The sequence below is a fragment of the Cygnus olor genome, chromosome 1 (assembly GCF_009769625.2).
Source record: "Cygnus olor isolate bCygOlo1 chromosome 1, bCygOlo1.pri.v2, whole genome shotgun sequence".
NCBI lineage: Eukaryota > Metazoa > Chordata > Aves > Anseriformes > Anatidae > Cygnus > Cygnus olor.
The window spans coordinates 187635723-187779226 of record NC_049169.1 but is presented as its reverse complement, the minus strand read 5'-3'; the positions used below and the strand labels follow the sequence as shown (position 1 = coordinate 187779226).

The following is a 143504-nucleotide window of genomic DNA, read 5'->3' as shown; positions in this document are numbered from 1 at the left end:
GACTGCAGGAAGATCATAGTCTAAATTACTCAGTGACGTGCCATAGCCAATTTGGGAAATGCCACATGATTCAGAGTGGAACAGTTTCGTGAAATGTATTGATCCTTCCTTGTTCTTTTTCTCAGATGTGTTTTGGTAGCAATGCCAAAAGCAGACTGCCGTGTATCATGCAATGAAGGAAATCAGCACAGCCTGCATGATTCGCTGCCCCACGAAACTGTGGCATTGCCTTTGCTTGTGCTGGGGTGCAGCACAGCATCTCTTCTGCCCACCAGCCACTTTGGCCCATCCAAAGCACCCTGGCTCTGAGCTGTCTTGTCTATAAGGACACTAAACATAAAGCTTTTTTCTTTCAGTACAGTATCTGAAACAATTTAGCAGGAAATTTAGCAAACACCTGCAAGGTCAGACTTCTGGAGACCCGAGGAGCCTCCAGGAGAACTCCTATCTCCTCCAGAACATTGCAGACAAGTGCCAGCAACGTCCTGAGCCAAGAATGGGTTCTGGCAGCACATGGGTACATACAGTTGTCTCAGAGAAGCACTCAGCTCTTTCCAATTTGTTTTTGCATTAACCCCAAACCTTGCAGAGCCATTCAAGTCAAGGCACCACCAGAGGTGCTTCAGACTGGAATGGGACACTTGGAGCATGTCGATATGTCTAGTAGGGCAGGATAAAATGGAGGCTTGCTGAAGCTGGCCAACCTGGCCACTGCCTTCTCCTCACAGCACATGGTAGATGCCATCGAGCTGGTCTTCAAGAGTAAGACAGCTGAAACAGCAGGAGCCATCTTTGGAAACATGCATATATATTGAGAAGTTGCTCAGGAACCAAGCTATGTAAGCAGAGGATTTTTACTAGCTCTGACTGCAAATACAAAGAATTTTTTACTTCGTTGGAGGTGTGTATACAGATGCAACCAAAGAAGCTCCAAAGCAGGGCTCCAAAGATGCTCCATAGCTGGAGATTGCTGTGGGTAGGGTGCACAAAGTCCATTTTTACCCACCAAGCCCCTCTTTAAACTGCTCTGGCCTTCCCTTGGGAGAAGTCCACCATCAGCAGAATTTCTCTCCCAGGCTGTTAGCAAACAGCCTTCCTCTCACGCAGGCTGCTATAGAAAATACAGTCAGTGTACATAAAGAAGACAGAGAAATCACTGAGAATTAATACGAAGCAAAGACTCCTATGCAACCAACTTCCTTAGACGCATTTTATTCCTTTCAGCAGGGAAAGTCAGCCGGATGAGCTTGCACAGGCCAACCAGCAAGCAAAGAGCCCTCGAGCTGCTCCAGCTGACCTCATCCCAGTCAGCAGCTTCACCACCAGCCCTGCCAGGCTGCCCCTGCAGCTGCGTGCTGCTCAAGTGGCTTTGCTGATTCAGACCCTGAGAGCAAATAGTTGCCCGCAGCTGCTGGAAATGGAGCTCTCACTTAATGATGCTTGAAGCTACTGTCACCTAGAATGGCCAAAACATGAGTTTGGGGGCCTTATTATTATTATTTATTATTATTATTATTTTGTGTTTGTCGGTTTGTGAAGTTTTCCTGTTTTAACAGGTTCAGCTGTTTGTAAGGAGATCAAGGACGTTGCCTATGATTCATGGGGTGCACTGGGGGCTCTTTTCTTCCCCTCCCACTCTCCCCATGCCCCCTCTGAGCACAGCATGGCTGGAGTTATGCTCCCACACACCTTGGGGATGGGGTCTGTAACCCTCTGAGTGTGGTTTGCAGGGCCTGGGGACCACGAACAGGGACTGAGCCTGCAAGTAGTTACTTCAATACAACCATTGTGTGCTTGACCCTGTCTGTGGTTATAAATGGAGAAGGTACAACACATCCCCCCAAAAGAGGGCGTTTGTTCTGAGTAGCCCTTGCAAACCTGGTGGCCTTGACACCAGGAGGTCTTGACAAACACTGAGAAGACTCTTGTTCCTCTTTCAGACACTTGTCCACCTGCACAAAACCATGGCCTGAAGATGAAACCATGGCTCCCAGGCTCTGGCTGGTACCACACAGGTCAGACTGGGTGGTCTCCATGACTTATCCACCCTTCAAAACCTACCACGTATGTAATGCTTCTGGAGAGAGGTGGGATTAGGGTTTGTCCAATTCAGCACATAAAAGCAACGATGATGATGAGCAGAATAACATCCCAGTTTGCATTTTGTGAGTGCTGCTCAGAGCCATTCAGCGTTGCCCACTAGGAAACCCTGCTTTGTGAGCCAGGTAATGCTGAACCCCCCTCAGCCAGCTTACGTGAGGGCAGGGAGGCTGCGAATGGCCTCGTGCCCCGGGTTCCTTCATTACGTCTTGCCTTGTATCCACCAGATCAATTTTATCTGAACTGTTTGCTGTCCCCGAGCAGCGGTGAGAAGGCAGGAATGCTGCAGATAACTCTGCAAACAGAGAAGGCATGGAAGGGTCAGAGCCCGAGAGAAAGATCAATATGTTGGCTTAGCCGAAGAGATGAACGAATTGTGACTGAGAGCCAGATACACATCCATGAGAGAAAAAACAAGGTGTTTCCTCCATTGGCCCCTCTCCCCTCCATCCCTTTTCCTCTGGCAGCTCCTCGTTCATGACCTGTCGGCAGCTCCCAGCAGCTCAGAAATGCTGGGTCCATCCAGGTCTTTCCCATGTTCTTTCCAACCACCACTGCAGAATGAAATCATCTTCACTTTGTCCCCCCCAGATCCCGCTGCCTAATGTAACCCCGAGGGACATTTTCCGTCAGGCATTTCTCCTGTCCGTCAGATCCTCCCTCCCTCGCCCCGGCTGATTAATTGCCCAGCACACGCGGCGGCGGACAGCTGACCCACTGACGCAAGCGCTTTGTTTTTCCATCCTCATCACCGTAGGATGATACTGATCAAACAACCGTGGGCATAAAGCCAGGTTGAGGCTCCTTTCAGATAACAAGGCACTGTTTTCCCTTCCAGCACTAAACCCAGTGGGAGGGGGGGGGGGGTACTAAAGCAGCCCTGCACGGTTCCCCCCAGAAGCGGACAATAGTTTTTCCCCAAACATCACATCTCACCCAGTTGAACTGGAAGCTCACTGGTTTGGACACTGTCCAAATCCTTCTTGAAGCAAAGGATGGTGAGGTTGTGCATCCTGGCTAGGGCACGGAAAGCGCTGCCACCGTGCTGTGCAGTTTGCTAGAGGGTATGATGTGACTGCATGGCTAATCCTCAGCCCTCAGCTTGGTGGGTGCTTTGGCACTCCCCAAGTAAGAAAAGTGCCACAGATGTGTGTCTTGTCTGAGATCTGGGCATTTTCCTCACACAGCCAGAGAGTGAAAAACTTAATTCAGGTAGCAGGCACCCTTAAAGATCAAATATTGCCTCCCCAGGGGGAGCAATGACATACAGGGATGTTTTACATTAGGTGCTTGTTTCATCTGTAATCAATTGTAGGTCTTCCTCTGTTGGGAAAGGATCACGTGCAGGGGCTTAAAAACATTCCCGCTGCTTTTAAGGTCATCTGGAGGCAAGCAAACCCCTCTTTCAGGAAGGATTTGAGTTCATCTGTGCAGAAACCAAGAGAACAGTGATGGCAAAGAGCAGTAAGAAAAGGCATCCCACTGCAAACACCAGCGAGATGGTGAAGACCGCGTGCCGGAGAGCATCCAGGTGATGCCAGCCCTGGGAAAGCGGGGACGTTATAAGCTTCTGTGTAAGAGTAGCGTCTATCTTTGCTTCCCTTTTAACGAGATTAGTCTTGCTTTTCTCTCGCTCTTTATTTTGCTGTCTACTGGCCACCTCCGTGCTCTCGCGCTAATGTGATTAGCGGTGCATGTGGACCATACTGGCAGCAACTGTCACAAAGATCTCTGCTTACTCGAGTGCACCTCTTTCCTCAATGAACCATCTTGTGTTTATGGTCACAGGGGGTATTGTTAACTCCTGGATTCAAATAGAAAGGGATATTTACGGCCCTCCCATAAAAGTTGATTCAGGGAGACATTTAGGAAAGAGGCGGACAGAAGACAGATGTGTTTCCTACCACAGATGCTGAGGAGGTTCAATTGTTCTGCATATGTAATGACTTTTTATGGTTCCTTACAAACGCTTTTTACACTGCTAGAAAGGTGCCAAAGTCAAATACACACAGTCGCTTACTGAAGACAATTTAGTGACCATATAGGACACTACAACTTTATATCTTCTTAAATATGTTAGAGATGGGCATTTCTAAATGTACTACATGGAGGGAAATCTCTTACTGCCTTCCCCACATGCAACACCGGTGTCCTTTAGAGTTTCCTGAGCCTTTCAGAGCATGTTTACTGTCGTTCCCATGTGCTTAACACTTAAAGCAACTATAAATTTTTTTTCCCAAGTGAGGCACATTATCGGTGTTAAGTCACCACCTCAATTGCCTGCAGTTTACATCTTTCCAAAAGAGCAGAAAAAAAGTGCTCCCAACTGTGCAAACAAACAAGTGCTTGTAGGTGGCAGGGCAGGAACGGCTGCTGGATTACTGGCTGAAGAGAGCAGATGACCAGGGAGCAAAGCTGGTGTAATTACATGTAAGAGACGAGAAGGAAGATAACAAATTTCTGTGTTGTGCTCGTGGCAGCCATAGGATGCTTGGCTCCATGAGGCCTCTGCCCAGGGATGGCTTTTTTCACTCCTGTTAGCTCTGGGGCTGTGACGAGGTACACAAGGAAATTTGTATCCCCGCTGGTGAAATGGGCTTCTGGGTTTATACAGCATCTAAAGCTCGAGCCGAAGCCACCAACTGTGGGCCCTCTGTGCTCCTGTGACAGAAGCAAAGCCATTTCCCAGAGCTCTGACACCAAAACGTTATGCAAAAAGAAGTTGTTTGCTGTGATGCCTGTGGGGAAATGCTGTTGTCCCTACCACACAGAAGAAAGAAAGAGGGGCAGCACGAGATAGCCAAGGAGCATCTGCACCTCCCTTTGAGCTCAAAGGCAAGTATTTCTGGCCTGTGGTTGTGCAGCATGGTGGAATAGGGAGTGTTTCATCCTGGTGTGAGGCTCTTTTCTCAGGTGACAAGATATAGGATGTGAGGAAACGGCCTCAGGTTGTGCCAGGGGAGGTTCAGGTTGTATATTAGGGAGAATTTCTTCACAGAGAGGGTGGCCAAGCCTTGGAACTGGCCGTCCAGGGATGTGGTGGAGTCCCCAGCCCCGGAGGTATTTAAGGTGTGTGTGGATGTGGCACCAAGGGACATGGTTTAGTGGTGGAACACAGTTGGTCAGGTTGATAGTCGGACTTGGTGATCCTGAAGGCCTTTTCCGACCTCTATGATCCTGTCACTGGCGCACACTCTTACAAAATTATTTGTGAACTTAAAACTCAGGCGGGGCCAGCTCAAGTCGGGAGGGGATGGATAATTTTCAAATGGCCAGACTGGGTCAAGCTTGTTTTACTTGAGAGCTGAGCTGCCATGACTTGGGCAGTGCCCTCAGGGTGGCTAGAGATGCAGGCCACAGGGCACGATCCGCGCTGGGCCGGCACACACAGGGCTCCTCCCAGGGAAAGCTAAGGTGATTTATGATGACTTTGTGACAACAGACACATCAGAAAGGCCCAGTCTGGTGCAGTGCTTTATCTTGCAGGGTGTAATAGATCCTGTACAATACCACACAGTTTGGACACTGCTGTGCTAGGTCTTGCTCTCAGATTGCACGCAGGGGAAGGAACATTCACACAGCACAGACGTGGCACCAAGTTTACGTAGCTTTTGTCTCCAGCCCTTCCAGCTGCATTAGGCAGTGGTCAGTGACCTAATCCTGCTGCCACTAACTGGCCAAAACTCGAATTAATTTCAGTCAGGCTTTAGGATTGGGAATAACTGTGTGTGTTTGTACCTTGGTCTAAACTCAGGTGATGCCAGAGTCACTCCTGCGTTCTTCAGTCATGAAGTGGCCATTCATTACCCACATCATCTCCTGTCCACAAAGAAAATAACATGTTCCTAGATGAGGAAGCTTTTTTTCCTCTGGTAAATTATTAGCAATGAAACTACAAGCTGCTGCTTGCCTTGTGCTTTCATACAGCAATGTGAAAACCTCGTGGGCTGCACAGCATGTCTTCAAAAACCAAACCTCACTTGGTAGGAAAATCTGGGCTGAAATGACAGAGGAACAGTCAAATTTAGCAAAGGCTGTGGTCAAAAGAGAAAACAAGCTCTGGAACATGTTTCTGGTTTCTGAGGTTCGTGCATTATTCCCTGAACTGTAGGGACTTACCTTGTCCTCCAAAATGCTGCATTTTCATGATCAAATCACTCTCACCACAAGCTCTGCAGGCTAGATCCTGACTTTAGGTCCTGTACCATTCTCACTGATTTTTAGGAACAAATCCCTTTCTTTGAGAATGTATTTACACATTTCCTTCCTTTTGATGTGAGCAGGAGTGTTACACTATAAACTACATGCTGACAAGGAAAAAATCCTCACTACCAGCCCAGGAAACCCAACACTGGTGATATTAGTGACAGCAGCTCTCCATGCATCTACAGAAGGTGACTTTTGCACACTGGCTGAAGCACTGGAAGTGCTAAGGCCACAGATTTTCTCTGTACCTGCCCATGCTCCCACCTGTGCACAGGGGGACCCCTTCCCACCACCCGCTCAAAGCCACTCCTGCCCTGCCCAGGCACTGGGGATGAGTCCCGGTGATGCTGGCTGTAAGAACAAACTATCGGTTGTTGCCTAACCCATTTTATGCCTGCTTTAACTCGTGTCATTTTTTCAAATTCCTCTTCAACTTCCCTGTTTCCACAGCCATTTGCTTGTCACGTCTGAGCTGCGTCCCGCCGCCGCAGCACACGTCAGCGGGGATGGCCCAGCCACCACGGGGACTGCTGCAAGCGTTTAGGAAATGAAGCCAGGAACACCGTGAGTCCTCGGCCATAAAAAACATGCTGCAGGCTGTGTCTTGCTGGGCAATGTTAGTTCCCAAAGCTGTTTTTCCCTAGTTGTCGTCATAAAACCTCAGTGAAACCACCTACGAGCTTCAGAAGTTGTGTGGGGGTAGGGGTGTACGTTGAGAGTCCGTTGTTAAAGCCTGCAGGGCCTCTGCTGCTTAAATTGGCTTGTCCTGGTAGGACTTTGCTGGGCTCTGTGGGACGGTCAGAGAGCCAGATCCGAGGAATCAATTCATCATCATTTTCTCCCCTGAAAACAGATGACTCAGCCAGCAGAACTCTTGAACAAAGGTGTTTGTGCTGGGCTCCTCGCTCTTTCATCTGCCTAATTAGAGGCCTGGAGGTCTGTTTAGCGAGGCTGCTCCAAGTGCTAGGTAGAGCTGAAAGCTGCTGGCAAGCCAGCATCCCAAAATACAGAAACAGCACAACCCGAGTGGTTTTACGAGGGCGGTTGTCAGCAGCCGCAACACATCTGCGTGCACAGCACAGCGGCACGGCGCTTTCGGAGGATGACAAATGTGTAGTGTGCCTCTAAACCAATTCTTAATCTGCTGATTCATAAAGACACGGGGAGGAAGCACACCCAAACTGAGCTCCCTGCGTATTGTTAGTTTATTACTGCAATCTCACCTGCCTACAATGTGTCCCTAGACTGATGGCAGCACGCAGCTCGCCCGGTCTTGATGTCAGGTTGTGGATGGTGTTGATGGCTCCTGGTGGACGCAGAAATCAGGCAGAGATGTGCACATTCTAATGGCACAAGGGGAGGCGGTAAGCAGGACAAAGACGAAATCGAAGAGAGAAGGGATATCTTCCAGATGCACTAATTACAATTAAAAGTAGACAGTCGGCTCTCTCAATCAGGAAAGGAGACTTCCAAGAGCCTGAGTCGAATTTCTCACTCCTACACCCCCCCAAAATCAGTTCCTGCAGGAAGAGGCAGGGCTTGGCAGAGACAAACCACATGTGTTGGTGAGAGGGCTGCCACACGACGTGGCAGAGCGGGTGGCAGCTGCTCCCCGAGGGCCAGAGCACCAGCTGGCTGGAGGGCAGGAGGCATGGAGCAGGGAGAGAAGCGACCCTGCCAGGGTATCTGCCTGATGACCTCTCCTCTAAGCCAGCTGTAGTCACGGTCATGTTAGTAGGTAGGGGGCAGGACTGTGAAAAATACTTGCTTTTGTCAGCTCAGTGCAGCGCTGAGGAAGGGCTTCGGATTTTCTCTTCACCGTGCTGGAGACATGGAAAGCTTGCAGATAAAACAGGAAGGTGTTTTGCTTGGAGGGTGCATCAGGGTGCACCCTCCAAGCTCTCAGAGGGTCTGATGGAACAGGTCTTCACAGAAGCTTTCTGTTCAAACACATTTTAGGAATCAGGCCTCTAAATTAAAGGCTTTTTCTGGCCACGCCACGTGCTGTCCTGGCCAGCGCTGTGAGCCAGCTGCGGGTTTTGGAGCTGACTCCAATCTGATTAAAGCTACTTGAGTCAACTAACATGCTGCTCCCAGGTTCATACTCAATTAACCGTGACCAGAGTAGCTCCTTCAGATGAGAGGGTAAACGAGAACTGGGCACCGTTAAGACATTTGTGCTGCACTTATAACAGCCCAGCAAAATACTAGAAACCCTACAAAAACCAGCACAGCCTCTTGCCCCAGATTTTAGCATGTAGATTCATGAGCAGGCACAAAACACAAGTGACATTTTCAGCCACAACTGGCCAAACGGAGCCAAGAGGATTTGGAAAGAGGAATTAATACCAAAATGAACAAAGCTAAGTGGGAGAGTCTCAACCCTAACCAGGTAAGTGTTGCAGGGAGTCACCTTCATCAGAAGGGATTTTTTCTTTTTAATTCTAAGTCTAGGCAAAAGCATTTTTGTTCCTTTGATGGCTGCATTGTCCTTTTTCTCCTTCCACACCCTTCACCCTAGTAGCTCATTACATACACTCCTTTCACCTTGCCTTAATTAAGGATGTGCAAAATACCTGGGATGCTGGTGCTGAGTTCCTGGCTGAGCCTGCAGGTATGAACAAGTTACTGAGTAGAACTGGTTAAATATGTTCAAAGAGCTGTGTCATCTGGTAGGAACAAAACCTTTCTGTGGGAGCAAGAGAAGGAACATTTTGGCCTCTTATTTTCAAAAGTAAAGCAGAAAGCAGAGGCAAAGCCAAACATGTAAGCTTGACCCCAGACAAATTGTTTTGCTTTGGGGCGTTTTGTGATGCAGACAGCCTTGGGTTTGTTTCCACCCCGAGACAAACCAAACCTTGAAGCTGGAATTTCTGCCCCAGACTGGAGCTCAAGCCCTTCCTGCTCCCTCCACTGCCTGGTGTGGTTTAATCTGTCTCTGCCTGCCCTGAATGAGGGCGATGCTTGCACAGCAGTCAGCCCACTCACTGCGGCCCTGATGTGGTGGCACCAGCCCCACATCATCGTCCAACTTCATGCCGTGCTCCCGCAGGTACCTCTGCCCTCCTGCTGTGGAAACACCACCCTGATGCACCCATTTCAGGTGCTTTGAAGTGGTTCCTCGCCCCTACACAGGGTGACAGTCCTGTCCTTTGGCCATGGGGAAACCTCCTGGGGTGAGGAGGAGACCGAGGCTTGAGGGCTCTGCGATGGGGACCCAGCCAGTTTGCCCTGAGCAGCGTGAATACAGCCTAAGGACCCCAAATGGTCTCGGCAGCACAGATAGGGACAGGGCTGACTCTGGTCTCTCTCTGCCCTAGGGCAAATGGTCTCACCTTCATGCTCCACCAGGAGAACCCCTTCCTTCCCAGAAGCAATACGAGGCCTGGAGGGTGCTTGGGAAGGCTCACATGAAAGCCACGCTGGCTACCTTATCTCCCCCTTTATAAACCAAAAAGCCTATGGACACTACCTGAGGAGCAAAACCTCCTCAGTAACCTCATTATCCCGTCGTTTGGGGAGTTTACTGTAAAACATCAGGCTTTGGATCTTAATTTGCTGGGAAGTGCAGTAATGCAGTTAGCTAGACTGATAATGAACTGAGTTGTGTGACTGCTTCAGAGGAGAGGGGGACTTTACTGGACAAAGACAAAAGGAAAAGGAAGAAGAAAAAAGCAAAATTTCCCTATCAAGAAACCCAAATTTTTCAACACATTAGTGACAGAAAGTTATGAAAGTGTTTCATTTTGTCTCTCATTTTGATCAGAGGCAATCTTCAGTTCAACCTCAAATATATCCCTATCTAAAAAGGACCTTTAAAAAAATAATAAAATGTATACATATTTTGAAGCACATATTTGGACATTTTTCTTTTCTAAGTAGCATCTTCACTGTCCTTTTTTTTCCCTTGTGTGGCTCAAGCAGCTCAAAATCGGTTTGGGGAAACTCTCCCAGAAAATGCAAGAGCCCCATCAGGATGCTCTGCAGCTGAGGCCAAGCTCTGGCCAAGCCTGGCATCCCACACTCTTCCCACCTCCCTGGGGCCCAAACCCAAACCTTGTTGATGACCCAAAGCAACCTTTTTTCTTGACACTGCCACCCCTGCTCCCAGCTCCCCAAACCTTTGCTGTCCACAGGCTGCTGGGAACCAGACAAAGCTCTGGGTGCATAAACCCCATGAGATGCACCCATGGGCGAAGGGCCCTCCTGCCTGCTGGTGGTGAACACTGGCCTTTGGGGGCTTGCGGGAGTTTTGCGCTCTGTGAAATGAAGAATGCATTTCTCTTGTCACTAGATGGCTCTATCTGCTTTCACTACACACACACGATTTTCTTTTTACATCCCCAAATCAGCGGCTTGTAGGGTCACAAGCCACACCATGGGAAGGTAAATCTCTGGTGGGCGGGAAAATTCACCTGGGCTTGGATGACAGTTTTCATTATATTCCTGCTAACGTCCCTGAATAAAATGAACACTTGTGAGAAATCTCATTTTGAGATTTGTGTGAAACAGTCCCCTCGGGGACAAGGTCTGGGTTTTCCTCCAGCAGCCCTTGCACTTGTGCGGATTTGAACCAAAAAGGGAGGAATTTGGATGTCTGGTGGATGTTTAACTCGGGTGCAGACTGGTGGAGAGTCAGGAGCTGCCTCTTCTTTGTCCTTTGTGCAAAGGTGGACTGGCTCCCAGCACAAGATGAGGTGACTCCAGCTGGTGGGACCATGCCTTCCTTGTGTGCCACTGGCCACCACCAGAGCCACCTGGCCAAGGGATCCTGCACGCACACCAGCAGCTACCTGGCAAATGCACACAAACTATCTCAGGTTCCTCTTCCTCTTTGCTGCCTGGACTTCCATCACCAGCTGTGCTTGTCTCTGCTGCTCCAGTACCAGGTGGTAACACCTTTGGCCCAGAGGGCGAGGAAGCCTGGACAATTCACCAACATCTGCACCAAGCGCAAATGGCAGCAGTAGGAACTGCCTGACCAAACCTGAGTTTTTCTATGAAATCACTGGGAAAGGGTGTAGATTCCTCTACAGACCCCGAACACTTGGTATTTGTGGATAATTTGGGATCAAGCATTGCACACCCCAAAGCCAGGAGTTCTGGAGCAGACAGGCAGCCCTGTGCACTGCACTCTTGCAAGAGTTTGTGTTTCAGGGAGGAGGAGATGCTTCTGTACAGGGGGAGTGTAGGGAGGTGGGTGGAAGACAAACCTGTGCTGTACAAGAGGCAGAGGGCACACACTGAAGCCCTGGGGATGTCTGAAGTCTCAAACACTCAAAGTGTTTTCAGATTTGGATGTCTCCGTGTAACTAAAAAGCTATTGCAGGTCTGATTTTGGGCAAGAAAGAACATGAGATTATTGCTTTTCCAAGGAGAAAAACTGTATGTTGAAAGAAAATACAACATATTCAGGGGCTCCACTGGCTGTATTGGCTTAAGGCTGGGTATTTTATCAGTTGACAGATCTCTCAAGTGTATTCAAGAGATGTTTGAAGCAAAATTCCTACCCGGAAAAAGTTACTATCTGAGGATGTAATCCAAACCTGTTAAAGACTGCGAGCAACTCTCTACTGATTTCAAAAGGATTTGAATCAGGCCCTGGGGAACAAGTCCTTCCTCACATCAGCAGCTTTGATGAGACAGCCCTCGTAATGACAGCTGCTGGCAGGGCTGTTTGCAAGATCACAGCCTCCGCTGCACGAACGATACATGAAACTAGTGACCGTGGTGGGAAAGGAAGCAAATTTGCTTATTTAGATAATTAACAGGCATTTGAGACAAGCATTGATGCATGACACGTTACTGGCAGACTAATAATTCTGTCTGGTGAAGCAGCAATTATTATAATAATGTTATGGTCCACTAAAATAGCCATCCCATAGCAGATGGGGGAAATGGTGTTTCTCCGTCTTCCAAGTAAACAGACTACGTGCTGGAGAAATGCCCTGAGGGCACAGCTAGTGGAGGAAGGACTCCCACAGCTGCTGTGTGGCAATTTCTGTTGTAACCGGCCTTCGGAGGATGCCTGGTTTTTATGGCTGCAGGTAGCTGCAGGCATAATTTTGCACCTGCAATTTTGGTTGGACAGATAACCGCCTTCCTTATTGACCCGTGCAACTTCATGCCTCGAGAGGCCTGCGTTGTGAGCACAAATAACTGTGACTAATTAAAAAAGGTACCATCTTGAGGACAGACGTGATTCTGGGCATTGTGTCCCTTCTGAAAATCAGATGTGCCGTGAGCCAGGAAAGATCAATACCCCTGAGATATCCTTTGGGCAGGCAGCTCCTTCTTGGAGTTGTCCTGGAGCAACTTTGTTCACAGCAGGGGAACACAGAGGTTCAATGGAGAAGAGAATCTGCTCCATTTTGGTTTAACTTGGTCTTGTCTGATCTTGTCTAATGGCTGTGCAAGAAATTTTGTTCAAGGTCCGACTCCTCACCACACAAAATCATCAGGGGCAGCCGATGGGAGGTTGGCTGGGAACAAGGGGCTCCTAACTCTGCTTCACACAGCTCTGCCCTGCAGCTTCGCCGTCATCTGCAGCCTGTGCCCTCTGCAAACAGGAGAGAAAATAAGGCAATGAGGATTTCCTCTATTTTTTCTGTTGGGGGATCAGTCCACTGAGAAATTCATTAAAATCTGGTAGGCCAGAAATAGAAAAAGCATCAAGTGACAAGACAATGCTCTTACAGAAATCAAGTCTTCGATAGCTTTACATGCTTCTTGAGCACAGGGAAAGACAGTCAATAAGGTTCCTCGTGGCCTAAAAGCAGAAACATCTGTCGGAGTCAGCTTGCTAGGCTGAATATAGCAGCAGGAAAGCCCAACTGATTAACTCCATCCTCTTCCTAGCATGTTTTTGTGGCAACCAGAAATCCCCAGAAAGGGCTTCTGAGGACATCAGCACCAGTAAAAGCCAGCTATAATTCTGTAAACAGAGAGATCAAGGGCACGTTATTCCAACTGCAGTATACCTCTGGCATCCAGGTTGCGTAATTCACACCTACTGCATCTGCTCTGCCTTAGCTGTGGGATAAGCTTTAATTTAGGGAGAGAGGAAGAGCCCAGGCTCTGATGGAGGAGAGAATAAAACTGATGTTGTGAGGAAGAGAAGAGTGCTCCTTGCAAATAGGCTGGAGCCCTTAGGACCTTGCAAATAGGCTAGAGCTGGGGGGGGGGGGGGAAAGGACAGAGAAGATTAAAGCAATATAGTGGATGCAGGAGGCACTTCCAGTGTGGCTGGGCTGACGCTGCTCAATGTGAACAACCTCCTCTCATCCACATTCACCCCGACAGGGAAAGCAGCCAGCTTTCTGGGGCTTTCTCTTGATCGTTTTTAACATTTTAGTCTTCTTTCGTTTGTGTTTTGAGTAATCCCATGGGATGGAAATGCTTAAGAATAACAGCCTTTTCTATTCTCTCCTCGGCATCGACTTCAAGTCTGTTATCAGGTGACAAATTTGTCCCCCACAGCATGAGGGAGACTGCCTTCTCGGTGGCAACAAAGGATGACCACTTGGCAAATAAAAAAACATGACATTTTATGGATTGTATTAGGGAAATAAATATTTCCCATCACGAGCATGCCTTTTTTTCCTCCTCAGTGGTATATTTCTGCAATACACAAATGTATGTATAGCTCAATTAGAAAAAATTAGAATTTATTATTTTAAACAGTACTAAGCAACCTGGACACAGTTTAAAGCATTTTAATCAAATATTCTCTTTTATTTGTACAGTTGAAAATAACTTCAGTTTAGACCTTGGCTTAACATAGCATTTAATAAGTTTCTTCAATCCTCCCATACCTATTTATGCAAGGAACCATTATTTTCACTGCTACATTTTCGACAGACATAAGTAGTTAATCCCACCATTTTAAAGGAATTTCAAGAACTGGAATTTAAGTTGTGATGTAGCTAATTTCCTACAGCCAGGCTCCTGAAGCATGAGCTTTACTGACCACTCACCGTGCAGTATTCTTTGTTCAAATTATCCAAATTCTGCCTTTTATCAAGCATGAAACCTTCAAAAATGGTCACGTTTAGTGTAAGCTACCTTTCAACTAATGAACTGTTATAAAACTGAGCAGAAGCAAAATCGGATTGCTCTTATGTTCAGACTTTGTCAACACAGAAAAACGTAAGGAGAAGTGCTTCACTGGAAGTCTCTTCATCACTGCCCCCTTTGTCAGCCTTGAAGGACACAACAGTTCCAACAAGGCATTCAAGGCATTCACACTAAATGTGTTCCAGGAGCACCAACATCTGGGTAATGTTTTGACATCCATTCAGCTGAAAACTTTGGAAATCATCCTGAGGGTATGAGCCTTAACATTCCTATGCATTCCCAGTATTGCCAAAAAGAAGCATTGTCCTGAAACCTTGTAGCTAATCAGGAAAAATTAATGAAAACTTCTTTCACAGCTTTTGCAGCCAAATAATGATTTTTCTTTGACACCACGTCCTGCAATATGCTGTAGATGAGCTGAACAAATATGTAGGAGGAAATATTTGTTCTGGTTTTCCATGAACTTCTAGCATCATTAGCTGCAAATACCATACACTGTTAAAGACAAAACATTTGATTGCAATACATTAATTTTACCTTTTACAGCTTCCTTGCAATCTTGGAAATGATCAGACAGTGGTCTATTCCCTTCTCAATTGTGGAAAAATGAACAACTACCAAAAAACTTTGTTGCTTCTATGCTTTCAGGTATCTATGGCCTAGAGTGGAAAAAAAAAAAAAAAAGTCCTTTTTGGCTAAGTCCTTGTTTTCTCTGCAAGAGAGGATCTAATATATTGTTGGCATTCACAAAAGTCTCTTCCTACAAAGATGAATTGTGTTATCTGTAGGTGGATCTGGGAAATCTACACCTTTGTTTTTTGCAATCACATAATCCATTGGAGTGATTATGGATTGTACTACCACAGGTTCCTGTCACATTTGCTATAGTGATATTTTCACATTCCTGCTAAGAACAAGTTCAAAGTTTCACCTTTTTAAGAAATGTTTCAGTGGCTTCTTTCTCCATTCTGCTTCCATCCTCTCTTGCACATGACAGGTCACGTTACATAACTGAGAAACTTCTCCACAACCTGCAGAAATTTTCCTGCCAGCTTTGTCGGATTTGTTGAGCTACTCAACACCATTTGTCCACTTACGCTGGAAAGCAGAAAATCTTTTTTTTTTAAGGCACGTGTCCAAAGTTGTTGCAGGATTGCTGACAGTTCAATTGCAGTCATGGTCACCAGGTAAAAACACACAAATGGTGGTTAATGTCACTCAAGTCACCACCACTCTGCTTCCCACCTCCACTGGGTCAGACCAAGCCACCTTCGACATGATGCCTCCAACAGCAAGCACTTAGCTTGCACGAAGTCTAAAGGAAAAAGTCATCTTTCAGTCTGCAAACTTTCTCATGTGGGGGAATCATTCCTGCAATTCCCGAGCTACTCTGTAAGTACATTTAAAATATCTATCATTTTAGTACACATTGAAATAATTTCTGTGCAATTTTCATAAAGAAACATAAAATCTTTGGACTTCAATGGTGCAACATAAAGAGAAATGACTGTTGTCAGACATAAAGTCAGTATGACTTTAACTACTGCAGAATGGCTTGGTGAGAAAATGAAAACGCCTTTGGTAGACAAAGATATGCAGCCCATTCACTCGGAAGGCCTTTGGAGGAAAATAAATATCCCCAGCCCCACGTGCAGTCTTTCTGAGATTGCTGCTTAATTCTGGCTAGATTGTGATGGCTTAGAGGAATAGTTTTAATCAGTCTGAGGGATTACTACCCTCTGGGTTGTGTGTGTATGTGGGGAGGGGAGTTGTGTGATGTTTTTTTCTTGAGTGAAAGAACTACCTCAATTCTCTGTTTACTTTTCTTTGTTTGTTTGGTTTTGCCTCTTTTCAGCTTGCAGATTATTAAAATTTATCAGTAGAGATGTGGTCCTTGTGTTGGAAATTTATATCTTCAGATGTTCTTTTCTCCACTGCACTTGTTTACCTATTAGAAGTCTCTAATGATGGGAACTGTGGAAGATCTCTCCCACATATGAGATCAAACCTCAGTGGGAACCCACTGCTCTTTCCAGCTCTTCTGAAGGACTCTTCAAAATCCTCCATCTGTAGTTACCTCAGAAGACGTAAACAGCATAACACAGTGAAAATCCCTCGGGCCTGGAGTCTTCCTCTATTTATATATATCCAAAATGGTGTGAAAAGTCCCCAAGGACTCTGCTGAAATCTCTAACTGGAGTGACCAGGCCCCCCAGAAAGAGTTGGCCAACCATCGTGTTTCAAAACCTGACGTACATGTATTGCTTACAAAATGCTGTAAAGCATTACGTAGAACAAAACCCAATGTGATGAATATTTGCTCTCTGCATAGCCAGTAGTGATATTTTCCAAAGTTTTCTTCCTTGCATGACATTTATTCATGTGTGTTAGACTGAAGTAATAGCATATTTTAACAGGCAAAGTCTCAAAAAGGAAAAAAAAAAGTGGCAGCTTTCACTTCCAAGTGTTTGGGTTGGTACTTGTAAAAACTGAGATGTTTTCAGACTAACTTTCCTTCCAAAAATAAGGTGAAAATAAGCTGCATTTCTTGCCACTGCTTTGTGAGGGTCTGATAGATTCAGCCCTCTGCTCAATCCTGCTGCAGGTGACCAGGCTCAGAGAGGTCCCTCAGGGCCGGGGGGATCTGCTGCTGGCCGGGCAGGGACTGCTCGCTCTGCACAGCAGCTGTCCTCCCGTAGCATGCTGTGCACAGCAGCTGCGTGCCCCGGACCTCAGTACCCAAGTGGTCTCACCGCATGTGTCCCCTCCTCTCCCCTCCACCCCTCAACTCCTGTTCCTCATCTCCACCTCTCTCTCCTCTTCCCATTTCCCCAGCCTGCTCCGGGCATTGCCATCAGCTCAGGCTTTCCCAGCTCTCAGGACATGTATGGAGAAGAAGAACACAAGTCCTATGGGGAGTGGCTGAGGGCACTGGGGTTGTTTAGTCTGAAGAAGAGGAGGCTCAGGGGAGACCTTATTGCTCTCTGCAACTACCTGAAAGGAAGGTGTGGGGAGCTGGGGGTCGGCCTCTTCTCACAGGTAACTAGTGATAGCACTAGAAGGAATGGCCTCAAGTTGCACCAGGGGAGGTTCAGGTTGGAAATGAGGAGACATTTCTTCTCAGAAAGAGCAGTCAGGCACTGGGACAGGTTGCCCAGGGAGGTGGTGGAATCACTGTTCCTGGGGGTGTTCAAGGAAAGGTTGGATGTGGTGCTTAGGGACATGGTTTAGTGGGTGACATTGCTGGTAGGGGGATGGTTGGACCAGATGATCTTGGAGGTCTTTTCCAACGTTAATGATTCTGTGATTCTGTATTTCTATGACTGGGAGTTTTTCGCCCCAGGATGGTTCCCTTTTCACTATTTGGTCTTGGCTCTCTGTCCATATCCCTCACTCTCTGGGTGGGTGGGTGGGTGGAAGGGGGGTAACAGCAGACAGTGAGCATCACCTGAAGTAAATTTAGTGGCTCAAATACTGCATATCAGAGCAGATGATTCAATAGCACAAGTTAAGAAACATGAAGATGGCTTGGCAAGGTCTCGGAGCCCCCCAGCTTCGTGCAGCCCCACATCTTCTTCCCAAAGGTGTGACCTCCAGCTGCATGGGGACAGAACATGGCCAAGGGTGACCAGCCACTGGCCCCATGGTGTCCTGTACAGCGGAGACACCTCCGTCTGGGCTGCAAATACCTAAATTACAGGGCAGGTGGTGGGAAGAGTGCAGGAAAGAGAAGTGCTCGTCTGTGTGAGACTCCTCCACCCCAAACCACTGTCGCCCAGAACCACCATGCCTCGCCCTGCCCGCCCGCCCTAGTGGCGCACCGCGCACGCGCGCGGCGCCGCGGCCATTTCGTCGCTCGGCCGCGGCGGCGGCGCGCTCATGTGACCCTCCCGCATGGCCGTGGAGGGAGCGGCGGGCGCGTCCCCGCCCGGCGGCAGCGGCGGCAGCAGCATCGGGAGCGCGCCCGCCGCCCGCCCGTTCATCTGCTCCTTCCCCGGCTGCGACGCCGCCTTCAGCAAGGGCTGGCGGCTGGACGCGCACCTCTGCCGGCACACGGGCGCGGTGAGGAGCTGCCTCCCGGGGCTGGGCTCCCTCTGCCCGCCGCGACGGGTCCCTGGGTGCCGGGGTGTGGGATCTCGTCCCCGGTCCCGTCCCCGGTCTCGTCCCGGTGGGGTGTGTGGGCTCCGAGCCAGCCTCGTCTCTTGCAGAGGCCGTACGTCTGCGGGCACGAAGGCTGCGGGAAGGGCTTCACGAGGGAGTTCCACCGCGCTCGGCACCTCCTCACGCACACCGGTGAAAAGCCGTTTGAGTAAGGACCGGGGGCTTTTCGGGGGGGATTTGGGGGTTCTTGAGGTGGGGCGCGGGGATCCTGAGGGAGCCGGGGGGTGGCACGGGGGCGGGACTTAAGTTGCGATTATCATGTTTCCAAACATCAGAAAATGCGTGTGAGAAGGGTGCCAATGGCGTGCATCCCTCCTTCTGCAGCCTGCTGCCCCTTCTTCCACGTTGCCTTTTGTAGGTTTGGTCTCACTCGGTGGCTCAGTGGGAAGGTGGTCGAGTATGATTGTCCTGCCTGATGCAAGGGAGCCCCCCGTTAAAGGATGGACTTGATGATCTTAGAGGTCTTATCCAACCTAGATGGTTTTATGATTCTGTCTAGCACTGATCCATACAGATGCTTACAGGAGTGGGCAGATCTCTCCCTAGAAAGGAGAGGAAAAGAAAGAAAAGCAATCAATCCATATTACTTAACACTTAATAGCTGCATGCCATGGACTAAGATTTAGAAATTCCTATATGTTTTATTAAAATCCTTTCCTCTTAACATGTTTGCCAGTGGCTTTTAATGGTAACAACCTCTGGCTTTTCATGTCTTTAAAACAAATTTTTGTATTTAGGCTGTGAGTTTAAGTTGTTCTTCCTGTGTGCCTCTTGTCCAGTGATCAGCGTGTCTGCTTACTGTACCAAATTTGTGAGTGATAATAACTTAGTCTACTTGCAGGTGCACAGCTGATGGATGCAATCAGAAATTTGGAACAAAATCAAACCTAAAGAAACACATTCAACGCAAGCATGAAAATCAGCAAAAGCAATATGTGGTGAGTAATTAATTACCTTTGGTGTACTGCAAAATGAAGGCTAAACAAGCTCTTCTTAGGATATCTAGCGCGATACTTATTATTACACAGAATTTGTATGTGTTCAAGTACCGCAACTGAGATTTCAGCAAACACAGGTGGACTGGGCTGTCATTGTTTGGCCTCTAATGATAACTTAATTTCCTAAATAGTGCGACTTTGAAGGCTGTAACAAGTCTTTCAAGAAACATCAACAACTTAAAGTTCACCAGTGTCACCACACCAATGAACCTCCCTTCAAGTAGGTGAATAATTTTACTAATAAACTTTAGAATTCCATTTAAACGCTCTAGATGAAAACATGTGCCTTCTCTCAGCCTTTTCATAGATGTGGCATTTAATACCTGAAAAAACTTGGATGAACGTAGTCGTGATTGCCAGTACGTTTCTTGTGCTAGTTCTTTGCTCAGTAGTCTGCTTTGAGCAGCCATCGTGGTGCACTGTAACTTCAACTTCCCGTTTATTAGTATTTATTACAGGTTCACAGGAAAAACCAAACAAACTTAGTTTTGAATTCACGCGTTCTGAAACACAAACATAAAATATTGCGTGGTAATGAAAAATGCAGTTACCTCTGTTTTCCAGTGAAAAGTAGGAACTTGGCTAATACTGAACTGAGCAGTGGCTTAAAAAAGGTGAGAGCCTTGGACACCAGTCTGAGACACTGCATGGCAACTCCATTATTTACATCACATGTTAGTACAGATCTTCTGAAAGAATCTTGTGTTTCTTACAAGTGGAACACACTTCACAGGAGTGTTCCACTTAAGTGCAGTAGCGTGGCTGGGTCACCAGTACAAAACGCTGTTGGTACTCTGCTATTGCTCTGACTGCTGGATTTGTACAAATCTCTTCAACCTTCCACTTCCTATCTCTCTGTTTGGAGAGCCGGAGTATGAAGGATATGAAGCTTGATTCTTCAGCTAAAGCTTAATTTGCTGTATACATGGGAAGTATTATGTAAATTACAAGGGGGGAAATGGAACAAATCTCTGGGCAAGGGGAAACTTGGGTTATTTTGCACACTTTATGCCTGACTTAAAAAATGTGGATGCAGTGCAAGAAATTAAACCAGTACACTTCATACCTAGATGTAGTCATGAAGGATGCGGAAAGAGCTTTTCTACTCCAAGTAGACTAAAACGGCACGAGAAGATACATGAAGGTAATCCACTTTTTCTTCTTACTTCTATTATGTTTTAGCAAAGGAAAATGGACTTTTTCTGGTGCGGATGGTATGCGTGGACGTGTGACAGACGTGAAAGTTTTCTGGGCCTAGTGATCCAGACAGACAAAGTAAGAATATCTGTTTTGAATGGTCAGCTGGGATACAGTTGCAGGACACTGTAGCGTTCAATTGTGATGTACTTGTGGCAGGCTGAACTGAGCTCAGGATGCCTTTCAGTTATTTATTTTTCTCCTGATACGCTTCCTCGTCAATAATCCATCTCCTGGAGAGAAGATACGGACTAATGGTTAAGCCTGTTAATGGTTAAGCCTGTTTTGATCCTGTTGGTTAGGAACAATTCCCAGTTCTGCCACGAATTTCGTATGTAACCTTGGCAAAACCACACAGGCTTGCATATTTAAAGATGTTAATGTATTTATGTGAAAGGTATTTAAGTGGAATTGTCAGGAGGTGGTCATACAGGTGCTTGAGCTTATTCTGCTACACTGCAATCCATCCTTTTAGTACTCCTGTCAGCTAACTTGCTTTCCAGTGCTTGTAAAACACTGTGACTGGGAAGAATATCCAAAAAGCTACAACTTGTACTGCATTCCTTTCTTAAGACAGGGATTTGCTTACATTTCTTTGACATTTCCAGTCAAAGAACAGAATTAGCTTTCTGTGGTTCATTTAAAAGCCATCCTGTCTGTTTGATAAAATGATAGTCTCTTTATGCTTGAGTATTACTGTATGGTAAAGTTCTGTTTTTAATATGTAATACAAATATTTATATGGAAATGCATTATTACAGTTATATACTTGAATGAAAGTATACGGCTGGTGAGAAAGTAGTTTTTTTGAAGACAAGAAGAGGTAGAGCCTCATAAAGTTGTTTAAATTGGAAAAGACCTCTGGAAGTCATCTGGTCCAAATCCATGCTTGGTTAGACCAGGTTGCTCAAGGCTGCATCCAGTCAGGTTTCGAATGCCTCCAGAGGCAGGGATTCCACAGCCTCTCTGAACAACTTGCATCCGTTGCCTTCTGTCCTACCTTGCAGTATGGGAGGAGATGAGGAATATTTGCCTCTAATTTTCAAACAGTGAAGGTGGAGTTTGCCCTTGTAAAAGTGGACAGTTTGCCAGACCCTTTGTGATTGTAAACAGCTGTTGTCTCGAACAGGCTATGCATGCAAGAAAGAAAACTGCTCATATATTGGAAAAACGTGGACTGAGCTTCTGAAACATAATAAAGAAAGTCATACAGGTAATGTTACAAATGCTTCAGTAAACCAAACTTACTTTTGAAAGAATAGGAAACAAAATACTCATTTGAAAAGTAATCCTTGCTTAACTTGCCCCCTTGTCATTGTACCTAGACAAACTTGTTTACTAGCACTCTGTTGGTAAAATGATTGTTAGTCTGGCCTTGAATTGATGAAAGTGTTACTCAGTATTGCTAGCTTTGCTTTGTGATCCAGTTAATGAGGAATTGTATAATGTAGGATTTTGGATCTAGATAACTCATACTTTGTTATTCACTCCTCATCTGTTTCCTATACTTCATATGAGTTTTAGCTTAGTGGTAGAGGTTTGATTCTAGGGTTTGATTCTAAGCTCCTGCAAGAAGCTGTTAACTTACATTCTGCTTCTATGTCTCTCTCTCTCTCCCCCACCCCACCCTCAGAGCCGATAGTTTGCAGTGAGTGTTCGAAAACTTTTAAACGCAAAGACTACCTCAAACAGCATCAAAAAACACATGCTGTGGAGAGGGAAGTCTGCCGCTGCCCAAGAGAAGGATGTGGGAGAACTTACACAACTGTATTTAACCTCCAAAGCCATATCCTCTCTTTTCATGAGGAAAAAAAGCCATTCTCTTGCGATCATCCAGGCTGTGGAAAAGTGTTTGCAATGAAGGTATGTATCTTTACGCTGTCCTGATCTGAATTGCATAATCTGAAATTAAACTCTTTCTTTTTTTTCCTTTGCAACTGTAGCAGAGCCTAGCAAGGCACATGGTTGACCATGATCCTGAAAAGAGAAAGCTGAAATTAAAAGTAAGTTGTACTCTTAAAGAAATCCTCTCATCCATATCCTGCCAAGTCACAGAGGAGGGTTAACATTAAGTGTTTTAGAATGTGATTTCAAGTGGGAAAACAGGCCAGCTATCTATTTAATTTGAGGGATTCTTGATCTTTTGGAGGTTCCTTTAGAAGTAGTGCTAGCCTTTTAATTGCTTTTTCTTCTACCTCCATTGTTAGTCTTTGCACCGTAAGTATGCGAAGCTGCTAATTCTGTATTTGTTTCTGCCAGACGAAGCGTTCTCGTCCTAAGAGGAGCTTAGCCTCTCGTCTGAGCGGATACATTCCTCCTAAAACGCAGCCAGAAAAAGGTGCGGTTGTGACAGAGAGCAAGACAGTGGATAAACCCGTGGAAAATGAAATACCAACTGTTGAAATTCTGACTCTCCAGTAAAGGTTAATTGAGACAATTTTCTTTATGGAATGACCAGTGCAAAGCTCAACAAAAAAAACCACTTTATTTTAATATTAAAATTAATATTGTTTATACCTCTTCATAAAGTCACTGAGGCAACTCACTTGACTTCTGATCTTCATTTCCATCTTGGTTTACTGTACTGTTTTTCTGCTTTTCTGCCTTCTGGTATGCTTGCAACTCTTTGTCAGACATATGTCTCAAAATACAGGTACCTGTGCCTTCTTTAATAGCTTTTGGCTTGGAAAGGTAAGTGGCTTTGTCAGACACAGTCTCCAAAATCCGATCAAAAAGGATGAACTGAAAAGAAGGGGAAAAATAGGGCAAAATGCACAAACACCGGTAGAAAAACATTTCAAGCTGTTCTGTTAGTCCTGGTTTGAGCAGTTAACTATGAGCTGAGAGTTCAGTTTGATAAATTTAAATTTTTTGATTTAAGGAAAACCAAAATCTGGACTGTCAGGAAGTGTTCTGTTACCTCCCGTATCCAGTTCTTACACATGATGCCCTTTCTCTGTAAATTCAACTTCCTACAAAAAAGTTTTGTTCCTTTCGAATGAAGTGGCATCTCATTTTTTTACCAGCAATTTACTGGAGAGAATCAACAAAGAAACCCCAATTCACTGCACACGTTAAAAGAAAAAAAAGTCTTCGGAAAAAAGCCATTTGTGCAAGTGACAAGTCTGAAGGCCCTGCAGTTATACTACTAAATTGCCATTCCAATAGCTTTGAACACAGCAATGGAAAACTAACCTTAGCCACAGGATGCACATCTGAGCCTTAAAAAGAGCAGTTAGGTTATTGAAATAATCCAGCTAAAATACAATATATTAAAAACCTTACTGCAAAATATCTCAGTATGTGTGCTGGCTTAAGGCATAGATGGGAGAATTTTACCAGCCCAGTTAATAAGGTAGTGCCGCAAAGAAATAAGAACTACTTAAACTGCTGTCAAGACCAGCATTACCCTGGCGTTCTTAACAAAGCGTAGTATTAGAATAGACTATATGGGAGTGCAGTGGTTGAACAGATGTAGCAACCACTGCTTTCATGGGACCTAGACCTTCACTTATTTTAGCAGTGAACAATATGTTAGAAGAAGAAGGTAGTCCTGTAGAGGGGAAGCTAATACCAGTACACCTACTTAATAAAATTGACCGTCCACTTACCATGTCTGTATTGCTGTCTTCTGCTTGGCGGATGGTAACTTTAACGTGGTACTTCTTTTCAATCCAGTGTGCTATCTGCTTGGTCTTGGTCTCCAAGTCGTTCTTAGCAATAGCTGAAGAAAAGGATAACTCCTTCTGAACTAGCCCTGTTTAAAACAGAACTAAGATTGTGTTGGCATAGCATATGACAAACCTGTATTGCTCTTTCAACAACCTATGGTGTTTTGCTTAACTCCCTTCCCCGTGTTGATTTCTCATAGAGTATCCAGTCTAATTGTGTCAAAATTCACCCTTGGTGGCGGTGGCTAAATTCATCTCTCACACTCACTGCTGTAACAGGAAGACCGGCTGCATGTTTGGGGCACGTAGGAATGTCTCTTCAGGGTCAGAACATTCAAGTGTTTTTATTTCTACTGCAATTTTGTTCGTACCACCCACAATGCAGGCCTAACAGACAAATAGGTAAGCACTGGATCTGGACTTTTAAGACAGTGTACAAATTCCTATAGTTTGCTCGTGATGTAGCTGAATGTGAAAGCCTTAAAACTGGGCACCTATTCATCTCAAGCCCATTTTCTTAGGTGGTAAAGTACAATATTAAAGTGGAAGTACAAGACCTTGTAATACATTTAAACAGGTTGGTCTCTTCCTCCTTAAGGATTCTTCAAAGTAGCTACTATGTGAATAATCTTTTTGTATCTTATGGAGCAGAAAAAATCACTACCACAATAATACTCTCTAAAACGATACCCAAAGCACAGGTACCCTCCTTAACCTGAGGGTAACAAAAGACAATAAATACATGGTCAGATGCCTTTTTTAAAACTTTCTTCCCGAACTCAGTTTGTTAAACTGCTGGAGCAGACAAACCCAAGACAAAAAAGCTTCCAAAATGTTCAATACTGGAAAAGTTGTTCTCATATTCTGTAAAAGAATTTTCTCCTAGTAGCTCTAGTAGCAGCAGGCCAGGAAGAGAAAGTTTCATGATTACTGGTGGTGAAACTAAATTTGTGTATCTGGTGCACATAGTTTGTAAAAACTAACATTTATGCCTTAATAAATGAACAGAAATTCAGTGAGTCTTACAAAACCAGAATCTAGTTGTATTAAATAAAAATAGTTATTAAAAAAAAAAAAAAAACAGCTGATGCCAAAATAGTAAATCCTGAGAAGGCAATAGAAGGCTTCTCTGGAGAAGACTAATCCAAAATTTTATTTTCACTAGTGCAAATCCTTAATAGCATGGACTGCAGTGACATTGCTTTGGATTTACACAGATGCAAGTAAGAGGATTTAGTCTGCTGAAACCACTTTTAGTACAGCATTTTTCAGTGTTCATTGTTGTAACGTTAACAATGTATGTACCTGTTTTTGAACTTGCTTTTTTCTTCTCTGCACGCTTAAGCTGCTCTTCATGAATCTGCTGCCCAGTCATTAGCCTGTATACAGGAGGTTCGACATTCTCACGAAGCAGAACTAGTTTCAGGTTGTGCTGATCCATAAGTCTGAGTGCATCTGCTCGGTGCATATTTCCTAAGCTCTCTCCATCCTGGTTGATGATGTGCAAAATCCGATAGGGAATTCTTCGCCCAACACTTCCAAACGCTGTTTTCCGTTTTGGTTCTCTGCGAGATTTTTCAGCTGTACAAAACGGTTGAGCAAGTCCAAACACAGTTGTCTTTCCAGGGTCAGGTACCACCATGCAGAACGGAGAAAAGATTCCCTTTTGTGTTGTCTGTGTCAGGAGAGTACCAAAGAATCTTTTTGCATATCCCTTCTCATTTCTGGTTGCTTGACATAGAAGTTTCGTCACACAAAAGGTAGTCATTCTGAGGAAGCAGGGAAGAAGAAAAAACAAGTTAACTTCATCAGTCAGATTCTTCTACTTGTCATTAGACCTAACTCCACTAAACTCCCATCCATTAAACCACTCTTTGAAAAAGGTGTATAGCATCGTTACACAGAACAAGCAATCAACAGTAGTTTTACAATAACAAAGGGGGATTTAAACCAGAGAGAAAATGTGACAATGGAACGGAATGTGTAGAATTGATGTTATATTTAGTATTTTAACATTTGAGCTTGAATATCAACTTCGAAGACTCCAGAACTTCTAGTTCCTTTCCCCTCTGACACAGCTCTTGTCTGTGTAGAGAAATTTGCTAATGGTTACAAGGGAGAGTTCTTTGTCAAATAAAAAGGCTTGTCACACTTCTTCATGTATTTTCAGTCCAGATTGTTTTCATGAAATATGCAATGCTAGGACTTCCTTTTGCTTCTTTGGAAAATACTGTTCAAGCCACATTGCTTCAGCCTCACCCTAATCACTCAGCCTTCCCAACATCTATTGCCTGACTCTGCTGCTGTGTTTAAGGGTTTGGAACTTCAAAATGTCATTTTATCAGGCATTTAAAGTATCGATTGCCTTTTCCATTTTCCACAAACATTAAATTTGGTGTGGCGTAATCCTGTTTATAATGAGCTGAGCTGATTTTTTCCAGTTAACAAAACTAGATTTCTCACATACAAATACATGCACCTAAACAGCATGAATTGTTTGGGAAGTGCAATATACTGTTGACATTTCACCAGCACCATCTAGTGAAAACACTGATACTGAGATTTTTCTTCTTGAATGATGTTGAAAAAAGCTTTCAGGAAAGAGGGAAAAATAAAAGCACAAGGAAGACTGCAATACATGGGACAGAAAATAACCAACAAATTCATATGCCTAGAATCCCTATAGGCAAATTAAAATTTAAATGAATTTTTACAGGCATCTATCCTGGCACAGTATTAATGAAGTTGTATGCTTTCAAAACAAGCCTCAAAATAGACCAGTGCTTGAAATTTGAAAACTAGTGAAATTGTTCTTTAGACATGTCTTCCGTTATCCTTTTTTCCCATTCCTGCCTGATTCTTGAAATCTCCCTGGCAATCTTGGTGCACCTGACTGTTACTCTCATTTTGTTCCAAACCTCAGAAGTCATCTGCTCTCTAACAGCTGCAAAAACTTTAGATGCAAAGAGCAAACTGGAGTATGATCTGCAGGTTTGGTATTCCATGGTTAAAATGCAGCAAGTACAGAGAAGGCCGAAGATGATACAGGAACAAGAGCATGTCTTGCCTGGTAAGCTGGGAAGAGCATGACTTCTTTTGCCTAGGAAGGAATATGACTGCACTCTGTGAGCATACCTACAGATGTATAACATTGTGTAAATGTGTTTCCATGTGCATAGATATAAATATGTCTGCACACCCATATCTATGGAAAGATGCAAACAATCAGAAAGCATATGGAACTACTTAAAAGTATAAGCACTGTTTGGAATAGGAACAACTAAAATGACCTGCCTGGGAACAAACTTAGCCTAAAAATGGGGAAATTCTGCATCCTGGAACAGACTTCCAATTTTAGCAGCAGGGACAAAGCCAATACAAACTGCCCAAAGCCCCATCCAGCCTGGCCTTGAACACCTCCAGGGATGGGGCATCCACAGCTTCTCTGGGCAGCCTGTGCCAGGGCCTCACCAACCCCTAAGGGAATAATTTCTTGCTTATACCTAATCTAACCTTCCCTTTTAGTTTAAAGCCATTCCCCCTTGTCCTACCACTACACCCACCGACAGCAACCCTGCCCAGCTTTCCTGCAGCCCCCTTCGGGTACTGTCAGGCTGCTCCATGGTCCCAATTATTAACATGATTTCACAAAGCACTGCAGGCTGTCAGAGGAGCGGCATCACTTGGGTGCATTACAAAAAGCAATAAATCCCATTTACCCCGCGACCCAAGGCTTCGGCCCCAGTCACCAGCCGCCCCTACGGCCGGGCAGCAGCCGTGTAGCTCCGGGAGCCGCCGGCTCCGCTCTGCTGGCCGCCTGCCCTTGCCTTTCTTCCCCGTCGTTACGTGCTGCCGTTGAGATCCGCCAAACCCCTGCCGAGAAGGGCGCTTTCTGGGGAGAAAACGGCGCTTTTTGGGGAAAACGGCACCGGCTGTGCCCGGTGCGCGGTACCCGGTATCCGAAGCCCGGTGCCAGCCCCACGGTCACCCCTTACCTGGCGGCCCGGCCCGCCGGGACCCCGGGGGTCACCTCCCCCCTTCCCGTCACCCTTCCTCCTCCTCCTCTTCCTCTTCCTCTTCCTCCACCCTCCACGCGTGCGCCTGCCCGCCCCCTCCACACCCACCCCGCACCCGTGTGGGTTCGAGCCTGCAGAAAGCGGCCCTGAAGGGGGCCCCGCCGCCCTGCCTGCCCGCAGGAAATTTTTTTTTTTTTTTTTTTTTTTTTTTTTCAGTTTGTGCCTTGGTTGGAAAAGCCCTCCAATATCATCTGGTCCAGCCATCCCCCTACCAGCAATGTCACCCACTAAACCATGTCCCTAAGCACCACGTCCAACCTTTCCTTGAACACCCCCAGGGACGGTGACGCCACCACCTCCCTGGGCAACCCGTCCCAGTGCCCGACTGCTCTTTCTGAGAAGAAATGTCTCCTCATTTCCAACCTGAACCTCCCCTGGCACAACTTGAGGCCATTCCCTCTAGTCCTATCACTAGTTATCTGTGAGAAGAGGCCGACCCCCAGCTCCCCACACCTTCCTTTCAGGTACCTGTAGAGAGCAATAAGGTGTGAGAAGGGGCTGGCAGTTGTGTACAAAACCATAAAACTTCACTAAAGGAGTTCAAAATCAGAAAATCACATTACCATATTCTCATTAAAACACCTTGTCTGCAGTAATGGCCATGGAAACCTGCCATTAACCAAGTTACCTGCATAGGTGGTAGTTGGTGTTAACAGCTGGGCTGAGACCTGTCGGTTTGCTTGTACTGTGCAAATGGTTCCTGCTTTTTCCATCCGTTAGTTCAGTTCTTGATTTTGTTCAGACTTTATGCCTTTACGATTGTGAGCATTTTGGGAACAGGGATTGCTATCCAGTATAGCAGCAGAGCATCTAACAAAAACAGATCCTGGTTTGATGCTCTTGAAACAAATAATTGAAATTATATAATATCCAGTTGTGGAGAGTGTAAAATTCCACAATAAGGAGGGAAAAAAGAAAGTTTTATGTGGCTCTTTTGTTGGTCTGGAAATCAAGTGTGGTATTTGAATGACCGTGAGGGGAAGTTTTGGCAGATCCGAATCCTGGAGATACTATTTTTCATCTTCAGACTCTACAATATGCCTTGGAGGGGAGCTGTTCGGAGGCCTGGGCTGCAGTTAGCTCCTGTTGCCTCTCTGAGAACCGTCCCCACAAGACAGATAATTTTCAGCAATGTTAGTAGGAGCAATAAAGTTAATAATCCTCCTCACTGTGATAAAAACTACCTGCATGATGGCAAGATATTTCAGAGCAGAGTATTTGCATTCCTCCTCTCTGCCCTTTATTTAATTCTGTTAAGTTTAAGCTTGGTGTTTGTTTTACTTCATGCCTTTCTAATTAAATTTAGTCTGCCAAGAAATAGTGCAGCCTTCTCATGCTGTTTGTTCTCAATTAACTTGATCTTTCTAGGGGCTCATTGTACTCGCTCTCCTTGTCCTTTGTCTCGTCTGTTTACCCTGTAATAGTCCAGGGGCTGTGTTTTATACAGTGCCTATCACAGTTGGGACTGCAGTCTTAATTATCTGAAAGACACTATCAGAATAAGTTCATTAAATAATAACTTTCTTCTTTCTATTTTGTCTGATGCACATCATCCTCTGCCTACCCCAACAAGATTCTTAGTCATTTATTTACTTGTGGATTTTTTTTTTCCTTCTTAAATCTGCATCTGGCTTTTTTTTTTTTTTTTTTTTTCCATTTGACATTTAGTTTCCCAAGCTAGTTAGCAAAGTCACTTTAATTTCTTTTGTGCCAAATCAAGGCCTGTTCTGCTCGTCCTCATGCCAAACCACAGATAATTCATGCCACAGAGAATTCAAAGTGGAAGTGTATGAGAAGGAGGAAGGGTGGTGGAGGGAGGGATTGCTTGCCCTTGTACATGAACAGCACCAGCACAGGTGTTATCAACATGCTCTTGCAACACTCACGATGCTACCGGGAAGCTTCCTTCATACCCACAACTGATTTCTCGGGGACTGAGGGTTTGACTGTCCCCTGAGGATGTGGGAAACTGGTTCCAGTCCTTCAGTCTTTTGGGTGGGTCTGGCCCTGTTGCCATTTGCTCAGCGTACGGTTAGCTGTTAGTGATGGCCAGCAGTGAGAATGCCCTTAACTGAATGGCAGTGCTCACCTGGACACTCAAGGCTCTGGTACTTATTTCCATTGAAACTCCATCGTTCATTTTGGGAAGGAAGCAGTGAGCTGCTGGAGCACCGTGCGTCTGCAGGGGGCTCATACCTGCTGGCTCTGAGCAGAGGATGGATCTTGCAGTGGCACACAGTGAGCATCTTGCTGCTTTCTAGACCGGAGCTTTTGTTCTCAATACTTTGTCCAAAACATTTCAAGTGCCAAACAAGATCATCAGGAATTTATGACTGATATTGCTAGTTTTATGCAAAGCCTGGGGCTCTTGATCATGGAGCAGTTCCAGAGGGTGGGACAGCAGTTTTTCCAAAGCTGTATTACTAAATCTGTGATTAGCCTCTTGCACAGCTGTGCCTGCCAAAATACCATGCATTTGCACCCTGCGCACCTCTGTTTTCCTGTTTTTCTGCATAATTCCCTCCTCCGCAGAGCATTTTGGTGGGAAAGCTTTGGGAAACTCCGAGAAGGTGTCTTTCTTCTCCTCTGTCCTGCTCTCCAGCATCAGCCTGCATAGCTTGTCTCCACCTTCCTGCTTCACTACAACCACGACCACATGGCTCTGCAGCCCTGTTTTGCAGAGGGGCTGTACCTGCTCCTGTGTGCTCCTTAGTATATATTTTCCTGTTAGTGTTCACAGAAGACTTTCTCACATAGCTTAGATGAAAAACTCCCTTTTTCTGAGCTGAGCCCTGCCTTATGCTGCAGAACACGTTGGAGTAAATGCATATTTAAAGGACACAGAAATTCTGGGTAAGTCGCAGGTACAGATTCCTGGGTTCTGCAGGAGCTCATTTACTCCTTTTTCATGCCCAGCTTTTGAAAGCTGCTTAATACGCACACTTCTCTATTTTGATTCTTACAAGAGACAGCAAAAAATTAAAGCAAAACCAAAAATTGTGTAGAATCATAAATGGTCACTGCTAACTGAGCCCTGTGCAGGATAGCCGAAAGAGCTAAAATTTTGTTTGGTAGAAATCCGCCTCTGTTATGTGAATTAAAATAAATCTTTTGAAGATGCGTGCTCTGACATTAAATTGCTAAGACTGATTAACTGAAGCCAGGCAAGGAACTGTTTTTTTTTTCTCCCTGAAAAGGAAGGCTGACTGAATTTATTAAAATGGTAATCATAAAGCAAGCCTGGGTGTCCCTGTGGCGAGATACAATTAAAGTTAAAACTTCCCAGTGTAGCAAGTTTTTTAAATGCCTAGTTTTACATCTTGACTGTAGGGAGAGGAGTTTCCACTGTACATCTAAGACATTGTTCTGCAGCCTTTGCAAGTTGCTGGGTTCAGCTGCGAAGATTTTAAAAGCTGCTTTTGTTGGCAGCCTAGGACACATCCGTGACCTTATTAAAGTGGAAGTGAAAGCTCTTTTTTTTTTTTTTTTTTTTTGCAACAGTAAATCTACTAATTTTACAGTCAGTTGAACAGCAATAGATTAATTTGTTTAAAGTCTGCATTCACAAAGAAAACGTGAACTTCGCTGCCTTGAATACCCGAAACTACAGTGCGATATTTAAAGGGTAGAAACTATTACAACTTGCCCTAGAATGGTCCAAGCAGTTCCCTGTCACCTGCTTCTCAGCACAGGTGCTGACCTCCCCGTCTATTCTATCCCTCCTGACAGACTAGCAGCGAGGCTGGGTCTTTGTGTGCAACAGAGAGCGCTTTTCCAAGGACTGGGCCAGTTTTCTTCAGCAACCACAGGAAGCAGAATAAAGAAAAGGTTAAGGGCCACTGCAAGGGTCAGAATGGGTTAAATTTAGTTAACATCAGAGGTTATAGCTTTTAACAAGAGCATGAAGGAAACTTATTCGAAGATGCAATTTGTTTCTTCTTTGTCAACCATTATTTTTTTTTACTCTATTGATGGTGACAGCTTAACAAAGTTTTTATATGCCCGGGTTTTCATCCTTTAGAGGATAAAGAACTGTGATGCAAAAAAGAGATGCAGGTGGAAGACTTTATAAAGCCTCCATGATTTTCAAATTGAGGGTTGAAAGTAGGCTCCCTGCCTGGCTAAGTCAAAAATAATTTGTAAATGTTAAAAAAATGCACATTACGGACAGAGGAGCTGCTGCTGCTTTTTTTTTTTTTTTTTTCTTCGATGTAACTTGCCAAGAGTTGCTTTATCAGAAGCACTACAATGGACTAGTTTTGTATTTTTTTTTTCCCCAAGGTAATCTTGTTTTCTTTTTTATCTCCCTCTAAAGATGATAAAAGTCAAATGCCCTTTAGAACAGTCTTGATCATCTCCCTTCAAGATATTTTAGTGTATAGCACATCATAATAGTTCTTTGAGTTCTGTGGGTGTTTTTTTTCTACAATTTAGTAAACAAGCACAAACTACAAAATGCACTTGGTGGATAGCTCCATCAGGAAGTCCTCGTTCAGCTTCTTGGAATACAAGGAGGAGGAAAGTTGAAATCTTTCTGAAAACTGTGGAAGAAAAATAGAAAGAATAAATGCAGTAGGGTGTTTCACATGTTTATACATAATAGCTTATCTTCGGCCAATCTAACTTTTCTTCAAAATTAATTCATAAGATCAATTTTTTGTAAGATCATAAGATCATTCAATCTTTTCATAAGATTCATAATTCATAAGATCAATTTTTTGTTTTATCTTGCTACAAAGTACTGACATCTGAAGACAGAATATAATTAAATCTGATAAGAATTCTTAAGTACAAACTATGCATTTTTCTTTTTCTTTTCTTTGTAATATGTTAGTCTAAATGAAAACAGCTTATGTGATCATCATATCTGCCTGTCCATCTGTTTTTTCTACAATTTCACTCTGTACAATTTTAATCTCTTGGACAATTCTGCCCAGTTTGCTGAAGAGATGGTGGCCCCTCAGAGCTACTGTACACTTATTATAAGTATAAATATACATTTCTAACAAGTTTTGTGAAAATTGGTGATTAAACAGAGGAAAGACCCTCAAACTAACATCTTATTCTGGCAAGAAACTTCATCCTGTTGACCAGGCGGAGTGTGTATATGGACTGCCCAGTTATCCCACACAGCTCTGCAGAATTATTTAGGCTGGAAGGGCCCTCTGGATGTCACCTGGTCCAACCTAGCTCTCGTCAGATCAACCACAGTCCAAGAGTGTCCCTTGCCTTGCTGGCTGGCCAGAAGGCTGTGTAGGGGATGTGAAGGGATGAGAGAGTGCTGCAGTGGGGGATTTAGAGATAGGAGAAGAAACTGCTGGAACCAGGACATTTCAAGGACAAGGGAGAGGGGACATGCTAGGGGATATCGATATTTTTTACGTTGATGTTCAATATCGTGTGGTTTATTGTAAGAGATAGGAGGAACAGTGGGAATTGTTACAGTGGGAACTGAGAGACAACATTCAGGGTAGGCTGAATTCTTCTGGAGAACGTCTGTTCAGCTCACAGACACTAGTATTTATATTAGCATGACACCAGTGGGTGGTGCTTTGTCCCAAAGGAGGACTTCAGAGGCATGCTGTAGAGACTACCAAAGGAATAGGGAAGAAGAGAATAAGGGGAATAGGGGCCTTCTCTGTCCCCAAAGCTGGGGGTGAGGACAAGATCTGGCTCAGATGGCTGAGGCCTGTGTACCTTCTCTCTTTGGTCCACCCATGAACAAGGCCAGCCTCCACTGAGGAGGTGACTTCCTCATGACCTGCCTGCAGCAAACAAAACAAAACAAAACAAAGCAAAATGAAAAAAGCAAAACAAAAACAAACAAACAAACAAACAAAACGAACAAGAAAAGGTATTACTTGCAACAACCTAGACAAACCGGCCTGGAAAAACACACAAACTCCCACTTACTATTCTGCTCATGAGCTGCGGCCCAAACTCAGCTGTGAGCAGAATAAGAACATCTTTTTAAAAATGTAAAAATGCCATTTTTTTTTTCTTCTGAGGTGCTCCTCCAGGCTTTAAAGCAATAATTTCAAAAGCTGCATGAAAACAGCAGGCATCAGATGGCCCAGGGTGAGAGGAAGCTTGGAGAGGAGAACTACAAAGAAAGTTGTGTGGATGAAGGCTGCAGACACACCGAAGCAAGGCTATTTGCTCATTGCGAGTCACCAATCGTGGCTTTTTATTAATGCTGGAGCAGCAGGGAGGAAGAGTTAGAGTGGCCCAAAGAGCTCTGATCCATACGGCCTAAATTTCCCCTACATGCTTTGCCTCGTGTTCTTGTTGGCTGGGTGACACTTGGCTTGGGGGCGAGGGGACATGAGCTTTGGTTGCGGTTCTGCCACTGCTGTGGCCTGTGGACTTGGATAAACCATTTCATCTCCGTGCTGCTCCTCTCATCTTTTCACCCACTTAAAACCTCTTTGTTGCAGGGTCTTTCCCTAATTACATGTCTGCACCATGCCGAGCACAATGGAGCTGTGCTCTCAGGTTAGGTGCTGCTATAATCTAAACGAACAATAAAGAAATACTGCACTGAGCACTTCACCAGGGCTCTCCTGTTATCTCAGGGCTGGCAGCCTTAATAAAATAAAAGTCCTTCAAAAGATTGAGGGTTCTTGCCTGATGCTCAATTGCTTGCTTTTTGCGTAGCATCTGGAACATGGAAAAGTATCAATTATGATAACTGGCTTGTCAGAAAATTATGATTTACAGTATTTTATTCTTTCTGAATTATTGGTACCAAGTTTTTCTTCCCAAAATCTCACTGGTAGCTTCAACACTTCACTGTGCATGATCTTCTGTCAAACTGAATTCTAAAACAACATGCAGCTTTATATCTTACTCATTTTGATATGTTTTCCTTAACTTTGCTCTTTTGTGTAGGTGCAATTTGTGCATCTGAAATTAGGGACAAAGCCTCCTTCTGAATTCATTGTGCATAGTGCGGATGCTCCTCTAACAGGTCCAAGATGTCAGCATCTTAATAAAATAAAATAAAATAAATAAAATAAAATAAAATAAAATAAAATAACTATATCCTAGGGGGAAAAAAAAAAGTTGACATCCTTCAACAACAAAGCATTCATACCAATCCACACTTTCCTTTACATCTCCTGTTCCAACCAGAATTCAGACTGGATTCTTCTAGGAGATACATATGGAAAACTCATCATCCAGAGTTTTGCATTTCACCCGTTCCTACAATTCTCTGTCTTTTGTCTTTATATCGGATTTGCCCTCAGCAGGCATATACAACAAACCTCTCACAGCTAGGCCAAATCTCAGTGTCCTGTGTAAATTGAGTGTTCCCACACTTTGTACTTTGGTGACTTCCAGAACCTACAGTGTGCTATCAAATGCTTGTTTAATTCCAATAGTCTTTCTTCCCCTTCCCTTCTGTCCTCACTCCACATGCTCTAGAGTTATAGGAATAAGTTTTTAGCTCCAGGAGGGACAGCTGTCTGAGAGAATTTACTACTTTGTGATAGAAGTGTAGAATCACAGCTTAAGTCAGGTTGGAATGGACCTCAGGGGGTCATCTACTCCAATGGCATATCCAGAATTTTGCATTATGACCTCAACTTGGATGAAAAACCCTTATTTTCCTGTGAATAACTTCAGAAATCAGCAGGACTTTAATGATTTTCAGGTTCTGCTCTTTTACATTCTGATGCAGGATTGGGGTTTTTATGTTTACATTTTCTTCAAGCAATTATAGTCCTAACAAGCTCAGTCCATTTGAAATTCAGAGAACTATTACATATTCGAGTGGCAGTCTAAGAATTTATTTGTTAGTAATTTTAAAACACTATAATTGTGCTGAGACATCTTTACATTCTAAGCAATTTTTGTATTTATTTGGATTTATATACCAGTTATATTTACATGGTATCAGACCATAAGTTATTTACGTAAGTTAAACACAGATGCTGGAACCACAAGAAATGAATCATTTTATTTTTTTTTTTTCTATCAAGGGCAGCAGGAGGTAATTGTTTTTGATGAGAAATTCAGAAACCAGCTCTGCATGAACACACAGAATTCTACTCAGAAATGGACTGAATTATTCCCACATTCACTACGATCAGGTAACTCACAAGTCTAAGTAGTATTAGAGAGACTGAATAGAATTTTTTCATACTGCAAAAGCTCAGATGCATTCATTATATCTAAGATTGTCAAAAAGTGTTCTGCAAAATGTTCTAATGAGAACTTTGGTAAGTATTACTGAACATAACACCATCTTAAAAAAAAAATTACTAATCTGCAGCTCTGTAGTGTTTTTCCATGTTCAAAGCAGTATGAAATTTGTGTCTGATCCTAACAAGTAAGGCAGTTAGCATACCTGCAGGAACTCAAGCTTCTTGTTTGTCTACTTGTTTAGAAGGAAATAGAACAACAGAGGTGGAATAATTTTTTAACATCCGAATCTCATACTTATTCATCTTTTGTACGTATTGGTTGCAATATGTTTTAACGTGCTATTGGAAAAGATAAGAGTTATTGTTAGCTGTTTCATGTCTGTGTGAAAACGAAGTGGAAAAATTGCAGTATCTCTTATTAAAAGGCCAAAAAAGGGGAAAAAAATAAAAGTAGGCCTAAAACCAGGCCAGTTTGTGCTTTATTTAGTAGTTATTTTTCCATTAGCTCACCCTGTTTTTGTAAACTTTGAAGAGGAATGTTGTGTTATAACAGTAACATTTGCTTTGCTTTTACAGTTACATGTGTGGGTAATGAAAAACAACTGTACTTTGTAAGCTTGAAATATAATTAACTGATGCTCTAAAAGGTAAATGGTTTGTTCTAATTATGTCTAAAAACATTCATAAGCCAAGCAAAGTGTTGTATGTAGAGCAACTCTAAAAAATATCTAAGTATATAGAGGCAATCCCACGGTTTCCTTCTATTATTTTTATAGGTATTTATTGTAGACCCTTTGGAAAATTTTCGTTTTAATGAAAATTGAATTTTGGAAAAAATGTAGCATTTCACTGAAGCCAAAAGCTTTACTGTGGGATCTTGGCTCAAGAGGAGGGAAAGGCAGGTCCAAGTCTTCTCTGCATTAACTTCATATCAAAATTTGTCATCTCACATCACTCCAGATCCTAGTTTTCCACATTCCCATACAGGCCTCCCCAGCCTTTTATAAACTGACCACAGGACAGACAAATCTGGATATTTTCAATGAAATTAAGTTATTAGCTTTTCATTGGCAGTTGAGATATTTTTTGCTTAGTGAACAAAGATACTGATATTTCCCTTGGCTTTTTAAAATGAGTTCATCAACTTTTAGGCCTGAATGCTTGTACCTGGACATGCCCTGAGGTGATGGCTACCATCATTGCCCTCTCCAGGCTGGGTTTTCTAGGCACAGTGCATTTCACAAAGTGCACAAATTACTGATGTTAGTAAGCTGTGCCTCAGAAGTTAAGCTGAGCCCAGGAAAGGATCCTGGTGAGCATTCAGGCTGCCATACCCTGTTTGAAACGTGCTTTGCTTGGAACCCCGCTCACTGGGATGAGAGGGGCAGAATATTCCACAGGCAGAAGACATCCTCTCAGAAACAATGAAAAGCTGTTCAGCTTTAAATGGAGGCTTTCCACAAGAACACTTTCAGTGGAAAACATCTGGACAAAGCTGTAAATAATGAGCACTGCTCAAGTTAGCCAGTTAAAAGGGCAGAACAGCACCGTTCATTTGCCAGGTAAAGCCCTTACCTTTGTTGAAGCATCTATGGGTTGGAAATGCCTCCTTTACACTGAACAAGTCTTTGGGTGGTGGTAGATCAGTCGCTAAAATTGCATAATGCCATTTGCATAATCACTCCCGTACCAGTAACTACCTGATAACTCTGCAGGTGCAGTGGTAGTTTTGTGGAATGCAGAAAAGAGGAATTACAGAACCTGCTTTTCCTCCCCTCTTGGCTCCCCGTTGATATGGAAGGGTCCTGTTATCTGGGGCAGGCACGCGGGGATGTGCACTTCAACAACGGGTTACGGGCCACGTTCATTATGTGCAAATTTGACAGAGCATTAATCTGCTAGGCATTAACATAATATCAATTGGTGCGTCAGGGTGATTCTCATCTGATCTAAAACATTCCCCATGTAAGCAAAACAGTTGAGCCACAGGGAGAAATGATGAGCTCATCCATTCTGGATCTAACCATATCAAAATCAGCAAATACGAACCAGAGCTGAACAACACCTCATGATGTCTGTAAAAACCAGTGCCTCACAGGCAGTTTATTCATTTAAATAACCAAATTAAACAAGATAGTCCTAAATGCATCTTACTTAACTTGATTATTTAAATAAGCAGCCATCTGCTATGAGTGACAGAAATGAAGTTTTTCTTTAAATTTTTCTCCTTTTCATTTTTAACATCAGAACTGCTTCACATCCTGTGCCTATTTCATGTTACGTCTCTGCTAGAGTATCTTTATGAGGGGACTGGGGGCAGAAGTTAATAGAAATTACAATACAAATACAATCTCAACTCTCAGTCTCCCCAACTTGATACTAATCAGATAAAGGGAGCATTAGCATCCCTATTTATACAATTATTTTAGCCAGAGGAGAATCCATTTGTTGCTAGAGGAATACAGCTGAAATCTATCAAAATTAACAGGCAAGGAAGGATATGATAAAAAAAAAAAAAGTAAAAACCTTAGCAAGTTGAAATAACCCATTTTTTTATTTGAGGTCGTTAAAAGTATTTTTGTCTTTTTGAGCAGGGAACACTTTTCATTATTCTTCGTTAAATAGAGGATGCCTTCGGGATTACAAAGCATTACTTAAGGTCTGATTCTGAAGGCGTGTGTGTGTAAGAGCTGCTCTACACATGGGGACTGTCCTACTGACTTTGAAAGGATAAAAGGCTGCAGAAAAGTTATATATGCAGTAGAGTACCAAAGAATTGGGGCTGTGGATGTGATCGCTGTTAAGTATCTGTGTACTGTTGCTTGGAGCTTTGGATAATTATAGTTACAAGGCTTGTACTAGAGTAGAATTAGTAGGAGCAAATCACATTTAATTGAGATGTGATGTTTTTCACAATGACCTTGTGTAGAGTCTCTCACTTACAAAATGTGTCCTGTGCTCTGCAGTATCTGGAGAAGAGAGGACCCTTGGTTTTGAGACTGGTGTAATACATCTGCCCAAGTAGATGCTCGGCTGAGGGTAATTGTACGTGCTGGCAAGGTGACTCAGTGAGGAGCTAAGATTCCTGGATTTACCTCCTCCTACCCTAAGATATCTAAAAGTAATTTCATTTTTCTGTGCTGCCATTTCCCCTCCCACCTGTTATTTTGCCGGGGTGGCCAGCAGGCTCCCTGTGGAGCTTTCTCCGTGTTTCACTCAATGTTCATTCAGTGATGTTGGTCCTTGGGCTTTGGTTATGGTGGTGTAAAAAAGGACTGTCCATCAACGGAGCCTCAGGCACTGGCTGAGCAGCTGCTTCCGACCTATGGGATGCACAAGGAAAGTGTGTTAACATAAACCTCAATGCAAAAGGCTCAAGTTAATGAAGTTTATTGGGTTGGCATGTCAAAAGCTTATCGCATTCACCCTGGCCCACCTCACTGAAGAAACGGGGCAGGTCAAGATAACTCTGTGCATCCAAACCCTCCTGTCCAGCCAAGGTCTGTAGATGCTGCTGTCATACAAGCTAGTAAGAAAATATCCTGAGTAAAGAAAGAGTAGAAAAGGAATTGAGCAGTGTTGCTATACAAATGCATTTTTCTTTTACTAGGTCAAAATATACCTAGCATCACATAATTACATAGGTAGCAGCATGCAGCTGTGGCTATTATAACTTCTATCAGCTTCAGATTTCTGTCATATTTCAAATATATTTTTCCGCCAGCAATCAAAGACCCAATATGGGAGAAAAATAACATGGCAAATTTATCTCAGTACAAAGTTATTCTGACTTTGTCTAATTGATTTAATGTAAATGTAAGAATATTATATCTTTTATTATGTTAAAATAACCTTTCCTCGTTCCCAACCCTCACATACACACACCTTTAGTACTGCTAGTTGTAGTAATTAGCTCAATGTGCTAATGAGAGTTTCCAGGGAAAATGCTGACAGGATTAATTAATGGGTGAATTTCGCTTTAATAAATGTATAGGCAATTTTCTAAATGCAGATGGCACAGTCCACCCGGATAGGGGCTCTGCCTAGAGCTACTTAATATGGTAAGTGTCTGGGGAAAGTGGTTAATTTGTAAAATGCTTCATGATACTGATTAGAAGAGAAATAATGCTTATGTTTGCTTCCCAATGCATTATTCATTTCTCGACAATTTGAAAATGTGGCGTCCTTTTATATGCTCACCGTTCCTAGCCCTGTCCATTGAATCACGAGGCAGGAACGAACGCACGGTGCCATTAGAGCAGGTCCACACGTGTGCGCCCCGCACGCCTGGCTCCTTCCATTTATTGTGTGTCATGAAAGTGAAGGATAGCAGCAGGACCCTCGCTTCGGTTGTAACACAAGCTAAGGAGCATGACATTAAAACGCTGGGTCGCAAGCACCCATCCTGCCCTTGCATGTAGGATCCAAGCAGCGCAGCTGGGCTGGAGAAGGAGGGCTCTGCCGTGCTGGGCTGGGCCATGTCACTGACTCTTGAGGTAGTCAGGGTCTTGCAGTTCTGGAAAAGTGAAATGTTTGCTATTTTCTTCAAGTTAGACATCATAACACTATGGCTGGACTCAAAGCATTCACATAGGATGCATGAGAACTAGTGTACATCAGCAGCTCCTCCATAGCGCCATAGCTCCTCCAGCAGCTTACCAACCCAAGCTCCTCCATAAACATGGCATTTAATATTTTTTTTCTCATGCCACATTCCCAATATTAATACAAGGACAGGAGGAAAAAAAAAAAAAGTTCTTACATGTGAAAAAAATTCAGGATTTTGCAATTTAGTTCCCTTCTGACAGAGTGATGTGAACTGTGGATTACATTTTTAACCCTGCCTTTCTTTTTGCACACAGATGCCATTCTTTGAAAATATGCTTACACGCTCGTGCATCTTCTCTTCCTGAAAGCTCAAGCCAGCTGTCAGCGGCCCAACACCAGGGACCGGTGGTGTGTGGAGCATCAGCTCCAGCTGGGGACCTGAAAGCAGAGACCTGTGCTCGGCATCTGTGGCAGCGATCCTAAAAGGAGGTGATGGGCATGTGAGTGGGTCTTAGGACAGTCTTCAGAGAGACTGGCAGTGGCTAGTGGTGGGTGAACACTGGATGAACAGAGCAAGTAGAGCTGTTCTTCCTTGTTGTACTCTTCTGGCTTGGGAATAGTGTTTGTGTGCATTCTTGCACATGTTTACATTTATATTTCCATTCCTGTTTATGTGCTCATGCTTAAACATGATTTTCCATTTTTCCCATTGGAAAAATGCCCACATTTCCAATGCAACCTTAAGCTGGAGGTTGCATTACCCTCTTTGTTTTTAACTTGATTTTTTTTAATGTTGTTTGTATCTAGTCCCTACTTGAGCTCACCTGTGCCTTTGTATCTCTCATACACTGTGGAAGTCGTTATCACAAGATAAGTAAAAAAAGTACCTTTCTGTTTCATTTAAAACTTACGCACAGCTAACTGGTCTTTGAGAAATAGCAAATAACCATTCTTTTTTGTTGTTGTTGTTTTCTAAATGCCGTTCATAATTTAACAGTTCACTGTATTCCCCTTCAATCTTTCTTTCTGCAAAGTTCAGTGTCCTCGTTTTTGCAGTTACTTCCCCTAAAAAGTCTCTCCATTCCTTTACTCCCCTCCCCTCACTGTTTGTCAGCTCTAGCACATGCTTTCAAGACAGGGGACCAGAACTGTGTACAGTATTCAAGGTTTGAGTACATCTGTATTATGGCATAATGGTGTTTTCTATTTTGCTCTCTGTTCTTTTCCTAATAACTCCTGACATCCTATTTACCTTCTTGACCACCACTGAGTAATGAGCTGGTATTTCAGAGAGCTATTCAAAGATCTCTTCCCTAGTGATAATAGCTAATTTAGAGCCCATCACCGAGCATACATAGTTAGGATTGTTTCCCCCATGCACATTACTTAGCATTTATCAACGTTGAATTTCATCTTCCATTTTATCCTCAAAGTCACTCCAACAGCCTAAAATCCTCCTGCAGCTCCTCAGAGCCAGTTGTCATTGTTACTCCCCGACAATTTCGCAGCATCAGCAAACTTTTTCACCCCACTATTCGCCCCTCGTCCAAATCACTTATGAAGATGTTGGCCAGCACAGCTCGCCGGTGGTTATCTCCTTCATTGTGAAAAATGGTCTCAGCTTCTCCATCCTTTGTTTCATATCTTTTAGCCACTTTGGATTAGTTATTAATCCTTAAAGGAGGATTTTTCATGACAGCTCCATTTCCGCAACAGCCTTCACGAGGGGCCTGATCGAGAGCTTTTTGGAAACTGGAAAAGAGGTAACAGCACAAAGCTCCTTGTGTGTGGAGGAAAAGATCCTTATAAAGGCGGGCAAAGTTCCTACTGACCTTGTTGTAAGTGTGCTAAAACCTGAAGGTAAGATGCAAGCAAAGGTGACATGAAATATCTAAGGCAACTCTTTGGATTAAAAGACCCTTTGGGAGCAGGGGTGTTCTCCAGGTGGCCCAGGAGGCTGGGGAATCCCAGTCCTTGGAGAGCTTCAGACTCTGGCTGGAGAAGGCACTAAGAAACTTGATTCAGCTTTGATGTTGGTCCTGATTTGGGCAGAGGTTTGGATTGCATGGACTAGTGCTCCAGAGGTCTCATACCATACCAGTTTTTCTATGATCCTAAGTTTGTAAGCACGTACAAGGGAGGTATGTGTGTACACAGTGTTGTAGGCACTATGTCTAGACATAACTTTTGATTTATGAATAGAGTCCACTTTTGACTTTCAGCAAACAAACAAAGGAAATTTGTGCCTGCATTCCGTGGAAACAATTGGAGGGTTGGAAAAGAGCTGAAGTGTTTCTCTATTGCACGTTCTGTTCATACAACGATTTCTGTATCCATTCCAGATAGCTCCCATCCCAGTAAAAAGCGTGCAAATTGTAAATCATGCTTTCAGTGCAAAGTCCCAGACTTCTATCCACAGCGACCGCAACCCCGGATATTTTATTTGTCAAGTTCTCCTGTTACTCTCCTGACCAAAGACCATGACAGTTGGTGTAACCTTCTGTGACGGCCCCCATGTGCAACCCAAATCATGCCTTTAAGCAGCACCTGGGTACAAAACCATTTCACGTCCCTCATTTTAGACAGCAAATTGTCTTTGTCCCAGACGAACCTGATATTAATAGTCATTTATGACCGCAAATTATTGTAATTAGAGATGGTTTGCTATTAATGGGCTGTAAAAAAAAGTGAATCACCGTTTAATTCAAGCTGCCATTTCATGATTTAGTCATGACTTGCCTGTGTCCTTCAGGCCAGCAGGAAAGGTGAAGCATGAGCTGTGCTGCCTAGAGAATGCAGTTGGCTCCCTGGGAGGAACTGGGGCTCTGGGGTGCAGTTCCTCACCCCAGTACGCTTGGTAATGGAGAAGGTGATTTACTCCTTGCCTGAAAGGGCACAGCAATGTGAGCAGATAGCCCACCGAGGAAAGAGCTTCGGCTCTTCTCTGATGGATTCTCCATGTTCCCTGCATGCCCTCCGTGACAATAACTCCCCTTCGTGCAGTGCAAGAGCCCGAGCCAAGCTCAGACAGCCGTGAACTGTGCTCCCCACTTCCTGCTCCTCCCTGGGGTCCTCTGCTTTGCTGCAGAGTCAGAGCTTTGCTCGCGCTTCCAAGACCTGGAGTCTCAGGGGATAAAAATATATCCGTATTCATCACGTTCTTCAAATAACTAAAATGCTCACTTACAGAATTTCATTTGTAGCATTTGTTTTATTATTTATAGAGCTTAATTTACTTGGAGATAAAGGACCACCACATCACAAAAGTATTTATATGCCATTTTTATCTCTTTGGTTTTCATCACAGAAGAAAGCATGACAATGTACATGGCATATTTCATACCAACATTAAAAGAAACCCAACTCCTTTAAGAAGTCATCTTACATCATTGGCAGTTCAACATCAATTGCACTGCTTAAGCTTAAAGGGAGGGTTGAGAAAGGTTGCAGTTATTGTTGTGAAGTCTTCTGTGGACACCTTGGTCCCACTTTGGTCGCGACTCACATTGCTCAGTGATGTTACTTCTCCGAGCAGCCTCAGCAGCTGTTTGCCTTGTTCCAGCCTGTGCTGCATCACGCCACCCCTCCAACTGTGCAGGAGCCGCGTCTGAGCTGCGAATCGTCAGTGACAATCTGATCTGGTTTAAAAATAAATATTCTGCAGGTGTTTTGGAGGTGAGAGCAAGCACCCTGACCCGACTTGCCGTGTGGCTCCAGAGTGGCTGCCCCAGAGCCAAGACACAGCACAGGACCGGGCACATGAAGCAACGCGCTGCAGGAGCGAGGGGGAGGAGAGGCGTTGCTGCTTTGCTGCTCTCCAAAAGCCACAGCCTTGTTTGGAGGCAGTTCTCCATCAGTCACTGCTCTCGTCTCCGTTCCCTGCCCTCTGTTCCCACCCACCATGCTACCACCTGTGCTGTAATGGCACGAGCAGCCCTGTGACGGCGCGGAGCCAGGGAGCTGGCGGAACTGAGAGACGACTTTGCAGAAAGGTGGGCTGTTTTTCCTCCAGGTAGGCACGGTGGTCCTGCTCGCCATATGTTGCACAAATGACTGCTGGCACAACGGGAGGGCAGAATGGAGCAGGAGCAATGCTGGAGATGGGGTTGGGAGGAAACACAGGTTGGCTGCCTCGTCCCTGGCAGTGTAGAAGGGTGTGCAGTACAGGTATATTTGAAACACACAGTGCTGGAGCCAGTCTCTGTGCTTTCTGTGTCCCCCATGGTCCTACCAGACACCCCACCTCCAGACAGAGGTCCTTTGCACAGCGTTGCCCCACGATCACTCAGATAATGCCCCAGATGTGGGCAGGTGTTCATGGTAGCGAACATTTGTGATCATAGTAACTCCTTTCCCTCTGGTCTTCAGCTAAACACCCTTTCTTTCTAAGACAAACGACACAAGCCAGAGCCAGTGTAGCTTAGCAGCCTTCCGTGTCAGCAATCCATGTGTCTATGTGTGTGTGTAGCTTTCCTCTCCTCGCTCTGGGCCAAAATAAGTCAATGCTCCTGCCCTCCCTGTGAGCTCAGGGCACTCACATAGCAGGTTGGGCTGGGCTGGTGCCCCGTGACCACCTCCAAGCCCTTGGTAAGGTGACCATCCTCACGCAATCCATCTCACCCAGCACTGCCCTGAGAGTCTCTGGGACCAAATAATTTCGCTGGGGAAGAGGCTGGGTCTCTGCGTCCAGCCTGGAGAACGACACGGTAAGCAGCTGGTAGCATCCAGCTCTGCACCAGCATCCTGCGTCCTGCACCCCGTTAGTGGAAAAATCCTTAAAAATCCCTGTTTCTTAAAATGGAGAGATTTGATGGAATTCTTCTGCCCATAAATATGTAATGTGATGAGTCCAGTGTGATTCGATTTGCCAGCACACCAATATGTTTATCTCTGCGCTCACAAACTTCCATTTTCAGCAGGCTGCAGGTTGATTGCTTTGGGTTTTGCTTTGCTGCTTCCCAAACCACCGTGGGAGCCCGCACCTTGGAGCAGCTTGTTTCAGGCTGCTTGCGATCTCAGGGCAGTCTCATTGCCCAGATCTTAACGTGCTCACACCGGGGCTGAAAGCTCTCTCTGCAAGTGGGGGGAAAAGGAGAAAACCTGGCGGGGGGGGAAAGTGGGGATTTCTTCATCACTCCCCCAGCGCCCTGCCGTGGTGATGCTGCTGCCCCACATCTCCTGGTAAAGGGTGAAGAAATGGGAAAAAGCTCTGTCCTATCTTTCTTTGTGCCCTCACCAGTGTGCCCGTGGCTTTTCCACCATCTGCCCGTCTGTCTCTTTCCTTAACACACAGACACAGATAAAAGCAGTTTTGGCAAGAGGCGGATGAAGCCTCTAAAAGCCACGTCCCTTTCCCTGCTTGGGTTTCTCCTTGCAAAACCAAAGTGTTATTTTTTTATGAATATTGCGCAAAATAAATACTAAGGAGCATCCGTGGAAGAGGAAAAAAACAGCAGAAAGGCCTGTGGCAGAGCAGATGAGGTGCTAGACGTGGGTCTGGTCGCCTGAGGAGCGGCTGGCACTTTGTGGCTGGAGCTGCTGATCTGCAGCAAGGGCAGCAGCCTGCTCTCCCATGATTTCCAGAGCTGGAGCTAACCTGGCACTGCCTTCACCGGGGACAAAGACGAGCGTGGGTACCTGTGGGTTTTCCTCTGTTATGGCATGAGATGGGTCGAGTCTGAGGATGTAACCGGCTCCCATGGTAAGGCTCTCTGCTCCTGTGCACGCAGAGTACCTCGCCAGCAATCCTGCTTTCTCCAAAATTTTGCAGCATATCCTTTATTTACAAAGCAGGCTGCACTAAAGAGGTCTGGAAAAAAATATTCAAAGTTGTTACTTAAGCATTTTCCCCATCACATTTTTTTTTTGATGCATATCCTAGGTGTGCGCTCAGGTTGGCTCCCCACCGATCTCCCTCATCAGCCTGCAGGTCCCTGTAATAAACTCAGGGGATTTAAGGCAGATGGGAAGCTGGAACCGCCCGGGCAGACTGCCTGGCTATCACAGGCTATTACATTTCATTTGCTTACCTCTGTCTGGAGCCCAATTGCTTGTGTGGGAACAGAGGCATCCGCCCTTGGGCTGGAGATCTCTGTTTCCTTTGGCGCTGGGGGCTCGGGGTTAGGTTCCCTGGCTGGGGAAGGTCTGTGCTTCGTTTCCAAGCCGAATCTGGGTGGCTGCAGCCTTCTTCCTTAGCTCTGGCTGTGACTTTCTCCTCTGCATTGTGCAGTCCCCTTTCTGCCCCTCGCTGAACAAGTCCTTACAAATGGTAGCAAGGTCAGCTCTCGGTACTGAAATGCTTTCCTGTTTTTCTATATTTTTAAAATATTTAATGCTTTGTAAAACTGCAGAGGCCAGAACTGGTTGTAGGATTTGTGTCCCTGATGTGACAGCTTCCCAGACCGATGAACACACTCAGTCCATTGTAAGGACAACGAGCCCAACTCCCACTGATGCAAACAGATGCAGCTCCTATTAAACTCAGTGCGAAAACCAGAGGTGTAAGCCAGAGCTGAATTTCAGCTGGAGTCTCTTTATTCTGTAATAAATTACTAAATGGATTGTCAGATTTGATATTCGCTCATGAATGTCTAATTAAGGAAAAAGCAAACCTCTGCTTCATAAAATCTCTGACTGATAGTCCTAATAAAACGTCATAAATGCAATGAATGTTGTGATAATGCTTTTAGAGACTAATTGCCTTTCATTATCATTAGCACAGAACTGATCAGCACCCGGGCTGCGATACCACCGTGCTGCGGTGGCATCGCTGGTCCAGGACGGGGGCCGGCCAGGAGGAGGAGGAGGAGGAGGAGGAGGAGGAGAGGAAGGATGCGGGGTGCTCCTGTTTGCCACCTTCCCTGGGGCCTGTCCCTGCTCCAGAGGCCACCGCGTGCCCCCAGAGCTGGGACCCCAAGGGGACATGGGGCACGTGGGCCAGGTGACTGCGGGTGCTGCTGGCGGGGCTTGTCCCCGTCCCCAGGGACTTCACCCCAGGTTGTCCCCACACAAGGTCCTGTGCAAAGCCTGATTTTCCTGACACCCCTGTGCAGCACCAGCACATCCCGGCCATGCAGGGGTTCGAGGCGGTGTGGGAATGATGTGTGAGCATGCAAATTATTCCATTACGTGGCTGGCACCAAGTGCCAGAGCGGATGAAAGCTTGGCAGCCAGGGAAGCGCTCGGTGCCATCGGGGGAAGGCGAAGGGGAGCCAGGCAGGGCGGCGAGCATCCCTTCCTCTTCTTGCCCTCCGTGGGAGCTGGCCAAGGGAAAAACCAGGCTGAGACCCCTCCAAATTCCCCCAGCTGCCTGCGTGGCGTCTGCCATTATTCTCATAGCAAGGAGAATGTTTGGACGGGACGTGAATCAGCCCTCCCGGGGCAGATGCTTTCCCAGCTCCCCCGGATGGGACGCCCACCATCCACCCCCAGGACCCCTCCTCAGCCCTCCCCCTTGGGCCCCCGTGGCCTTGCCCATCAATGGGATCATTTAATAACCCAATAACCCCCTCCTTCCCTTCAGCTCCGAGTAAAGCCTTCTCCTTGGCTTTATTTATCACCTTGCTTTGTATTCCTTTAAACTCCAACAACACAAACCGAGGCAGCGCTGCTATTGTTGCCTCTAAAATGTTTACTCCTGGCTCTCTTTAGGACCTAAAAGGCTGAAAACTGCATCCTAATTGCCCAATTAGTCCTAATGCTGCGTAGTGTTGACTGTTTAGTTACCATATATTGTGTACAGAACTAATTGTGGTGAAAGTAAATGAATGTGAAGGAAACAAACAAGCTACTAGAAAATAATTACTTGGAGTGTTTCTTTTTAGTACCTGTACAGCAGATTTCATTATAGTCAACAGCTTCTAAAGCTGCTTGAAATAGCGGTATTTGTCATTTTCATAGAAACTTGATAATGACATTAATTTATCTTAATGGTCTGTTCTATTGTTATAAATAGTAAAATTAGCTTAAATTGTCTTGCTTTTGCTGGTTTTGGATGGCTCCAAAGGGCCCCACAACAGCAGATGAGTAGATAATTTGGTGTGCTTGACAGATTTCCAATAATTTGTTATGTGGAACATGAGGTAATGCTAGTACCATTAATGTTCATTTTCCTCTAAATTCATTACTGCCCTTTTCCCTTTTATCTTTTTTAATGTCTGGGCCATTTTTCTATATTTCAAGTGGAGCTACAAAGCCTATTCATATTCAGCTATAGTAGCTATTAACATTCTGCACATAGAGAACATCATGTAGAAAAACAACTCTTTATGAAATGATGAGGCTGGTGGCTATTTGTGCTGGAAAGTAGGCAAAATGGGTTGTTTGCTGGTATTAGGGATTGGCTGTAATTAAGTCAAATGTAATTTTAAAGAAATTTAAATGTTTTCATTTTTATAGCAAAGGTAAAACACAATTCAGGGAGATTCTAAGAAGGTGTAAATGCATTAATAAAAACTATTTTTCCCTTTTTCTGCCACTCCTGTTTAAACTTCACAGAGGGCTGTGTGCAGGGCTGTTTATTCGCACAATATTTTCTGCCCAATTTGAACCTAATTAGTCTTGGGATTGTATTAAAATTAACAGTACTTTCACACGGGTTTGCTGATATGGTAGTGATCTGAGCAAACAGGAGAGCTTCCCATCAGCGAGGAAATATTTTGGTTGATTTTTCTTTCCTTTCTTTTTAACTTTTCTGTCTACCCAACACTCGCATCCTTGCCCCTCTTTTGCCCAGGTGCAGGGACACAGAGGGATGGAAAGGGGACGAGTTGTCCCCTTGGCGCCATATCTCACCAGCCCTGGGGAGACATCTCATCAGTCTGGAGCAACTCCTTCTGGGCACACGTGGGCAGAAGTCCACTGTGCCCAAGTCCATGCCTCAGCTCATCATCCCAGGCTCCTTTTCAAGACAGGGGAAAGAAATAGCTACATCTACACTGTGAGTCATCTGATTTATTTTCAACAACTACATTAGGATGAGATGAACAGCACCTAAAAGTGTCAATTTCTCTCCATTAACTGGAAGGAGAGCCTGAGCTCCCTGGTGCAAACATTAGGAATCAACATGACAGATGTCTGCCTGGGCAGGGCATCAGTGCCTAAAATCAGGGCTGGCAGAGGGAGAGATGCCCACGCCTGGCACATCGTAAGTGAATTTCTACAGGTGAAATTCTCCTTGATGTAGAAGCTCACGGACAGCTCAAAAATTGCAGAGTCACAGCTGTGATTCTACTTCAAGGTATGAAAGTACAATGTAATCAAGCATTGGGAAGCCTTTACTGGCTTCCAAAACTTGTGTTTCTTTCAATATTTAAGCTGAAGCTTAGTTGTGTTTTTCCCAGATGTCTATTTTGCTCTTCCAGTTTTGTATAAATGAGTTTAATTTTTTTAACTTTTATTTTTTAAGATGTGCTAGTCCTATTTTTAAATTCTAGGGATGTAGCTCTGCACTCTGAATTTTCAGAAAACTCCTTTTGTCTGTCATTGCTCCTGCACTGAAAAATATATTGACTTGCCTGAGCATTTATACCTAAAATACCTGATATTCAGAGCTTCCAAAGACTCACCGAATGCCAGTCAAGCACACCTAGATGAGGCTGGAAATGGGACATTTTTTCTGTTGTTTGGAAGTCTCTGTCACAACATGCCACGTTTACTCTTTGCCTCCTGGTTACGTTTGATCAGTGTGACACTGAAAAAATCACACCAAACAAAGGGGAAATGTGCACTGCAACGATGTGTGTTTGTGCTCAGCCTTCCTGCCTCATGAGAAAGTCAATGGTTTTCATGAAAGCGTCACGTTTGATTCAAGAAGTGAAACCCCCTTGAAAGCCCAGGTGAGCTCTCCTTACTCTCCACCACGAATGAGAGACCATGGCGGAGCGACACAGAGCATGAAGGGTAGAGCTGATGAAATATTCACCCTAAAACATTGATGATGTCCATCTGGCTTTTCATTTATTAAACAATAACCAAGGAACGAGTCACCAGCCTCACATCGTATCCAGTTTGGTTGGCTTCACTGGAGCCCATCAGGGAGCGAGCTTTTGTTTTAATTTTGTTTCAAAGAAGAGGAAACTTGAATTCCCCAGCCATGATAAGCAGCAATAGCTGAAGAGCTGTGGCCTCTTGTGCTAACAGAACACAACGTGAGGCGTAGTGAAGCTGTGAATGACAACCCTTGTCAATAACCTCTGCGTGGTGTAGTCACAGAGCCCACAAGAAAATAACACCTACAAAGACCTTGACATAGTCAAGGCACGCAGTGCAAGAGGGCTTCCTCTTAGATTAGGTAAAAATGACTGGAAGGAGAATTAGGAGAGAAGGAAGCAAAGAAAAAAATTAGTTTTTCTACCCACCTGAGTGATTTACAGCCCTGCGAGGCAGCAGAGCGATGCCTTGAGGAGCTCCTGTCAGTGGGAACGAACACATGAAATTCAACCTGACCCAAGCTGGGCCACCCAACAGGCTGCAACCTTGTGGGCAATTATCTGTAACTTGTTACCTATAATATACAGGTAATTGTAGTAAATTATATGGGTGATTTTAATTTATGGGTAACAGATGATATATAGGTTGTCGAATATATTTATTACCTATGAAATACACTAGAAAACCACCTACAGTTTTCCCGTCCCGTGGTTTTGGTTGACCACATGCCCTCCTTCCTGACTGCATCCAGTCTCGCCTGCCGGCTGGGAAGCGGGGTGATACCCAAACCAGTCCTGGTTTAAGCAGTCATGTTGCAAGGCGTAAGAGTCCCAGGCTGGGGCTTTTGGAGCACATTGTTGGAAATCGGTGCCAAGAAACCTCAGGGCAGCTGCCCGAGGATGCTTTGGAGGGACAGCATCGTGAACATGGTCATTTTGGGGGGAGTATTTTCCTTTATGTGCGTAGGGAGAAACTTCAGGAGGTGAAAAATATTTTTTGACGCTTGATGCGTCACTACATTTCTGGCAGAGGCCTTTAGACAGACAAAAGAAAAGTGAGCATGCTTCTTACACAAGAAGCTCCCTGCGAAATTCAGTTGATTTCAACTGCAGCTCGGGTTGCTTCAGGCAGCTGAGATATGTCCCTGGAAAACGCAGCCCTTCCCAACGCTGTGCCTGTACCATGGGGCAGGGGAACAGGCACGTAAGGGGACTGACAGCTTCTCTTTCCTCAGATCCTTTGGGATCAGTTGCAGCCCACCAGCAGCACTGCAAGATTTGCTGATGGTCATGGTTTGGCTGAGCTGAGTGCGAGATTGGGTTGCCAAAACTCAACAAGTCTGGGAATATTTGCTATCGTGCCCTGGCATGAACTCCCACAAATACATTTTTTCAAGTTTGATGGTAAAAGCCATTTGGGCAGCTCAGGACAGGCTGTAGCTCTTTTCTGCATCATTAACCCCCTGTCTTGTTTTTCTTTTCCCGAAGTTCATCCAGGGCAGAGCGGGTGGGTCACTCCCCCGAAGGCAGCGAGGGATGGGGGCGCATGCCAAAATCCCCCGCCATAAAGTCACATCCTGGAGCTGCACACAGCCATTATTCTGCAGAGATGTGGACAAAATGGTTTTGCATCGTGTGAATTATTTTCCTATTTGAAACACAGAATCTCTCTCAAATAGCTTTAAAACCCATCTCGCAGCGAAGCATCCAGTTTGTTCCATTAACTACTCACAGAGTCAACTGGAGAACCACTGTTATTAATTTCAGGGGAAAGCTAAAATGCAATTCATTTTCTGTAATTGCGGGCCCATCACCTAAAGACCCAGGAAAAGCTTTTAATCCAAGGCATTTTTAGAAGGGTATGATTACACCGCATATCTCCATAAGGTGTGTAATTACCAGGGTGTCGACCGGGAAGGAACACAAAGAGCCAAACTTTGGGGGGTCTTTACCTGATGGCACCCTCCTGGTGTTGTGGGGTGGGCAGTAGGAGCCGGCAACGCCCATGCAAGGGGCACTGCTCCCTTCCCATCCCTTGGGGCCAGATCCGCCGCCCCCCCCAGCCCACTGCCATGGCTTTGCGCCTGCATTCCCTGTGTTGGTTTGGTCCCTGCGTGCGTGCTTGTGCCTGTGGGCACCCAGCAGAGGCTGGGAGAGCTGGGGCTGCTCAGCCTGGAGAAGAAGAGGCTCAGGGGGATCTCATCCGTGTCCCTAAATCCCTGAAGGGAGGGTGCAGAGAGGACGGAGCCAGGCTCTGCTCAGCGGTGCCCAGCGCCAGGACAGGAGGCCATGGGCACAGCCGGGCACCCAGGAGGCTCCCTCTGAGCCCCAGGCAGCACTTCTGTGCTGGGCGGGTGACGGAGCCCTGGCACAGGCTGCCCAGAGAGGCTGTGGGGTCTCCTCCTTGGGCATCTCCAGAAGCCGCCTGGACGTGGTCCTGGGCAGCCTGCTCTGGGTGTCCCTGCTTGGGCAGGGGTGGCACCAGGGGCCTCCAGGGGGCCCTGCCAGCCTCAGCCCTTCTGTGAAATCCATCCTCCACTGAGGGGACAGCATGGTCCCCCTGCTATTTCAGAAAGCCTGCAGTGACTTAGGCTGGGGTGGAAACCATCAGCTGTTAGGATCTGCAGGACCGACGCTTACCAGCCGCTGGGCCACTGGCTCAGGGCATGCAGCAGTGGCTGCTGCAGCCTGGGTGTCGCAGAGATGCTGGGCTCAGCAAGGTGCTGAGCCTAGTGCACTGAGTCCTAGTGCTGCAGGACCCTTTAAGTGCTTTCAAAGAGAGCCAATGTGCTTGGTATCTCAGTGGATGAGGACTAAGGTGGGGAATAGGGGCGGCAGAAGTAGCTGTTTGGGAAGCAATGTCATTAAAAAAAAAAAGAAAAAAAAGTAAGAAACAAAAAGGTCAAGCCTTGCCTCTGCTGTGCTGCATTTAATCTGCACATGGACAGAGGGCTTCAGGCTCCAGGGCTTTTTTTTGAGCTGGCACATTTCCCCAAACATGATAACATTTTTAACTTCAGTGGATGACATTTTGTAATATGTTTAAGGATCTGTAATATTTTATGCTTGCAGCTTTTTGCGATTGTTGTTCCAACATGGCACTAATGCCAGTATTAAAGATTAATATGATTATAAAGCTCAATTGTATAACCGAGGGGTTATACTCTTTATCTATTCTAATCTGATTAAAATGTTTCTCTTCAGTAGCTTTCCGCAATCGCTTTATATCCAAACCTGGCAGCCAGGCCACCAGCAGTTGGGCTTGCCCCAGATCAAAAGAAGAAGTAAAGAGGTTCCCTACTTGTGGACTTCATTAATTAACATGCAGACATCTCTCCAAAATGCAAACCTGGGTCTGCTGGGTGTTAGAGGAGCTGCTGGCCGAGGAGGAGCTCGTGCAATCAGTCTGATGTTGAACCACCGCCTGCATTCCCTGGGAGGATGTTTAGGTTTCGATGGATTCGTGCTTTAAGGGACTAGGAATGGCGTTTTGGGGCTCGCTGCCTGGCGCCAGGGTTGCTAAGCAATGGAGTAACTGCAAGTAGTGGATGGCACCGCTGCATCTAAAACCCATCACAGCATTAAATTCATCATTGTAATTAAATTCTCCCTCTGCTTATGATACCATCTCCTGTACGTGAAGTACCTAGGTCCAGCCTAGTGGTAAACTAGTTAATGCAACAAAACACATCCAGCTCTAATTTCCACCGCCATTTAGTGCTCATATGCCACAATTTATTACAAATCTGAAGGCACAGGACACAAAATGCACTGTAGAGAATATGATTAGTCCACATGTATAGGCAAAAGCATGAAGAAAGAGCTTGGTGTTACTAAACTCATCTCCTCTGCTTGAGCTGTTCCTCCAGTGATGTCCAACAGCAGCATAACAGAAAAGCTGTGTAAGACCAAATTTACCTGCTGGTGCCTTTGCACCACCACACACTAGGATTTGGGGGCAAAGCAGAGCTGCCAGATGCACCCCTAACACTGCAGAGGTTCTGTGCTCTACATTGAACGGACCCACAGCATTGGGCAACCCCAGATCAGGGTTACAGAGGGTAAGCAAACACTTATGCTTCTGATTTGATCACATAAAACCTTGCAGCTGCAGCTCAGAAGGCAGCATGGGCTGTTTTGCAGACTGCCTCTCCGAAAGGCATCCAGGGCTGAGCTATCAATGAGACCACAGCTGCTGGCTGGAAGATGAAATGTGATGAGATGTGCAGATGAAAGCTATAAAGAAATATATGTGTGTGTGTATGTATAAAGAAATAGTTCAGAGCTGCTGCATGGGAAGGAGGGCGAATTGGGGCAGCCCAAAGAGGCAGCATTTGCCCCTGAGATCGATAGTCCCCAACCGGGGGCTCTCCCCTCCCATCCTGTGCCCAATTCCTCCTCCTGCCTGTGATGGGAGTGGCTGGCTCTCATTCCTCCTTTGGCAGAATCAGATTTGCTTTCCCCGCTGCGCAGTGTGCTGTTTCTGCTTGGCTGTACTCGCAACCCACAGACTCCTCCAGCCAGCCTTTACCAGCAGAGCTTAACAATAAAAACAACCCCCAAAACCAAACACATTCTTTCTCCTTCTCAACCACATACCGCAGATCCCTAGGGCTGATGCCGAGCAGGCTGTGCACCTTCGGCTGCACTCTCACCTCTTTGATTTCTGAGTTGAAGTTTCCCAAGTCGCTTGTATCCGTACCGCAGTGCCAACATGCAGGTGATCCATCCACATGATAAGGCAACAAACAGGACAGCATCACCATTTAGCTGTCCTACCCATATAGCATCATAGGAATTGTCACGGAAGCATCAAGTCTAAAGCTTTCCCTACCCTCTGGGCTACAACGTGTTGGGGTGACGAGGTCACTGCATATCATTTTCTGTCCCTCTCTCTGTTACAAATTTCCTTCTTCCATGTCTTGGAGGAGATCTACTTTCTAAGCAGGAAAATTTGCCTAGAAGCTGTCTGAGACAACTGGGATGAGGATGTTCATTGACCTGCCTTTGTGCTACAACATCTTGCTGGGCTGTGTGCTGTCACAGTGCAATGCGGTGACCATGTGGGCTTACCTCTACGTTTGCCATCATTGCTGCCCTGCCTGGTGTATTCGTTATTTCATCTCATCAGGATCTCACACTTTAGATGGCCAACAAATTTCCAGCAGCTATTGAAACAGACTGAGAAGTAAATGGTCAAGTTTCCTGACTGAGTGGGACTTGCCTTGCTTCCAATATTATCTACCACAATATATCTGAGAACCAGGCTTAGGCTTTCATTATGTCCAGACCAAATGCATCAGGGATTCTGTGAATAAAAGAACTCTAAATTCTTTTGTAATACTGAATTTTCCTCCTCTGTTGTTACCGAGTCTAAAAAGAAAGTTTAGAGCAGCAAATGAACTATTATGTCTTCAGATGTTGGTTCATTGGCATGCCGTGAAGCAGAATAAACTATTTTATATTCTTTGCTGGAGATTCATACGGCTGTTTGGGGATGGTGTTCCTCCCACGAAGATACAGCTTGCACATGCTTAGGTCCACCATCCCACAAAAGAGCTCTGTGCACATTCAGCTGCAACAACAAGATCATGGATCTGCCTGTAAATCAAAACTCTCACAGTGTGTCGCATTACAGAAGGCTTCTTGCACATTTTTGTACATAAGTATGTTTTTGTTTTAAAGGAATTCATCTTTCTTAACCCACTAACTACTGTAGAGAATAGGAATCTGGGCAACGTGAGTCGTAAGGCTTTATGGCAAATTATCAAGGAATTGCTTCAAGGCTCATTCCAGCTTTGCAGACATCTTAAGATGGAGCAGAGTTGCCTGCAGGAGATGGAGATGGGAACTGATTACCAGCAGGCTCAAATTTCAGCTCTGGGATCCTAAAAAAAGTGATGTTTCCAGCAAGACTGTCTCCTTGCATCAAATCTGCGCTGTGAAAACATCCTCAAGCTGATCAGTACCAGCTGGCATGGAGGGGAGAGGAGGAAATGCTCCTTGTGGTGAAGAACCATAAGGCATAGATCTTACCTCCTCTTTACAGACATTTCTCAGTGCTTGAATTACTATTTAAACAGCTGATGCGTAACCCTGGTTGGATGAGCATGTGATTTGTGATAAACCACACGGAAAAAAAAAACACCTTTAAACCGAATCTGCATTTAGGTACCTATAACTTTTGCAAAGAGTGAGACAATACTTTGAGTTATTACAATATGTAGAATGAACTTTTATTTTCATTCATCCTTCATTAATACCATACAATTAGATAGCAATATCTTGAAAAAAAAATCTTGAAATAATTTAAAACAGAAGGCACGGAAAAACAAACTATGCAGCTACAAGAGAAAGGGGCAAAATGATTCAGGAAACGAATTCATTCAGAAAAAAAAAATTCTCACTAAACATTCTGATCAAAAGCTACAACACACTGAAACAAAACTGCACAGTTTAAGCTAACCCATGCTTTTGTTACATACACATAGAAAAGAAAAAAAAAACAGATTTTTGCAGGTTTTTGAATGAAAAGTGTTACTTTAAAAATAATAATTAAAAAAAAAGTTAAATCTAGTACATATGTCAAGATCTTCCCTAAAGTCTACAGTAAGAGATACTTTACAAAAAAATCTGCATTAGGAGCAAAGTATCCAGTTAATCACCACTTTGGAATGGGAAGAAACTCAAATCAGCTAAAGTATCAGATCATTTTGGTGTTTGCTTCAGAAAGTAAGATTCTCAATACAGTAATATACTGTAGAGGACATTTGTTTGTATTTTAGTATTATGCAATTAAACTAATATCGTACATCATAGAGAGGAATAAAACCACTTCATTCCTATGAGATCTTTACTTTTTTTTTTTTTTTTTTTTTCAAAAGAGTAACTTTATTTCTGTTTAAAACAAAGCTACTGGAATTAATGACATGCGATAATATGCCCCGATATTATAATGGCTAAATTTGAAAAGAAAGTTCATGCTTCACAATCGAAATATGCCGTGATTCTCAAATACGTTCCCTGGTAATGAATAATACAATACAGAGGTCATTCATAAAATCAGCTCTGGTTGTGAACCTGGTCTACAAATGAAGCTCTTTTTCCAATATGCGGAACACTAACAACATACAAGTTTTGCTCCAGGTCAGCACATTCCTTTATGTGCCCCACACCTCTTTTTTTTTTTTTTATTAAACAAATGGGTGTTTAGCCTGCAAATCTCATGGAAAGGCAAAGTCTAGAAGTTACACGTTTGTTTTTAAAAATACTAAATACAATCCAAGATAAACAGTATTATTCTTACTGACAACTTAATAGCAGGTGCTCTCTACAGGAAAAAAAAAATCCTGAAACGCAAGACAGATTATTTCAGCATTTTATATCAAGGCATTTGCACATTTGTCAGGAGGTGACAGAGTAAGAGTGAACTTTGCAGCTTTCTCTGCAGTTGGACTTGAACGAAAAGAGCCATCCTTCTGGCCTGCCCACCTGTAAACCATAATGTGAGTTTTCTTAATAGCTTGCTTTTTCTGCAAGTAATTCTCTCATTTACAAAGTACAAGTCAAAGCATCGCTTCCACACGTGAATAGAGAGAGCTGACAACTACAATATAAACGGTAAAAATGATCTCAGTAAAAATGTTCATCAAAATTCTCTGACATAGCAAAACATTCATTTGTAAAGGAAAGTCTAATACTGCAAGCCATTCACTCAAAGGCGACCCTGGGCATGTGTATTCTTGCCAGCATTGCAACAGTAATTACTTCCACATTTCTGTTCATTATAGGATACAAACTCTGTAATATATTAAAGTTTCCTAACAAAGAGTCCAATTATTGCACTTTATAAAAATTCCAGTAATATCAGGCTTTTGTCCTACTTTTCTATGAACACTGATGCCCTACAAGGAAAAATAGGGGGACTGAATAACTTCTTATGAGTACGATGGATTCCTTGAGTGAGTCTGAAATGCTGACTCGAAGGGAAAGGCTTACAAAATGGAAAGGCGTACCTTTGGAAACTGACTTTGATTCAGAGCAGCAGGAGGATGTGCCACTGCCTTACCGACACACATTCTCATCTCAGGGACGAATGGGCACGTGGCTGTTACGCTTATATATTACATAGAAATTTAGGTCTGTTCAGAGCAACCCAGAGAACCGCTAAGTTCTTCTGCTGACTGTACAAGGCTATTGCTTGACAGGGAAAGCTCAATGACAGCCTTATTGCAGTGGGAGTTTCTGTGTGAGCACGTGTGAATTTGCATTCGCCTCAGCGATGGGCGTAGCGAACAGAAATGGCTATTTCAGGATGGAAAGAGAACATACAACGAGTCTGAGAGGCCCATGAAAAAAAGAACGAAGAAAGTGAGTATAGCAGTTTTGGCCCTGCTTATAACCAGCTGTATCAATAGGGGGAAAAAAAAAAGATATTTTTGTGCCAGCTATCTAGAAAATGAAGCTGCTTGAACCGAAATGATTTCATAAATCTATATGAGGCTTCCGGGCCAGCAAATCACGGTTAAAGTTACTTTGTTCCTCTGCTCCTTCAGCATCGGAACAAGTGCAGAATGGCTCATTCCAACCGTTGATAGTCCATTTACAGCAACAATCATATCACCACACCTAAAAAACACAAGAAGAAAACCCAGCGATGAGAACTGCTCTGCAACAACCATCACACCCCAACAAAACAGCACTTGGGGCGGTAGGTTTCCATCAGGTTGGAAGTGTAGCAAAATTGAACCCCTTTGTGTTTTTTTTTAAAGTCTCTTTTACTAACGAAACTCATCTGGGAAATTCCCAAATCAATGGATTTCAACACTAATACCAAAACAGTTCTGCATTAAAAGCAGACCTGTAGGGAAACGTGAGAAGAGAGAGCTGGAAAGATCTACTGGAGTCAAGAGAAGATAATGAGATAGTATGTGTATAACAGAGCATTTATGTTTGTTTGTGTGAATTATAACACATTTTCACCAAACATGTCTTTACTGTGGGAGGTGTAAGTAAAGATACTTATGGTTAACAACCACATTCCAACCAAGACCCTTGTTTTCAATGGCTTATGATTTTCTGAAATGTAACCATTTGGCTTGAAATCTCCTACAGCAGATGGTTCAATGGAGAAGCTGGAGCATCTCTGTGGTTTAAAGCAGGGAATAGAAATTTGTGAGGGTGCTTTATGTTGGCCTTGAGAAAACTGGCCTTGAAGGGTTATGCTTCAGTTTTTACAAGTTCAAGAGAAATTTCAAAAAAGCACCCACGTTCTTCCTACATTAAGTAAGCTCCGTCTTGCAGGCATCTCTTCTCTGCAACCTGAGTGTGTTTGGGATCCCCTAGTGCAGTGGAATGAGATGCTGGAGACTGAACGGGACTTTTCCTGACACTGATCCTTCCAGCTACTGGAGGCACCAAAGCGGATGGTAAAAAAGATGCTCTCCTGAGCTCTCCCGGTGCAATTCACTGAGTGGGGTCTCACTCAGCCTTTCTGCTGAAGTCATTTTGCGTTCTACAAAATCATATCAGACAGATACTATAGGTAGAAAACTGTCCTAACTACTGGTCTGTGAAATTATTTTCTCACTTTCTCTCTAGCCTAACAAAACATTCATAAAATTTAAACAAAGTGGAACAGCTTCAGAAAGACCGGTCCCACGATAGCCCTTGTTAATGGAAGAGGCCCAACTCTCAGTCCACAGTCTCAGTAAATTTGAACAGAAGGTACTACATCACTATATTGCAGACAAGTATCTTTTCCATTCCTTACAAGGGGTGAGTGTGGCCACAAGCACTCTTCCCTTCTTAAGAATATATTTCCACTTCTGTTAAGACTTCTAGTTATTAATTCCCCAATCTGAAATTATTTACTTTGGGTTGAACTGAAATCTTTCATTTAATCCAAACTGTTTCATAGCTGGCCAAAAAATCTAATTTTGTGTTCAGCCAAACTATTTTTTCATTTATTTATTTAGTCATTGAACTGAAAAATCAATTACTGGCAAGGCTCTAGGCATAAGCACATTTTTTTCTCAAGTTCCTTTGTAAGTAAATCTACATGTGAAAACCATGCCATAAAACTTCAAGCCACATAATGTTCACAAACCTATGGCACATTTTTTACTCCCACCTCCACACAAGCACACAAAAAAATCAGTTTATGAACAAGAGAACCTTTAATAGCTTCCTTTAATAGGAATTGTAAGTCCTAATTCTGAAACCCTACACGAGGCTAAGATACATATATGTATACTAGACCTGGGGATTGCATCCAATGTAACGTGTAAGTAGAATAATATAATATTTAAGGCCAGAAAGGACCTCAGAAGTCTCTAGTCCCACCTCCAGCTCAAGGCAAGGTCAACTATAAGCTCTGACCAGGTTGCCCAGGGCTTTCCCAGTTGGGTGTCACAAACCTCCTCTCTGCACAACCTCCCTGTGTGACCTGTGCCACGGCATCACCATTCTCACGGGGAAAGCGTTTCTCCTGATACCTAGTCTCAACCTCTTTTGCTCAGTTGTGCCTGCCATCTCTTGTCCTCTCTCCTTCACCACTGTGAAGAGCCCAGGCTCCATGTCCTCAATAACTTCCTCGGAGGAATTGGAAGGGGCTGTTAGGTGCCCCAGAGCCACCTCTACTCCAGGCTGAGCAAGCCCAGCTCCCCCTGCCTTTCCTCTCAGGGCTCTGCTCCAGCTCTCAAGGGGTCTCCATGGAACTTGCCCCATTTATCCCTGTCTTTCCTGCCAGCTAATAACTCTCAAGGCACTGTTCCTTAACTATCACTTCAGAGGTATTGACTTTTCCACTTACTTTAACACTTTTGTATTAAAGCAGCAGCACCCATCTTTAGTACCAGAGTTTTCAGCAGTGGCTTCAGAAGGCTTTACGAAAGGATTGAGCAGTTTCCCCCATTTTAAAGAAAGAAGTTCTTTAACTTTTCAACACTTCTCTAGGAAGACAAATATATTACAAAGTAACTAGGCCTGCACATGGAGATATTTGCAATATTTTATGCCTAAAAAGAGTTAAAGGGAGAGAAGGAAACGGTAGGGGACATCAGCACTGCAGCTGAGGTGGAGGACAGGAGATGGCAGAGGTGCCAGCACAAGCATCACCTCTGTGACAGACACCCTGCCCTCCACCTAAGCAGTCTGTGCTTCCCTGCATCACACCCAGTGGGAGTGCACGAGCCCCCCAGCACCAGGTGCTGCAGCATATTTCACTAAGCAATGAGCTGCACCAGCACCTAACTATTTACAAGCACTGATTATTATTATTACTCGTGTTTTACTTACTTTAATCTTCCATCAAAGTAGGCAGGAGTTCCCAGAACAATGGTTTTAATGAAGAAAGGCTGGTTGGTGTGGTTCTCCTCGTAGCCACCGACGATGCTGAAACCCCAGCTTCCTAAATTGCTCCGCCGCAGCACTACGTCGTGGCAGCTATGTAGGCAGCTGTGGAAGGGAAGCACAGGGCAGCAAGAGAAAAAGCCGTGAATACCACATACAGACATTTCCATGCTATGCATAACACCTGCTCTCGCACCATCACTGCTGCAATAAGCACAGAGGAGAAGGGGAGGTATGGTAATCAGTTCTGTTCCCAGACGGTAATTTTGCGATATTCGAGCCAATTACCAAAAAACCTCGCACTCTTGAGACAGAAACGTGTTTAAAAAGAAATAACACAGTGCTAGAATAATGACTTAAACACAGTTAACTCTGCACACTGACAATAATATGGCATTATAGGGATTTCACAGGTGGCAAGAATGTGGAGGAAAAATGAATATCCGATGTTTACTTTGCAAGTCAAATATACAGCGCATTTTTCTTCCCAGCCAGTTCAGGCTTTTTCTACTCGAAGAAAAGATCTGAAAGTCCATGCACCAGCTTCTTTATCTCTGAACTGATGCATCACCAGTAATGAAAACATAAATGATTAACCATTTTGTTACGCAGAAGGTAAATAATCCCGATCACGTTCCACTAACTGTAATGGTGTGTATACATTAACTTCCTAAGTGAAAATTCATTCTTGCCAGTGACACAGAGACTGTAATTAAAAAAAAGAAAATAAAAGAAAAAGAAACTAGAAATTAACTTCTGGGTAAAAATGATGCCAAGTTCTTTACCGAAGTACAATACTCTTTAAAGAACAGCAGCACGATGAACAACGTAACTGTAGGAGCAACAGAGGGTCTTCTGTAGCATATAAGCAATAAACCACAGCCGTGGCATGGAAAGCCAGGACATTTACCAAAGCTGAGAGCTGTTTATTGAGATTAGGTAACTCATGGTTCTGTTATCTTCAGATGTATTCTGCCACCAAAACACTCGTTTCTTCTTGTTGTTTTACATTTAACTACAGGCTTGTGCCTGGTAACTCTATCAAAGGAAGAGGAATTAACCCGCCCACTCTGACTGAAGTTAGCAACACTATTCACTGTAGTGGGAGCTCTTCTTGATAGCAAGCAACGCCAGAATGAGTTTATACTGAAGCCACAAGAGACTGAAAAACAGAACAGTAAAAATGAAGCATGGTGATGTCAAGCAGACTGCAGATTAGGAAAGAGGAGGGAGGGAGCTGCAAATCTTTAAGAGATTTTGTGTTTGGCAGAGATGGTAGTGGGTTCTTGAAAAAAAATACATGAGGATTTGTATCTACAGACTTGTTTGTGTGTAAGAAACCTGTGTAAAGTCTGAGAATGGAAAGTCTGATCCAATATTCTAACATGATATATTTGGCTTCATAAATTTAAGTAGTAGATTAGCACGGAGACACATGGGCAAATACTTTGGGTTTTTATTAATTATCTCTCTGGTTTTAGATACTCTACTGGAAATTTTGATATGGTTAAGCAATGGAAAAGATTACTTATTTCCAATGAGAAGAATCCACGTGGGCAGTTACTATGGTTTGTGAGGGAATAAACCAAGTCTCTTCATCTTTCAGTTGCCTAAGAAAACATTGCTCCTGTTCATGGTCCTCATCGTGAGCACAAGGCAAACAGAATGAGATGGTTGGGCAGGCAGATGTGCTGCAACTAAAAACACCTCTGCTTTTGTAACTAATTATTGTATTAATTAATTCAGTACCTTGGAAGTCCCAGCCACATGACCCACGACGGTGACCAACTGGCATCGTATTCATTTTCACTGATGGTACTCAGTTGTTCTTCATTAGCCTGGGGTTGTTCTTCTACAATCTGGACTTCCAGTGCTTTCAGGGCAACTACTGAAGAGGCAGCACTGGCTTTGAGCATGGCCACCGCCTCGCTGTGACTGAGGTTAGTCAAATCGATGCCGTTGATGTTCAGCAGCACATCGCCTGTTCAGAGGTGCAAATAAGAACACATCAGCCTGCCAGGATTGTTCATACCCGCAGCACCTCTCTCACCAGGATTTCATCTAATACTGTATTTTTCTGAAGCTGAGACAGTCTGAACTAGCACCTTGGGAACGTGAACAGCATCATTAGTTTTTAAGCTTTACCCTGTCTGTTTAAAACTCTAATGCATAACTGTTCCCAGTGGAATATCTCGGGTACACCCAAACTTTACAAGGGAAGGAAGAATGCTGAAAAGAACAACTCAGGCACCACAATGTAACCAAGTCTTAAAGGTAAGTGAGGCTCCATAGAGTGTTCTAGGTCTTCTGCTTTTTTTTAGCTTTTAATTTGGGAGAACAGAAAGCAATTCAAAAACTGCTGGAAAGGTTGGTGCAAAAACCAATCTACTAGAAGAAAGCAAGCATCTGTGCAAAGATAATAATCTGGAAAGAGTCCAAGACACTAAAAACAAAGCCACAATTTTTATTTTATTTCAGAATAATTTTTAAATGCCTCAGGGTGAAAACAAGCATGTAATTTACTATCCAAGCAGTAGAGTCTCCTTCATACAATGGCTCACTTATTGGTGAAAGCCAGGAATCTCAAAGCAAAAACGTGAACAATTGAGTCACCTTTGGAATGAGACTCTTTTTTTGAAAGCTTTTGCCTCCCAGGGAAAGATAAAGTTGAGGTGCAGCTTAACTCTAAATCACTTTTGTTGCTGCTGTGGCTACTTTAATATTACATAATGAAACAGCAATTGTGATTCTTCCATCAATTGTGCTTTTCACAGTAGTACAGAAAAAGAAAGACTACACATTGGTATGGGGGTGTAATTCATCTCAGAAGCATATAAGGAGGTTCCTACACTGTTCTTTTTAAATTTGCAGTTTGTGAAGTTGTTTTTTTTTCCCCTAAACTTACCTAAAACAATCTGAGATTCTGTGAACACTGAGTTGCAGAGATGCCATATGCAGTCTTTGCTTCACATATGGCACAATATGTTTTAATCATCAATGCTTAGATATTGATCACTCAGGACTGTCTTCTTCATTGAGTCTAACCTCATTGAGTCTAACCTCACTGAGTCTAACCTCCACCTCCCAGTCCCCTTTATCTTTCTGTAAAGCCAAGGAACAGGGATGGGTGCTGCAGCACACCTGAAAATCAGTAAATCCAAGCTGTGCTGGACAAAGGACAAGAGAGCATTCAAGTTCTACAGTCATTACAGAAGTAGCTTTGGGGGTAAACTTCACCTGGGTGAGCTACGACCTGCCATCAGGAACATCTGAGCTGTTCAGATATTATAGTGAGGACTGGAGATTCCTCCAACAGAGATGGGGCCCATCCCACCAAATTAAACACAAAAACAGGATGCGTGTACTACAGTACAAAGCACCACATCAGACCCTCAGCTCAGGGGATTACAGTCAGCTGTAAAGAATTTAGCCAGACATTTCCTGATCTCATCCACTTCCCCTACTATCGTTCTCTAAACATCCCTTTCCTAAAAGCGTGGTAATAAATACTGTATTTCCATTATTGAAACATGAAGAGAAGCACTCATCACGGCTTTGTTACATCTGTTAAAAGACATTATGGCACCACCTGATTTCAGTGAATGCACTCATCAAAAACCAATCAGAGGCCACCCGTGCCACCAGGAAAGCCAAGCCCTACCTCGTTTAATCCTGCCGTCTCTTGCCAAACACCCATGAGGCTGTACACTTGTCACAAAAATGGGCAATTCGCCACTTTTGCTGCCTCTGCCTCCTGCCACTGTCATTCCAAGAGATTCATGTGGCTCTTTTTTCACAGTAATGTGCTTTTCTTGGCATGTAACACACTGGGAGAGATCCTGTTTGACAAGAATAAATAATGTTGTTAAAACTTAAACAAAACAAAAACTAAGAACACAACTAAATACAGCCCAAAGCTATACTTTGGCACTTGGACAAGGTTTAAAAGGACTAAGTCTGTAGTGCAAATTAGCTTCGGCTTGATTTCTTCTACATCAGATCAAATAAAAAAGCCACTCATGCAAATGCTTAAGTATAGACAGAAAGTTTATGAAGGCCCTTCTTGAAAATCTCACTACAGTTTCTTTTAGCTCTTACACTGGAACAGGCTAAATTTTAGGACTGTGCTATGAAGCCGTATGGTCAAAAGATTAGAAACCAAGCAGAAATAAATCTTTTGATGTCTTGGTGAATATCAGCATTATCTCATTTTTAAGTAGAATATGGCCCACAACTACAAAAAAGCTCCATAAGAAACAAAAACACGTTTTCATGATCAAACAGAGGGGCCATTTAAAGCCCTTATGTGCCATGTTTTCTTTCACAGCTGATGTGTAGCCTCTCTCAGAGCACCGAGTAGCTAAGGCCAATCAATGCTCTAGGCTGTTAATGGATGCTTTGTGCAGACTCCCTGATGATTGTAAGGATAACCCAAACCTGAAGCAAGAAGAAAACACTGCATTTCATTTCCTAACACATGAATTATAAAGTTTAGCCCCTATTTAGCTTTTCCCTATCTAGAGGATTTAGACCTGAATCAAAGTGTATTTCACTTGCTCAAGCCTTTCCCCTTCAGGATATTTAGTGATACATTCAAACCACTGCACGTACACCTGCACTAACATCTTAAATCAACAAAATACTTGGAAAGAATCCAAAATAACAGAAGAAAGAACCTGGAAGATTCTTCTGAATACAAACACTTCTTTATTCTCCCACTTTCTCTTAGAAAATGGAAACTCTTTTCTTCCACTTTCAGTGCCACATGTTCCTTCTGATTGAGTATTCTGCCTGCATATCCATGCTAATCACATAATATACGTATCATAGCTTATAAGGACAATTCCTCCTGGAGTTTTCAGGCTTTAGGACTAACTGGCTGGTGCCACGCAATTATATAAACATTTTTTTAAGCCAAAAGACTTCTAAACCAACTGTAGATTAATGAGAGGGAAGCAAAGATAAATTATATAAAACATAGGACAAGTCTAGCTTGGTCATCACTTTCAGTTGCATGAGACTTGCTACTTTGAAAGAGACCACGAATGGTACTGGTATGCTAGGGAAATCAGCTCAGCCAATTAATTGGCTTTGGAATTGTAATATGAATACAAGATATATTGGTAGATGGAAAGTGGGTTCAGGCTCTGCTACAGATGAGCTGTAATTATTCTGTTGATATGGAGTACTGTTGTGTCAAGCACTAACAGCCACTAGCAATATTTGGGAGCCTCACCTTTGCCCCTTAGGAGAAAAAAAAGCTTCTTGCCTTTTTCACTAGAGCCTCATTGCACCTTTATGAAATTACCCAAACTTAAAAAAAATATATACATTTTCAACACATTTAAATCCCCCCAGCAGAATTATGACATTAAACAGTGATGCCAACAGAATGGATAGGAGAAAAGGTGGCTTGGTTGACACGGTCAACATGACAATTATTTCACAAAATCTGCATGCTGAGAAGTCATTCTAACCACAGGAACACCTGAAGCACAGGCTTTATTTCTGCAGTCTTATGCATGATTTGACACTAGCTTCATGAATGTCTCTTCATTCTGCCTCTCTCTCCTACCTTGACCTTGCAGAACTCAGCAGTCTTGCAAATGGCACTGTTGGCTCATGGAAGAGATGACACATCCCCTCAACGTGCTCTTTATATATTGAATGGTGTGCACCAAATCTCCTATCCTTGCTGGTTGCAGCCAGCACAGTGACAGAAACAAGAACACTCTTGAATGACAGCAGTCAGCAAATCCAAAAAATAGTGAAATGCAGTTGTGTATCTTTGGTTCCTACTCCAGACATGATGCAGGACTTCAGTACTTGGAAATCTTTGTTAAGCAGGCCGAAAAGAAGATGTAACCTGTTCTTCCAGTCACGCCTTACTACTCACTTAGACCATTGCATGACAAAAGCTGTATTTGTAACTCTTAAAAGAGAAACACCAACCTTATGCGAGTTGGGTCTGCTGTGAAACAGCTGCTGGGACTGGTGTTGGTGTGGGTTGCTGTTGTGAGTCCCTGTGTCTCGGATGATACTGACCGTCTGTGACTTCGTGGGTCTAGAGATGATCAAATTCACTCTCTCCCCGCTCGCCTGTCAAATATTTAAAGCAAAATAAAGAAGTTGGTAGGATACTGATAATTAGCAGAGGGGAAGAAAATTATATGATGAAACAAGAAGACAGCAGAACTTGTTTTCCAGTTCCTGGGGGTGCCACAGATTTCTCATACTGCACAGTCCTTTACTCAATTCTTGCTGCAGTTCCCCCTAGAACAGAGAGGACACTAAGACTCCTTCTTTTCGCCTGGTGTTACCTCTGCATCACCTGGAAATTCTTCGCAAAAAGGACTAATTCTCTCCATGTTATGAAGCTTCAAACATTAAAAACAAACAAAAAACCATTTGCAGCCTCTACGAATTTGTGCAATGTGTTATCAATAAAAGAAGAAATGCACACATGATGGCTCCAGGATCTGCAGATTTTTGTCAAAAGCTCTGAATACCTTTGGTATATCCCAAAGAAACTTCAGAGAAAGATGTCACATATGAGCAGACCAACAAATTCTGGAGATGTGGGAATATCAGGAGACTCAGATAATAGATGTTAAATGAAGTATCAACACTTACCGTTGATTTAAAAACATACCTCAAGAGAAAAAAGTTACCCACTGTAACATTCTGACCATTTCACTGTATCCTGAAACTGGGAAACTGGCATTAAAATCCCCAGGATCATTGTTATTTTCCTTTAACTGCAATGGAAGCTCTTAAAATGATACCTGAAACATGTATTTACAACTCATTTGAATCGTGGTTCCCTATTTGGTGCTGAAACTTGGGTTAACCAAAGGCAATTGCACTGGACTGCAAGACCCCGCTACTGGTCTATTCCAACTTTACCAAAAACAAAGTGTTTTTTCCCAACATCCCGTCAGCGGCAAGCAGCAACGTGCTGCAGCTGTTTCCTTACAGACTAGGAGACAGGTGGGGCGTAGAGGTTTTCCTGCAGGAATAGGAAGGGGACACGTGCTTGATTGTGTAATGCTTTGGGTAATATTTGTGATCAGAGCAGAGCCAGCCATTTGGAACAGCCCTTTCTGAACACTCAGGAAATGAATTTTACTGCACAGGACCAATGGAAGACCAACTTTGTGTTCCTAGCTGCCACCTCTTGCTTCTATGAAGCCTGGCAAACCATTTTCCTAGTCCAGCCCCCCAATTCAATGCACAGGTAAATCAATACAAAACAATGCCCACTTTCATAGGTCTCACTAAGTGTAGATCAAAAAAAGTAAGTGTAAATCAAAACTGGATACACAAATATAATAATAGTTTTCCTTTTTTTTTTTTGGCTAAGCAGTAAGCTACATGGTACTCACATGAGCACCCTTCTAACATTCAGGCTGCATGCTAGGGAAGACTAATGAATGCACTTTTCACTTCTAATGAGATGAACTTCATATGCAAGGTGCCAAAGCAGACCCTGTTTTGCAGCATTATTTCCAGAACACGTATCACAGCAAACTTTTTTTTCAGGCTTTTAGGTATTACACACAAGCTGCTTTGTCTGGGACAGACTCGACCCCAGGCTTCGCACAAGACACAAGAACTAGGGTTTCAGGGAGGGAATGCAATTTACCTGTATAACCTGAGCAGCAAGCTCTGGCGTCCCGTGCTTCAAGTCGTGCCCGTTGATGGCAAGCACTCGGTCGTTGCTGCAGAGCCTGCCATCCTGAGCAGCCAATCCTCCTTCCAAGAGGTCAAGAATGAAGACTCCTGGCTCATCTGTCCTGCGAACGAGTTTAATGCCAAGCTGCTCGCTGGAGTCGCGTTTGTGCAGCGTGACTTGGAAGCTGTCCTCCCTCGAGGAGGAGGTGGTGGTGGTCTCGGCGTGGCCGTGTGTGCGGCTCCCGAAGCGCCTCTCTCTCAGCACGGTGAGGTGCAGCACCGTGCAAGGCTGCGACAGCACAGCTCGAGCGTGGTTGTGGGACACGTTGCTGATGTCAAAGCTATTCACCTGAAAAAAAAAAGAAAAAAAGGTCAGAATGCTGTTCTTATGTGTTTACTTGTTCCTCGTTATGGACATAAAGTCCTCTTCAAACTAAATTCAGAGGTCTCTGCAAAATCCAAGAAAACCTACCCTGAGCAACCTACTTATCTGCTTGTACTGGGCATCTGCTCTCTTCAGACACAGACACAGACACAGATTTCTAGGTTGGAAGAGACCTCAAGATCATCGAGTCCAACCTCCGACCTAACACTAAGTACTCCACTAAACCATATCGCTAAGCTCTACATCTAAACGTCATTTAAAGACCTCCAGGGATGGTGACTCCACCACCTCCCTGGGCAGCCCGTTCCAATGCTTAATAACCCTTTCGGTAAAGAAGTACTTCCTAACATCCAACCTAAAACTCCCCAGTCGCAACTTTCACCCATTCCCCCTCGTCCTGTCACCAGGCACGTGGGAGAACAGACCAATCCCCACCTCACTACAGCCTCCTTTAAGGTAACTGTAGAGAGCGATAAGGTCGCCCCTGAGCCTCCTCTTCTCCAGGCTGAACAAGCCCAGCTCCCTCAGCCGCTCCTTGTAAGACTTGTTCTCCAGACCCCTCACCAGCTTGGTCGCCCTTCTCTGGACTCGCTCGAGCACGTCCATGTCCTTCCTGTAGCGAGGGGCCCAAAACTGAACACAGTACTCGAGGTGCGGCCTCACCAGAGCCGAGTACAGGGGCACAATCACCTCCCTAGACCTGCTGGCCACACTGCTTCTTATACAGGCCAGGATGCTGTTGGCCTTCTTGGCCACCTGAGCACACTGCTGGCTCATATTCAGCCGACTATCAACCAATACTCCCAGGTCCTTCTCGGCCAGGCAGCTTTCCAGCCACTCATCTCCCAGCCTGTAGCTCTGCTTGGGGTTGTTGCGCCCCAGGTGCAGGACCCGGCACTTGGCCTTGTTGAACTTCATACAGTTGACCTCAGCCCATCGCTCCAGCCTATCCAGATCCTCCTGCAGAGCCTTCCTGCCCTCGAGCAGATCGACACACGCACTTAGCTTGGTGTCATCTGCAAACTTACTGAGGGTGCACTGGACGCCCTCATCCAGATCATCGATAAAGATATTAAAGAGGACCGGCCCCAGTACCGAGCCCTGGGGGACACCACTAGTGACCAGCCTCCAACCAGATTTGACTCCATTCACCACAACTCTCTGGGCCCGGCTATCCAGCCAGTTTCTAACCCAGCGAAGCGTACGCCAGTCCAAGCCCCAAGCAGCCAGTTTCTTGAGGAGAATGTTGTGGGGAACGGTGTCAAAAGCCTTACTGAGGTCAAGGTAAACCACATCCACAGCCTTTCCCTCATCCACCAAGCGCGTCACTTTGTCATAGAAGGAGATCAGGTTCGTCAAGCAGGACCTGCCTTTCATAAACCCATGCTGACTGGGCCTGATCACCTGCTTGCCCTGCAAGTGCCGCGTGATGACACTCAAGATAATCTGCTCCATGAGCTTTCCTGGCACTGAGGTCAAACTTACAGGCCTATAGTTCCCCGGGTCTGCCCTCTGGCCCTTCTTATAGATGGGCATCACATTGGCTAGCCGCCAGTCAACTGGGACCTCCCCCGATAGCCAGGACTGCCGATAAATGATGGAAAGCGGCTCGGCCAGCTCCTCTGCCAGTTCTTTCAGTACCCTTGGGTGCATCCCATCCGGCCCCATCGACTTGCGCACATCCAAGCTCCGTAGCAGGTCGCCAACCATTTCCTCATGAATAGCGAAGGGATGCTTAAGCAAGGGATCCTTTGGCTAAGCATCCTTCCATCCTTTTCTGCAAACCCACTTTGGCTGCTCAGTCTACAAACCTACTTCCCACAAAGGTGACAACGTCACTCGAATGGTGAACACCCTCCACCCTCTTACTCCATGGTTTTTGTTCTCCAGGTCTCCTGTACTCCTTAGAACTTTACCTAGTTTGTTCTCCAGAACAAGAACTCATGTGTCCTTTCAGCATCATCTCATGTGTGCTTTCAGCTTTCATCTCATGTGTGCTTTCAGCATCAAGCTCATTATCACTTAAATCTATAAAAATAATAGCTATAAAAAGAATTCACCCAAATCTCTGAGGAAAGCTTACATCTAACAATATTCAGTACTTCCACAAAGCAAAAAAAAATTAAAAAAATTGAAATCCAGAATATTTAAATATATTCATTAAGACAGAAGATAAGGCGGTTTTAATGGGTCTGAAGCCTTAGCATGAACTTAGGAGCTTTTCCATTGACTTCAGTAGAGGTCAGAATCTCAGACTTGCAACCTGTATCGTTCAAAATTCAGTTGTAAATGAAAACCAAACTAAGCTCTCCCTCTCTATCCACAAGAATTCTGTTTGTTATGTGGCCCACTGATGCAAAGATCAGTTATCCTCAGTCATCTCTTCCACTGGAAAGTTAAGGTAAAAAACGACAGTGCAATGAGAGTTAGCAGAAAACAGGACCACCACAAAAGCTAGCAGAAAAGCAGTATTTGCCTTCTTCTGTGGTGTAAGAAGGGGTTCAGAGTTAACACTGAAATATCATTCTTGGCACATATTATTGTGCCCTGATGGAAGAGCCCCTGCCCACATGATTTAAGTAGAAAAAAAAATACCCAAAAGGAATGTATACTAAATTACAAAAATTGATGCCAAATATCTATACCAAAAAAAAAAATCATAAAAAAAACACACAAAAAAAACCAGAAAAAACTAGGAAGAGAAGGATCCAAAAATCTATGTACAATAACCATCACATTTACATCACACATCTGAGCTGAGGGGCTTTGGGCGGCCGATCCTGAGCAATGCAGCCACTGCCCCCAGACCAGATGTAACCTTGAGCGGAGGGAGGGGAGGCACAGCTTGAAGAAATAACATGTAAAGCTGCCACCAGCGAAATCCACCAGGGCTCATCTGTCAGAGCCCTTAAATTAAATTTAGTTTTATTTTTAGCTGTCGCTAGCTAAAGTAAATACATAAAATATGGAAGCCTGCAAAGGGCGTACAAGAATATATGCAATAAAATTTAATTCTTCTTTCTACAAGGCAGTTCACAGTTCCAGAATAAAACAGCCTTAGCATTCCTTGTGAAAACAGATTCTCATTAGAACATATTTTACATAAATTGCTGCCACAGTCCAGCATAAAAAAGGGACAATTTGTAGAGCACTTTTAGGCACCTATCTGTATGTCATACACAATGTGCACTTGCTTGTAGCAGTTACTAAATGTTGCTCCCCTCAATATTAAAAGGGGATCTTAAAAGTCAAATCTTGTTTGACTGGGCAAGAAAACGCTATGTTTCACCCCGTAGTCCTTCCTGGCTTTCTTTTAGTCCTTTACTGCTCATAAAAAGTCTTTGAAGACATTTTCAGAAATAACTGACTGAAGCTTGTACTGAGCCATGTCTAACCCTATGCCTAATTACATCTGTACAGACCAAGCCTGGTAATTTTAACACAACAGCTCAGCACCTGCACAGGCAAATCTAAAGCAACAGAGATATTGTATCTTCCAAAAACTTTTGCTTTTACCTCCCGCACCTCATCCTCACGGTGACAAAAGGACTCCGACGAGCACTTTCCTAGCATCTGACAGCCTCAGTGTCAGCACATGGATAGGGAGAACACACTGCAGCTTATAAATCCTATTTATAGTCAATTTATTGCCACTTATGGCTTTGGAAACCATAATTGACACCTGCCCAAATGGCAAGGATTTCCAAAGCTTCAGTGACAGGGTCCCTATTCTGCAACCAACGAGAGCCCTTGAGTATGGGAATAGATTAGGCAGCATTCAGTCAGTGTCTGCAACTGCTCGTTAAAAAGGCAACATTTTGGAAGCCCCTTGGGTTACTCTCTTGGCCAGCTACTCTCCTGACACTCAAAGAGAGGAAAAGGCACATTTCTCAAAACAGACTATTTTCTGAAGTGCAAACTAATTTTATTCTAAGTGTAACTACAATACTTAAGCTACTTCCCCCTCCTGGGTTTCAAAAAAATTGAAATGAAAAAGGCTGATACTACTTTTGGACTGATCTTAGGCTATCAGATCAAAAGCAAGCATTTTTAGTGAAGTCATTTTGAAATGATGGCAATATGTCTGTTTCAGGTGGAATGATTCAAAAACAGAAGAAAGGTGGAGGACTATCTTGTTTATGTAGAATTCAATTACTGCCGTTCTTCAGAGTACTGTACTTAACCCCTGCCCCAACACAAAATCAATAGAATTAGATCATTTTACATTGTCTGTGGCTAGTAACTTAAAACAGTAACAAAAATACACATTTTATCATAACCAAATTAAATTCTAATAGTTTGATTTTTCAGAAAAATATTTAGAGCACTTTGCTTCAAATCATGCCAGTGAAGAACATCACTGACTCTCTCTTTTATAAATACTGAAAGATGCAGATGAGCTGCAGAGGCTTTTGGAAGGTAACATTGAAGCCAGATTAAAATAGTAATTCAGATAAAGTCAGTCTTACAACCCACAAATTGCTTTTCACATGGGACAAATCATGCCAACTTGTTACCCAGAAGCACCCTTTGGTTTCCTTGGAAAGCATGCGTAAAGTTGAAATAAAGAGCAGACCCACAACATTTGAAAACAGAAAAATATGCTCATGTTTTAAAAATTGATAAGAGATGCTAAGGAGGAAAACTAATTCTGGGGGCTGATCCCATGAACCCCACCAAGCATCACAGCCAAAAGTGCTAGAACAACAGGCTCTGCTCTGAATATTAATTGGCCTTCCAACCGATAATTGCAAAGCTAGCATTTACACAGCATAAGTCTGACAAGGAAAATCTCCCATCTCATTTAACAGACAGTTCTGCAACAACTGAATGGAAAGAAAGCAGACAGAATATGTAATGAGATTCCATACTTGAAGTATTTGGTCTCCAGCAAGAAGTCTTCCATCTCTGGCAATGATCCCATCCCGATAAACCTCTTGAATAACAATGTTGATCAAAGGCGTTTCATTGCCACCCACTATGCTAATTCCTAATTCAATATAAGGATTGGACCGATGAATTTCAATAGTAGTGATCTCTCCTTCAGGCAAGGTAGGTGGCTGTTGGTTTGCTGTCAATTAAAAAAAAAAAGAAAAAGAAGATTAATGTCTTTTATACCGCATTCACTTTCAACAAAGCAAATCACCAGAGGACAAGACGGGCACGACACACAACAATGGTTTAATAACAAACTAAATAAGTGTGACTGGATTATTCCACTATTTGTTGGGACACCCATGTCATTTGAAGTAATCTACAGCATCTTAGTAGCATCCATGCTTTGTGAAATGGGGTTATTTGTTTTTCGAAAAGGATATTCTGAACCCTTTGGGTCCTGTCCTTTATCATAAATTTCAAATGCTTTCCAATTTGATCACCTGTGGGGTACACCCTGCAGAGCATGTCTTTACCATGCTTCTTCATTGGCTGCTGTTCCACCTGAATTAAGTGTTAACAGGTGCCAAGGAGGAGCCCGTTTATGAAGCAAACGTGGAGACAACTACAGAGGAAAAGGTGGGATGCTAAGGGACAGCAAATACACAGGGAAAGGAAGGGCAAAAGACCACCTTCTTCTGCAGTAAGGCCCAGTGCTTCCTCTCTAAAATCCCAGATGCTAGAGGCATTACTGCTAGTTCGATGCAGGTGGATGCAGGAGCTACTCAGCTGTCTTTTTGTCCGAGCAGGACAGTACTCCGTGTGCAGGAAGCCTGCTGATCCGGGCAGGGGAGCCAAGAGGGGAGAAGGGAAAAGAAATCTCATCTTAGGAAACAACTTTTGTAGTTTTACAGAAAATTCACGGCTTCAGTCTCACTGCCAGTAGACTGACATGAGCTATTGCATAGCGCGTGTGTGTAGCACGCAGCACCGTGACATCTGGTACACACACACAGACACTTCTTTCCTTCCTAACTGTGATCTTAGCCCAGCTGCATACTTGCCATAATGGAAACCCACTAGCATTTCTCCAGGAATTGCAAGAGAAAGAGCAGAAAATGAAGATGTGCATTTACGGTCCACAAAGAGGAAAGCTCTGACACCGTAACCGCTTCTACATCTGATAAAAGCAACCTGTAACAGGGTTGAGAAGATAGCTGATGACATACTGTCTGTTCCTGTGTTCTCTTCAAAAGAAGGATTGTCGATGCTGGGCTCATCTCCCCAGGTGGAAAGGGCGGGTGTGAAGTTTTGCTCGGCCGGCACCACTCCCTGATCTGCGTCCGGAGACACGCTGCTGGGCTGCTCCGTCCCACTAGGACCCGTCTCACCCTCGGCTTCTGCTTGCAGCTTGCTCGCTTTCCGTCTCTCCAGAGCCACCCTTCGATGGGAAGCCCCGGGGCACCTGTGAAGGAAACATTTATACCACACATCAAGTCTGCAGCATGAAACACCCCAGTTCTCCAGCCAGCAATATCAGTCTTTTGCAAAGCCACAGCTTTAAAGGAATCATAAGAAATGTTAAATGCACTGGATTTTACTGCCAAAATGCATGTCAGCGGACAGCACCCCAAAATAAGACTGCCTTCTTCACAAAATTTCCACTACGAAGTGTTCTGGCCATGAACTAAATGTGCTGTGATGCATTCTGAGTGTGGCCTTGTTTGCTATGTATATTTCAGTTTCTGGAAGATAAATCTTTTTGAAAAGACTGAACAGGATCAGAACAAAATTCCACAGAAGAGGAGCCCTGCTCCAAAACACATTTGAGCATCCCCTGAAGCCATCACCCTTGACCTTAGTAACCCAAGAAAGAAACTACATTTTCTTGGAGCCACCTGGGGAAGGAAAGAGAGAGATGAAAAGTTTACCTACACTGCAATCTAGGTATTAAAGTACTGAAAAATGTAACACCTGACATTTGCACAAAAAGTTTAAAGTAATTAGCAGCTCTGCTCATGATCTCTTGAATCTGCAGAGAGTCTTTCATTCTCCATCTTCCCTTTTTTTCTTCCTGACTTCACATGGAAGGTCCAGCTTTTTGCTTACCCCCAAGTAACAATCCACCATGAGGATTTTATTCTTTCCATTGTAAACTGATTTTCATGAGTTCCTATTATTCCTAAGGCTGTTTCATGCCTGTCCTGGTTTCAGTTAGGACAGAGTTAATTTTCCTCCTAGTAGCTGGCAGGGTGCTATGTTTTGGATTAGGATGAGAAGAGCGCTGATAACATGCTGATGTTTTAATTGTTGTAGAGCAGTGCTTACACCAAGCCAAGGACTTTTCAGCCTCGCTCTGTCCTGCTAGCGAGCAGGCTAGGGATGCAGCAGGAGCTGGGAGGGGACAGACCCAGGACAGCTGACCCAAACTGGCCAAAGGGGTATTCCATACCATCTGACGTCATGCTGAACAATATATAGGGGTGGCTAGCCGGGGTGGAGGGGTGGCCGGCTGCTCAGGGATAGGCTGGGCATCGGTCAACGGGTGGTGAGCAATTGCATTGTGCATCACTTATTTTGTACACATTATTACTATTAATACTATTATTATTATTATTATTGTTGTTATTCTTTTCCCTGTCTTAATAAACTGTCTTTATCTCAACTCACAGGCTTCACTTTCCCGTTTCTCTCCCCCATCCCGGAGAGGGAGGGGGGAGGGTGAGCGAACGGCTGTGTGGTGTTTGACTGCCAGCCGGGCTAAACCACAACAATGCCCTACAGTATTTGACATCCTCCTTAAAGCTTCTGCTTTTGGAGCTGCTGACCACATAAAGATGCTCATACTGTAGCAGTGCAAAAAAAAAGGAACCACGTTCTTGAAAGGACTCCTTGTCTAGCATCTGGACAGATTGTTACACTCAAAGAAATTCTTTGTTTGCAACAGGAGAAGAAATGTGTTAACAGAGTAAAAGGCGCCAAAAGTCTAATGATGCCCTAACTTGTTAAACTGGAATGCTTTTAGAATCACAACATGCTGATATTCTACGAAGGGGATTTGATAATTATATGGTTAGACTGTTTTGACATGAGGGATTTTGAAGAAATGCTAACAAAGTTACTCAGCTCTGAAGAATTTCGATAAAAACACCTGTATAGATTTTGTGACCCCCTCAGCAGTTATACACACATAAAGTGAGACTGACATATATAAATGTATATATATATAATAACAATCATGATTTGTAAGTTTTGAAGAATGAAATAACCAAAATGTGCTGTGAAATGTACGTGAATACATAAATTAGAGGCAATTCACATTATGAAATGACACATTTCAGACATTATTTCTTGCGGCTTTCCCCAAGATGATTTGCTTTGCACCTGCTAGTCATCTTTAAACTTAAGAAAGTGCAGGCAGGAAAGATGAAAATTACTTGACAGGTTTTGCTTTGTGAAAAAGTTTATCTGATTTTAATGAAGCACAAATGTGCTTCTTGGGCTTGCTTCGGCAATAATTACTATATAAAATCTGGCATAGAGAGACTGATCGGCCAAAAAGGGTTGAAAAAAACGTAAAAAATCAGGCTGGTCTCAATTTAATCTGGTGGCCTGAGACATAAAGTTGCAGGTGAAACTCAGCAGGATTTTTTTATTGTTGACCATTTCACTACACAAACCTCAAAGCAAGAATCCCAGAAGGCCAAGAAAAGGCAAGAGGCAACCCCTCAAAGCAAATGCTTGACTTCTTGTTGTGGTTTAGCCCGGCTGGCAGCCAAACACCACACAGCCGTTCACTCACCTTCCCCCCTCCCTCTCCGGGATGGGGGAGAGAAACGGGAAAGTGAAGCCTGTGAGTTGAGATAAAGACAGTTTATTAAGACAGGGAAAAGAATAACAACAATAATAATAATAATAATAATAGTATTAATAGTAATAATGTGTACAAAATAAGTGATGCACAATGCAATTGCTCACCACCCGTTGACCGATGCCCAGCCTATCCCCGAGCAGCCGGCCACCCCTCCACCCCGGCTAGCCACCCCTATATATTGTTCAGCATGACGTCAGATGGTATGGAATACCCCTTTGGCCAGTTTGGGTCAGCTGTCCTGGGTCTGTCCCCTCCCAGCTTCTGCTGCATCCCTAGCCTGCTCGCTAGCAGGACAGAGCGAGGCTGAAAAGTCCTTGGCTTGGTGTAAGCACTGCTCTACAACAATTAAAACATCAGCATGTTATCAGCGCTCTTCCCATTCTAATCCAAAACATAGCACCCTGCCAGCTACTAGGAGGAAAATTAACTCTGTCCTAACTGAAACCAGGACACTTCTACACTACTTTATCTTGATGGGTTAGCCTCACGCTCCTCCAAAATCTTAGCATTGCCAACAGGAAAAAGAAGAAAAAAAAAGAAATAATAAAGAAAAAACTCCACTATCACTCACATGGGAAGGGGAAAGGCTCTTGTGGAGGAAACACCTTATTTACTGAGAGCTCTGACAAGGTTAGGCCAAGGCCACCCTGCATTGCATGTCTTTGCTGTCCCTGAACTGCTCTGCTACAGGTGTGGTGATTTTAGGCTAAGAAGTGAATGAATTGCTCAAAATTGATGCTGTCAGATGATGATGCTTCAATCCCATGGAGCCTGGAGGCTGGAGTCCAGCCTTGCTGGACTACTTCTGTGGATCAGACACTTCCTTATGCATCTTCCACCAAAACAAGGCCCGTGGATCACGGAGGAGCAGGTGTAGGTGGCTACGCTCACCTTGCAAGCCTGTTTTGTTTGTTTGTTTGTTGTTTTTTTAAGCTGTAACAAAACAGGACAGAACAAAACCCATCCTTGGCGGCGTCCTGTTTCTGTCAAAGCTTTCCAAGCTGTAGACAGGTTCTCCCCCACCCTCGTTCACAGAGCACATTCCCCCATCATTGTTTGGCAGCTGATTAAAGTCGTCACGCGAAATATAAATAGGTTTGAGGTTTATTTTTGCCAATGCTATTTCATTATCATTTCAAAGGCTAACAGCGAGAAATGTAAACAACCTCCTGAGCGCACCTACATAGCTCAATGGGATCCCTTTAATGCAACACTTGACAAGACAAAAATAAAAAATAAAAAAATAAAAAATTAATTCTGGTAACAGATTCCTCTCTTCTGCCCCAAATGAATCAGTAACTAACAGGCTAACACTTTCAGCCTGGTAAAGTGGAGCTGCATGGCCAGGAAAGGAGCTGTCTGGTAGAGACATCAACTCACAGGATGCCAGTTCCCAGCTCTTTAAACATGATATTCCACCTACTGAGCAGCAAAAGATGGTATTGGTATTCAAGCACATTTATAAGAGTTTTCATTTCCTCTTGCAACATAAAAATGTATTTATTGGCAGTAGGAAGGTATTATTCACAAACGGTGAAACCATACCATACAGCAGTTGTAACAGATAGCAAGTGCCAATAAACCTCTAAAGGTGCACAACTTCACTAACACTGTTTTTACCAAATGCTTGGGATAAAGAGCATTTTTGACGAAATCTTGTAACAAGTTCTGTACACAGATGGATGTCTTGGAATCAAAGCTAGCATCAGAGATTCCTTTTATGAGTACAGGAATCCATTCTCTTACAACAAATGGCATAAGGAAGGACTTGAGACTGAAATGTCTCTTCCAGGAATGGCATTTCATATTTACCTACAAAGCCAAAATAACTTGGCTACAAGCGAGAAGAAAAGAAGGCACGTTTTTCTAAAACATGCAGAAGTTATTTCTTTCATGAATGCCTAAGAGTAGCAATGCTGAAACAACCAGCTAAAGGACCTAAGTGATATAATTTATCAGGGAACTTTAGGGGTGGCTGTTTGTGGGATGTAAAATGAGCTTCTGCTTGTATGTGTAATTTTTATCTTCAACCTCTCTTAATCCATACCAGATTGTTACTTATTTATATATGTACTTTAAAACAGCCAAGTCTGATGGTTTCTCATTTAAAAGCTGACTTCTTGGAACACCAGCAGCAATCCCTCTCTGCAGATAAAAAGAGCTTTCATACAAAATTAAGATGTAGTTTATAATGTATTCCGTGGAATAACAGTAGGGGCTTGAAAAACACATTTGCTCACTGCCTACTGAAAAGAAAGATTTCATTGTAACTTACACCATCAGTTTCTGCCCAGTCTAGAGTTTTGATAAAAGCAAACACACCAAACAGCCTCAAACTATTTGCACTAAATTGTTTTCCAAGTACGAGCTGAATTTAAGCAAAGATTGCAGAGAAGCAGCTGAAATGCCTGTGCTATTGCTCAAAAAAACTATGCCAGCAAAGCGACTTTAAACAGTAATTTTGGCAAGATTTACAGCTGCAATTCAGAGTAAAACATGTTGCCTCTTTGGAAAGCACAGTGTTTGGGGTTTGTTTCTTTTGCCAGGGGAAGACAATAAAAGAAAAAAAGTAAAGAAGCACTAGGAGTTAACTAGATTTGGGAACCAAGAGGATTTGGGGAAAAAAAAATCAAAACAAAAACACACAGACACAAGGAAGAGGGCTTTTGTTCCATATTGTTTCTTACATCTAATGATTTGAGGAGCCTACAAGGAGCCAGGGGGCCTTCAGAGCAGAAACCAACCCCAGGCAGATTCTTCTCTTTTCCAGCAATGGAAAAAGACCTTGGCAACATGGAGAAGCCCTGAATATGTTGTATAAGAAAGTATAAGAAATGTGTAAGAAAGGACAGTCCAAAAGAGGGTTAAATTCTGCAGATCCTTTTCAACTCTCTTGGTGTTAAAAGCAGAAGTGTAGGGACAGTGCTTGTAGCTGGCATGAGAACGGGTGAAAGGAAAATAACCCAGAAGCACTAGAATAAACACCAAAATAAGACAGATTTCCAAGCTTTTGAATGATAAGTATTCGCATTTATACAACTAATTTGCCTGGAGGTCTTCTAAATCTAAACCTGTACATTAAGCATGCTAATTGACACACAGTGAGTAGCTCAATAATTTCTTCATATTCAGAAAATACAATCTTTTTTAAAGTTCAAATCTAGCCTTCCACAAAATTGGCTTGAATTTTAGCCTCAACGTTAAAACATTCGGAAAAATGTCCCCATCCAAAATAACAACTTAAACTACCAGAATAGAACATAGGGGAAAATTGAAGCCTGACTCAAAAGGAATACATAAACATGATATTTAACCCTCTTATTAAAAAGTCGTACAAATTTAGGAATATGGTTTTGTACAGTGGAATTTGTTCAGGTCTGAATCATCTGTAAGAATTAACTGAATCAAAATCACACAGAAAAAGCCCTATGAATTTTTCCGGATTTTGTTCTGATAAATTGCCTTTGATATTTAGAAGTGGAATTGGCACCTACTTTACTAAACATTACCAATTTTTCTATTTCAACTGACAGAGAAAAACAGTACAACCCAGCATTATTATGCGTTTTTTCCTTTAAGGCAGATTATGTTCACCGTGTTCAACTTTGAAAGCCACATTTCCCAAATGAACCTGGCAAAACTGAAAGATCGATAAATCATTAATATTTTCTTTAAGCAACAAGGTACCATGAAATACAATTAGTGACCATGAAGCAATCACATTTGTGTATCATGCCTCTTATTTCGAGAGCAGCTTGCGGTAACCTTGCACTCTGAGTTGCCTGGTGGATATTATGACATTTCTTCCAGCTTTTATGCTCAAAGGGAGCCAATTATAACAACACTGGAAAACCTGAGTGTGAATGTTTTTAAACTCCCCAAACTAACCAAACATGTTCCATTTCTTAGAAATGCAAACTAGTTATATAAATGCTTACTGAGACTCGTTTATATTAATCTATACTAAAAATTACAGTAACACTGAATTTTATATTTCTTTGCTACATTTAATAATCAGTAACAGGATTTTGCTAGATTCACTAATCCACATGAAATCAAATTCAAGCTACACAGTTAATGCCATCTTTTATGTCAGCAATGATAATTACTGGTGTTCAGATGTTTGCAAATAAACTTAATTGAAAACTGAAAATCACCATGTACTCAAAATGCACATCCGCATCCCAAGACAAGAGAAGGAATTCAAGATGAGCAGCCTGCGACTGAAAGCTTTTTCCAGCTGACAAACAGGAAAAGCTCGCGATTCTGCTCACGCAGATTTCATAATAATCTTGTGCATTAGGTAAATGAGTATTTCACATATATCTGAGGCGAGCATACACAGTGTTCCATGTACAAAGAAGTTACGTCTCCTTGCTGTAAATAGCCCCTATGTCACTCAAAGAGATGCCAGTAAAGAAAAATGGACTGAAAAGGTGAGGGAAATGGCAGTGAGAAACTAGAAGTTGAAGTAAACACGTAGCAGGAGTCTTGCTTGCATTCTGGCTTTTATAAAAATCTATTCAGTTTAATGTTGGGATTATAAACCTAACAGTTAGGCTGTCTCTCCCACCTCCTTCCAAGTGATCATATAGATCAGAAGTGATTTGCCTGGAGGAAACAAGCAAGAACCTAAGCTAACACATGGAAATGTGGAGATTTAAAAAAAAGAAAAGGGGTGGGAGAAGGAACAAGAAAGGCTGCTCATTTGTACCTGTACATCCCTAACACGGACACCACACAGGTATACGGCCCTGCTGTGGGTACAACAACCAGCAAAACCCAGGCAACTCCATGCTCACCACAGACTGCAGGGATGCTGAACGTCCTGCACGTCCGTGATCCTCGCAGCTCTTGGAAGCATCTGGGGCTTAGAGCAAGATGGAAGAGGCTGTGCTGGAAATACGCACCTGAACAAGTTGTTTGAATGAGTCTGGACCGGACTGAGGGCAGGAGGAGGAGGAGGCACACAGCTAATACTACCTGCATTTTGCGGACAGCATTATGAAAGAAAACCTCTCCCGTGTCACACTGCAGCCACTGTTATTTCTCCCTCTGGGCCTCTGGTTTGAAGCCCATGGAGATAGCTTATTGTCCAAAGAGCAGACACAGGTGGACCTACCAAGCCAGGAAGCATCCTGCATGAAACAGGTAACTTCTGAAGCTCAGCATGATTTAAAAATAATAATAATAATAAAAATTAAATAAAACAAAGCAGGTAACAACAAAGCCTGTGATGAAGTTCATGTGGAATGGAAATGAAAAAACCTCATCTCAGCCTGGTGACTGAGAAGAGAAGGGTTAGAACATGCACCTTCCCCTTTTGCCAAGAGTCACCAGGCAATATGCTTGTTTTTACCATCACTGCTGACAAATGCTCCCTTGCTGAGTTTTTTTTCTTTAGTGCATTTTGTCTATGTATGTACAACAGATATGCACGATGCCTACTCTTCTGCTTTTGAAGCTTTTTTGCAGGGACAGGTATATGTTTTTCTGAAACCTCTTTCTGCAAAGTGAACACAGGTTTTGAAAGTTAAACATAATATGTGATCTGAATTGAAGGTACAAATAATGCTGAGTTCTACACAGGAAATATTTTCTGATATCAGATGCAATTCACTTGAACAGAATCCTTTGAAAGCAGAGGCATTGCCTTAGAATACATTATTTCCTTCTCTACATAATTTTTCACTATTCTCCTCTTGTAATTTCTTAAATCTCTTTAGCAGTTTAAAAATGTGTTACTTGGTCTAGATGTGCATAATATTTTTTAGCACTGACTCACAATTCCATTATGTTTTAGATTTAACATAAATGGTATGCCCAATGTCAATGCTATGTCACAGCTCATGTAATAAAATAATTAAAAAAACACAACTATTTGCTTATAAAAATATCCTCCAAACTACAGAGAAAACAAAAGCAGTAAAGTGCACCCCTCAAAACAGGTTTAATGTTTGTCCATGAGAAAAGTGACATTGCTTTCCACAGAAGGATGAAACATCTCCATGTAGAAGTACCTCATGCAGTCAAGGGAGGCTTTCCTTTGATGGAAGAACTAAGTGCACTTGTCTACACAATCTGAAATATTACTCTATCTGAATTTGACAAGCTTTTTTCCCTTTTTCTACCACACCCTCCTTTCAGTATTTAAATGCTTTGAGTAGGAAGGCATAAAAGAGAAGAACTTTAAATCATTAATAGTTCAGAATAAGCCCTCCCCCCCCCCAAAAAAAAAAAATCCTGGAAAAAAAGCATGGCATAAATACACAACATATAGTCAACCTGTGAACAGATTTTTTAAAAAAATCTTAAAACAACAACAGAAGAACAGGTCTTGCAGGAGTTTCAAGAGACACATTGTCCATTTGCCTATCTCAAGGCAGAATTAGTGCTGCCATAACTATTCCTGGCAAAGGTTGGTTTAATGTGTTTGTGAACACTTCTGAAAGTGGAGAATACACAACCACCCCCAAGCAATCTATGCCAGTGCCAGACTGTTTTTATTTTGTTTTTACCTAAAATCTGAACTAAATTTCCTTTGTTCCTATTGCACTGTTTCCTTCCTCTTTGCAGACATGGCTTGCATTTCTCTCATTCCCCTCTTGCCTCCTCCCTGTATTTATTTTCTCCTGCCTTAAATAACCCCATTTTCTTCCACCTTTTCAAGACCTCCACTGACTTGCGTTGTCCTCTGCACGTGTTCCCCACCATTCTTGCAGTGTGATGTCCAGAACTGGATCCAGTACTCTGGCTGTGCTCAGTTATGAACTGATCATTTCCTACATGCTCTATCGTAAGTTTCAAAGCCACCACAACCCCTCTCCCCCCTTCACCCCCAGTTTACATGAATCAGTCTACCAAGTGTGTAAGTATTCGTCTACCAATGCCATCATCTGCATGGCTCACCTGTTTTTGAGATGTGCCGCCAGGTCACATCGCTGCATGACCTCCTGGCATACTGACGAGAAGGGGCACAGAACAAATAACTTGTCTAACAGTTTATGAACAAGGATGCTGGATTTTTTGCAGAGTTTAAAATGGAGTCTTTTTCGATCCAGCGGGCAGAAATCCTTCTCCTGCAGGAAGTTCCTTAGGCACTTGTAGCAGAAAGTGTGTCCGCAGGGAGTGTCCAATGGCTGCAACAAGGGCTGAAGGCAAATGTGGCAGACCAAGTCGTCATCCACTTCATTCTGGTAGTTGTACAGGTGGTTCTCCCTTGTCCAGTGCTGCTGGCCGCACTCGAAGCACAAGGGGTTCAAGGAGGCATTCTGCTCCACCGAAGCCATCTCGTCACCTGTTGTCCCCATCGCGCACCTAGGAACGCGGAGTGCTCCTCCTCCTCCTCCTCCTCATAGGATGGGTTTGCTCTGAAAATGGGACTTCCCTTCTTCAGTTAAGTGTCACTTTCTGCAGCAAATAAGGAAATAAAAATCATTAGTACCAAACGAAGTATGAAAGTTCTTGTCAGAGCTATTGACTTGTTCGGGGTTTACCAAACCCGCTAAGGAACAACAGATTAAGAGAACATTTTTGGTTTGTGTACATTTGTTGTGGATAAGAGCAATGAAAAAATATGCCAGTGTGATTCGTTTTACAACAAACATTTTACAGCTCTGTACCAGCTGCTCCACTGCACAGCTTTCACCTGCAAGAGGAGCAGCTTGTTGAGAGCAAGGACATCACGTTATGCAATGTCACACCAGATGCATGCGATCAGCGTCTAGCACAAAAACACTCCATTGAGGAACACTGGTTATATGACCAAGTAATTAATTTTGTTCTTTAATATGCGATTATGATTTTATTCAGCAATCTGGTCCTACTCTTCCTTCTGGATTTTGTGTATTAATGTAGAATATTACACATTAAAGGTCTCAATATTTTGTACTAAATGTAACAGAAGTGATTGCTTACCCTGTTACTTCCATTAGTAATATTGAGTATATGCCACCACTTACCTCCAGGTTCTCTCTGTGGATTCATTCCTACACAGCTAAGAGGGGCTGATTCTATGCAGTATGACACATTTGATTTAGTACAGAGGCCAGAAGTAAAAACACAGAATAAACTGATCATATGAAGTGAGTGGTTCCAAGCAACTAACCTGTTTTGCTGTGTATCTAACAAAATTAAAATTACAACATACTCAACGTGACAATAATCACACCAGTCAAAGGACTGTAGATCTGCCACTATGGAATTTATTTTTTAAACTTTAAAAGTTATTAAACTTTGCCTTAAAATAGCCCCATGGTCAGGAAACTGTACAACCATCAGTCTACAGTTTCAGAATCTTTACCCCTCCCAACCTTATTTATTCTTCTCTCTTGCACAAAATCACATTGCTTGAATCTTTTAACAGGATGATTTACAAAACAAAACAAGCTTTCTCACATTTTTAAGAGACCTGCTAATTAGTTAGTTTCAGTAAATGTTCTCACTCAAAAATAAAAATCAAATTTGAGCAATTCCTATTTTGTGCCTGAATTCTTTATTACAGTTCAGCCAAGCAGCACTCACGAGAGAGACTGGCTGTATTCTAACAGGGTAATCGCAAGCTTACAGTGAAATGAAAACTGCTATTTTTCTAGCAGCACAAGACCATCATCTTTATCTTTAGCTGCTGAAACGTAGTCATAACCACATTCCCAAATTCATGTGGAACACATGCATTTCGCTATGTTGTACATTTAAGAGAATTCCTGTTTCAGTTTTTGCCCCTTAACCTCACACAGCCAAGCAAAAGACTTAGAGCACATTTTGCAAGGATTATTATATCCTTTGACGCAAAAAGGATTAAATAGTAATTTGTAATCCAGGATTCTATTCTGCTGTGGAAATTGATGCTCTTCATTGCCCTGCCTTGTAGCAGATAATGTACACCTTCTGGAAAGGATTTCAGGAGGGAATAGCACAGCAGTTCTTTGTTACTGGAGACTAAGAATGCAAAATGAGACCCCAAAAGAGATTACTCAAAACCAGTCTTAAACACATTATGTAAAAATTCAAAGATTGGAAAGCAGATAAGGAGCCCAGCACACAGAGCCCTCATGCACAAACTGCAGCTCTACACCAGCATGCTCCTGCTTCCAGATAAGTATGGAAGGAAGGCGACTCACCTAATGGCTCTTCTTTATGAGATGCAAAATAAACCAGCTCGGTGTTCTAGAAAAACACTGCATAGATTCGTGACTTTACCAAATGCTTTTGCCCTGTGGAGCATTAGGCAAACCAGCACAGCCAGCGAGCATGTGGTGCCTGATGCTCTGCAGTCAGCTGCACTGGCGGCACGACCAGTGTGCAGAAGGGGCTCAGAAAGCTGGTGTAAGGGTATGTTGTCCAAATGTGTGGACAATGATGTGTTACGTGTCCAAACTGCTCCTACTGCTGATGAAGACCAGGACTCCTCCTTCTCCAAGTAACCAAGACCCCAACATCCCATCCTACATCAGTGAGGCTACAGAAATGCCCCGGGACCATCCTGTGCATTCCAGTTGCAGACTTCTGAGCACTGCGAATTCACAGAATGACAGAATGGTTTGGGTTGGAAGGGACCTTAAAGCCCACCCAGTTCCAACCCCCTGCCATGGGCAGGGACACCTCCCACCAGACCAGGTTGCTCAAAGCCCCATCCAGCCTGGCCTTGAACACCTCCAGGGATGGGGCAGCCACAGCTTCTCTGGGCAGCCTCTGCCAGGGCCTCACCACCCTCACAGTAAAGAACCTCTTCCTAATGTCTAATCTAAATCTACCCTCTCTTAGGAACAGTTCCTTCAAAAGGAACAGGCTTCCAGCACTTCTGTCCTGTGAGGTCCGTGTTACTCACATTGCAGCCTTCTACAGAGTGAGACGTAGTGCTGTGCAGTAAATATACCTGCGGGATACCCGCTGTGGTTAAAGATACCAGCACCAGTCTTTTGAGAGGCTGTAATTAAATCCTTCTGTGTGCTAAACTTTTAAAATGGTTAATACAGATTGTGAACAAAAAGTAAAATAAGTAAAAGTTATTGAGACAACTGGCTTTCACCATCACATTTTCAATGTTCCTGCCGGCAGTCAGGGTGTGGATGCTCTTCTTGGGGGGTGGCAGCCTGGGCCCTGGGCAGGCGTGCTCCACCAGACCTATTTCTGCGGCTGCTGACGTTGCCTCTAGCTGCTTCCCAGTGCCACTAGTGCCAACGATCAATAACGATCATATAAGCTAACCTGAGCCCTTTTTCCACAGCTGATGACCTGAGAGCCCTTCCACAACCTCTCTGCAGGCAGAGCTGTGGTGGTGGCGGTGCCCTGCCAGAAGGCCCTGCCAGAAGGGAATGACAAACAGATGGCTCTGTCTTTGACCTGTGGGACCAACTGCAAAACGAATGTCTGTTCGTGGCTCAAACATGCCCTGCTTGTGTGCAGGACTGCTTCTTCTCTACCGGCAGAGCATCTTCTGAAAGAAAGACCTGCGCTGCTGGTCCTCCCCTCCTGGGAACTCCTGCCTGCCTCTGGATCTCACAGAGCATTTTCCCTTTTCTTCCCCACAACAGTTCAAACATTGCAGCACAGCTCACTGCAAGAAAGATAGTCCATTACAACTTAGAGATTAAAAAAACAAAACAACCAACAAACATACATACATACACACGCAGCGCCGAAAACCAAAAAACCCTAGGGAATTCTTCACTCCAGCACTGCTGCCTGCTTCCTGTGCTGCTGGTTGCATTTAGGACAAGCATATTCAATAACAGAAAAATTATTCACTGGGATTTGTATCGATTGTACACCACAGCTGCCTAATTATCTGTTCCAAGACTTTTCAGGGGCTGTTCCTAGTGCAAAATATCAACCGATCTACCAAGCCTACACACACAGTATTTATGGTTTGAGAGACAACTGGGACAGCAAGCAGTGTCTGAACTTCCCCCATGTAGAAGCACTGTACCCCTGAAATACACAACACCAGAGCACTGCCATTTATAATACCGTGCTTCACTCCTCTTCATACACCCCTTATATGGTTTATCTCTCATATCACTGCAGATTGTCAGCTCCACAGGATGGTATCAGCTCAGGAAAGCTGTGAATGTTAAAAATAGTCTGAATTAAAATAATAATAAAAAACAAAGGAGGGTGAAAGAGCCAGCCAGGACTGGTTATCAAGTCATGTAATTCCCTATAATAATTCACCTGGGACTTCATTACGACAGCAGAACAGTGCAAGTGGTGCCCTGCTCTCAGTTTTAAATCACAATTCATTTGGGACCTGGACGAGACTGGACATCCAACTGTGCATTTTTTTTATTTATGTATTTTTTATGCAGAGCATGCATGACAGCTACTTTAGGCTGAAAGGAGTAGCCTTATTCATAGGCTTCCTCTAGGTCTGATTTATTGGTGCAACTAACATTCTTTGGAGGAATTTCACAAAGTTTTCCAAAAGCATACGGTGTCAGGCTTCATACCTACATCAGATTTCATGATGTTTATTCCTTCCCTCTGGATGGGAATGATAAAAAAAAAAAAGAAACAAAAAAACCAACATACCACATGCAAAACAGAACTTGTATTACGTTTTTTGTTTGTTTTTCCACATAAGTCACAAATAGGTAACACCAATTTCAAGTTGGAGTTAATGGAAATATGTATTTTGCAATGAAAGCTATCAGACATTCAAGTAATCTATTTCTAATCTGCCTTATTAAAATCCTGGAGATTCAGATCCCTCGATCTGACCGTTCAAAATTCCACAAAAATACTGACCATACCGCAGCAGCAATAAGGGAAAATACCCATCTTACCAACTAAATCCCTCTTAAAACTATTCTAATAAGCCAGTTTCTTGTTCTGTTTAACGTGATATCCTCAAGCAAAATCCGAGATGGGAAGAACAGCCTTTAACGAGTGCCACCCTTAACAAAGTGATTAAACAAAGTGATGATGAGACAATGCCCACACATATTTCTTCTCATTTCAAGGCCAACGTGTGCTGGCTGGTTCTTCTCATCCGGGAGGGCTTGAAATTTTGCTGCCTGCTGACAGCACAGGGATGCCCCAGCATATCCCCTTCTTATTCCCTGTAGCAGAAAAGGGTGGAAAGAACTTATAACAACTACTATGAAATATGACCCTGAACTCGTAGAATCATAGAAAAAATAAGGTTGGAAAAGCCCTCCAAGATCATCTGGTCCAACCATCACCCTATCACCAATGTCACCCACTAAACCATGTCCCTAAGCACCACGTCCAACCTTTCTTTGAACACCCCCAGGGACGGTGACTCCACCACCTCCCTGGGCAACCCATCCCAATGCCTGACTGCTCTTTCTGAGAAGAAATGTCTCCTAATAGTTTTAACTGTTGAAGAGTAGTGCTCTTTGTTCAATTCTTTGTTTTAATTGTTGAAGAGTAGGGGCATGATGTTTCCATTTTTCCACTCATCACGGATATCGCCTGAATGCCAGGACTTTTCAACTATGATAGAGTGAGACTTGGCAACTCCATCAGCCAGTTTCCTCAGGACCCTGGGATTCATGTCATCAGGCCCCACAGACTTGTACCTGTTTAGATTCATCAGGTGGTCTCGAACCTGCTCTTCACTTACAGTGGGTGGGACTTTGCTCCCCTAGCCTCCATCTACGGGTTCAGGGAAATGAAAGACTTGGGAAGCCCGTCGACCAGTGCAGACGGAGGCAAAGAAGTTGCTGAGTACCTCAGCCTTCTCCATGTCTGCCGTTACCAATTACTCAGATATAGAAACTCACTCCTAGGATAATAAATTAGCCACCTCTAATCGCTTACACACTCCTATTTTCACCCCTCAGTCTATTTTCACAAATGTTAAAGGCGCATGGTGGCCCTCGGGGACTCCTCCTGTCACCCCAGCGCAGCAGCCCAAAGGAAGCTGGGTCCTCTCTTGTGCTCTTCCTCGAGGCTCTGTGCAGAAGGGATGCCACCTCTGGCACAAGGGCTGGGGGATGGGAAAGAAGCACTCACACAACCCCTGAGAATCGGCAACAGAGTTCTTTATTGCCGGGACATCTTGCAGGTGAGCCTGCGGGATGTCCGTGGTGTTTGGCGGCTCCAAGCTAATGCTTGGGATGGAGCCTGAGCGACGACTAGGGAGCTGGCCGGGCACTCCTGCGACGCTGTTGGTGCGCCCCGATGGCAGGTAGCAAAGACATGCCGGGGTCGTCCCAGGTCTGATCTGGCCGAGGTGGATCCACTTCCATTGCTTCCTCCACATCTTCTGGTGGATTCAGCTCCATGGGCTCCACGGTGCTTAGCAGAAGGATAAGCCAGTCCTTGCCCGGGACTGCCCAAACGGGATGCCTCCCGTCCGGAATATTTTCAGGCCAGGGTGCTGAACCAGGGACTCGTCCAGTTCCACCCCTAGGTCCCATGCCCCTGTCCGGTTGATTTTCACACATGGGTTCGACGCTGTTGTCTGCTTTACAGCCATGGCTGGGTCCCACACTGTGTTCTGGATGAGAGGCACACCTCTGCTCCCCGCAGATGTCTGCCTGATGCTCCCACCTTCGCTCCACACCACAGCTGTGCCTATGGTTAGGCCCAGGCCCCCTGTCACTGTATGCCTCAGGGGGCGGCCTGTTCCCCGCATCGCTGTGGTGCCAGTGGTACCGCCTGTGTGTGTCTGTGGGCTGCGCGCCAGAGGTCCCTCGGGCACTGGTGTCTCTTGTGCCCCAGACGCGATCCCTCTGCCCATGACACGTCTCTTTCTTATTAAGCGCACTCCTGCTCGGTGCTTCCTTAGACTGCATTGCTGTCCTCACACCGAGGAGGCCTGCTGCTCGCCTTGCTGCTTCGGCTCTTCTTCCTGCCGCACAAGCCGGCTGTCAGAGTGCCTAGAAGCTCAGCGAGTGGCGGGCCAGCTGCAGGGGTCCTGTTTTATAGGGCCCAGAGCAAAGGCAGGGCAGTGGTGGCCACTGTGACCTCAGCAAGCCTCTGTGATGGAGTGGCCCATGCGTGGCCAAAGGCGGCTGTGTTGGGAGCGGCCTGGAAGATGCCCTCACGTGGAAGAAGGAGGAGGGCTGGGGGGCTGAGGGCCCCTTTTCTGGGGCTGGCTCCCCCAGGCCATTTGGCTTGCCGGAGAGAAAGGCTGCCCCTTGACCACAAGGACTGCCCTGCACCTCCCATCCTGTGCCCTGGGTTTATTTTTAACACTGCTTTTTAGGTACTTTCATTCTATTCTTTACAGAAAAGAACAGAAGCAAGGTGCATCTTCAGCCCTAATTCCCATATGCGCTTTGTGCTCTGAGTGAAGCATTTCTTCCTCACATCACATCTAATCTAAATCTCCCCTCCATTTGTTCAAAGCCATTATTCCTTGTTCCATCACTACACTCCCTGATAGAGTCCCTCTCCAGCTTTCTTTTAGGCCACTTTTATGGGTTAGGTTAGGTGGCAAAACTGCAGGACCTTGCTATAAGACCTTGTTCCGCATGTTCCACGATGTTCTCCAGCTCAGGCTCCAGCTTCTCATCAGTGTAACATAGAATCACAGAAACATTAAGGTTGGAAAACACCTCCAAGATCATCTGGTCCAACTATTCCCCTGCCACCAACGTCACCCACTAAACCACGTCCCTAAGCACCACGTCCAACCTTTCCTTGAACACCCCCAGGGACAGTGACGCCACCACCTCCCTGGGCAACCCGTTCCAATGCCTGACTGCTCTTTCTGAGAAGAAATGTCTCCTCATTTCCAACCTAAACCTCCCCTAGAGCAACTTGAGTCCATTCCTTCTAGTTTCAACAGCTCATGACAGCAGCCCTTCCTCTCCTGGGACGTTTATTCCTGGCAGGAGGTGTAGGTCCTGCATCCTGAGGCCCAACTGCACCCTGACGTTTCCATTTTCCCTCGCTTTCACCCTCAGCCCCCTCATGATGGAGGGCAGGGGCTGCCACCCCCCACTCCCCTCCCGCTTCGCTACCTTCTTCTCCTCATAACCCCCCTGATTTAGAAACAGAGTCCTTCTGTTACAAATAAGGACCTGAAGCATGGGGTGAACCAAGTGACTTCCCAAAAATCTTCTAGAGAGTCTGGTTTGGGGCAAGAGGGAAGCGTGCTGTGCTGACCCCATGGCAGCAGCAGTTTCTTATGTATGGACAGCCTCTGGCACACATTCACCCCGAGCCCCGTAGGTTTTGTTTCTTCCACAGTTGCACGCTTCATTCTCAATTTCATCCTCCCCACCATGGCACATTAACGGGGAAGCATCCAGATGTCCCCAGCCCCATCCCTGTTCCCATCCCTGGCCCCAGCCCCAAAACCCTGGGGACTCCAGGGGCTGCAACTGGGGCAGCACCTGAAGGCGACTGGGGCAGACCCCCAAAATGTGCCCTTTTTTGTGTTTTTGCTGAGTTTGGGCCCATTTGCTCTCAGCCCTACAGGGCTGCCCTCCGGTTCTGCTTTCTGTTGGAAGCTGCTGTCTGGCTGCAGGTGCCTAATTAGCCAGGTGCTAATGAAGTGCATGCAAACACCCTTTTGACCCCAGCACAGGCAGTGGAAGGGGTGAAGGAGTTCAGGGCTGCACAGAGCTCTCACTTGGCTCTGGCAGCAGCGAAGGGACAAAAGCAGCAGCTGGGTGCTCCTGTTAGATGCTCCCCCTGGCCTTCATCCCCACTGGCTGCTTCTTCCTCCTGCACCCATGGCCTTCTGGATCAGGCATGTCCAAGCTGGACACGGGTGCTTGGACTGCTTTCTGAGGTCACCCACGTATCCAAGTCTGGATGCTCATGCATAGCTGAATCTGGAAGATTTTAACTTAAATTAAAGGGGTGGGGTGGGAGAGCTCTGCACGCCCTGTGGATGGCTGTGCTCACACCCATCTCTCCCCATGGATGGATGTGGTCCTCCAGAGCCTTCTGTCTGGAGGCCACCGCTCTCTGCAGCCTTGGCCACTGTGAGGTCCTGCTGGCCACTGCTCCTATGGGAGCCTCCTCTGGGAGCCCCAAGCTGTGTGCTGAACGGTAATCTCCAGAGGCATGAGAGGTCTATTCCTTTATTGTGCTTAGAAATTGAGAATCAGAATAAGCAGAATCAGAAGAGGAACAAGAATTATATATGGCTATATTCTCTTGGCAGAACTTCTTGAAAAGTAAAAACAACTTATATGAATGACGGAAAAGGGAAAAGCTTTAAAAAAAATTACAAAGCTTTTTGGAAATATCTTAAAAATGAAATAGTGAGTTACAACTTTTCTAGAAAAACACTTAAGATACAGCTAAATGTTACCAGCCTAAGATTTACTGGCAGCTTCAGATGAGCCCTGGCATGCGTCTAGAAGCTATCTGAAATTATCTTTTTATTGTGCTCTTAGACACGTCCTTAGAAAGCCAAACTGTCACTTTGGCCTTACATGGAATGGCAAACATTGTTGGACCAGATGAATTTACTGGAGATTTGTTCTTTCTTGCCTATGCTGCCAGAATAACATTAAAAATTCATGGTGTTTTTTTTAATAGAAGAATCCCCAGGCCAGCCATGAGCAAACTCAGACCAGTAGTGGAGGACATGTGACTATGTCAATGAGAAAGGCAGTCTGAGATGTTGGTGGAGAAGCTGGGGGAACAACCCAGACTGAACGTGGCCCAAGAATGGAACTGAGCTGCTGCAAGATAGTAGTCTGTCTCTGATTCCCTTTACAGGGAGGAAAAGACAATTCACCACAGAATCACAGAATTGTAGGGGTTGGAAGGGACCTCAAGAGATCATCGGGTCCAACCCCCTGCCAAAGCAGGTTCCCTAGAGCAGGTTGCCCAGGTAGGCATCCAGACAGGCCTTGAATATCTCCAGAGGAGACTCCACAACCTCTCTGGGCAGCCTGTTCCAGTGCTCCGTCACTCTCACCGTGAAGAAGTTCTTTCTTGTGTTGGTGCGAAACTTCCTGTGATCCATTATGTGGCCATTGCCCCTTGTCCTATCCCCACAAACCACTGAAAAGAGGTTGGCCAAATCCCTCCGTCTCCCACACTTCAGGTATTTGTAAACACTGATAAGATCCCCTCTCAGTTTTCTTTTCTCAAGGCTGAACTCATCCTCTTCTGGCCATTCAGATTTGTATTTACAAGGCAATGCCTAATTGCTCCTGTGTACCCATCAGTAACTCTGAACAGCAGCATGGTCACCACCCCAGATTTCAGAGAAGGTTTTCTTAATTTATGAATGTTGCAGGATTTCTGAAGTCTGTTCCCAATCTTGCACTACATCCCCATTTCCATGGCACCCCAGCTGGAAAAGACCTCATGTTTTCTAAATTCCCCTTGTTCAAACGCTAGGGTTGTGAACATCATCTCTTAGCAGCCAGGAGTGGATAAACACAAGCCACAGGAGAGGGAAACTAGACAGTGGTTACATTCATGGCTTAAAACCACATCATAACATGAAAAATTAGTCCTTTGTTCCCAGTCCAGCATCCTTCACAGGAATTACAGCATCAGGCTGATGATTCAGAACTGTTTTCAAAGCAGACCATAGTTCGAGTGGACTAACACAAGATAGCAGAAGCTCTGTAATAAAAAATACGAGGAGAATAAATAGCTGGCATGCGGTACTAGAGGGGAGAAGTGTTATCCCACGTCTTCCAATAAGCGTGACCTAGCTCATTAGATACAATCTGTGTTTTAATATTAAAGCCATACAGCAAACAAGTGGAGCAGAACCAGCAACTTGCACTGACTGCATAACATCCATGTTAATTATCCAGATGTCTGAGGGCTTCACTGTCGTCCAGTACAAAAACCCAACTCGATTCCAGCACAGGTCTGTGAGAAAGTAGTGCTGCTTGACTCTTGCTTGTTTGAAAACACAAACAAAACTGAATGTTATGATGTCAAAAGATGACATCTGGTAGCTCAAAGTCAGAAAAAAAAAAAAAAAACACAACAGAGAGATGGCATGAGTACAGGAATTAGACTAGGATGGATTTCTCTTAATGCATCAGCAACACTTCCACCGAATCCCGATTATATTTCCCCTGTTTTTGAAGGCATTCAGCAGAATGAGTGGAATTTTTGTATTCAAGCTAAATACAGTTGTGCCTGAACACAACTGAACCGTTCGGCAGCGCTGGGCTAACAGCAAACCCATCTCCTTGCAGATTTTTCACTTCTCTGCTCAGTTTTTGTCCCACACACTGGGGCAATGCCCACGCAGCCAAAGCGCTCGCACCATGCCAGCTGCCGGCATGGCCCCACCGAGAATGAAGCCCTGCTTAAATCTGGCGAAGAAGGACTATTTGGGAAAACGAAGCTGCCTGCAAGTCGGGCTCCCTGCGTTTCCACAGCAACGGGGACGATGGGCTTTAATTACGGCAGCCACTTTCGGCAGGGGTGTCTCTCCGCAGGGCACCTGCTGCATGTGTTCGTGGGCGAAATGCCTGTGCCAAAGCAGGGAAGCCAGCATAGGGACACCCATGCAGTCCTCTGACGGAGGAGATTTCAGGGATCCGAGCATCAATCTCCATCGAACGAAAAGACGTAAAGGAAGGCGGAACCGCGCACGATGGGATGCGCAGGACCATCTTTCCATTAGACAGAACATGGATGACGCCCATCTCCCAAAACCATGACTCCAAAAAATACGGAACCCTGACACCAGCGGATCGTGGGACGAAAAGGGAGGAAGCGGCTCTGCAAGATTAAGGAAGGAGCCAGAAGGTTGTGCTCAAAGCAGGCGAAGATCATCCAGCAGCCATTTTCTACAGCACAAATGGAATGGTTTCTATTTTGGGAGCGGGAGATTAAAATAGCTTTAGTTTAGTCAAATCAGTCTCAAACGAGACAGAGAGGATGAGGATTGTAACCATATGAAAAATCAATTCTTTATAGAAAATACAGAACTACATCAGATAAATCACCTCAAAATAGATAAAAAAAAGACAAGAACATGAATCTTTAATGAAGACATCTACAAATCAAAAAAGAAAATACAGAGATTAAACTTTGAATATTCATACTGAACAAGAGGAGCTCTGAAAAAGGAACGGAGTGAAAGGCACATCAACCTACAGGAGAGCAAACCCTGTGTTTCCTGATGGTCAGGAAAAGGGGCTTTTGAAGCCCTCAGAAGGAGATAGGAATTGAGTTTGCTCCTTCCTTTGCCAGCAGGGATGGCTACCAGCAGCCTTGGGTACAAGGATTTGCTCTTCTCTGCTCCCGGATCGCACACCAGCCGTGGGCACCACAGGTTTGCACAGCTTGTAGGCCTGATCCTGCACAAAACCTCCTCCGAGCTCCTACATACATCCTTTTTGGGGTTTCGTAGCGGTGAAAAATAAACAAAGAGAAGCAAAGTGGAATGAAAGTGGGAATAACGCATAGTTACCTGTGGTAGAGCTAAAGACAGATTTCCTTCCCAGCGTGAAGAGCATAGCAAAAGCAGTACTTCATTACCACTGCTGTACCAGGTGGGCTTTTACATCCAGTGGGAGTGAAAAAAAAAATACTCTAACAGTCAAAAACTAACTGCAAGCAGTCAATAAGTGAGGCTTTCTTCTCACTAACGGAGCAGAGGAGAAAGGCAAGAAAGAGCAGAACATGTGCTTACCCAACATGGTTATTTTCTGCAGTGCAATCTGTCCAACAGCCCTTGACATATGTGCCACCCTTTCTGTTTGGAGAGATGGAGGCAGCAGAAAGCTGTCGATCAAGATGCTAAACCTTCTGTAAAGCCCTCCCCTGCGCTCTTTGCCCTGAAATGAGGACTTCCACGGATGAACAGAAAACACTTAACTAGATTAAACATAACCGGTTCCTGGCTACACACAGATACTATTTGATTTGATTAATATAAATTTTAAGGAGCTGAGGCAATTCAAAGAAAATAAAGAAGGATGAGGAGAGCCATGTTCCCTTTTCCTGCTTATCTGTATAGCAAACCCCAATCACTATGGGTGTGAACGGAGGAAAATCAAGGAGACAGCAACGCTCTTGGATTATTCTCAGAACGGCTTTGATGACAAAGAAAAGCTGGGGGTGGATGGGAGGAAAGAAGGATAAAAGAGCTTTTGGGCTACTTAAATCACAGGACTATCTATTTTCGGGGAGGCACAGCTCTTCCTTCAGGGGTATGCCATCTTACGTGATGTGCCACATCTGATGTCCCCTGTCAACCACAGCCCCACACTGTCAACCACAACACCACGCTGCTCCCAAGCAGTCCTTTAAGCCAACCAAATCATTCGAAAATGAAGGTGGGCCCTACTGAATGAGAGAAAAAGAAGAATTTCTCTCAAAACGAGTTTTTCCTCAGCGGGAGAGCCAAGGGTTCCTGCCCACATGGTGGCGCGTGCCGAAGGGCCTCCAGGAGACTGCAGAGCCTTTCGGATAGCCGATACCGAGAGGAAGCGTGTGTCAAAGGGCCTCCAGGAGCCCACAGAGCCTTTCGCATAGCCAACACAGAGAGGAAGCAACCCATATGTCCCTGAGAAAGTGCAGAGGATGGTCTAGACAGCAGGGCCGGGGCTGCGGCCTCCACCTGCCAAGCAGAGCCCCCGCAGTCCAGCGGCATTGCTTGGAAAGCCACAGCAATCGCTGAAACTGGTCTGCCCGGCCTCCCGACAGCCCTCGTGCTCCCTAATAACAGAAAACAGAAATCACCACATCAGGATGGGGGCAGCTCTTCAAAAAAAGAAGGAAATGAATCTACCTTCTGAAGTCGGCAGTCAAAACAGCATTTATCTCAAGCTCCCTGCCTAGGCACAATTAGCCTGAGCCAGCTTCGCAGCTCAACTTACCCTCCTGCTCTCCTATATTTATTCAAAACACCCCCGTGTTGTTTTATAGGACATCTGTCTGTCAGAAAAACAAAAAACAAAAACCCTCCCATCAAGATCTTCTGCTTAAGCTCTCTAGATGTACACGTATCATACCTTAGACACAGACTCTGCACAGAGATACTTAAAATAAATGGCTCCGCGCATAATCAGGATTTACATAACAACAGCATGTTAGATGTAGAAGTTGTAGTCTCAAACATTACCTTAAACTAAAAAAAATCATTTAAATATTTTGTATGTAAACAGCTCTTTACATTTTGTATGTAAACAGTGTGCTAGAACCTGATCTGGGGCCTTCAGACGGGGCTCGGGGAGGGAAGTGGCTGTGGAGCTATGTGAAGTCAAGGCTGGTTATACAAATAAACTTGACAGAGACAAAGAATATGGAAGCAAAGACAACAATATATTTGTTTTTTAGTTAAACTGTAAGAATCGTATATCCTCCCCTTCAGTCCTTGTAATCCCACAGCCACAAGGACAGACTGAAGATAGCATTTTCTGAATGAAAACAAAAACCAAAACAACCACATTTTTCCTAAAGCATTTCTATAGTCCCTAACCATGTTTGAAGGATGTTTATTTCAATTACTTTTCGTATTATCTTGGCTGCCTGCATGTTAAATATATATGCACACACACACACACACACACACACGTATAAACAGAATTTCAGCACTGATCAAATAGAGAGCCTTTTACAGTGCGTTTATGCATCTTCCTGAGGTGCAGTTTGGCTGCTGCAGCATCTCCCCTGAATCCTGTTACAGTGTTCTTGGAAAGAAACTACTTCGGTAGAACTGTCAAAATCCAGTCGTTTAAGATTCAAGTGAAAACATCAGCAAAGATGCGTAGTATTAGCACCACACAGCAATGAGTGGTATGAGTGACAGGGGCTAAATATTAAGCAATCATCTTCTACCTCCCCCTTACAAAATGAATAATGTGGAGGAGTAAGCGCTGAACTGCTGTTAAAGCATTTCTGCTCACTTCCTTGGTAGGCTCATTCTTTGTTTAAACAAAGAAAATAAGATTCTTAAACAAAGGCAGACGAATCAAAATCACTACCATCTAACAGAGTAATACAAATTATAATAAAATCAAAGGAAAAAATGACACTAAAGACACATAATAGGTGGCACCTATGCAAAACCCCAAACTGGTAGCCACATGCAGAGAATAGGGATTTATATACACAAAGAAATAAACTAGAAGACAGCTGTCCAATAGAAGTACAAGGGCTCCAAGAAGGGCACTCATCCTACAAGCAAAGAGGGGAAGGGTCAAGAGAAGTCTGGTGGGGTGGGGACGTATCACAGCAGGACAGATTTCCAACCACAACCCTTGTCCAGCAAACAAAAGCTGTCATTAAAAAAAAAAAAAAAAAGGCCTAGAATTCTGAAAGAAAAATACACTTAATTTTTCATAGACATAATCATTAATTTGCAAAACATATAGAAGGCATTTACTCACTTCAGTAGGAAACTCTGGTTCACCACATTTTGGGAAGAGAAGGGGAAAGGAGCGACACGCTTAAAAGCTCCAACAGGTTGGATGCTCCGAAGCCTAACTTCAGGCACCGGTTTTCTGTGTCTGTGGTCAAAATGGCTCCAGCAAGAGAAGCTGACAGAAGCATGCTACCTTGGGAGGGAGCCAACCTTCTCCTCCTCCTCCTCCTCGTCACTGCCCAATCTCTTCTCAGCACGCCGAAATTTCACATTTGAGATTCTGTGGGGGATGCTACAGTTTTCCCTTCCTCATTTATTCTATCTATTCAACCCTTAAGAACTAGCTGTTAAACTACCAGCCTCACTTTGAAGGATATTACTTCATTAGCATTGCTTTTGGAAAAAGGTCTTTAAGCGACAGACAATTCAGCCTCAGGAGTACCTATCCTCTTTGCATTCCCTAACCACAGTGCTCATTTTCCAAGCCAAGCACTTCTCAACAAGTTAGGTTAGGCTCACAGAAATAAAAAATTCAAACTCTCAGGTATTTCCATATTTTTTTTTTGTTACTCCCAGCCCATGCTAAATGTTTTCACATATTTTATGCAAGATACTTAGATGAAACGTTTTGTAAACTTTATAAACCCTTTTTTGAATTGCTACACCATCCAAGAAACCATAACAGACAAAGCTCCTTGTGTACTAGTATCTGTAGAAATGAACCCAAAAGAGAACACTGTCTCCATGAGATAAAGACCAACACCCACATGGGAGATCTCTAACCCTTTTCATAAAAAGAGAGCAGTCCTGTGTGTCAAGACAATGAGACCCCAGAAATGCCACACACCATCCAGCCCTGCTGTAGACACCAGCCTACTCCTCTTAACAGGAAAACCATTGGTAGCAGCTGTGTTAATAATGCCAGGTTAGCTTAATAAGACAGCATAAGCATGTGATGGAGTATTTGGAAATACTCTTGAGCATTAGAACAGGCTGCCCAGCAGAGTCCCCATCCCTGGATTTATTTAAGAAACATGTGGACATGGCACTACGGGACATGATTTAGTAATGGGACTTGCTGATGGCTGGACTTCATGATCCTGAAGGTCTTTTCCAACCCAGATGTTTCCATGACTCAGTGAAAATAAAATTCCAGGCTTCTGTGCTCCCGTGAGCAATGGGGAACTACATAAGGCTGGAAATTAGTCAGAATTTCACCTGCAAAACACGAGTTCATAAAATCCACATCTTGTCAGTAAGGACTCCAACTTGCTACCAGGTTCAGAGCAGCCTCATGCCTCACAGAAATAGTCCAGTGGGTCAGAAGGACTAAACCCCAGGTCACCTTCACCTGTCAGTCACCAACAAGAGAAGGAATAACTAGAAAATGAGTGAGCACTTTATCCTGAGACAGGTCCTCTCTCTATTAAGCTTGTAATAAGAGAAGTGTGAGGGAATCCACACACCAAAAAAAAAAGTCTGCTCTATAGTTTCCGTATAGACACAGTTATGGTCAGAAAAATATCTTACATTTCTGTAAATAGCTGTTTAGTATTAAAAAAAATAAATAAAGCAACCTTGATTTTCACATGCTTTGAGAGTTAGAAGTTAAGCATTCAAATTTAAATCTAATGAACCCAAAAGTGGGCATATAGGATAATTAAAAGCCCTTTCTGCCCTTTTTATATTCAGCTTGACAACCACAAGTGCAGTCAAGAACATGATGAGATTTTTATTCAAAAGAGACATCTTACTGTAAAAGCAGCACTCAGCCACAGACAACACTGCTTCTTATTATCAGTCATATGGGACGAGAAGAGAGATACAATAAATAAATTCCAAGGCAACTAGGCTGCATTCTGGTATTGAATGAACACTGCAAAAAAAAAAATAAAAATAAATAAAATAAGGAAAAGGGTCCTGAAGATGCCATCCAGCTGAAAGATTTTCAGATGGAAAAGGTAAAATCCTAGAAGTTACGCCAGAAACCTACTGCAATAATGTAGCATACTTTGGCTAAGGGAAGTAATCTGCATACATTTCCCTTCAGAACTGGAAATATGTGAACTAGGATCTACTGCTTGTCCATACAAACTGGTTTAACAGAACATGAATTTTTCACTAAGTTTGAAACCTGAACTGATATTTCCTTTGTTCTTGGAGCATGTTCTGTTGCTTTGGCTTCAGTCAATGCTTAGTATTAGAAATAAATAAAGTAAATCTGAATCTAAAAGGGTTTACAAAGAGTCTTGCATTTTTCACCAATTAAGTGAAAATAAATCACTGCAAGTTTCCCACATGCTACAGAAGATGGATTTTCTTTTTTAAATAATGGGTTTGCAGAACTGGAGAGCTGGGATGCCAGCTAGCTGGAGACCCACCTTCTCCACTGCCCTCCCTGCTCCTTTCGGACTTGGGAATGCACACAGGGATATCCTTTGCTCCAACACACTCCCATTTAGCTGCAAACTGGGGGTCAAAGCATACAATGAACTACTGTGTGTAAAACATTACACACAGTTAATCCAAAATACCTATACACTATTACTCTTAACCTTTTTTCTTCCTATCAACACATTCTGAAAGTAAACAGAATTAATAATAAAAAAACAGCATGAATGATCTTTTGTTTCTTGTTTTATATTTAAAAGTATCTTGATGCTTTTTGTTTTAAAAAAAGTCTTTACCAGGGGGACTCCTGTTTCTCAAAGTTTGCACTGCACAAAGCACAATGAAATCAGGAGTCTTCGCTGTAAGGTGGGGTTATAAGGCTAGTTGGAAGTTTAATGGGGTTTCTAGGATTTCTATGGGAAAGCCTTACGGATAACTGTACAACTATAACCACATATGTATCCTAGGAGACCAAAGAGCTTTCGCATTTAAGAGCTTATTTCCCAGCCACACTCTCAATACCCATCTCATGCATTTATAACCGATACAAACAGCTGTGAGAAAGGAGGGAGTTGCTTTAATTTCAGCCAGAACATACACTGACCTTTGCTTACATCAGCACAAACATTTCATTTTATTTCACTTCTACGTCTTTGTCACCTTCAAACTAAAAGGATGTCATAAATCTCTTGTAATTCATGAAACGTGCTTTTAAACTTGGATTTTACAACTGAGCAAAGCTAAAATTCTTGAATCTTTAAGAAGACAATTAATATACACACATGTAAATCACCAAAAAGCACCCTAGTACAAGTGAAATTTAGATTCCTGACCACAGCATTTTGTAAAACATCACCCTGTTAAACACAACATACCAGAGAAACATCCCATTTAGGAAAGAGAAATGTAAAAATAAATAAATAAACAAATAAACAGAAAGCATGAAACAGTTAATTGAAGACAGACTCACTTTACACTTTGGCTTAGAGAAGCCTACACACTCGAAACAGGCTGAATTAAGAGTATTTCCTGCGTTTCTCGTTTGTAATTCTCGCCAGAGGGTCTAGCCCGCAATTAAGCCCTCTGGAGAAGAGCATCTTCCAGAAGGCAGAGCCTGGAAACACCCAGGTACGATTAATTCCTCGCCAGCCCCCGGCCGGCAGGGAGGCAGCTGGCACCGAGGATCCGTCACAAAACCTTCGGCAGCCCCTCTCCTTCCTTGCTTTTTCTTACCCTTTCACTCCCGAATTTGGAGGAGGAGAGGAGGGAGGCCGGCATACCTGCACAGGGCACGGAGACCACACTGCTGTTCTCATGGAGGAGGAGGAGGAGGGTAGCACATGACGACAGAGAACTTCAAGGAAAAAGGTTGTCAGCACGCTGGTGTACACAGATGAATTCGCCAGCGGGCAATTAAAAAGAGGACCGGCCCCTTACAACTGCTGGAGCATCTCGCAGGGTTTGCTTTACTTACAGCAGGGAATCCATCTGCTCGCCTCCCCTCACGTGAATAGCTGGGGCTGTAGCAGCAGCCAGCATAAAAGATCCACAGGCGTTCTCTTACGCTGTGTCCTTTTCAAATACCAAACCTAACATTAAAATTAACTGCAGGCTGAAATGTCGTCAGCAATTTCTCCCGAATGCATAATGAAACAGGGCTACTATATCTGGCGCCTTACTTTTTTTTTTTTTAGGCTCTCCCGGAGAGCATGTGTGGGTATCACACACACAGGAATAGTTCCAATAACTCCACGTATAGAGCAGAGCAGCTTTACGGCACACGCAGGGCATTTCAAGTCCCTGTCACGCTGTCCCTGTGCTGCAAACCGTATGCAAAGCCTACTCCAGACACAGCGTTTCCAGGAAAAAACAGCAAACTGGATTATATAATGTTATTTCCTATCTCCTCCAGAAGAAGAAAATTCTATTAAGAGAAAATTTGAAATGAAAGTTTGAAAACGTTTCCCAAACTGAGCGTACTTTCTGAAAAAATCTCAGTTTCTGGGATTTTATAAGTCAGTATCTCAATACCAGAGAGGCATTTGGTGCAGAAAGTGCACATCTTGAATTATTCTGCTTTTATATATATTAAAAAAAAGACTATATATTTTTTTCAAAGTAATTTACCTGTTTTCTTTTTGAATGCTAGATATAATGAATATTTGCAGACCCACACGCTATCAACCACTGTGCTACACAGTAGCCACTACTTCTATAAAATCCTGTGCATACTGTGCTTCAGTAACCCCAGTTTCAAACTGAATACCTAAATATTATTATCCCATTTTACTGTACCTAATAGAAATGCCATGCAGCAGTCTACTGCCACCTAAATATGGTAACTGCCACATCCCTCACGAAAATGTCCTCTTCCTTCACTTATATTGTTCCATCAAGTGGGAAAAAAAAAGCCCTAAACTTACAAACAAGATAGAAATTAGCAGCAGAGGAGCATGCTCCAGATGAGAAGGAATCAGCTTGACGCCTCAATGGATGCTTCAGAAGACTTCAGGGTGGCTTTATACCATCCTCTGTTTGAGAAAGCACGATTGCAAAGCAAACTGCATTTTGAAACTGTACCAAAACTGCTTTTCTCAACTCTTTTTGGCTTGATGTGGTCTTAAACAAATGAAGGTAGATAAACAGCATAAAGAAGACTGATGTCTTTTTGGTTCATGGGAAAGAGCTGCATGGCCTAGAGGAGAAAGCAGCCCCGGTGGAGCCACCAGCCCCGTGGAATAACTCGTCAATAACCCGTCAGATTAGAAGCAAGGGCCATCCTGCTCCTTCCTGTAAGATAAAACCTGCAGTGGTATTTCAAAGACCCAGGGAGTGCTACAGAAACTTTACACATCTGTTAGAGACGTTTACAGCAGCACTTAAATGACAGCCTCGCTGGTATTTACACCAGGCTAGGGGGTTTTGTTTGGTTTTGAGCATTTGACAGGAACACGCTATTTCATCCGGGGAACCAATATAAACTAATCCCGGCAAAAGCATTCAGTTGTTAGCACACCTACTTGGGGCTTCCTTTAGCACACAAGTGTCATTAACTAAAAAACCCAACAGCCATGTCTGTAAGTGATTGCTATGTTTTTTTTCTAGGATTTTTAGGACAGGCAGCATGGATCTTATTTATCCATACTGTGAAACAGTCCAGCAAAACTTTGCACAACAATGCGAGTAAAACCAGGGTCCTCACCTCCATCAAGCTTCATGGACAATCTATTTTTGAGCCCCAAAACTGCTTTCTGAAGCCACGAATTCAAAAGAGCTGGATGGTTTAGGGAAGCACGTCCTCTCTGAGCAATGATCCTACTCCCTTCATCGACATGAAGTTTATCTCATGGACTCTGCAGATCTACCAGTGCTTTGCAGTCATAAAAATTCAGATTTTAAGATTTGATTTCAAGCAAGCATGTAACGTGATCACAGCATTTAATGTCCCAATGAGCAGCTAATGAGATTTTAGTAAAACCAACGAACAAAACCACCGATATTATACTACCCTCAATAAAAAAATTGCTATTTCCTAAGAAAGAGGTAAACAACTTTGACCCTCATTAAAAAGTTGAGAAATGTCCACACCATCACTAAAATATAATTAATACACATCCTTTAGGAGAGTCCAAAGGAGCATTTTAATTAACCACCCGCTGATTTCATAAATGACAAGAACACAGAAAGGTAATGGCACCTTATAATTGAAAAAGTCCCATTGATTTAGCTAAGCAATTGTACTGCTCTGTGTTGTGCATAAATATGAGGAAAAATGCTCTCAACTCTTTACATTCTAACTTTGTAAGGTGTGAGGAAACAAGACAATGAGCATGATATAGTCAAAATATATTCCACTTATTTAATGCCTTTACCTAAGAACCTCAATGTCACTGGTAACTATTAAGGTTTTAAGCTTTTTGAACTCTTTTGATGGGCTTTTTTACCTCAGCTTACATATGGAAATAATGAGCTCACCTGAAGTTATTTGTTCGTGGTACATATCTCATCCTACATGAGGAGGAAATGCCAAAATATCCCCATCCCTGATTTGAAACCACCAGCCCATGCTCTCTTCAAGAACACAGAAGAGCAGGAGGGTGGAAAGAACAAACAAAACAGTTTTATTGCTATGCCACTTCGAACAAAATATTGCCTGATGCAGGGATTTAGTTTGTACCTGTGGTTCTCCCACTTTTATACAATGGGATCCTCCTTAAGCCCCGTGAAATATTTCTGCTGAAGATCTTGTAAACTCATTTTGCAATTTCTCAACATTTTCCTTCAGGTGGGAAAAGCTTCCTTTCAACTGCTACATCCTTTATTAAGGCTGCAGAGAAACAGCTTTTATCAAGCTAGGAAAATAATGCAAGAAAATACGTGAAAGGCCTTTTCTCTTTTTTTATTGGACTTTTCAGGGATGAAACTGAACTGAATTCATATTCCTTCTGGCGTCCACAAAACCTTGTGCTGCTACATTACAGCCATCAAAGTCTATCTGAATATGAAAGAGTAACAAGTGCATTTATAAGCTGTCCATCTCCTTATCCAACGCACACATGGAAAGCATTCATTTATACTTGCTTCGTGGCATACATAATTAAAAAAAAAAAAAAAACAGACTGGGCAAATTCTTCAAGCATAGCAGTCTCCACTGAAACGCTGATCACTAGACTAAAATACTGGACTTGGAGCACTCAGCAACGCATCACAAAACGAGCCGCAGCGGCCTGACCCCGCAGCAGCCCTGGTATGCGAGGATGGATGCAGCTGCCTCGTAAACCAGCCCCCAGCCCGCCGGTCCCACCTGTCCCTGAGATGACACGAATGACTTTACGTGGCACTGGCTCTCTGCCCGCCTGCCACGGGAAAAGCGTCCCTCAATATAAATTATGCCACTAAGTGCTGATGCCAACGGGACCGCTGTGCAATTAGTTTGCTTGCGCACATTAAATACACATTTCCGCCATTTCGCGTCTCACAGAGAAATCCTTACTGGTCGGTATTAGCTATTCATGTTTACTGTTCCTGGAGGTTTCCCATTCTTCAGCGTTTATGGTATTTGCTCAGTCTGTAGCAGACCATCACCATGCCTACCTAGCTGCGTTTGCTGCCTGTCGGCAGCTTCCAAGCGCAGCCAGATATGTAAACAGCTCTTTAAAATGATGAAAACTCCCTTTACTTTTATGCGCCATGGTTTATTTACTAGTTAGATGAGGAAAGAAGGGTTCTTAAATAAATACCATAAGGCATAGCCTCTATTCATTTCTGTAACTCTTTTCTGAAGTCTTTCCAGCTTTCAAGTGTTAACTCTTCAGAAGTGTTCCCATCAAACCAGCAGCTCTGCCAGTGCCCCAGGAACAGCTCCTCCGTGCTCGTTTTCAGTGCTCCCTCACTCCTTTATCCTTCCTCTGAGGACTCGGTTAGGCACCTCACTGCGGAACTGAAGACGGAGCTGTTTTCCAATGGTTAATTCTGATGACTCCTGCATGTTTTCAGGATGTATTCAGCCTGTAAAAGTGGTTTAGATTTTCTGCTTCTGAATGCTAGGAAGAATATATTGCTTAAATTGTAATGCATCATTCAACTGCCTGCAGCTTCCAAAATGATCTGGACTGCTCAATATTGCTGACTCGTTCCTAACATTTACTACTGCAATAAACTTTATCAGAAATGCTTGCTTTCCTCCATGACACTAATATATTTTTAAAGAAAACGATGCTCCAAAACTCCTTTAAAGAACTCCATTTACCCATTATATTCCTCACCAACAACTGCTCTTGAGTGGTCTTCCCTGGAGTAAACTGCCATGGTACACAGATTTCACTATGCTAGGGTTAACTAGGTAACAAATACTAGAAAAGAGAGACTGACCACAGCTAGCGAAAGACTTAACCACACAAACATTTGTTGTAAATGTCATATGCCACCGGGGAAAATTCTCAAAGATGCATGCTGTTGGTGAAAGTCATCAAAAGTCACCTGGGATGTGACAGGGAAAAAGGAAAAGCACAAGAGAGCTCTGAATCTTTCACAGAACACCAAAATTTGCCATTGAAGCGAGTGGAAATACAACTACAGATCCTGAAAATGATTCTCCTCAAAACCTTCCTGTAGGAATTCTTGTACTGCTCAATTTTTTTTTTCTTTTTAAACCAGGTAAGGGCTGCCTGTTTTCCCCAACTGATAGGCAGATTGACTTCTCCCAAGCTTCCTGCCATACAAGTTTTAAGAGCTGGAGCAGTGGTGTTTGGAGGCTTGTTTCTGCCACTTACTATCTCAACGGGCACCGTGGAGGGGAAGTCATACACAAAAGTCCTTGCTCTTGCCTCCAGGTGATCTCTGAACCCATTTCTATGGAAACAGAGGATGGATGCAAGAAGATAAGTTATTAAGTCATCAAAATACATACAGAAAAATAATTAATTTTACATGTTACACAGGGGAAATAAGTATTACATGGAAAATAATTGTTTCTTCTAGATAAATTTCTGCTTCCTTTAGGTCATGGCATAGAGAAGGAACACAAATCAAGGGATTTACGACACTTTAAATGAGTCTGGCAGTGATAAAGCTCACTTAATATATTCACATATTCAACTCACAAGAGCTACCTTTTTCACTATTTTATAAAATTAGTTTAAAAGTAAAATGTATTCATTACCGTTCCCGGTAGAGAACCTTATGGAAATTTTACAAAAGTAATGAATATCAACAATGCAATTTCATGCTGAAATACAACTTAAACCTTTAAACTTAAAACTTCTCACTTAAATTACAAATCACAGTGCTTACCACTACACATTGTCATTATTTCAATGCATTAATAGTGCCTTTTTGCCTTCCTGCACTCCCTGTCACCGAAGAACACTTAGGTTTCATTTCTACCACTGAACAGCCCTTCCATTAGTTGGTATTTCACCGGAGAGCCCAATTTATGAAGCATCCAAGTCTTGACTTGAGCTGGAACTACTGCTGCCGAAGATCTCATCCTTACAAAATTCTCTTTATATTCTCAAAATTTGGATGAATCGGAAACAAAGTAAAGTCCAAAATGGTTTTCAAGTTTTCTTTGCGTATCAACAGCCCAACTGCCTCGACACCAACTCTTCTGCACAGAATCGAGTTTCGTACAGCCCACTGAAACTCTTCAGCCCAGCCACTTGTAATCTTTCAGCAAATACCTGCTACCGACTATTTGCATTTCCCAAGCTTTCCTGTAACTTTGAGTTATAAGAACAGCCTCAGGATTGCTTTTACTAGCGCTATCTCATTTCAGATTTCAGGAGACCTGAAGAGCATGCATGCTTACCCCATCTCAGCTGAGATGCCTTCTGGCTCACAAAACCAGAACTTCTCATGCCATCTCAGACAAGCGTGACCGTCTCCCAACATCTCTACTAGTATTGCAGCTGGAGGGTTATTTTTAAAAAGTCCTATATGTGTGTTATCTGCTCCCTTTTTTTTTAATGAAATAAAAATTAGGAGAAAATTATTCAAACAAAATATGCAGACTACCTGCAATAACTGACCTGGCAAATAACCTTAGAATTTCTTAGGGACACCAGATGTCCCTAAGCTCAATTTTCTCACTTGAGAGGGACTCGCTGTACCAAGTACTTTACATAAACAATTTCTTATTTAAAAAAAATTACATTAGGAGTTGGGGACAAATTTACTTCTTTCCATGACAAAACCTGCCTTCACTTTGTGGCCGTAGAAGCTTCAGAACAGTTAAACCCATGGAAACCTCTTAAATAAATAAATAAATAGCCGAGAAAATTTTTCTTTGAGAATTACTTTGCAGCGTAACTAGAATGGTACTTCTCCTTTGCTGCAATATTATGTAGTGGTACTAACTCAAAAGTTCAAACCATTTTCATTTCTTTATTACTAGTAGCAATCTAGGAAATACTGCCATCAATAGTAAATCTACATGAAGTCGCACTCCTCTGGTGCATTTTGTGCATAGCAATCAGTTCATAACGCAATCTCATGTTGTTTAAAATTCAGTTTATTCTTCAATTACTCTGCTAGCCCAACTCTAATTTATTATATTTTCTGGTACATTTGATTTTGGATATTATGACATCTTGGCTCATGCCATTAGAGGGGAAACATAAAATGGTGAGGACGTCTAGGGACAGCTGAGAATAAGATAGCAACAGCCTGGAAAATTAAGAATATCACCGTCTGTACTCAGCTAGACCTCTCCTGTGTTAGTGACAAAAGTACCTGTGGCAGTATTTCTCCAGCACAGGCGTGACATCCAGGACTCGCCTCGGGGGCGCTGTAAAACCTCAGCAGGTGCAGCGTGCCAGCCCAGGCACCTTGCTGGGCAAAGTGTTCCCTTGGTCATCACGACAACTCAGCCAGAAATGGTCTCCTCATGTTTCTTTCCACCTTTTCTGTCCCTTTTGAAACAGACTGGGGAAGCTTGGCTTAGAGGTGATCCTTCCTTTCTGCTCAGCGTTGGTTGGGCCGCACCTGGAGTGCTGTGTCCTGTTCTGGCCCCCCCAGTACAGGAGAGGCCTGGGCACACTGGAGAGAGTCCAAAGCAGGGCCACCAAGATGGTGAAGGGGCTGAAGCATCTCTGCTGTGAGCAGAGGTTGAGGGAGCTGGGGCTGCTCAGCCTAGAGAAGAAGAGGCTCAGGGGGATCTCATCCGTGTCCCTAAATCCCTGAAGGGAGGGTGCAGAGAGGACGGAGCCAGGCTCTGCTCAGCGGTGCCCAGCGCCAGGACAGGAGGCCATGGGCACAGCCGGGCACCCAGGAGGCTCCCTCTGAGCCCCAGGCAGCACTTCTGTGCTGGGCGGGTGACGGAGCCCTGGCACAGGCTGCCCAGAGAGGCTGTGGGGTCTCCTCCTTGGGGATCTCCAGAAGCCGCCTGGACGTGGTCCTGGGCAGCCTGCTCTGGGTGTCCCTGCTTGGGCAGGGGTGGCACCAGGGGCCTCCAGGGAGCAGAGGGGAGCTGGGGGTTGGCATGGGGGGAGGCCGAGGAATGGGGATGAAAGTGCCCAGGGTACACTTTGGCACTTTGACACCTCTTGGCCTGGCTTTCTTGCTGCTCTGAGCGCCAAAGAAATAAAATCCTAGCCCTGCTGCTGCTCAGCATGCACAAAAGAAACCAAGTCATTTCCAAACGCAACCGATACTACATCAACTGATTTTTTTTAGCCTTGCGTCCCCTTGGTCCTAGCTACCAAAGGCCATTTCTTTCTCCCAGCATCCAAGGTGAAGTGGCAGAGGGCAGCCAGAAGCTTTCACGAAGGATGTTTCTGGAGATCACGGGCAGAAGCGAGGACTTTGCCTCCCCGCTGGCTTGCCGACCGAGCACGTTCACCTTCAGGGCACGGTGCCAAGCCCACCTGCTTACTCAGGATTTTGCCAGCGAAGGCAGCTCTCACCGCACTGATTTGTCCTTTGAAGGCGCATCCTATTTTGCTCAGTTTTTCCTTCTCCTGCTACATCTTGCCTGCGATCCAGGGGAAGGATGGGGAGGGCAGATGTTGCTAGGGAAGACGACCTCTGAATGTCTTTCCCCATGGCAGATTCTCACAGTTTCAGGCAAGAAAAAACAAAAACAAAAACAAAACATCCCTGCACAGCTTGCACTGTCCCAAGAAATTCCACATCACACTGGGCTCTGAATAATTCATATTTACATGGAGGACTGGGATTGAGAGACCCTTCCCTTTTATTAAACCCCATCCCATGCCCCAGTGCACAGGTGCCACCGTGATGATGACAGACAACAGTTCCTCTCATTTCGGTGTACGGGTATCATGAAAAACACACCCACAAAATCTTAAAAAGCAAATGACAACTTTGGCTCCAACCCTTTTCTCTCCTGAATTCCATACACTCATAAATAACTTGTCTATATTTATACTGCAAATCAATTCACGCGCTCTGGTGCCTTAGTGCACCTGCTCTCATTACCCTATGTTGGAAGTGAACCATGAATTGAGACAGGAGACTCGATTTCACTTCCCAATGTGAGGACAATAATCATCATTAATTTACATCAGGAAGCTGCATTTGGGGTGCTGCCTAGAGAATGCAGTGTAGACTTGAAAGTATGCACCAAGAAAAGTAGGATTTGTATACAGAATGATTTGATAATCTGAAAAATCCCTCAGTAAACAAAGGAAGTTTACAGATAATCGTATTAAAGATTAGAGTTGTTTTACAACAATGCGTAATATATTCTAGAACATCTGGGAAGAAAGCCGGTAGTTTTAAAAATCAAAACCTTGGGGAAAAACATTTTTCCCCTCAAACAGAAACAGTAATTCACTTTATTAAATCCTAATCCTCTCCAATTCATGTTTAAGGCAGAGCATTTTTCCACTGAAGAGTTTTATCAATGTACTTAAATACAATTTTATAAATAAATATTTAAATACGTTTAAGTACAGTTTTAACATCTGAATGTGACTGGTACTCCCTGCTCTTGACAAAATAATTTGTTATTCCACTTTTGCTTTTGTTTGCTTCCATTTTATTTCAAATGTGAGAAGCAGGCTTATTTTAAGTTAGACAACTAAGTAACTTTATCCTTAAAAAAAAAATAAAAAAATTTCTGGATTACACCAAAATATATTACATGATGATAACAAAAACAAGCTGATGTCTGTCCTTTTACGTGCACCTATGCATCAGCTGCAAAATTAGGACAATAACTCATGTGTTACCTTACAAAAGTTTATTACTTTTCCATCACTAATTTACTGTTTTCCAAATTTTTGTTGTGGCAATTTATGTGAAAATCCCCCCCAGTAAAACCCAGACATCGTTCATGACATTTTCTACAATCAATGTTGATAGCATTTATACAGATTTTCTATCTAAACACCACATCACTCAAGCTCCTCACCACTGTAACTGCTGATAGCACCAGAAGAATAAAGTTACTCTACAATTAACAAGTAAAAGCAAAGCTAGAGTGAACAGCAGTTAAAGTGGTAAAAACAAAACAAACAAAAAATTTTAGATCAGATTTCTATAAAGTGTATTTTGCTAGAAATAAGTTTAAAAAGACTTCTTAGTCAAGATCTGAAAAGAAATAAAAGAGAGCAAAAAATTTGAAAAGATTAAGTATTTTTTTTTCCACTTTGTTTTATTTATAGATAGAAATTTGTTTATATGTAGAAACTTACCATATATAAAGTTACAAGTAGAATGCTAACGAGATTTGTACCAGCAGCAATTCAGCCCCAGAAAAGAAATCCCATAATGGGTGCCTTGCTCTAATCACATCATCCTAACTGTGCTGAATTCAGTTACTCCCCTGTAAGCAGAACCAGGCAGAAGGACTCTCATGCCCACAAAGGACCCCATGAAGTCACAGCTGCAGATTAAATTGTACAATCAAGTTGTAGGGATGACTGAGCAGTATTCAGCATGTGATGCACCATCTAAAAAATAGGGTATGTGGGATAGGCATATACGGGATAGCAGCTATTCCTAACACTACTGCATTGTACTGAAGTCTCTTAGCTCCTCTATTTTAATTTAACCTTAAAATTTAGCAGGTTTTCAGGTATGCATTGCCTCACCTATTAGAATAAAACATCTTTTATCCTTACCAGAGTCGGTATCATAGCTAAAACAGAAATCTTTCCTCTCTGACCCTTTGAGGCCAGATATCACAGCATGATGTTGACATTACAGCATCCTAACAGCACTGGAGCTCTGTGAAATGAGTTGCCTTTGCTAAACTCGAGATTGTTATTTAAAGACAAATGATAGCTGTTGCGAGATCTGTATTGTTATAATAATTTATAGGAAATAACATGTCAAGCTGTTTCCAAAAGTTCTTTATCAACTACCCGGCACTTCATAATGTCACGACTCTTAGTGATGAACATTTCCTGGCTTCACAGCTTTCCAAACTTTTCAAAATATTATTTAGGAAAGTATTACACTTCTGTGACATTTCTGCATTAGCACGGCACACATCCCTTACTGAAGAAAGAACTGTAACAGTTTCATTTCACAGTCCAGTAATCTAAAATTCTGCATTACCACTCACTTTAGTGTTAATTTTCCCATAGATTCTCTTTTTCTGCTTACAAGGCAAAGACAGCTCAGGTCAAGAGCATAGACAAGCTGTGCTGCTGATTCTCCTTTTTACAACTCCTGATTCACCTTCACTTTTGCTTCACTGGGAAGTTATTTTCCCTGCAGAAAGCAGGAGAGCCACAGTCAATAGATAAGTCAGCAGCTATCAGTCAAAATGGATTTCAGAGGGGAAAAAACCTCCCCACAGCTAAAAATGCAAGTATTATTTATACAGAATCATGCCCACACTGTAAAAATACACCAAGACAGCTTGCTGCCGTACACACGGTGAAGCCTAATTCAGCTCGTCTCACTTCCAGCCACAGACACGTATCACAAGCGGTAGGACATAAAAGCATCAGCACTGCACAGACGTGCTGAGCCATCCAGCAGGTAATAGGTACTGCACAGCGGTTATGTGGCAGACTAAGTAGAATGATACCTTTTTTTTTTTTTTACAAAGTGATTCAGAAAAGAAACGCACTTGGTCGGTTGTCACTGAATTCTTATGCAGCTTTGTAGCGTGCAAGTGAAGATCCAACATACTCATCTTTGTAAGGCATTCAGATAAAATGCTTGACAGGCCCACAAGTACACAAACACATCTGCATTTTTTAGCCCCCTATAACCTAGATGAGATCAGCTTTACTTTCAGCACTTACAAAACATCAGAATAGTTCAGAAGCAAACCGAAATTCTGAAGGCATTCAATACTGCACAAATAGCATTTCATACTCCTTTCCTATAAGGCAGGAAGCCCTGTGATTTTCAAAGCTTCAATCTTAATTAGAAGAAGCAGTGACAGATTAGTAATGGACTACTTGTAAAAACAGTGCTGGAATGGACTTTTACTCTACAATTTTTAATATAAATGGAAGATCTAGCACAAATACAGAACTGTTTTACTAATTCATCAAGATCTCCACTTCAGATGAGCTTCATTAGCTGCTGTCAGTAACAACAAAAGGCTGAGAAAACCCCTCATGAACAAACAAGAAATAAAGACACGAAAAAGAGCCTGCACAGAAGGCAATCCTAATCAACCTGTTCTGGAAGAAGCTTGACTTTATTAAGAAGTTCTTAAAAGTTATTTCAACTAACAATAGGGGCAGCCCCATAGCATATGAAGGTAAAAATAAGTAAAACTCAGGCATCCCCTGCATGAGATTGCAATAAGTGTTAACTTTTTTTCTAAAACTTTGAGTCTCCAAATGTATAGAAGCAGCTTAACATCATCCTTATTTAGGGATCTGACTTCCTGCAGTCCAGGAAGCTCCTACGGGTAGGAACATCCCCAGTGCCCTCCCTGCACTTACTGACTTACTGTGCCTGGCAGAGGTGCTACACCACGTGCTATGGCTTTTGCTGCTACTCTTCACATCTCCTCCTCGGGTGAGCAAGTCACTGCCTGGCACACCAGGTAAAAACAGGCAGAAGACGGGCTTTGAATGTGTTGCTCTGCACACGGGCTGTTCCTGAAGGCAGTGAAGACCTAACTGTGTTGAAATCGAGATGCGGTTAGCTTAAGAGCTTGGGGGACTTGTGGGGTTTCTTGGTTTTGCTATGTTTTTGCTGGCGTAGCAGGTAGCAATGTCAATTAGGGGAATGATTTCGATGACATCGCTATACCAGCACAAAACCCCAGTACAGGTCTGTTGTACAGTCATAGGGAACATTTGCTGACACACCTCTTTTCATCTGGGACTAAAACAAGGTACACAGACAAATGCACATTCACATCACAATAAAATAAAACGCATCGACTCAAGAAGGCTCACTGATACCAGCCAACATTTTTTTTTATTTTTTATTTTTAAATGAAGACTTTGATCAGGAATGCCAGCCAAAACTTGATAGGCAGAAAAATCATGCCACGGCTAGGTTCTGAAACGTTGCTCGTGTATCCAAAAAAAACCCACCACGCACTGGCCCTTTCAGAATAAACACAAAATTCCTGTGCCAGAACATGCCAACTTATCCAAACACAATACAACAGCCACTGAAAAGAACTTTCCCTAGACTGGTTTCGGTGTACAACTCAGCGACATTTTTACCTCCATCTGTTAGCTCTGCCTGAATTTACAGTTCTGCTACACAGATACTGCTGCTGCCCCAGCGGTCTTTTTTTCTGTGTATGAATTCAGAAATGAGGATTAACACCCAATCTGGAGAACAAAGAAAGCCGCAGGAAGGTAAGAATTTTAAACCCTCTAATATTATTTGGCCTTTCAGGGTAAAATTTTTGAAAATAATACTGCTTTAGCAGAGGGTTATCTGTTGAGGATGCCTTGGGCTCAAGCAAAAATCGCATGCAAAGGAAGAAAATCTGTGGGATGAGTACAACTGAAAGAGTCAATAAAAGTGTCGACGTGTACGAATGCTGGCACAAACACTCCTGCAGTCAGTCAGTAATGATGAACCGTGCTCCTTCCTGATGATTCTCCAACCAGCCAGCCCACAGGGATGTGTAATACCAACATCCTGACAGGTTCCACCGGGCTTGAGGAAGCTCTTAGGAGATAGTCACAAAAATGCAGAATTGCAATGTTATCTCAGGGGGCTGGGATGGAGAGAGCATACTTTGAAATTGCTCCCCCCCCGTAAATAATCCCCCAATGCAGAAGCAGGTAGCTGGCCACTCATTTCCCGCCGTGTGCTGGGGAATATTGCTCAGCACTACGCTCCCCCAGTCAACCTGACCCAAAAGCCCTGCTTTCCCCTCTACAGCTGCTGTTCCTTTGCCCTGATGTGTGCTCCTTTAATGCACACAACTGTCAGCTGTGCTCTATTCCAGGCAGCTCAGCAGTAGGAACAAGATAAATAAGCCTATTTCCATCCTTTTCATGATCTAAAACTACCGATTGCTGTTGTTTACAACATTTTAAAACAGGATCTCTTCGTATACTGGATATATTCCTCAGTCAGGCTGAATTTTGCTCCGCAAACAACTGTTCTTCATAACAATTCTGCACACTCCATCCAACTGTAGTTAAGCGTTAGCAAATCTCTGCAAGGAAATATAAAACCACGTCTTCCTCTGTAGAAGGAAGGGAGAACAGCCTGGCAAACCCAACATCTACCACTCCAACCTAAAGTAAACCAGCTCTACCCTTCTACAGACTGACAGGCAGAAATTAACTTAGAAAATAACATTGAGTTGACGCTGTTATAACCTCACAATTACTTTATTGACTGATTTGATCTGCTCTGCTGTAATGACAGCAAGAAAATTCGAGACATTCTTAACAAAATGCCAGAGATCCAGAGCAACATCACAACTTGTTTGCTTTAAACAAAAATGAGACTGCAAATATTGACCTAAGTTACTGCAAAGTTCCATTTTTTAAATAAAAATACATTCTACTAACTGGGTGGAAAAATCACAGAAATGCGAAATGTAATTTAAAATCTTCCATTTTCATAGGTTATCTGATTTTATAGCAATCTGAATACTTAGACGAGTTTTTTTTTTCATCATATAATGCACAACTAATTGTGGGAGACTCAACTAGGGACCCCCCTTTATCAGCCTTCATCAAATTTCAAAAAGGAAACCGTCCCAAGTTATTTGTAAAACTCTCGGTAATTGAAATAAACAGCTAAGAAAATGGAAAGGACTGGTATCTAGGTAGGTCTGTACCACCAGAAATAGTTGATGAATGAATGAGATGCCTGCAGCACTGCAAAGCCTGCTGCAAGGACGGAGGCAGCATCCTAGTGCGCATACAGAGATGAAACAACCCTCAGTCCAAACCAGAAGTCATCACCTGTATCATCTCACGCAAAAGACAGCATAGTCAGGATGAAAACACACGACAGGCTTAGCCCATGATCTTTGCCAATATGAATCCTGACCCTGAGACCATTTACATGCAGGCTTAACGTTAAGCCTAAGAACAGGCCCACCAATTCCAGGAGAAATACTTGGATGTTTACAATTCAACATATGTAAGCGACAGATCTGTAGGACTGGGGCCATAAGAAGCACACACCGCAACATCATTATTTTTACTGCTCCGTGGACATTGTGTCATAACAGTTACATCCTTAATGATATTTAAAATCATTTTCATCTTCAAAAGGCTCCACAGTTCCTAAACAAACTCCACTGACCCAATAAAGCAATTAAGAAGCACACGATTCAATGATGTCATGTTAAATCAATTCTGCAAACCAAACAAACTACGGATTTTCAAATATCAGAGACAAGCCACTGACTACATCTAATCTGTAATCAGTTTCCTCTGGTGCCTTTTACACCAGGGAGCATTTTATCACTGCATGAATGCTGTTTTCTTACTAGTTATGGCCCTTAATATCTCATAGCTCTTTAAACAAGCAGCATCTTGCTGATTTATGACATTAATTTATATTAAACTGATGTCTAATACACATCATATGCTTACACATTTCCCTTCCAAAGCGATATTGTTGGTATTGCCTCTCTTTCACAGATGCTTTCAACTATATTAAGACATTTTTTAAGAGTACAGAAAAAATGGGAGTAAAAAGGGGGGGGATATTTCACAGATTTTCAAGCAGACAGTTTTAACTAGAAGTTAAACTTCTTCTGGTTTTTAGTGATTCAGGCCCATAAATATATACTGAAGTTGAGGTTCAAAGGCCATTTAGTACAGGTAAAGCCTTATGACACAAAAGTTTCACTGAGGTCATGAAGGCTTCCACGAGAGCAGATGCCAAACACGCAGAAGCTTGCTTCAGTAGGCGTGTTTTTTAAACTAACAACTGTCTCGAGGGAGCTAAACTTTTCCACGCAGTCACCTGCTTGCATTCCTCTTGCAAAGGCTCATCCTTAAATTGCAGCTTAATTTTATTTATTTATTTTTCATGGAAGGTTTAAGTCCTGTCTTGGGAAATTGAGTTGGTTTTGCCAATTGTAGACAAGAGTCCAAGGCCATGGGTTATCTGTTGTGAAGTCAGTAACCAGAGTTAGTGAGTAAGAATAAGTACAGGTGGGATTTCGTTATAGAAAAACTTCATTTAAAATCATGCATTTTATTTGTGTTTATTCAGAGATTTGAGTTTTAATAATTCAGGCACTTAAAACCATGACATTTCATACATTTTTCTTTGAAAACAACATCAAAACCCTAACTGGGCACAACAGCATTCCTCACAGTTTCCTGAATTTGAGGTTAATCATCCTGTACAGCACTGTCATCAGGAAACAGAGGGTTCCTCCCTCAACAAACTGATCATGCTAACAGAGTAAATGCAAGAAGGACCCCATTGGGTTTCCTGGCCCTAGAAAGTCAGCTTATATACCTTGTTTCCACTCGGAGGAAATTTGTTTTAATAAAGCCGTGGCAGCATATGGTCATAGCATGTCGATTTTCCAGGCGGTGGGGCCACTAACTGGAACCATCTGATGTTTCCCCCTAAGCCTCCTTGATCTGCTGCTGGATTGCAGCTTAGAGTAAAACACAGCAAAGCCAAAAAGAATTGGGGAGAGGAACAAAAAAAAAAAATCAGTAATTCAAATTGTTTATTTAACGAGAGCCTAGCTCTGAACGATTCCTCTTTTGAACCAAAGCTCAAACGCATTTGTGATTTGGGATTTATTTCCACAGACCATCAGACGTACCCCAAAGCTAAGCCGTAACAAACACTTTTACTTTGCAGACGGGGAGGAAAACAAGCCCGTGCTATCATGTAATTAAAAAAGGAATTAACCGAAGCTCAGAAGTACTTAATAGTGGATTTCTGCAAAGGTAAACAGCCGATGCTATGCATCAGGAACACGGTGAGAGAAGTCACAAGGGACAGGCGTGTTTGCCATTACCACGGCAATTGTTCCCTCGCGTCGTTGACTGAATACGAATACAACACGAGCACATTTCGAGCACGCCGCCTTAAAGTTGCCAGGAGGCCGGATTTTGAGCTCCCCGACCACATTTCCAGCAGCTAAAAGCCGAGAAATGGGAAAGAGCCGGTGCCGGGGCAGGGAGGGCAGCAGCCAGCGGGCTGGAGGAGCCGCCAGCTCCCCCGGCACCGCACCAACCCCAGCCCGGAGCTCGGCTCTGCTGCACCTCCCCTCTCTTTCCCCCCTGCTTGAAGCTGCCACAGGAGCCGAGCTCAGGTGTCCCCGAGCTGCTTTGGGATCCCCCCTCCCCAAAAAACACCGCACTTGTTGCCTCCCCGGCTAGGCCCGGCCCTGCCCGGCGGGGCAGCGAAGTTACTCACCGGCGGCGGCTCCTCCTGCCCGCCGGGCTGCCCTGGACGGCCGTGCCCGCTCCGCAGGACAGGGGACGAGCCCCGGACGGAGCTCAGGGGAGCCGGCTCGGTGCCTTCGCCCCCTTCCCGGTGCCTCCCGGGGCGGCGGGGGGCGCCGCAGCCTCCGGCGAGGTCAGGCGGAGGAGGAGCGGCAGCCCTCCCGCAGCCGCCGGCGGCCCCCGGCGGGGAGTGGCGGCGGCCCCGGCTCGCACCGCCCCGGCTCCTCCCCGCCGGGGTCCTCGGCGCCGTCCTCCGCCCCGCTCCGCCCCGACGAGCCGGGCTGGGCCGGGGCATGGCGCCCGCCTTCGCCTGAGAGCAGCCGCCGGGCCGCAGCGGGGCACGGCGCCGCCCGCCATGGAGGAGGAGGACCCGGAGCTGGAGAGGTGAGGGGCGGCCTGCGCCGAGATGCCGGCCGGGCTCCCGGGGGTGCCACGCCTCAGCCCGGGGCCCGGCGGGGACAGGGCGGCCCGGGACGGCGCCGCGGAGCGGGGCCGGGCTCCGAGGCCTCGTCCCCGGCGGTGGCGGAGAACCTAGGGTGAAGCCGGGCCCGTGGCTGGGTTCCCCCGCACACAGCGCGGGGCGAGGCCCTGAGCAGGAGGTCTCCTATCTTCCTCCTCCTCATCTTCCTCCTCCTCCTCCTCCTCCTCCGTTGTGGTTCCGGACTCGCCGTGGGGGGAACTTTCACCTGCGGGACGAAACTTTGAATCCTCAGCCAGGGAAACGCAGCCTAGGACAATTAAACCTTCCTGCGGGATAGGGAAAAGGCTTTATTTAAAAAATACGTGTGCTCGGGGTGATAGCGTTTAGAGATAAGGTTGAAAAGTATCGGGTGACTCATGGGTTATAAATGAGGGCCTAGGCTTATCTGGTAAACTAAAAAGTTAAACTTTTCACAAATTTCGATCTTGCTGGGATAACGTGGTTCATTTTGCAATCCGTGCTGTGGTGTCCCCAAATAAATGCTGTGGGGATCAAAATGTGTATGGAGATCAAAAGGCGGGTTGCTGCTTGAGTATTCAGGTGCAGCAGGCCTTGCTGGCTTTGCTTTAGGATTAGACTTCAGGTGCTTATTTTACAGGTTTGGGGGTTAACATTTCTATTTTATCTGTTGTACAGGCTGGGTTTTTTGTGTGTGCCAGCTGGTTTGTGACGGAGTGCGCTTCTGTAGCAGCTGTAGCAGTGAAAGGATAACTAGAGGCTCTCTGAACTGCTCGCATGGTTCTGTCCCCTACCTTTTAAGAAAACATCTGAGGGTGGTTAGACAAAATCACTTGTTTCTGCTTGTATCTAGCACACATATTAAAATGGGATAAATGTGGCACCGCTGAGGTGGTAGAAAGCATAAAGCTTTCTAAGAGGCCTTTAATTCTTGGTAAGCTACTTCTGCTCTCCGATAATCAGTTAAATTATTAAAGCTTATTTCTATATATGCACGGATGCTATTTTTGTTAGTGCCATTCCAAACTCGAGCCTTTTTCATTCGCAGCCTATTGACTCTTTGCCACTCCTCCCTCTGTGTTGTCTTCCTCCTGGCTGCTGTTGGTATCCTGGGGATTTGGGTGCTCAGACAGCCCCCCGGGGTACAGCAGCTCGCCCACCGGTTACAGCAGACTGCTCCAGAGTCCCCTGCTGCTGCTCTCCTTTCCAGGAACCAGATTTGAAGTTTTGTCCTGCCACATAGCTTCAAGCTGATTCAGGACTTGCTATTCCTTTTTCCTGGCAGTGTGGTAGGATATGAGGATGAAACTTTGACTTACGGAGTGACACACGGTAGGGCTTAGCTGTACCATATCTTCAATCTGTGCTACTGTGTTATAAGAGTTTAGGTGGCTCCATGCTCGCCATGTAACCAGTATAGCGTGCCTTCTGACTATCACTTTCTGTCCTGGTTCTGCCCGTCATTAGATAGTTCCTTTTTCATACCCTCAGCGTTCAGGACTCCTTTTTGCTAGTAGCACCCTGACTTCAATTCATGCTACATGCATTTAGATGTCGTGCTTGGGTACTTCTTGCTCTAAAATGTTTCTCCATGCAGTCTTCAAGAGTCGGAAGTAGACCTTTCTTTATCCTTTGGCTGGCAGACGTTACTCCTTAGTTTCATATGCAGCAGCTGCTACCTGTTGATCATACTCTCAGGTCAGTAGCGCAGCAGTGCTAGCTAGGTTTCATAATTTGTCAGCCCTTTATAATATGGCTTTAGCCTAAAAAAAATGGCAATTCTGTTCTGTAGCCACAGTGTTAACTTTGATTTACTGTTTCAAAATGTTTTTCTTTGGAGTATTTTCAGTAGTCTGCATGTGGACTTTTTATTTAATTTATGGAGGGGAGTGGTGGAAGTGTAACTGTTTTTGTGGGTGCTTTTTCGGGTGTGAATTTTGTGTCTCAGCATTCCAAATAGTGATCTGCTAGGAGAAACCAGTTGTCCTGCTTTTTTGTGTGATCATCTAAGGAGAGGTCTTTTCATCCTGCTTGCTCTATCCTGTCCTTACTGCCGTGTTTTCCTGCTATTATTGCGTCTGACTCACGCTTGATCTTGTGTTTGATGCTTTCTTCGCTTTAATAGGGGTGGTAGTCACTGCTGAAGGTGAATACGAACTTGGAAGTTACCGTGAGACTGTTGCATGCTATGGATTTAAATACTCAAAAAACCCAAGGCCAAGTTGGATGGGGCTTTGGGCAACTTGGCCTAGTGGGAGGTGTCCCTGCCCATGGCAGGGGGTTGGAATTAGATGGTCTTCAAGGTCCTTTCCAACCCAAACCATTCTATGATTCCAAAAAAACTGTGAAATATCACAAGTGTCTAAAATATTCCTATTTGCTACATGTGACTGAATTATTTCCTCTCTTCCATCTCTCCCAATAACCTTTGTTGGAAGTATGAACTGGCATTTTTCCCGTAAACTTGCTGGTATGTCAGTGAAGATCTAGAATGTAAGTGTGAAATACCTAGTTATTCTAAGAAAATTCTAGAGCAAACTCTTTTAATATATAATTAATGGTGTTGGTAAGATACATGATCCAGGAGGGGGGGAGTTACAAATCATCTCCTAGGAACTGTTTCCCATACAAGTACCTGTACTTGTTTTCCTATGTAATTTCTACTAAATATCCCCACTTTTTTATTTTCCCCTTCCTAGATTGTCTTTGTGCTTGGTGTCTTGTGTTTCAAGCACATCTCCTTTATATTCTCAGAGAAATTTTGTCTTTTACCATGTATCCAAATTCTGCCATAATCAGTTTTATCTCATCAGCTATAGATATTTCACAACCTTAAATATCACTCTTTATTAGAATTGCCTACCAAGCTTGCTTGGAGCATCATTTACTTCAAAATAAGTATTTCCTAAGGAGATACTGTATTAAATTCCAAGGAAAGCTATTACTTGGTCTTGTAACGAGAAGCCTTTTGTTGAGAATTGATAGCCTAATATTTTGCAGCACAGACGTCCCAGTTACACTTCTTAACAAGTAGGCTTTACCCCCTGGAGAAATTAAATGATAGCTCTTACTATTCTTACTCTTGGTTTTTAAAATCTAGGTGTCATAATTGAGTTTGTCATTCTTTCCCATTTTGATGGCAAAAAGTGGTCTGCAAGCTAAAACCGTTGTTTGAACTGAGTGAGGATACCTCACTGCTCAAGCTGCTGAGAAAATCAGTGCAGAAATGTCCTGGAAATAGCACTTTTGGGGCTGGCAACCAGAATATTGAAGAAGTGAGACTCTTGATCCACAAAGGATGTGAGCGTTAACGTGCCTGCTATGGAGTGCCTTTCCTTTGAACACACATTTGGAATTTTGTGGCATATTTGTGCTTTCTTTATTCTTGCTTGCAATATTCTGGCTTAAGCTTTTCTTCTGACATCCCTTTTCATCAAATTTCCTAGTAAGTGTGCACAGATGGGACAAACTAGCTCCTAGAAGTTGATTATAAATTGCACTCCTCTATTGTAGAAGGCAGTATCTTCAGACCTTTGTTTGATTGCAGGTCTTGATATTATTTGGATGTAATCAGCACACCAACATCCGCTTCTATTGCGTGGTCAAAGTTATAGAAGTCAGCACAAAACTGCGTCGAGAAAATAGTTTTTGAAGTAAACTGCTCATTTTTCGTGGGCTGGCAGCTAGGTGTCGGGACCTGGAGCCTCAGGAGGTAGGTTTCAGTGCTCAGGGCTTTGGGGAATGGCAGTGGCCAAGCAGCCTGGCCTTTCAGGTGGAGCAGTAATGGGCTGCAAGCAGTTGTTAATGCAGTGACAAGCTTTGGCAAAGGGGCTTTTGATAAAATGTCCCTTCTCTTACTTCGGGAGGCGCTGAATACAAATACCTGCCTTCCTGCTCGTTGTTGTGTGCTTTCCGGTAGCTGATTGCATGCTGTGAAGCAAGTCCAGTAACTCTATTGCCATCCCAGTTCTTACTGGGATCTTTAATGAGATGATGGCATGGGTGGAGGTGCAGGGTTTGTTAGGTATGAGCTAAAAGCTCCTGGGCACACCCACGGAGGAGCTCGGAGGGACAAAGGCAGGTGGGAGAGCCCAGATAACGACCAGTGCTGATCCAGGTCCACCCTGCGGCCATCAGCCCACCAAGGACACATCTCTCCAGGCCTAGAGGAGCTTGGGGGCACCACAACGGGCAGGAGCCCAGGGCAAGGACCAGGAGGAATGGCCAGCACCTCCGGGCCCCTCCCTGGGTGCCTCAGGAGAGGCTCAGCATCCCGCTGTCACACCCATCAAGATGACTCAGTGCTGAGACACCACCGGGACCTCAGGGTGTTGCTGCTGTGAGTATGGGGCACCCCAGGAGATGCAGGGGAAGGAGCATTTAGAGATTGCACAACACCTATTAAGGGATGTTTAGGGGAGGAACCAAAGGCAGGGAAAGGGATGGATTTAGGTGATTTGGGGAGGAGCCAAAGTGGGAAAACAGGAGTAAGGAGATAGAAAGGGCTGGGCACCTGTGAACAGGCTGCTGGTGGGGACGTGCTTGTCTGGCCGTGCCCTGTGCCTGCTCAGCACAGGCTGTCCTATTTCTTGTTAAATTCCTTTCAAACTTTTTCTTGTCTGGGTTCTATCCTGCATTTGTTCTTTCAGAAAAATGATGGAGTCCCATCCCTGAATGAAGAAGAGAAAACAGATGCAATTTTTGCCCAACATCGGAGCCTTTAACATTCTCCCATTCTTTGGGCACATGCACTTGTGATGCGAGTTGTTAGGGTTATGAAGTGAGACTTTTGCCTGTAACCTTGGAATATGGAGGAAGAAACCTCATCCCACAGAAAAGTAAATAAGTCTTGGACCATTCTCGTGAAGATAAAAAAAAAAAATACATACACATATCTTCATGTTATTATATTTTGTTTTTCAGCAAAGCCTGATTGCTTGGAAAGGATTGCCACAGCCAGTTTTAAGTGGTACTTGCTATCCTTGCCATGAAAGATGCCAGAATGATGACAGTGCTCTTAAATGTGCCCCTGCCCTTAATTTTCATTCCTGTTTTCCCTCCGTTTGGGTTTTTCTCATGTGAAAGTTGTGTGTTGTGTTCCCTTTGCTTATGTTGCTCTTCTTGGAACTGAATCAGGCGGCTGCAGGAATGTTTGAATTGTAACCGAGCTGTACAAATGAAGACAGCAAGGAATGCTGAGTCCCAGGAGGCCTTTAAAAGCAAATGTGACCCCGTTTGCATAGCTTTTAAGATTTTGACTGACTTGTGCAGCGAATGTAAGTTCAGTGAGTGGAAATGCGTTGTTTCAGAGATCGGAAATGCGTTGTTTCAGAGATCGTCTGAGCAGTTTTTCCCCTTTGTCTGTGCAAGTCAGGAGGGCTTTACACAGATGCAGTGATTAGGAATAACATTAAAAGACCACTATCAGGAAACAACTGCTGATAAGAAAGGAGGATTTTGACTTGCAAGGCTGCTAAGGTGGATGCCAAGTCAGCCTGATCTGTGATATAAACTTTGCAAAATAGTGTCTCAAATAACTTAGGAATTATAAGCCATAAAGTTACAGAATTGATGTCACCATATTAATTTATTCTGATAGTTCCCGTAAAGCTGAACTGTAGCTGTTTAAAATGTTTTCCTGGTGTTTTATAACTCAAATCCTTTGGTTTATGTTTTTGACTATAAAATAGCGACAGATATAGTGGCTTTTAACCTGACTGCTTTACAGATTTCTTATAGCAGAATCAGAACGTCTGGTAACCACGATAGAAAAAGGTGGATTTTTTTCCTCTTTCCTGCCTTTTGTCTGGTATTTCTGTTTGAAGGCTCAGGGCAAGTTTTCAAAAGGCTGCGTGTTCCTGCCGTGCCCCCTGCTACCTGAGCAACCCGATCCACTTTGTGAATTCTGGGTCTGGACAGTAAAATAAACGTTGTCCCGATTTCTCCAAGACCTGTGCATGTAACATCTCCCACGTTCCAGTGACAGAGCTTGTGTTTCTGACACTTCTTGGGGTGTTGGGGAATTGCTGTGCCACATATCCCACTGTCTGGGGAGGCAGCAGTACCTGGCTAGGTTGATAAAGCAGTGCTTAGCATCTAGATGCAGGTAACTCTAACAAATGACAGCTTACCTGTGCAGATGCTCAATTTTTGTGAATGACTGGAGATGTAAAATGTCCTGGCATTGGGACGAATGCTTAAAAAAGGAACCGAAGTATCCCAAGCACAGCTGCTACTGAGATCATACTAATAACCTCAGAGACACTTCTTTGAGGAACCTTAAACCAATGTGCCATTAGATTAGAGAATGTAGAAATAATAATACAAATTTTAGTGCATTTCTCTTCTGTTGTTTCTGTGGACGCTTTCTTCTTGCAGAGCCTTTCAAATGCAAACTATCAAAGAAGTTACAATCTGTGAGTATTTGCATATCTGCCTGGCATAGATTTCACTTTTTCTGGCTGGAATGGTTTCCCCTTGAAACCAAGGAATATATACACATAATATATTCTCGTCTTAAGACCATAAACTGAAGAGGGTTGGATCTTGACTGACAGATGTAAGCTGCTGTGTAACAGCATAAAGTTCTCTCATTAGCTACTGAAGGAGATTCTGTACTGTTTATGTGCATTCCCTGTTATGCACGTGTAGTGTATGCAATTAAAGCTAAGACCCCTGGTGTTTTCTGTGCAGACATAGTGACCTAAATGGTAATAAATGACTGTTGGTTGTTTAGAGCCCAGCACTATCTCCTTAGGTCTTCACATGGGCCTGCTATATAAACTGCTTGCTTTTCTTCTTAGATCTGCTTCTTCTATTAAATGATGAGCCTTGACTTCTCTAGTCTCAGTTTTCGCTTAACACCAAAATCAATACTCAGTTGTTGTTTTTTGTTGTTTTGTTTGGAATCTTGTGGCAAAGCAACAAAATCCTGCTATGCTAATAGTACTATAACACAATGAGACGTGACTTCCTTCAGCTTGAGTTGAAAGCTGCTGTCAGTTACCTTTTTGCGCCATGAAGATGCTGGCAGTCCTGCTCGCACAGCCTGAACACCAGTAGCCGTCGTGGCACATCACAGCTGGGAGAGCAAAGCGATGCATGCCCCCCTCTATCACCTCCTGCTTTCCATTCCTCGAGCCTTCACTCTTACCCACATCAGTGTTGGTAGTACTGAGCTTCGTGTCCTGGGTTTATAGCCAGGTGCAGAGCTTCTCTGCTTTTCTTGCTTTTCCGTCTTGCAATTCCTATTGGTTGACGTGTATAGTTGCTTACAGTTAACTAACCTAATTGTTAGCTTACGCGTTCAATTTATGTAATAAATGGCTCCCATTATCTGCTTATTGGTCTTCCCATTAACTTCAACCACGTACTGTAGAGCGGTTATTAAAGTTTTACTTGAGATTGAAATTAATGTCTAAAGAGAACTGAAAGACCAACGTTGTAGGAATTACCTACAATTTGCATAATTTACACTCTGACTTTTTAAGTGAGCATAGTTATGTAATTGCTTTCATGTGAGTGTGGCTGTTTTTCCCAGAAGATCCTGGTAACGTAGTCATTTTCAATGACAGTGGTTCATAACCACAGAGATGAGCTCCTCTCTTCCACTGTTAAACCAAAGCTAGTGCAGTTTAACTACTGGTAGGTGCAGTGGTAATAATTCTGTTAACTGACTGCTTGGTAGTTTGCTAGTGTTGTTGAACTGTGCTCAGAATAGATCTGCTGTGGTTGAAGGACTTTAGGAAGAACTTAAGTGATAGCAAGGGAGAGCATTCCCCAAAAGCACCGGGATTGTGCTTTTCGGTGTAGCGTACCAGTTTTGCACACTTCATTTCTATTCTCCAATGAAAATTAGTATTGCAGTTGTTGCATTTGCAACATTTCCTCTTTATTCCCTGTAATGAATTAAGCAATGGGCTCTCTACTTTATTTATGTAAGTGCATAGAGGCAAGTTGTTGTTTTCTTCAAGTGCTAACTTTTTTTCCTCTTCTCATGTTTAGGAAGGCTGTGGAAGAGTTACTTAAAGAAGCGAAACGTGGGAGAACCAGAGCTGAAACAATGGGGGCTATGGGTTGGTAAGTTGTGCCAAGAGGAAATAAATACTATGACCAATGCCAAAATAAATTTTGCATTTAATGGGTAACAGAAGTCTTTGAATTTTAATTTGCATTGTGTTTAAATAATTTGTCTTCATCCAGGTATTAATTTGTCTGGGCAAAAATTTGACTCCAGATAAGAAAGAACTTGAAGAGAATTCTGCCTGCATAAAATTGCTTGACCGAATGTGTTAAAGGCAAAGCAATTGGAGAACAAACATGCTGAGAAGAGTCGTTCATCTCACAATAATGTATATGACTGATAAGAGGCATCCCAAACCCAAGGATGTTCACACAAGTAGGGCACCAATTCATTCAGATAAACTCATTTGTAGATAAGGTCTGGCTTCTTCCACCAACAGTATTACAAGATAAGCTGTGCTGTTTAGGAAGTTCTCAGCTGATTTCTCAGCTATGTTTGTTTTAGTAGCTCTGAAGAGATTAAATTGGTGTCTTGCTCTAAAAAGCTAATCTTTCATATTTCCTAAACAAGACTTGAGAAGTCTTTTTGTGTATATTTTACCCAACATTTCTGCTAGGGATACAATTTATACCCTTTATGTGAAAATAATTAAATTGGTTTAATCTCCTAGAGTACTTACAGCTGTACTGAATGCAGCATGCTTTTTCTCTGCAAGCCTTGCAAAATAGCCAGGTAAACCAGTGCAGATAATCAGCATCATGAAGTGTTGTATGCATCCTGTTACTGAGCGTTTGCAAGTTAATTCCAGGTGTGGAAACCAAAAACTTCTACTGGAAGATACCCAGGTGTCCCTGTGCAACTTCTCTGCCACTTGTGCAGTCTGGAATACTTTCCAGGAGCATGTATGGGTTTCTGCTCCCAGCTATTTCTTATTCCCTGTCTCCACAGGAGCAGTGGTCCTACTCAGCTGTCTATGATGGTCAGCATGGGGGTAACAAGCAGTTTTCAAACACCTACGACCTGTCAGAGGAGGGGATAGCCGAGGGTGCTCTGTTCTTCAGAACACCAGGTTGTTAGGCCAGAGCGGTGATAAAGATGTAGGAGAAGAGATGGCCAAGAAAGCTTCAGGAAGAGGAATGTTGTTGACATGGGGATTGGCACAGTGATATCCTGAACTGAGACTGATGAAGTAAGGATCCTTTTGACTGCAGAGGAACATGAGAACAGCTGTACTGGCTCAAAGGTGGGATCCATCTTTGCTGAGCCCTGTCTCTATCAGTGGCCGATAGCTAGTGCCTAGGAAGTAGAGTAAGAAGAGTACAAGAAAATAGCATTACTTACTCAAGATACAATCATAGAATGGCTTGGATTGGAAGGGACCTTAAAGCCCGCCCAGTTCCAACCCCCTGCCATGGGCAGGGACACCTCCCACCAGACCAGGTTGCCCAAAGCCCCATCCAGCCTGGCCTTGAGCACCTCCAGGGATGGGGCAGCCACAGCTTCTCTGGGCAATCCATTCCAGTGCTTTACCACCAGTATAATGAAGAATTTCCTCCTAACATCTAATATAAATCTCCCCTCTTTTAGTTTAAAACCATTCCCCCTTGTCCTATCACAATCTGTATGTGTAAAAAGTCACTCCATTTTTATAAGCTCCCTATAAGTATTGAAAAGCTGCAATGAGGTTTCCCTGTAGCCTTCTTTTCTCCAGGCTGAACAGCCCCAGCTCTCTCAGCCTGTCCCCATAGGAGAGGTGCTCCAGCCCTCTGATCATCTTTGTAGCCCTTCTCTGGACCCGCTCTAAGAGCCCCACATCCTTCTTGTGCTGGGGGCCCCAGCCCTGGACGCAGCACTCCAGGTGGGGCCTCACAAGGGCAGAGCAGAGGGGCACAATCCCCTCCCTCCACCCGCTGCCCACCCCTCTGTTGGTGCAGCCCAGGACGCAGTTGGCCTTCTGGGCTGCAAGTGCTCACTGCTGGCTCGTGTTGAGCTTTTTGTCCGGCAAAACCCCCAAGTCTTTCTCTGCAGGGCTGCTCTTACCCAGTCTGTGCTCATGTCTGGAATTGTCCTGACCCAGGTGCAGCACCTTGCACTTGGACTTGCTGAACCTCATTAGGTTCACATGGGCCCACTTCTCCAGCCTGTCCAGGTCCCTCTGGATGGCATCCCTTCCTTCTGGTGTATCGACTGCACCACTCAGCTTGGTGTCATCTGCATATTTGCTGAGGGTGCAGTCAGTCCCACTGTCTACGTCGTAGATAAAGATATTAAACAGCAGTGGTCCCAGGACAGACCCTGAGGGACACCACTCGTCACCGGCCTCCACCTGGGCATAGAGCTATTGACCACCACTCTCTGGGCATGGCCGTACAGCCAATTCTTTATCCACCGAATGGTCCGCCCTTCAAATCCATCTCTCTCCACTTTAGGGATCAGGATGTCATGTGAGACCGTCAAAGGCCTTACAGAAGTCCGTAGACTTGTACCTGTTCAGTTCCATCAGGTGGTTCAGTCCCGCTCTTCGCATACAGCAGGAGGGACTTTGCTCCCCCAGCCCTTGCCCAGAGGTTCGGAGCTGTGGGAGGCACGGGAAGCTGACTGCCAGTCAGACTGAGGCAATCCCAGCTTCCAGCAGTCAGCAGCTCAGGGTATTCTGCACCCATAGATCATTTTTTTGGTATATGATACTTCTCCAGGAGGTTTTCCTATCTGAGTCTATCCACAGAGAGACCGATGGTAGTAATCCCATTTGTCACAAACCTGCTGCCATGTATTTTGGCATAGGCTAGTGTACAGCTGGTAGATACGTCATCACGGGGGAGGTATAAAGCCCACGATAGGCAGACTCCAAATAAGACTTTGATATCCAGTTTTGCAAGCACAGGGACAGCACACCATATAGAAGCTGCCACTGCTCTCAGCCCTTTAAAGGAATTCATTAAATATTTTTGGTGCTCAATTGTGCTGTTTGGTCTTTCTGAACTGGCCCAGCAATTAGGTATTGCATTGCATATATAGATGAGAGATGAGATAACCAGTAGAATACTTGGAAGGAAACTTAACTATGCACAGCTGAGTGTCGCACTCTATCAAAATGCCATCAGATGTAACTGATGTTACAGTAAACAGTAAATCCTGAAGGGCTTCAGAGATTAGATCCAGGACTGACATGTAACCTTGCAACTGTAAACTACTGAAAAGAAGGTAGCTGCTGCTCCCGGCTTTGTGGATACCAAATGAAATGAGCAAAAAAGTTGGTTCATCAAAATACACATTAGGAGACCAAATTTGGGAAAGTATAAACTGGTAGAAGCCACCAGAGATCATCACCAACTTGACTAAAGCATAGTCTTTAACAGGTAAAACTGAAAGCCTCCATTGCTTGCCAAACTCAAAATGCTTACAGGTGTGTTTCATGAGGACTTGTGGGATTTCCTCAGCCCTTTGTCAGAGGAGTGCTGGAGAGGAGAGATGCAAAAACCCTGGAAACGTCTACTGTAGGGCCATCAATCCTGCATTGGCACTGGGTAGAGGAAATAACTCGACCTGTAAGAAAATTATTTGTTCTGACATCTTTCTTTGGGTGAGGAGAGGCAGAGGCTACTACTGCTCATACTTCACAGATTCCAGTTTGTGTCGCTCTTCAGCAGCTGTTGGTGCTGCAAAATACGTCTGGAGTCAGTGGTATTTGACAGGTTAATCAAGGGAAGCATGTGGGGAGGTGTCATTCACAGGGAACTATATTGTATATGCCATTACAAAGAGTGGAGTTTCTTGGTGGGTGTTGATGGCAGCAAAACCTTCTCCAGCAAGCCTCTGAACACTGTTGTGGGACTGCTTTCACATTCATGCCACTGCTCCCTCACTTTCCAGAGTGATTAATTCTCCATAGCTCAAGTGCACGGCTTGAAGAAGTTCCCCAAGCATCCCTACCTAGCTTTTTGCAGTCCTGTTGCATGAGATGGATAGTCAGCTGCTGTTTGAGCTTGTATTGCAAACAGAATCATCGCAGAGCTGACAGTCATGTACCAAGTGGTCATCCTTCAGCCCATGGTCTCCAAGACAGAGATTCAGGCTTGAAATATAGAACGGTGTTGGTAGTATTTTTTTTTCTAGTTTGGGAATGTTTTTGCCGCTGTTACATTATCTTACAAGCTTGCTGTGGCTGGCACGGGTAGATGCTGCAATCTATGTGGTGCAGATGCTGGTAGAGGAAAGTCTTGTCCTAAGACTCTCTTGCCTGTGGACCCATTTTGGAGCAGTTCTTGAAGAGCTGCTGCCTGTGGGCAGCCCCCGCGGGCTCAGTTCGGGAAGGACGGCATCCCGTGGGAAGGACCTCACGTGGAGCAGGGGCAGAGAGGGACCGTGAAGGAGCGGCAGAGACGAAGCATCAGGGACTGACCGCAGCCCCCATTACCCCTTCTCCTGCACCACTAGCGGGGGAGAGTTAGCAGAGGGTGGATGGGGGGAAGGTGGTTTTAGTTTGCTTTTAGTTCTCAAGGCTCTGGTCTATTATTAGTTGGTAATAAATTAAATAAATCTTCCTTACGCTGAGTCTGCTTTGCCCGTGAAGATAATTGGTGAGTGATTTCCCTGTCGTTACATGTTTTTTTCTTCTGGTGTATAGGTCTGGTCTTCAGAGATCCTGGTAGCAAGTGAGCTAGGGCTGAACTGAACATAGTCTTTTCTGCTTTACTTTAAAAGCTTACCCAAAATAAGCTATAGAAAACAGCATATTTTAGGATGGTTTGTTCAGCTCTGCGTTGTCAGAGCAGACGAAGTTGCAAACAACAGATAAATGTTAGAAGCATTAAATTGCTCTTAGTCCTATTTCTTTCAAAGCACTCCTAAAATCGCTCTCATGACTATAGATAGTTTCCTGTTCGATATCAAATCTGCTGGTCAGAAGCACCGCAGAATAAGGAGGTTGAGGCAGAAAGCCTTGAGAGCATGGGAGCTGCGATATGCTGTATTGTGTCTCGTCTTTGCGTGGATGTTACATCGCTATGCAGAAACTGCAGTGTGATTCCACTTCTTCTTTTTCCTTTGGATGTAAAGAGCAGGAGGAAGGAGGTACAGACAGAGATTGCAAAGCAAGTATGGCAAAGCATAGTGATCAGAGCACAGGTTTCCATGCAATGCCCTGCCAGCCGCATCTGGCTGCCCAAACCATGCAACTTGCTTTAGCAACTCACTTGGCAAAACAACCTCTAGCTGCTTTTTGTTCCTTCAGCCATTATTCTGCTAAATACCCTATTTTCCGTGGCAGTTTGGAAGTGCTAGAAATGTACTTGGAAGTTCATGCATAATAAACCGTTTCCTGGAAAGATCTGATACACTCCGTGTGCCAAGGTTGACAGCGCCAACCCTGTGTGACATGCTCAAAGACTGTGGTTCGTGGCTCTGTACTCCAGTGTCTTAGCAATGTCAGTGAGTTCTTCTGATAAAAAGCCTTAACGTACGCGTCTGTGCTGAAATACAGTGCCAAACCTGATGGCAGGCATTGCTGGAGAGTAAGATGGTTGACATTTTAAGTCCACTTCTGTGCAACACAAGTGGGTTTAAGTGTTGATTTGTGTGTGCAAAAATGGTTTCTATTTATTTTCCTTGCTCAAATTGGAGAGTTGCCATTTGATCATTAGACAGCAGAGGAACGTTGGGGCAGGGGGAACCTGTGTTTGGAGGAGGATGGGGTTCTACATGGAAAAATAGCTTTTTAGCTTGTCCGAACATGCAAAACAAAGTGAACTATTACACTGAATGAAAACATTGCTACAAAACTGGAGTCAGTTTTGTAAACTGGATTGTTTTAGAGTTGCAGGTAGGCTGCTTTCTTTGGTCATGCCTGCAGTTCTGCTTCAGGCACACTTGAGTTTGAAACCTTAGTGCTCTTCTAACATGTCTTCTGAAAACATTTGCACTCTGTTGTGTGGAACTGTTCACTAGTTTGCAGATTGTGATCCACCTTGCATAGACTGAGCTTTTTTTGCAGAATTCACATTTAGGGCACAGCTGTCATTGAATTGAACATCACAGGATCAGACCTACAGCAAGCCAAAGGCTTTTCTTCAGGGAAGTGAGCTATAGAAGTATCCTACATTTTTCTCACCATTGGAAATGCTGAAAAAGACATCAATGAATTAATAACACAGTTCGCTTTGGATCTTCACAGCTCCAGATATGCCAAATATACGTGTAAACATTATGGATTTGTGTGCGTGCATGTGTAATGTAGCATATGTGCCATACGTCTCGTTTCCATTAAAGACTTAAAGGCAGAATTTGCTTAGCTGAAGTCTGAAGTCAATAAAACCAAGGACTGACGTTTCCCTTCAGTGCCATGACTTATTGCTGCTCCCTGAAAACCTGGGGGCTCATTTTTATTGCTGTGTGATAGTGAATTAATGACATCTCTTAGCTGACTCTGAAGCCCTGCATTTCTCATCAGTTTTCATTCTCAGTATAGCTCAGGCAGCGCTCGTAGTGCCAAAAAGAAATAAATACTTCAGCAAGGTGGATTTATTTAGGGCAGATTGTCTCATTCTGGTGCTATATATGTATGTGCTTAATCAATACATTAGCTTTTAAGAAAAAGCAAGAGAAAGAATATGAATGTAAAATAGTTTGTACCTGGATCCATCCTAGGGAAAGTTGTGCTCCTTGGTTGGAAGTGTTGAGGTACAACACTTTAATGCTGGCATAAGACATGCAGAGAAATTAAATGTTGGCTGTTTTGTGTTGTCTCAAGTGCAGCCCGTGCCATGGCATTTTCATTGCCATGTTTATAGCTGGTGTAGCTTGAAATGGAAACCCCATTCTACTGACAAATGTTAGCTGTGTACTTTCACTCAGTAGTACAGCTAATGCATAATGACTGCCTCCCTAGTTTACAAAAAACGTCTGTACAGAACATCTACATTTTTTAATTTGATTTTTTTTAACCTGTGTTTGAGTAAAACAGTGTAGATTTATATGCAGGAAGTTCACAAACTGTAATTATGCTATAGAAATATCAAGAAATGCATAGCAGAAATAAAACAGTGTGTCTGCTTAGTGTATATTTCTAAAATGACTAATTTCGTTGAGGATTTATAACAAGAACAATTATCAGTAATGCTTAATAAGTAGATCTGAAGTAAATTCCATGCACAGTTCAATATCATGAAGTATGCTATTTTCTTCTTTTTCTGCTTAGTCTGATTATTCAGAGTTATCAAAGGTTTTAAGTGGTCAGGGTATAGTGTCTTTGCTGACACAAAATATTCCAGTAGAATAGGTGATCTAACATTGCAGTGTTAAGATCATCCATAGTTGATTCAGTACGTGGTACTGTGCTCTCCCAACATCTCTGCTTTTTTTGAGTAATCCCTCCAGTCTATATTAGCAGGCAAACTCACAGTAGCTCCCACAATAAACAAAGTCTTTGGAATGATTTCTGCTTGCTGAAGGAATGTATTCAAACTTCTGTTACTTCCATTCCATTCTCTAAGAGATGATAAATTGGGAGTAACTAGTACAACTGATAACAACAGGATAAATGTAACACGGAGTACTTGTTTACTAAGAGAAACTGATAAATTACATGCAAAAGCATTAAGCTGCAAGAGGAAAAAGTCAGAAACAACAAAAAGGAGTTTAATCAAGTATCCTTTCTATTAGAGAAAAAGTATTTTATTTGGTGGTTGCTAAACATAGGTTAAAATTGGTATGCCTCCTTTGATTTATTACTACAGTTGTTTGGGTTCTTCATGCAAGTGTATCCTTTACTTTACGAGTATCTTAGTTCATTAAATAATCTATTATGGTCAGCATTGTGGTCATGTTAACCATTCTCATATGACTCAGAATGTGTTATTAAATATTTGATTCCTGAATAGCTAAGTTAAGCACCGACAAACTTAAAATATGTCGTCACTTTACACAGAGTGAGTTAACCATGAGTCTCGCCTTATCTGCTTCTCCCTGCACACTGCCTTGTGAAAATCACATGAACTTTCAATCCATTGAAGTAAAATAATTTTTATCCTATAAAGAGTAAGATAAAAGGAGAATGAAGACAACCTTGAGCATATCTTTCTGTACTGAGAGTTTACACTAGGTGGCATGCAAGGAAAGCCAAAAACACAAAACTGTCTTAAAATTGTTGAAGTTAAACTCTCACATTTGTTTCAGGATGTTTTTATCCCGTATTTTGATTACTTTTAAATGTCTTTACAGGTTGAAATGTCCTCTTGCTGGTGCAAATAAAAGATTTCTTATTAATACCATCAAAAACACATTACCATCTCAAAAAGAACAAGACCAAGAACGTGAGCAAAAGGAAGTCAGTAAGGAGCCGGAGCCAAACAAAAGCAGGAAAGAAGAAAAACCAAAGAAACGCAGAATTCATCCATACACACCCAGCTTTCAGTCCAGAAGGAGAGTCAGCTACTCTCCTCCTAGGCACCGAAACAGGAACCAGCACACAAAGGATAAGTATGAAAAGCGATCTAGCAAACGATGAGGAGAGATGAGTATGTGCTGTTACAAGCCAAGAATGTCATTAGACATCGGACTGCAGGGATGTTAGTTTTTTTCCAGAAAGAGATGCTGTTCAGAATTGGTTTTTGAACCGAGTTGCTTGTGTGAGAAGTAGCTAGAGGTAGTTTTATAAAACGTTTCTTCGGGACCTTTAAGAGAAAAGCAAAGTGCAGCATAAATCTTTCAGTTGTCTGAGAACAGACATTCCCTTCCTGTTGCTCCTTTCCTCACTCCCCTTCTGACTAAGCTTAGGGTCTTGGTAATGGAGCGTGATACGTGCGTCACTGTCCAATACAACTTGTTTAGTCATGTCACCCTTTTGGAAATAAATTTAACTTAAGCAGAAGTCTATTTATTGTGTAAAGTTGGCAGAACTTATTTTTGCTGCTTAACTGATGAAGAAGTTTTGCTTGTTTGGGTTAGTTTAGTTTTACAGGATCTGGAAGAAGGGAAGACTTGTCAATGTGTGGCTAAGAACATCTATTTTGTATAGCATGTAAGAGTTTGGTTTCTTTAGTATAAAAAGAACAAATTTAAAATGGGCAATGCTAGTTTTACTTTTCAGGAGGAGCTACCAGGAAATACCGACTTTGCGTGTAGTATATTCACAATCCTGTCATAGATAACATTAAACGTTACCCCTAAAAAGCCATAACTGCAATAATTGTCTCTGTTTAGACTTCCCTCTGTAAGGAACTAGTTTGAACAGTCTGTTGTCATGGTGCTTTCAAAACAATCCTTGAAGACAATTATCATGTTTTTGTCCACTGCTATGAAGTTTCCAAGTAAACGTGTAATACTAGAAACGCAGAGGAGATATTTAAACACAATCAAATGCTCACTTCCCAAACCTATGTGATGATTTTGTAGTGGTACAGTTCTCAAACTTGTGACTTCGAGCACATATAATACACATCAGCATATTCTATGTCTTTTTTTTTCTGTTTATGTTACAATAACAAAGTTCTGTGTGAAAAAGTTTGTATTTCGGTGTTCTCAGAAGTAACTGTTTTGAACATAGGTTTCAGTTTTTACGTGTGTTGACAATAAAATCTGAAATGTTCATTGAAAGTGTTTTTTTGTTGTTGTTGTTTTTTTTTTTTTAATGGGTTTCTTATCTGAATCGGGCCTCTGTCGTCTAACAGAAAGGAGGAGTATCACTTCACGGTCCTTCAATGCTGTGTCAGGGCAAGAGTGCCACCTATAGGCACAGATCTACCTCGTCTTGCTATACTACCTGTTGTCTCTCGTGGGAAGATCGTGTGAGCTAGGAGGTGGGGAGACCAAAGTGGAGATTGCTGTGACTGAATTTTGACGTAGCAGCTGAGAATTACTCTTCTGAATAACGAGAAGGTAGTTAAACTGGTGTGGAGGCCAGCAGTGGCTGCTAGGCTTGTTATCCAAGGAAGTGGGATACTTCCACATTTCCACTGAAGAGCATAGCTATTTTTCTCTATTTCCCTGCAGGAACCATAGCACTGTAATGGAAGTCCCACCCTCTCAGATAATTTCCAATGATTTAAATGGGACCAAAGAAAAAGTATCATCTTCGGAAAATTTAGGGCTATCTTTGATTTAAATAAACAGGTGTCATTTGTAGTCCTTATTTTACTGGACATTGCTTGTTTTCTCCTCAATAATTTTATCTGAAGGATTGCACTTACAGTTCCAGCCAGCTTCTGCTGCAATGTCAGTGCTGGATATATGTGGCTTTGCAGTGGCAAATTCCTCTCCCTATTGCTTATGTGTGCATTCAAAACTAATCTGGCTAGTTGATAGACAGTGCTTCCAATACTGATCTAGAGGATTTGACATGACCTAAACCAGACAGCTGAAAAACATCTGTCTTCATCAGTGGAGGTAGGTTCAGATGCAATTCCACGTTTTTCTCATTTAGAGAACATACATGAGTCTTTCATTGGTTGACACCATATTTCAGCAATACCTTTCCTAAATGCACAAATTAAAAAAAAAAAAAAAAAGTGCAGCTCATGAACTGTTCTTAAGTCAAACATTGATTTATTGATCACTTTTTAAATCAAAAATTAGACTATAGGTCCCGGTTTGCATTAAGTGTCTGCTCATATTGTGTGACATGACCATTACATTTATAAGCTATGTTAAAGATAGGATTTAAAGCCTGAAGAGTAAAGCTGAACCTGGCTTTTCAACATCTGTAACTCTGAACGCTTGTTCCTTGTAGAAGTCCCTAGTCCTTAAAAAAATAAATAAATTTGTGTACTCATGGTCTCAGCTTCCTGTAGTAGGGCATTGCAGCCTAGTTACTCATTTCGGAGGGGAATGCACCTTACGTTAATGCTGCCGCAATTACACTTCAAAGGTGTTTCTTGTTTATCTGTGAGCTGTCAATGTTGTCTTTGTTTAGTTTCAGTGCATATTGTACAGATAACAGAGTTTATTCAGGTGAGAGTATTGCTCTTGCCATAGCCACAAAAACTGTTTAATCAGACTTCATTATTATGTTGGACAGAAATCCTCAAAAAAGGTTTACTTTCACCAAGCTGATGTTGAATGTAGATCACAAAGCAGTGTAAAAGAGGAGAAAACATTTTATGATCGAATTTTATAATGTACTTTTATTAGTTTTGACTAAGTCAGGGATATAACATGCAGCTCTTATGTTCATTGTACAACCTCATCTCTTTTGTAAGCCCAGTTTGAATTATTTACGATGAATCACGAAAGCAATGAATGTGCAAGAAAAGCCTAAGAGATTTGACGTATAAAACTTAGAAGGAAAAATAGAGCCTGTTTTTAGACAGATCCAAGTTTACTTCACAGGAGTTTCTTGAGGCACACTTTTAACAGTGTTCCTTAGTGATTGTAAAATTTCTACTGAAAACTAGTTAACAAAGGAGATGTAAATGTTTTTAGATCAATGGGATAATGTAGCAGGAGGGGGTTGCTTTTCCTGCACAAACAGAAATGTTTTTTGTGTTTTGGCTGCAAGTTCATCACTGAGAAGCATGTTTCCGCTACTGTCCCATCAGAGCTCTCATTAATAATTATATGTTTTCAGTTAATTAAACTGGAACAACACGAAAGTAGACTTGCTTGAATAAGTAGCAAGAAAACATATTTGGATTATGTTTGGAGACGGACTTCATTCATTTTATCAGTAGAGTAACTGATCCACCAAATCTTTATTCATGTGAGTGATCTTTGCACTTGGAAATAATCCCGTTGTAGCTCACACTCTATGAATGAAACTCTTTTCTGCATTAATGTACAGTCTTTGTTTTATTGACTCTCAATGGGAAATAGTCAACAGTAAATGTTAAAGAGGGCATAGTTCCAATTAATAAAAAAGCCTTAAAAATTTGCAAATTATATATATACACTCTCATTTTTACACTTCTAGAGAGGATAGTCTTAATACAGGAAAAAAATAATTTTATGCCAAATATCTAGCAGCCTCTCAGTGTCTCAAATCAATGCTGTAGATGTGTCTTTTAAAAATTTATATATCAGTTTGGTATTGCTTAGTCTTTATCACATATGGTTTTAGTAACTCCCAGGCTATTAACCTGCACCTTTTAAAATGCTTCCAGAAGGCTGCATCTGTCAAAATTGAAAGAACTTAACCTCTGCCTATATACAACAAGAATAAACTTCTGTAAGGGAAAACAAGAAGAGTATAGATTTTGCAGGATCATAAATAGCGTACACTGTGTTTCTCACTCTTCTCCAGTTCGCTTGGCTGCTCTGCAGATGGCCATCAGCCTGCCAGTGTTGCCGTTTGGTGTGCAATAAGGTCCTACAAGCTTGTGCAGCCCTTTCTCCTCCAGAACAACCACTGCCATGAGTCTGACCATGGATGTGGCAAACCACAGCGGGTTTGGCAGTGAGCAGGACAGATCCTGGGCCTAGTTTCTTCTCTGTAAATGGGGATTTGAAAGGTAAGGATACCCAGCGTAGTTACTTAGGGATCCTTTGAGAAAATTGCAACATGGCTTCATGCTGATGATCTCAGGCATTCTGTATCACTTGTGGAGTGTGGTTATGGTCTGGGGTATGACAGGACAAATAGACTCACGTTCTTGCTGTTTCAGTGTCACTGTGGGCTGGGACATTGTCCCAAAAAGTGTGTGTTACAAGGATATGACACAGCAGTCACAAAGGCAAAAATCTTAATAAAAGCTTTGCCAGAAAGTGAAGGCAATGGTACCTTTAATGGTAGGAATGAGAAAAGACTATGGTAGAAAACCAATGTAACAGGATTTAATTGGACTCTAACGCTGAAGGTACAATCCAGAGAGCCCCCAGGTCCTCCTGCTATTGAGCAGAAAGGTAACCCTGCTGTTGCCTGCC

The 143504-nt window shown here is 43.6% G+C and overlaps 4 protein-coding genes across 7 annotated transcripts; 2 read left to right on the top strand and 2 right to left on the bottom strand.

Moving 5' to 3' along the window:
* Nucleotides 1-18207: 18207 nt before the first annotated feature.
* On the top strand, nucleotides 18208-26561 carry GTF3A (general transcription factor IIIA). 2 transcript variants are annotated; one of them, XM_040543918.1, is made up of 10 exons: nucleotides 18225-18444; nucleotides 18591-18691; nucleotides 19385-19481; nucleotides 19673-19761; nucleotides 20612-20685; nucleotides 21868-21951; nucleotides 22372-22601; nucleotides 22682-22741; nucleotides 22998-23161; nucleotides 24610-26561. In XM_040543918.1, exons 1-9 carry the CDS (start codon nucleotides 18277-18279, stop codon nucleotides 23157-23159), a joined length of 1065 nt encoding a protein of 354 aa, XP_040399852.1. In that variant the 5' UTR covers nucleotides 18225-18276; the 3' UTR covers nucleotides 23160-23161; nucleotides 24610-26561. The 2 variants fall into 2 exon arrangements, with proteins under 2 accessions (XP_040399853.1, XP_040399852.1); XM_040543919.1 differs by lacking the exon at nucleotides 24610-26561 and having other exon boundaries at nucleotides 18208-18444; nucleotides 22998-23283.
* Nucleotides 23205-28503, bottom strand: MTIF3 (mitochondrial translational initiation factor 3). Of its 2 annotated transcripts, none has more exons than XM_040543920.1 (4): nucleotides 28405-28503; nucleotides 25715-26178; nucleotides 24350-24495; nucleotides 23205-23480 (listed from the first exon to the last, which is right to left on the bottom strand). In XM_040543920.1, exons 2-4 carry the CDS (start codon nucleotides 26175-26177, stop codon nucleotides 23268-23270), a joined length of 822 nt encoding a protein of 273 aa, XP_040399854.1. In that variant the 5' UTR covers nucleotide 26178; nucleotides 28405-28503; the 3' UTR covers nucleotides 23205-23267. The 2 variants fall into 2 exon arrangements, with proteins under 2 accessions (XP_040399854.1, XP_040399855.1); XM_040543921.1 differs by having other exon boundaries at nucleotides 28129-28482.
* A 28827-nt stretch (nucleotides 28504-57330) lies between these two features.
* On the bottom strand, nucleotides 57331-122394 carry LNX2 (ligand of numb-protein X 2). Of its 2 annotated transcripts, none has more exons than XM_040543915.1 (10): nucleotides 122162-122394; nucleotides 86182-86682; nucleotides 76628-76863; nucleotides 75395-75594; nucleotides 70110-70487; nucleotides 68417-68563; nucleotides 66126-66303; nucleotides 64214-64445; nucleotides 62411-62569; nucleotides 57331-59740 (listed from the first exon to the last, which is right to left on the bottom strand). In XM_040543915.1, the coding sequence occupies exons 2-10, from the start codon at nucleotides 86580-86582 to the stop codon at nucleotides 59605-59607; spliced, it is 2067 nt and encodes a 688-aa protein (XP_040399849.1). In that variant the 5' UTR covers nucleotides 86583-86682; nucleotides 122162-122394; the 3' UTR covers nucleotides 57331-59604. The 2 variants fall into 2 exon arrangements, with proteins under 2 accessions (XP_040399849.1, XP_040399850.1); XM_040543916.1 differs by lacking the exon at nucleotides 122162-122394 and adding an exon at nucleotides 101529-101698.
* A 16-nt stretch (nucleotides 122395-122410) lies between these two features.
* POLR1D (RNA polymerase I and III subunit D) lies at nucleotides 122411-140243 on the top strand. Its single transcript, XM_040543917.1, has 3 exons — nucleotides 122411-122574; nucleotides 130634-130708; nucleotides 138870-140243. Exons 1-3 carry the CDS (start codon nucleotides 122546-122548, stop codon nucleotides 139153-139155), a joined length of 390 nt encoding a protein of 129 aa, XP_040399851.1. The 5' UTR covers nucleotides 122411-122545; the 3' UTR covers nucleotides 139156-140243.
* The last annotated feature ends 3261 nt before the right edge of the window (nucleotides 140244-143504 follow it).

Excerpts from the sequence above, each read along its gene's own strand:
- MTIF3 (XM_040543920.1), bottom strand. The coding sequence starts at position 26,177 with ATGACTACCTTTTGTGTGACGAAACTTCTATGTCAAGCAACCAGAAAT. Across the intron at positions 24,496-25,714 it reads AAAAGCAAGTTCAAAAACAG|GGCTAGTTCAGAAGGAGTTA; the intron begins GTACATACATTG and ends TGTTTTAAACAG. Across the intron at positions 23,481-24,349 it reads AAGACAGCAATACAGACATG|TTCATCCTTTTTGATCGGAT; the intron begins GTAAGTGGACGG and ends CCTTCTTTTCAG.
- LNX2 (XM_040543915.1), bottom strand. The coding sequence starts at position 86,582 with ATGGGGACAACAGGTGACGAGATGGCTTCGGTGGAGCAGAATGCCTCC. Across the intron at positions 66,304-68,416 it reads GCAGACCCAACTCGCATAAG|GATCTCTCCCAGTGTGTTAC; the intron begins GTTGGTGTTTCT and ends CTTGTCAAACAG. Across the intron at positions 64,446-66,125 it reads AGACGGCAGGATTAAACGAG|GCGATGTGCTGCTGAACATC; the intron begins GTAGGGCTTGGC and ends ACCTCTGAACAG.
- GTF3A (XM_040543918.1), top strand. The coding sequence starts at position 18,277 with ATGGCCGTGGAGGGAGCGGCGGGCGCGTCCCCGCCCGGCGGCAGCGGC. Across the intron at positions 19,482-19,672 it reads ATCAGCAAAAGCAATATGTG|TGCGACTTTGAAGGCTGTAA; the intron begins GTGAGTAATTAA and ends TTTCCTAAATAG. Across the intron at positions 20,686-21,867 it reads GCACGAGAAGATACATGAAG|GCTATGCATGCAAGAAAGAA; the intron begins GTAATCCACTTT and ends TGTCTCGAACAG.
- POLR1D (XM_040543917.1), top strand. The coding sequence starts at position 122,546 with ATGGAGGAGGAGGACCCGGAGCTGGAGAG. Across the intron at positions 122,575-130,633 it reads GAGGACCCGGAGCTGGAGAG|GAAGGCTGTGGAAGAGTTAC; the intron begins GTGAGGGGCGGC and ends TCTCATGTTTAG. Across the intron at positions 130,709-138,869 it reads ACAATGGGGGCTATGGGTTG|GTTGAAATGTCCTCTTGCTG; the intron begins GTAAGTTGTGCC and ends ATGTCTTTACAG.